Below are 101,490 nucleotides of genomic sequence, written 5' to 3' on the forward strand. Positions count from 1 at the left end.
AATTTATGTTAATGCTTCAATAAGTCATCAATTTTTTTCCTTTTGCAATTAAGATTAGTTTTCTTGTATAAAATTCGTTTGCTTTTCATTTCAACGGAGAAATCTTGCATTTTCTGAAAACGGGAGCACCAATTGACTGATATGTTATTTTTGTTCTAAAATAGTACGTCTTGATTAAACCTATACCACACTAACCGGAATACCCTAAGCAATTCCCATATGAATCGAATATTTTTACTATTGATAATTTTCCATCTCTACTTACTTTGTCGCTTTACGCGATTTTTAGTTGATTTTGTCTATTGTCAGCGCGGCGTTTGCGTAAAGTGAAATCAATAGTTTTATTGTTTTATTTAAGTAGCTGCTGCTGTAGCTGGATATAGGACAACGTATCTAACCAGAATAACAAAACGTTTCAACACGAGAAGTATACATACCGGAACAAAATATTTATTGAATAAATATATATTGAAATATATAACAAAGTCGGTGTGAATAAAAAGTAAATAGAAAATATGAACAAGGAAGAAGAATATACATCGGAAAGCGAAAACGACGAAGATTATTGCATTGACGGTGAAAATGTTGACTCGGGAAGCGACGATGATAGCATCAATAATGACGCTGATTCCGAAAACTACGATTCTGACGATAAACCTTCCAAATCCACCAAGAATCAGAAAAAACATATTTCCTCTAATGTCTATGAATCTGAAAGTTCCATACCTCGCAAAACAAGACAAGCAGACAGGAACAAAAATGATCGCATAAATATGGAAAAAGACGAGCTGGAGTCAGATGAGGAAACAGATAAATCGCGTTCCAATGCGCTCTGGGCCGACTTTTTAAGCGACGTTGGGACAGAGAAACAAATTCAACATAAGACGAAATCTGTGGAGACACCAGTAGAACCCACAGACGACACCAAGATTGCTTCAAAGAAACTTACCCCAGCAATTATCCCTCGAGAAGACACTTCTAAATGTTTAAATACGATTTTCGATGTAGAAAAAAGTAAGGACTCCACCAATGCAAAGGAAAACCAACAGCAACCTGTAGCCACCAGTTCGAAATGCTTCTCTCGTGTATCCAAAAGACCGCAAATTGGAAGTGGAGTTGGCTCTTTTCTAAATCAACTGGGGAAAAAAAAGAAATTGTCTGTGCTGGAAAAGTCGCAAATGGATTGGAAAACTTTTAAAACAGACGAAGGTATTAATGAGCAGCTGAGCACTCACAATAAAGGCAAGGATGGGTACGTACCTATGTTCCTTAAATTTCACCATTTCATTAATGTTGTTTTATCTTTCAGTTATTTAGAACGGCAGGACTTTTTACAGAGAACCGATTTGCGACAATTTGAAATTGAGAAAAACTTACGTCAAACGCGCCGGCAAAACTAAGTCCTGTCTCGGCTATACTCATTCCCTTTTATGGAATTTTCAAATAAAAATCCATATACCGATTACATTCTAAATTTAAGTGAAATAATATTCAATCCAAATAGAACGTTTTGAGATACATATATTATTTAAGTCTACGTAAACTACTTTGAATTTTGCAAGCACGGTAGCCACATCGAAAAATCAGAATTCGCCAACAAAATTTAAAAACATCGCCTACTTTATTAAGAAATCCGAAAAATTATTAATGGTTCATAAATTTATATATTTCTCTAACTAACACTGCCTGTTTTTCCCATTAGATCTGCATCTGGTCTCACAAATCTTTTAGTTAGTTACACTTAAGTCTAGTAGAACCAAAGTAGTAGACCTATGGTAAAAATATCGACAATTTCAATAAAATAAAAAAAAATTTAGGCGAAAAATCGCCAAGTGTTGCAACCGTGATTGTAATGTATAATTTAGTTATTTTGATTGAACAAAAAATCCGAGAAATACTACTAACTGAATGGCCTTTTTCTTAGCCTAGAATCAAAAAGAGTTATCCTTTCTTCTTCTCTCGCATCTCTGAAATTGATAAGATCTAGCATCTAAGCATATTTGCATTTGTAAATAATGTACATATGTACACACATGCATAAAGCTGAAATTAGATTATTTATAAGTTACAGACATCAAAAGGGTTCATAGTATGAACTTCATACATTTGTAATTCCTTGGTTCCAGTTGGTTATCAAGAGGTAAAACTTCCATAAAACGAAGCAATATTTCCAGATTTTCAGACCAAGTAGACCCCGTGTGCTGTTGAAGAAGGAATGACACTAAAAAATACCACGCAGCAAATGCAGTGCCGACCAAAATAACTCAAACGTAACCGAAACCGATCCCAATCGTCGACTCTGCGTTATACTCGTATGCACATATTGCTGTAACACCAGTCTCTGGTCGTTACGTTAAGCAGCGCCAAAAAGCAAGCCCAACGATCAGTTTGTTTCAGTTAACCCGCCGAGAAACTTCGTAAAGGCAAGAGCTCAAGCTCCGAAGAAAAGTGAAAAGTCTTGTGGTTTTCGTTTCGTTTTTGTTTGACAAAAGTGTCAATTGGCCAATAAGTTCAATTGGTTAGCGACGACGCGTCGGTAGCCGAAGTCATACTTACTACCCCAAAAGGGGCAACTGTTTATTGTGGCTCCTCGCCGTTGCTCTTCTGTCCCCTTTTGGTGGCTGGCAACCACGACTTCGAAAATCGACGTGGGGAATATGTTTCATTTGTATTATCACTGTATCAAAATCGAATATTAAATAATACGTCGGCATTGGTGAAAGTGTGTTAATAGCTTTGCATATGCGTTAAGAGTGCCGCGGACAAAGCTATCCCAGTTACAAAAAAAAAAGCCCGTGCCTCGGCCGGAGACAAAACTCATCTCGAATCCAAGTTGATGCATATGCATGGAAGGTTAAAAGTGCAGCACAAATAAACAGAATTGAACATGCGACTGTGCAAAATCAATCTCAAGCAATTTGAATAACTCGCCCAACCAAAGCGAATCCAAGTGCTCCGATTCACAAAGCTAAGACCTCGTCGTTGCATTAGGTATGAGCATACCAATTTGGTAATGGTACTGCAACAGTAAGTTAAGATACAAGTACATACAAATATCAAAAACTTTTTGCCAATTTTTTGCTGAAACAAACGAGTTTTCTGTACAAGTATATACCCGAAATATCCCCCAATCCAATTATGAAAAACAACTTAAATACATGCATATGTAGATACACATATATGTACATAGATACACGCATGTTGAAATGTCTTCGACTGGAAATTCTTGTGGGTCACTCAGGGCTCAACGCTTGTGAAACAAACGCAAACTTAATTGGAGTTCAGCAAGATGAACAAGTTGTGAGAATAACTGATAACCAGTTCGGTTGGATTTTAATATTTTGCCCACTATGTTGCAACCATACGCTTTACTAGGAAACCAACTCTTCGCATGAAGTTTCGTAAATCTTATAGAGTGTATGTTTTGTTAAAAAAGTGAGGATATATCAAAGAGACTGAGACAATGTCTTTTTGCCGTAACGCAAGGTCAAACAGAAAACAAAAAAAAATTCAACAAAATTACTGAAATCTTAATGTTTAAAGGAGGCAAAACAGAAGACTCAAGAGACGAACATGTTTCGCTCATCATTTCGTAAAATGTGGAGCGGTGTAGACTCGACTAAAAAATTAAATAAATTACATAATGTAATTAAAAATCTGTACCTATATACACACATACGTACATATGTATAAACTCGTATGTATAACTTTTCATGTGCTCTATAGTTGGAATGTTTTTATTTGTGTGTTTATTAATGTTAAACGTTTTCTTAAATCTGGTCAAGGCTGCTCAGAGTCGTTGGGAATTATTTGGTTTTTATTGCCGGAGTTGTCATTTGCTGTGTGTCATCCCAAAGTTATTGGTTAAGTGATAGCTTTTGTAAAATAACATCAAATGTCCCAGACAAGCGAATCAAATAAACAAAATTGCGAGAAATTTCGAGAAACCCATGTTGTTATTAAATGGTTAAGCTCTATGATCCCAAATTGTTTTGGCAATGGCCTCAGAAGTTTTTAGACTCAGTGACTCGATGCAAATCATCCAAATTGATTTTTCAGTTTTTGTAAGTCTATCAAATTAATCATTATTTTGCTGCGTATATAAAAGTGACAGTTGTATTAGCTAATTGTGCAAAGTCGTTGAGCTACTCTAAAAAATCTCCACTCTGCGGTATGATTGTCTAATTTTTGGCAGAAGCACTTAAGCAATTCGCTTTCCGGCGTCGGCCTGACACATGCCAGCACAACAAAGCAGCCTCAAAAGCATAAGAAACTGCGTTCCATACGACATTTGGCAAAGCTGTAAGGCAAAGGTGTAAGGCCATGCATAGGGTAATTGGCATAAAACAGGCACATAGCTTAACGAAATATTTAGTGTAGCAACGCCAAAATTTTTTTTCGTCTTAACGGATTTGTCTTTTGGCTATGATGTAAAACCGTGGTAACCAAACAATGGCCCTTAGAGGAGAGGAGAGCATCGCCATAGTAAATGAAAACAACTGTTCCAACAACATTGGCCATAAATAACGGTCACACCAAACTCCTAGGTAAATATTGTTTTCTTTCTTTCAAGTTGCGAATGCTGGAAGCCAAGAGACTCTGAGTGCCCTCAGTACGTTTTTGAGGCTTGCTGGGCTGACTTTCACTGAACTGAACTCCTTCATTCTGCGCTGGGCTACTTTCTGGATTGGATCATGGTATTTGGCGAAGCAGTGTATAGTGTAAACACCTTTAAAAATAGTTTGCAGGTGGAGATTTTTATATCTATCTGAGAAGCTCTTGCCACATTCTTTTCGGCCAATTTGGCGAAGTTGTTAAAAAAGAGCTTTGATTGTACCACATATGGCGTATGGCGTATGGGGTATGGTGACTGGTGCGCCCGTTTACTGTAGCTAAATGAGGCGTGCCACGTCTACATGTGTGTATGCGTCGTCGTTGTGTTGTCGTCGATGGCGGTTTTTCTGAGCGCCGCCTGAAACGCCTGAAACGCCTGCACTTTCGTTTTCTTTGAGCGCATTCAACCTGATATTGCACTGACTGAATGATAATGACGAAACACGTAATAATGATCTTGCCACCAGTTGCCAGCCCAGCCTACAGCCGACAGCCGACAGCTGCAACTGGTTGGCTTTGCAGTGAAACACAGCGCGAGTACTTATCGTCGTGTTCAAAAGCCAGAGCGCGCATGCACTTAAGTAGCAGTGCTCCTCCTGGACTCCACTCTTTAAAAATAAATAAAGCTTTGAAAAATACCGTTGGAATGCAATCGGCTTCTATAAGTTCGGTACAGAGGCTAACTTGACTCCGATATGCAAATACTTGTACTACCCACAGCAGAAAGTGAAAGCCTCATACCATTTAATTAATTATGATTTTTTTTATTGATTTAACCTACAATTGCATACGTAGTAAGTACTATACTTGTACATATGTACATACATATGTGAGCACCGACTGACGCCTCGTCTGATACCGTAACCAATTAAAGCAAAACTCAAAACGCTTTTATCCCTTTTGTTTTCGTTACGCATTCTGCGTCTGCTAAACGATTTTGGGTTTTTCGGCTCTCATGTGCATACGCATAAAAGAGATAACCGTGCTTTTGTTACGACATCGATTTGATGACACGCACGTACTATGTACATATGTATATGTATCCACTTTGCCCGAACCACTTGTACACTTGGCCAACTGCACTATCGCGATTTCTGGCCACAAATGCGAACCATGCGATTGAACGTGTCGCGCATAAACTGCGGATCGTAAATCTCATCGGGCGGTTACACTCCGCAACAAAACTGTTTTTCAACGTACCTACATACATATGTACGTACATATGTATATTATGTATATGTATTATGTATGATTGACTTATATTTGATATAGGTTCCATCAAAAAAATGTAGTGTGAGAAATATTTCATTTATACCAGTTACCTAAAAGGTATATAGGGGTGCAGGGGTAGATTTTTGTGTTAGTGGATGTGTGTAGCGCCCAGAAAAAAGCGTTTCCGACCCCCTTGATCAGCATTAAAAGACGAGTCGATAAGCGCCTAGATCTCAGGAACTATTAGCGCTAGAGTAACCAAATTTTGTATCCAGAGTCCTGTGATATGACTGAACGACTGAATAAAGTCTTAATATATTGCCGCCCCCAAAAAGGAAGAAAATCCGTGACATCCATGATTTTGAACACACAAACAAAATTACAAACGCAGAATGCACCCTCTCGTGGAGGTGATTCTTACTGACTTAGTATCGGATATATGTATGTATGTGAAGACTCGCGGCCGTAGCTGCGACTCACAACGTTCACGCTCTTTTTTGTTTTAAAAAAGCCCAACTAAACTTTTACATTCATATTCATGGGCTTCCACACATCTTTTGTATTTATTAGCAATAACTATTTGACACCAATTATACAGAAAACAGGAAGAATTGTCACAAATATGGAAACAAAAATGTTGACTTCAATATTAACTATACAATTTTCATTTGTCTTTAATCTTTATAGTGTTTTTAAATATATGTACATACGTATATACTTATAGAAATATTTATATAAAACGACTAGAGACGTCTATGTCTTTACATTGGCTACAATAGATTTGATGAAACATTGATATCCTTATATTTTAGAGAGAATCCCACATAAACGATTTTATTCTCGAGTATCGTATTCTCTAGTATTGTGCCGCTAATCGTAAGTCAGATGAACTTTGGGTATTTCATAATAAGACTTTAGTTCTTTTGCTGAAATATTCGTAATATTGCGAATGACTTGGTATTATTGATTTATCCGCTTGGTGTAATAGAATACAGATCCCGCTAAAAAAGCCAATGTGAGGCATTTAATTTTGCAACTTGCTCAACAAGAGCAAAAAATTAATTGCACGGCAGAAACATTTTTGCACTACATATGTACATATGTACATATGTATGTAGTTTCTAACACTTTTGGCAGGCCCGTCCTGCCTTGAGCTCAATGTTTACATTACTTGCAAAGTTTACCATTCATTTTCAATTCGTTTACATTACATACAAAATAAAACGAAGTGTAAAATTAAGTTTTAAGTTGATGTTAAAGCATTCGGAGAGTACAAGGTTGATATGGGACCTAAAGATCCAGAGCACATCTTTTGTCACGCCCTGTTCCACCCCCGTAAATTGAGAGAAACTCGATGTGATAATATTTAACTTGACAATGTCTTGACACATTTACATATAAAGATTTTATAAATCGTCGCGATCGAAAAATTATTCCAGTAGCATAAAAAGTTGTAATTTATGCAATGGGCCTTTTGAAATCATGAAAATGAAATCTCTGAGCTGTGCTGAAATGGTATTTGCGCGATGGACTACGTCACATGTTTTACCTTGAATTTTAAAATCTACTTCCTCTTATTTAATTCAAAAGATATAGAGAGGATGGTTGCTATGCATATATGTAAGTTTGCTTTTTATACCCAGTATTGTTTTCGAGAATATATATGAACGCCCAGAAGCATCGTTCTGTCCGCAATATGTACTAATCTATATGAATGCTTAGACATTTTACCTATTTGTATTATTAAACTAAAAATTATTAAATATAAAAATAATTAAATAATTGCGTATGCGCATATTTACCGCATAACCTCAAATCAATTAGTAGCGCAACTCAATTTAATAATCGAATGAAAGAATTTTTTTGTTGTGTCATCGATAAAAATAATATAGTAATAATAATAAAAAAAAAACCAAGCACTATAATGCATGTTTGTATAAAAATGTAATAAATGTTAATAAGTATTAGACTTAAGCAAATAAGCATCATAAATACGTAGCCGTAACTTTTTCATTCACCAATAATCACATTCACCTTTTTGACTTGAATTTTAGAATAATTTTTCTGGCTGGTTTTAGATGGTCCCACCGTAATCTCCCACATCTCTCTTTATCTCTCTCTTTCTGCACACCAACGAAGTAGCATGGGTTAATAATGATCTGATCGTTGTCTATAATTCTGCGTTTTTGGGTTTCTTCTATGATCAAAATTGTGTATTCCACATATTTCCACCCTTTCATAGGAACTTACAGTGTAATAAGTAGAAGCTCCTAGATCTTAAATTCTCCCGGAACTAGGCGGTATATCGTGTTGACTATTGATGCTGATCGGATACGTTACCTCCTGTCCGTTACATACATAACACGAACTTAATATACCCATATTCTTTTTCAGTACAGGGCAAAAAAAAACATGATAATGAAAACAAAATACATAAATCAGCCTAAAACGAGGGGGAACGTTGTGAGTTGCTGCGGACACCGCAACTCTACAGTTATACCCGATACTAAGTCAGTATGGATCTCCTCCGGCAGACGCCGCTAATATTAAACGACACGACAAAGAATGCGTGCGAGAGAGACAGAAAATCAGTATGAGCGTGACGTCGGGCGCTGCGTAGCCACTGCAAATTGATTTGTTCCTTTTGGCTACAAAAATTATCTGATCTGATCCAAATTCAGCAACCGGATAGATATAGTCATTCTCTATGATTCTGCGTTTTTAGTTTTCTCGAATCTGCAATATTGTGGATGCAAAAGATTTTCGTTCTTTGTGGGGGCGGATGGGGGTGGGGCGAAATTCTGAGATATACGTTTTATAGTGACATCTTAAAGGAGTGTGTGTACCAAATTTGGTTACTCTAGCCTTAATAGTCTCTGAGATTTGTGGTTGCCTCAGATTTTCGTCCTTTGCGGTGGCGGAAGGGGGTGTGGGGAAATTTTGACACAAAACGGTCAAGGTCCGATATCACAGAAGAGTGGATACCAAATTTGGTTGCTCTAGCTCTTATAGGTTCTGAGATCCTTGAACTCATATTTTGCAATTGGCAAAACCGACCATGAAACCTGTGTGTTAGAGTGAGACAGAGCGAGAAAGAGTGAAATTGTTTTCGTGATTCTGGCTGTAATAATTATACGATCGGGTTCAGATTTTGCACTCTAGAAGATATAGGCATCTTCTACGATTCTGCGTTTTTAGTTTTCTCGTATCGTCGAAATTGTGGATGCCACAGATTTTCGCCTTTTGTGGGGGCGGAAGTGGGCGGGGCAAAGTTTTGAAATATTTTTGGAGCAGTGACATATCACAGAAGTCTGGATCCAAAACATCGTTACTCTAGCTCTTATAGTCTTTGAGCATTAGGCGCTGAAGGGGACGGACAGACGGACAGACGGACGGACGGACAGACAGACATGGCTCAATCGACTCGGCTATTGATGCTGATCAAGAATATATATACTTTATGGGGTCGGAAACGATTCCTTGTGGACGTTACACACATACACTTTTACCACAAATCTAATATACCCCAATACTCATTTTGAGTATCGGGTATAAAAATAAAAACCCCATTACTTATCATATAACTTCTATAGGACATATCGCAGTAAAAACAAGTTTTGAGAAACTTTCGTGAATATTTTTTTTTGTTTGGTTTTTGAAGATACACGAAAAGCAAGCAAACTGAAGAAATGACTATTAAATACAGATATTCAAAAATACAGATGTGTCTAAATATGCTATGTTCGAGGGAACTGAAAGCTCTGGCTCTGGTTCTGATGTTTGGAATTAAAGGAGTATGGCGATTTTCAACGCTTTTGAAAAATTAGGTATTTTGTGTCATTCCTTATGTCCCTTTTTCCAAAGTCGAAAGTTGAAACCAATTATGTATACTAATACGCGTGAATGGTTGGTACTCGTACATTGGCTATATGTGTACGTATGCAAAGGGTATTCGATTTAGACCAGTCTCTCTTTAAGTCGAACCGAAGTCTGCCCTGTGTCTCCAGTTAAGTGGAATTCCAGTTTATTGCCCGTTGACTTTTTGCTGACACTGTGCGTAAGCTCATTAGTTAAAAAATTCCTTTTAGCAGTGAGAATACAACAATTATATGTACATTATAACATTTTCGGCCGTGTACTAAACGCTCGATTAAGTAACTTAAACATCACGCGCATGAGGCTGCCTCGTATCAAATCTATAAAATCTGGGAGCGTGCGTGGTTGCGTACCAAATACTAATCTGAAGTCGCGGCATACGGTTTAGAAGCTCTACGAGGATATAAGTGTGCAAAGCTGACCATATTTTTTGTGTCCCTTGCAGCAACATGCATCGAACTGTCGGCTTGTTGTTGATCCTATGTACCTGCGGCGCACTGGCGGCGGACATTCTAATGGCTACGCAAGGTAAGAGTTTCAAATCAACAAACGGCGTATTTATACATATGTACCTTTAAGATCATTTCAAAAATGCTTAGACCATTTTGTATTTATATTTATATTTTGTCTTCTTAACAGGTAGACTAATTTTAAGATTGTCGACGCATTAATTGATGAAAATTATTACAGGTGGAACCAAATCACATAAGATACCGTTTTGGGAGCTGGCCAAGGGATTAATAGCCAGGTGCGTATTCTTATTAGATTTCACACTCGCCACAATGCCAACGGTGCAAAAAGCGTATTTATTTCAGAGCAAAAAGTGCCAATTAATAGAATATTACATAAAACTAAGCTTCCAGTTATGTTAACCTTGTACCTCTAAGTTACATCAATCAATGAAAAACTAAAATTAATCAATATTGGTTCTGAAAGGGAAAAACTTTGACAGGGCGACCGAATATTTGTATTGTATTATTCCCCTCTTGTTTGAGTGTTTATTTCGAACGGATATTATTTATTAGGATGAGTCGTGGCACTGAATTCAAAGTAGAAAATTCGCATCAGTAAATACAAGTAAATGTTGTCAGGGCCTACAGAACGAGGACCCGCAGTGAATTATTTTGAATCACCGAGCTTCAAAAATTGTTTGTCGCTGGCTGTCTCACGAAATTTAATTTCATAACGCACAGAAACAACACATACGTTTATACAGCTTAAACAGATTTAGTCAAAATTAGAAAAATATTAGTATACAATATTAGAAATAAAAACAAATTTTGTTTCTAAACATAGTATAAATAATCTTTTAATTTTATGTTTCCTATGAACTGGAAGGGTATATAAACTTTCTACTGACGATTTCATTTGTTGATTGATCTGTTGTCATTTTCAGTGGTTTAGTATTTCGGAAAAACAAAAGTAAATCTAAAGTCATTTATTCATCTGTACTTGCACGTTCGTCTAATATACAACCTTTCTCGATTCCAGAGGACATAATATTACCTTCCTAAATGGGTTCCCAGCAGATTTTCATATCGAAGGCCTACAGGAGGTGACACCAGCTGGCCTGGTTGAATACATTCAGAACTATACGAATTGGGATCTTTTGGGTTCACGAATGGCTGGAGAAATGCCTATAAAGCCGTGGGATGGTCTTCGATATGCTTTTGAGGTAAGCAGATTGTGAATTGTATACTCGTGCAAAGATATTTTTTGTCAGGTTGTACAACTCACAGAAGGCAGCATCATATTCCTTATACCAATAATCTCTGTGTTTTAAAGTAATCTGGGTAAAAACCTAAACAGTCCTTCCTATTTGCTAAACATGCTCGGATCGTCCAAGATTAACAACACCAGACTTATTCGTGATACAAAATTTTATGTTTCATGCTGCACAAAAAAAGTACGGTATTTTACTGATTCTTGTGATACTTTTCTTAGTTAATCGAAGCTTCACATGGACGTAATTTTTATACCCGATACTCAAAATGAGTATTGGGGTATATTAGATTTGTGGTGAAAATGGATGTGTGTCCAGAAGGAAACGTTTCCGACCCCATAAAGTATATACATATATTCTTGATCAGCATCAATAGCCGAGCCGATTGAGCCCTGTCTGTCTGTCCGTCCCTATCAGCGCCTAGTGCTCAAAGACGATATCTGTGATATGTCACTGTTACAATTATATTTCAAAACTTTGCCCCGCCCCTTCCGCTCCCACAAGAAGCGAAAATCTGTGGCATCCACAATTTTAAAGATATCTGAATCTGAATCAGATCCTATAATTATTATAGCCAGAACCAAAAAAACAATTTCATTCTTTCTCGCTCTGTCCCTCTCTAACACCCAGGTTTCATGGTCGGTTTTGCCAATTGCAAAATGTGAGTTCAACGATCTCAGAGACTATAAAAGCTTGAGCAACCAAATTTGGTACCCACACTCCTGTGATATCGGACCCTGACCGTTTTATGTCAACATTTCGCCACACCCCCTTCCGCCCCCGCAAATGACGAAAATCTGGGGTATCCACAAATCTCAGAGACTATTAAGGCTAGATTAACCAAACTTAGTATCCACACTCCTCCTCGCCCCATCCCCTTCCGCCCCCACAAAGGACGAAAATCTGTAGCATCCACAATATTGAAGATAAGAAAAAACGCACAATCATAGAGAATGACCATATCTATCCTGTTGCTGAACAAAAGGAACAAATCTATTTGCAGTGGCTACGCAGTGCCCGATGTCACACTCAGACTGATTTTCTGTCTCTCTCGCACGCCCTCTTTGTCGTGTCTTTTAATATTAGCGGCGTCTGCCGGAAGAGAGCCGTACTGACTTAGTATCGGGTATAACTGTAGAGTTGCGGTGTCCGCAGCAACTCACAACGTTCCCCCTCGTTTTTGTAATCATTTATCTGGAAGCAAGTTATTCTGCTAAACGTACCCTTTGGGGTACTGCTTTTTTCTTCTATTTATCTGATCGCAACTATTTCTGAAATATATCTGGGTAGATAGATAGATGTACCCTTCCCAAAATGGGGGAAAATAGTGCTTTGCTTTTTGCAAATTTTCACACAAATATGCACACCAATTGTGTTCATGCTGTCTGTATTAACTATTCGAAAGTTATAATTAATTAATCAAAAACGGTTTTACATACATAACAAATTCGTATAGTCTCTAAGGTCTATGTCATGTGACTAGCGCATTAAACATAAGTGTAAACTTGTAGCGCTAGGATAAAGTATGCAAATAAATAAATATAATGATGTTATGCCGCTTAAGAATAAATACTCATACACTCACGTGCACATACATATGTACTCCGTCTATCTTGTACTCTATGAGTAACTTTCATCCATTTGACATGAATTTGATAAAATATTATCATCAGTAGAGCAGATTAAATTTATATTCAAACTTCTGTCGACAGTCGTGTGATGCTATGCTTGGTGATGCGGAAACCAAAGATTTGGCGAACCGTAGCTTTGATCTAGCCATATTGGACGGAGCTTTTCCAGAGTGTGTGCTGGGACTGGTACATCAATACAAAATTCCATTCATGTATATAAATACTGTAGGCTTCTACACAGGAAGTCTCTCAGTAGCGGGGAACCCCATTAGCTATGCCATAACTCCAAACTTTTACTCGCGCTTCACTGACAACATGAGTCTCTACGAGCGGGCAATTAACACGGGAATGCAAATCGGACAAAACCTAATGCACATGGTGAGTAAAGTCTTTGCACGGCTCTACAGTGTCTCTGTATTCTCAAATTTTTGTACAGTATGTTATGCGCAAAACGCATCTTGTCCTGCGTCAACATTTGGGCTCCCAAATACCACATCCCTACGAGATGTCACGCAATGTAAGCTTTATTCTGCAAAACGGCCATGCAGTGGTGTCATATCCCAGAGCTCTCAATCCTAATGTAGCAGAGGTTGCTTGCATACATTGTAAGCCCGCTCGAAAGCTTCCCAAGGATTTGCAGGACTTCATTGGGGCTTCCGGAGCCTCTGGCTTCATTTACGTGTCGATGGGGTCTTCGGTAAAAGCTGCCAATATGCCAGAGTCGTTACGTCGTATGCTAGTCAAGACTTTTGCCCGCCTCCCCTATCATGTACTATGGAAGTACGAAGGAAGCTCCGCTGACATGCAGGACCTGACGTCAAATGTGAAACTATCACGATGGTTGCCGCAGCAGGATATTCTGGGCCATAAAAAGCTGCGAGCCTTTGTCACTCATGGGGGCTTATTGAGCATGTTTGAAACAGTCTATCATGGAGTGCCCGTGGTAACCATGCCTGTTTTTTGCGATCATGATGTAAACTCCGCTAAGGCTGAGGCCGATGGCTACGCCATTAAGTTAGACCTGGAGACACTATCGACGAATCAGCTCTACAAGGCCATTATGAAAGTGATACACGATTCCCGATATAGGAGCGCTGCCAGATATCGTCAGAACCTCTTGCTTGATCAGCGCTCGACAGCCCTTGAGACTGCCATATACTGGACGGAGTACGTGCTCCGCCACAAGGGCGCCTATCATCTTCAAGCTCCAGCACGCAATATGCAGTGAGTTAATACACATACATATGTATGTCTCTCCCACCTCTATCCAAAATATTAAACCTCTCCATTACTTTCCTCAGCTGGTCTCAATACTATCTACTAGATGTTCTTCTTGTTTATCTTCTTTCCTTGTACGGTCTCTTCTTGTTAATCAAGCGACTCGACTTTCGCTCGGAGAAGCTGCGCAGCCTACACGTACCTTCGACTGCCGCGCCTACAGCCGGCAAAACAAAGTCGAAGAAGCTGTAACTGGATCCCACCCTTAGATAACTGATTAGGCCGTATATCAGTTTAAAATTTAAGCTTAAGTGGGTTTTGTTGTGATGTGCGTCCAAAAAGGCTCAAACTTGAAAAATTGTAGCTTTCTTTTCCTTATATTGACGGGAGAAATTACCTTGTAAATATTTACTTTATTCATAATGACCGAAAATGACTTTTCCAATAGCCTAGAATAAAATTTGATCATGGAACATTGAAACCAAAGTCTACAAAACAAAATGTCGAGAAAAGTTAAATCGAAATAAAGCTTAAATCATAAGTGTTTAATTTTAAAACATCTTATTTCAGTAATTTTTCTGGTCGTTTAAGGCCATTCAGTCGATCACATATGCTATTACAAGTATAGGGTAGAGCAATATGCAACGCCATGCCAAAGGCGGCTACGACAATTTGGGGCCATCGGAAGAATTTGTTGAACTTGAAGGGGCGGAGAACAGGCACTATAGTATTTAATTGATAATATTAATAACTGGTGACACTAAGAGATATGGTTTTTGGTAGTAATTTTACTACTATCCATTTAACCTGATACTATGTACCAGCTGACATCTGTTTGGTTTCTCAGAAAGTGACCGGCGGTACTTCCTAGAGAAACACTTGAAATTTCACCCACCGTGCGCAGCAGTGAAATCTTGTAATTTTTTCTCAGCACAAGGCCCCTTTTTTAGCTTTTTCAGATTTGGAGTCCCTCTTGGAGTGTCCGACAGATACCCAAAACTACCGTGTCCTTATCCGCGCAGCTGCCATCGATGCCACGAAAGAAAGCTGAACATTTCAATGCCACTTACTTTAAGTTTATGTTCGAAGGAATGGAGAAGAGTGGCAGCGAAGGCCTCGACGATCTCTTGATGGAACGCAAAAATGATTTCCTTGCTGATGTTGACTACGTTTGCATATCGGACAACTTCTGGTTGGGAAAGAAACGTCCGTGCCTCACCTATGGTCTCCGGGGCTTCGCTTATTTCCAGTTGGAGATAGAGTGTTCCACCAAGGATCTGCATAGTGGAGTTTTCGGTGGAACCGTTCATGAAGCAATGCCAGTTCTTTGCTACCTGCTCAGCGTACTCTTCGACAAGGACACCAATATACTGATTCCAGGAGTGGATCGTGACGTGAGTGGTCATATTAGACAACAAGCGACTAGTTATTAAAGTCCTCAATACCACACCCAACATCGACTTTGAAGTGGCCGAGTATAAGTAAGTTCATCTAATCTGCACATCTACATAGTTAATCTCTGTAATCGGTGTAATCTCCTGCAGGAAAGACGTTGGTGTCGAGCAGCTGCCGCATAACGGCGACAAATTGAGACTACTTCAGGCCAGATGGCTGTTTCCCAGTTTGTCCATTCATGGAATCAAAGGTGCTTTTTATGAGCCGGGCGCAAAGACTGTTATATTCAAGAAGGTCATTGGCAAGTTCTCCATTTGTTTAGTACCCGACCAAGACCCAAAGCACATTGGGAGTGCGTTGTAAAGTACATCAATGATAAATGGGTGGAGCGTGGCTCACCCAACAAAATAAAGGTATGTTTCCCAAACATTGATGCAGGCTAACCAGCTTTTGATCTTACGCATGTAGGTCTGAAGATCCCAACCACACTACGAGGCTGCGAAGCGTGCTATCAAGCATGTGTTCAATGTGGAACCTGACATGACTCGCGAAGGCGGCTCCATTCCTGTCACCCTCACATTGCAGGAAGTGACTGGAAAAAATGTCATCCTGGTGCCTGTGGGTGCTTGCGATGATGGTGCTCATTCTCAAAATGAAAAGATCGACATTTACAACTACATTGAAGGGGTATGTTTCCAATTGACGAATAGTGATTAAAACCTTTTCATTTACCAGGCCAAACTACTCGGCGCCTATCTGCACGAGGTGGGAAAGTTGTATGATGATCTACGAATATACATACTCATATAAGTGTTATCTTTATGAATTTACATTCCCTTTGTAGTTAGATATTAAATCATATCGTACATATGCACATACATACATACGCACTGGGATAAGCAAAAACATCCGTTATCTCCTTTAAAAAAAGGTTAATTACGTTCCTATTAGTACAAAAATAATAAAAATAGTAAAAATGATACAAAAATAAGAAAAGATTAATTTACTAGCGGTTCTACTGTACCCTTCGAATCAACTATTCATATGCAGGGAACATCTCATGAGCAGCATGTAAAAACCAACTGTGAACTGTTCTACGATGAATGAATTTCCTCATAGCCTTCAATGGATTTTCTATTAGAAATAGTAGGAATAGAAGCCGGCAGAACGTAAAACTAAACGCGCAAAGAATCAGACCCCGATCTATAATTATAATGTAATTAGACTCAAAAATGACGACAAGCATTCAAAAACAAATCTTTAGCGCTGGACCGTCATCCTTATTTGATGTACGTTTGATGTACACGTGAAATGTAGTCTTTTTTACGAAGGATGGCGGTCCAGGGTTAAATTCATTGAAGAATCAGAAACGGTTATGCATTTTTATACCCGATACATAAAAATAGTATAGGGGTATATTAGATTTGTGGTAGTACAATGTGTATATAGAGTCGCGGCCAAAAATAAAATAGCAGCGACTCTCAAGGTTCCTCCTTGTTTAAACGTTGTAAACTACATAAGCATTTAAAAACTATTGTGCGACCCATAAATGAAGCTATAAAATAGCCTTTGAAGTTTGTGCAAGTTTCGAAGATATTAAAAATTAAGTTATAACCACTAAGGAAGGTAAGAAACTTCGGCGCACCATAATTTGTATAACTATAGAGTTATTAAACGTGTTGTTAATCCAAATAATCTTAAAAATTGGCTGTTGGGATAAAAGATTAACAACAATGAAAAGATACATACTTTCTAGTTATTGCGATTCGGCCATAAAATTTGAAAATTGATGATATGAAATGGTGAAATATTAAATTAAAAAAAAAATGGCACAATATCTATAATTTTCATGAGGCTTGGCCAGCAGTTATAGTTGAATATTCAAAAAAAGAATACCTATAAAATCCTTTTTATTTTAAATAACAATGCTTAAACCAACCTCTAACAATGTTTTTAGACTAAAATTTGTATGTCCATACATAGTTCGTAGAATGGCCGAACTTTATATCGAACTTTGTAAACCAAAAAAGCTATAAACAATTAGTCTGATATCCTATGCTATTCATTGAAAAATTTGCGATTCAGAAAAACGCATATCACAAGAACATACATAATAATCTGCCTTATGAGACCTTAGGAGCTGGAGAAACCCCATCAATTTGAGAATAATAAATTGACTGTTGAATACGAGTATTCATATGTTTATTAAGTTTGAGTTTGGCATTATATCATTTCATATGATCAATGAGCCACATAAATATGTACTTAAACGTTATTCATTGGCTTTCACGCTGCTTAAAATTAAGTTTCGAGAATATGTAATTTGTATGGACAAAAATATGGACGTATTTTTTACAACATTTTATCGCATAATATTATTTAAAGATTCGGTTGACTATAACATGTACTATATGTACACATGTAGTAAGTACATATGTATGTATGTATAAATGAATAAGGTTAATATAGTCAATCAGTCAGTCAAATCAGAAGATCATTGAATAATTCCTGAAACGCTCGCTCTCGCGAGCCCGCACCCTCTAGTCAAGTTCATCTTCCTTATAAAGCGTTTGCATTTCCCTCTCTCGAATTAGAGATCCAGCCTCACGCATGTCCTCGATCTCGACCTCTTTTAATGATGTCTGACTGGTGGCTTCTCGGATGAGCAAGACCGGATGGTGATCCTCAGATGAATGATCGGTCGTACGCGGCACTTGTAATACTGTACGCGAACCCATCGATGCTGAAGTGCTGAAAGGATAATTTTGGTAATTACATGCCCGAAATCGATTGGAAGAAATGCTATGCTTACTTGAGGGAGTAGGTCGAACGATAAAGCGGCGGAGGAGTGTTCATTTCCAATGTAGCATAAGCTGCTGCTGCTGCTGCTGCCGCTGTCGGTTGGGCACTGGGATGATAGATGAAGGCGTACTCGTTTAGTGATGTTAGATACGAAGGCGGCGGCTGCCGATGCTGGAATTCTGGGTACAAATAGCTGCCGGGAAGAAGGCGGTTGTTGCAGTGTGGACTGTTGCAGTTGCGACAGGTTTCCATTCGTCGAAAGCAGGGACAGTCATCGACATCATCGGGGAGACTCAGACGCCAAATGGCGCCCGATATCACCAACAGCGAGACCCCAATGCCAATCATCAAGAGAGCCGCACTTAGATACTGTGTCGAATGCTCTATCAGGCCCGTGCTCCCAAGCACTATGCCGCCAAGTGTGCATGCCACGCCACCAAGTGCAAATATTCCTATTACGAAAGGCAGCGAAGGACGTGCGAACCACTTTCGAAAATTATAGGTCACAGCCAGATTGCCCGAGGATTCAGCTGCACTACACATATTGATGTTTGTACTGAACAAGTTGTTGCTGGCTTCCACGGTGCTACCGGCCAGCGGTACAGCCACTTCAAACAGACTTCTGCAAAGAACGAGGACACACATTAGTTTTTTTTCAAGGAGTTGGGAATCTACCTGATGCATCCTAAATTTATCCAATCTAACTAGCCCTTGGCAGGTAGGTAGCTGCCGGTCCCACTCACATTACCTTTTCTATGTATGGATCTATGTTTGTGTCTTTCACTTGTAACCTCGATTGCTATTGATAGTTTTTGAAACTCTACTCGCACAAAAAAAAGTTATGGGCAAGAGGAATACATTGTCAAATCTGGCACGTTGCACCTGTCTTCTGTCTGTTCCAAAACCATCTCCAACGATCCCTTATGTCTGCGTTTATTTTAAAACTAGCATCGAGTGCACCATTTGGTGTTTTTTTATTTGTCGAAGAGGGTTTTTTAAGAAGGGTTGCATTTAAAAGTAGTCTTTAGATTTTACATATAAAATTGCATTAAATTAAATGATGCAATCATTATGATTATGATTTCTCTATTTGTTGAATTTCGCTGGTACTCTTATAAACTTCATACAAGTCCCACTTCAATTCAAAAAACTATTTAAAGCGAGGGAGAACGTTGTGAGTCGAGGCCGTTGATCGGAACTCAGTCGTATATACATACATATTATTTATGTAAAAATATACAGTAAATATACCGATCTGATTCGGCAATCTGCTAGATGTGGTCATTTCCGATTATTCTGCGTTTTTGGTTTTGAGGATTGTGGATGCCACAGATTTTGGTCTTTTGTGAGGGCGTAAGGGGGTGTTCCATTTTGAAACAAACTTGATTCAGTGTGATATCGAAGGAGTCTGGATACAAAATGTGGTTGGTATAGCTTTTATAGTCTCTGAGAACTAGGCGTCAAACAAGACGGACGGACGGACGGACGGACAGACAGATATGGCTATTGACTCGGCTATTGAAGCTGATCAAAAATATATATAATACCACTAATATACCATTATACCTTTCGAGTAATGATTCCACGCTGTTATTCTCCACTTTTTGATCTCATTTCGACAACACTTAAAAAATTTAATGAGATTAGACTCCCACGGACGTATGCTTTGCCTAATATTGTATATACATATACACAAATATGTACATGTACACACAGGGAGGTATATGAAAAAGCGATCCCGTTCTTCTATTTTATTTTCTTTTATTTTATTCTTTTACACAAAAACTATTGAAATAGGGAATAATAATAATAATAATAATTGGGCATATTGTTTGCAGCTTAACTGAAGCCAACAACTCTAGAATTCAAGATTCCTAAAAGAATATGGAAGTGTAGATGCAGGGCTTTTAAAAATATTTATTTATTGAGTAGCCTTTAAATACTCACGAGACGAATCCTTAATAGCCGAGTAAGAAAAAGATAACTAGCCCTATGACTCTTTCATTAGACATTCTAATCTACCCTAATTATTGGCATTGGCTAAAGGAATTTGTATTTTCTTAATCGTTTGTTGTTAATGAAAGCAAGCTTCATTTAAGCGCAGCTAATACCGCAGTAGATTTATTAGGAGTTTTAATCTCATTCGCCGATGGCTAAAAAGCTGATACAACTGCGCACGTGTTGGGCTACCAAAGGAAATTGTCGGAGCTTTGAATGAAAGAATATAGTCAAGGCTTTATCAGAGTAATGAAGTCGACATACACACATGCATATACATACATATGAACATTTTAGGTTTACTCCTCTCCTTCACATTATAACCAGATGGTTATATTGTCCAGTGTTGACCGACACAACCACAAATGTGAAACTCGAACTGACTATTGATGAGCTTCCGTCCCTCGCTTTTGGAGGTATCAAATAACAACCACAAGAATGCCATAATGGTAAATATTGGAACTGCATTAAAAGGAACCGGTTAAATGTATTCCAGTTAAACAAAATCAAGGAGCGGGGGAGAGATCAGATGTTTGACAGCAAGTTGAAAGAAAAAGAATTGGTCGAAGTCGTAACTTAGATACGCACAGAATAAAGATTCGAATCAACATTTTGTTAAACCTTTGTGCACGGTTGGTAGAAAGAAATTCTTTAATTCATTGTGACAATTTTTCGGACGATTTTTTTTAGCTTTATGTAGTGAAATATGTGTATAAACGGAAATTCAATGTCCTCTATACATATAAATTAATTTGAATATTAGAAACAAAGTTTTTCTCTCAAACTAGTTTTTGGACTCTTCCAGTATTCATTCGTGCATCAATATGAAGGGTATATTTGAATATTCAACCAGATTGCTTTAAAAATTAGACCATTAGATACACATAGTCGTATGGACATAGTTGAATAAAAAGTCAAGAATATATATTAAATGTATCTTATAGCATCGGATTTGGTTCGGCTTTGGAAAGACATATTCTGCAGCATTGTCATTTAAAAGATATTAAGTCAGTTTTCCGTCTGGTTGCGTTACCTTTGCGGGTGATGCAGATGATGATGCTGATGTAGATGTCCGAGTGACACGTTGCCCATTCCCGGGCGCTGCTGACAGTATTGATGAAACTCTAAATAGTTGACCGCGTTGGATCCTGTCCCTTGCACCGCTGCGTTCGCTGGGACACCACTGTTTCTATGGGGACGGTCCAGAAAAATCGCTGTGTATTGTGGAGGATATCCTTCTGCCACAGACGTCACTGTGGGCGTGGGAGACCCAAGTGCATTGGTAGAGCACTTCGTCTTGGCTTGGGCCTTGTCAGCCTTCCGCCGCATTCGCTTGCCTTGCCTAGATTCTGAGTCGGACCGCGAACAGTCTAGAGCAAGGGTTTGAGCTGCTGGAACGCACAGCGAAGTTGGGATCTGCAACTCACTGTAGGAGCTGGACTCTAGTATGTTGCTCTCTGAAGTGGTGCGATTCAATATGAATTGTTCAAATTCAGACTCTTCCTCGCGTTCTCCTTGCTGAATTTCCAGGAGCGATGCATGTTCCTCTGACAATTCGTTCTCGTTTATGGTTGGACTTGCGCTGCTAAGTGCGCTGGAGCTCGACATAACACAGGGACTTCGATGGTTGTAGATACTATTGCTGCTCTGACTGTAACTAATTACTATTTCCGGTACAACAAAGTGTGACTGATTTCCCAGGAACTGGACCTTTGCATGGGAGTGCTCACAACTCATGGAGCCCAGCATTGTGCCGTTTTCGAAAACTACTGTAGTTGGAGGCGTAGATGTCGATGCCATCACACAAATAGAAGAATTGTCGAAACAGACAGGTATCACTTAAAAATCACAATCACTTGCTAAGCCTTTCGCTTTCTTTCACTATGGTCCCTAAAATCCAAACTCTGAACCAACTCCGAAATACAGACCAGCTCATTCAGATAACACACACCACACCATTCACTATTGATACCCCGATTCGCTACACGGGCATATTGTATTACTTCATATTATTCACCACCGAAAAGCCAGTTATTTCGAAACTATGGCCGATCACGATCACGAGCGCCAGAACCGTATTTTGTATTTGAACCTTTCGGGCCCACGTACCGCCAAAAATTGATTTGTATTTTGTATTGATGCCTGTTGTGAGTCTACGGCTTCTCTTACTTCTGGTTTTTCAACTTTTCCTGCTTGCCGACGCCGACGCTGCACAGTGGGTGAAACGGCTAATCTAGCGTATACAAAATAACATCTTCGAAAGTAAAAAAGATATCGCCTTCCTGTTTTTACATATGTGTATTATGAATCATAGAATATTATTATACACAATTTTTTTTAAATTATTTTAAATTTTTCATTTTTATTTAATAATAATAAAACAAATATACACATCTGATTATTGGTAAAAACTAGTAAAGAAAAAATATAAAATATTATTCGGAATGATATTCTGGTTGGATCCATATCCTAAGACACACTTAAAATTTCTGAATTCTGGAAAAAGTGACCGTTTTAAGGAAGATTACCAATTGATACAAGTTTTAGACTAGACACGTCTAGATATTTGGCCGTTTCACCCACTGTGCGCTGACTTCAATGGCGTCGGTATTGTGCTTCAAATTTCGAACAACCACCACCATCACTACCAACATCGGCTTCTGCGCTGGTGACTTGAAATGGATAATATGATGCTTCTCACTGCAGCTGTAAGAGTATACACAGATACACCCTCATACTCACCCTCGCTAATGTCCCCAGAGAAGAAAGATGAGCCTGCTCGCTCTTTCTCTCTCCCTCGCTCTCTCTCTCTCACTAGCCATTGCTCTCAGAATGGCTTCCGGCGCGGATTTGGTGGTGCAGATGTAAGTGTCTTAAAAGTAGCATTAAAATAGATATGTCTGCGTAGTAGTGCGCAGAAAATAAAGCCAACGAAACAAATGTTTGGTTAAAACAAAATCATGCGTTTTTATCATTTCTCTGCCACTTTTTCCTTTGCTAAATCAGGTAATTTGTATCGAGAGAAAATTGCAAGCAATATTTGTCAATGTGCTACTTGAAGTCCAATCTAACATCCCTGTCCTGCTGATAACTAAAGTGAGGGCACCAGCAACCCCGAAGGCTTTTAAGAACAATTTAGTACCATTGCAGAGGCGAACCCGATTTTCGCAAGATGTTTGCGACCCACATAAAAGGATCTCTGACAACAAAAAACATACGAGGTCACGTAGACCAGTCATTAAGAAAGTGGAGCTTGTGATAAGGCTGTGCCAGACAGCTAGACAAACTTCCAGCTTTTATTAAATCTTTTCCTATCGAAATCCGTACAGTATACAAAGATTCACCTTTGAGCCGGAAATCAATACTGGTGATTATTCTTACTTTATCTCGACAGGAAATTAAAATAGTAATAACTAGATTTCAAAAGCTGATCTCATTATACAGAGCATTAGCTTTTCAAATTCAAAAATATGTATGAATCACTAAGAATACGAATACATTAAGAAATGTTGGCTGTTTTTAGCGATGAATTAAATCTGATCACACTTCATGTTCATGTACATTGTATGTACATGTATATATTTACATACATACATATGTACAGGTTTTGTTAAATTTTGTTTTTTATCATCCGAAACCACTTTCCACTTTTACTTTTTTGCACTTGGTACTCAGTCAGTGAGCTTATGATTCATGTAACTTATACCATATATTTTAGTACCGCTGTTCGCGAAAGTGATTTTTTGGTTAATGCAGGGAGGGGGATCTCTCGGCGTTCTGATAATGTTCATTCTAGCACTTCGTTTAGCTCGTATCTTCAAAATTGTGGATGCCACAGATTTTCGTCGTTTGTGGGGGCGGAAGGGGTCGTCGCGAAATCTTGAAATACGTCTTTAACAGTTTAATATCACACAAGTCTGGATGCAGAATTTGATTACTGTAGCTCTTATAGTCACTGACATCTAAGCGCCCATCAAGACAGACTGACGCACAAACAGATTTACCTTTACAAAGCTAAATATATGTATATCGGCCCGGCTATTGATGCTAACACATCCATGACAAAACTAATATATCCCTAAACTCTTCGAGTACCTGGTATAAATAGGTATTTACTATCAATTGCAGAGTGGGAGTGAGCATTATAATATTTTTATAATCGAAGAAGGACCTAACACAAGCAATAGAAGTTCCTGAATATGGTTTGCTTTGCCTTTAAAATCTTACAAGTATATTTCCATGACTTTAGCCCAGCGTAAATGAATCAAATCGATTTTTCATTATCTTTTTACTCGCCAATGTTTCTTTTTCTCTTTTTAAGCAGTTATATGGACTTCCATTTGACAAAGGACTGTATATATGTAAATCTTTGAATAAAGTTATGAGTTGGTAGAGTAGATCTGCTTAATCTGTCAGAAAGAACGCCCATTCTTTTGTTTTTCGAAAATTGGACCGCCAACCGTTCTGTATCGGTGTTCTGGTAAAAGTATCAGAGCTTCCGCACAAAGGATCTCTTGACATATCTATAGCCCTAACAAGAGCTAGAGCTGTACGAGTGTGTATGTACATATGTATGTATAAAAGATAATTTTATGAACAGGCAAATGGGTGAAATGTTCCAGCCGATGCACAAAAGACCACAGATCGCTTCAGTGCCAGTCTTAGAGATCCCAAAATGGGAAAGATAAAAGCCGATTTACGAAAAAGAAACATCTGCTTCAAACCATTCTAAAAATTCTTTCCCAAAATTCAGGCGGCAGTGCAGCGGACAAACGACGCGACGCATAGAGGCGGTAAATGAATGAGGATGACGAGACGAACAGTACATAAACGAAACAATAGGTAGAAGCGAACAAATGTGTGCCACAAAATGAAGCACATAGGAATTGTATACGCCTGATTTAGCAGCCAGGCTGCTAGGCCTTTACATAGGAAGCAAAATGATGCTGTCAGGCAGCGGATTGAACCGAGCTCATGCCGCTTTCTGCGTGTGTGGTGGGATCAAATTGTGTCTGGGTCTTTGAATCCTTGAGACACGGATCCTGGATTGTTTTGGTAACATTTGGTGTTGTGGATATTTGTGCGTATGTACTGCGAAGCATAGTATAGAAAAGGCAAACGAGTTTCCGATTCTGATGACGATCGTTTAGCGGTTCAGTCGAAGCTTTGGCGTATAGACAATAGAGACAATAAAATCGTTAGATCGCTTTATTCAGAAATGTCTTGTCGACTGACAGGTTGTTCGGTAATACTGTGAAAATATTATAACATAGAGATTTCCCATGAAGCTGTAATTTTTCCCTACTACTGATTATAGCGTACTGAAGGAACAAACCTAGTCTATCTGTGTAATTTGCCCGTCAGGCCGACCAACTGTTTCCTCAGTTTTTTTTAGCGTATGCCTTTTTATACCCGATACTCAAAATGAGTATTGTTATACCCGATACTCGAAATGAGTATTGTGGTATATTAGATTTGTGGTGGATGTGTGTAACGTCCAGAAGGAATCGTTTCCGACCCCATAAAGTATATATATTCTTGATCAGCATCAATAGCCGAGTCGATTGAGCCATGTCTGTCTGTCCGTCTGTCCGTCCGTCCGTCTGTCCGTCCCCTCCAGCGCCTAATGCTCAAAGACTATAAGAGCTAGAGCAACGATGTTTTGGATCCAGACTTCTGTGATATGTCACTGCTACAAAAATATTTCAAAACTTCGCCCCGCCCCCTTCCGCCCCCACAAAGGACGAAAATCTGTGGCATCTACTTTTTTAAAGATACGAGAAAACTAAAAACGCAGAATCGTAGAGAATGACCATATCTTTTAGACTGCGGAATCTCAATTGGATCGTATTATTATTATAGCCACCATCAAGAAAACAATTTCATTTTTTCTCGCCCTGTCTCTCTCTAACACACACGTAGGATAGGCGGCTTTGCTTAGAGTAAAACATTAGCGCCTAGATCTCAGAGACTATTAAAGCTAGAGCAACCAAATTTGGTATCCACACTCCTAATATATCGGACCGAGACGAGTTTGTTTCAAAATTTCGCCACACCCCCTTCCGCCCCCGCAAAGGATGCAAATCTGGGGATATTCACAAATCTCAGAGACTATTAAAGCTAGAGTAACCAAATTTGGTATCCGCACTCCTGTTAGATCTCACTATAAAACGTATATCTCAAAATTTCGCCCCACCCCCTTCCGCCCACACAAAGGACGAAAATCTGTTGCATCCACAATATTGCAGATTTGAGAAAACTAAAAACGCAGAATCATAGATACCGACCATATCTATCAGATTGCTGAATCTGAAACAAATCAATTTGCTGTGGCTACGCAGCGCGTGACGTCACGCTCAGACTGATTTTCTGTCTCTCTCGCACGTACTCTTTGTCGTGTCGTTTAATATTAGCGGCGTCTGCCGGAGGAGAGCCATACTGACTTAGTATCGGGTATAACTGTAGAGTTGCGGTGTCCGCAGCAACTCACAACGTTCCCCCTCGTTTTTAATATTTCCCTTATGAAGTGGATTATCAATCAGACTGACGGCAGCCTAATTGATTTTTTCTACAGAAAGGAAGTACAAGGAAGACTTTTTTGCATATGGATATGGAATTTTCATTTTTTCCTTATTTCCTTTCATAAAAGTGATATGGATTTCGGATGTGCCTAGTTTTTTAGGATTATTTACATAAGAATGCATATGTGTGTGTACATAAGGCTATTCTAAACCATTAATAAGCAGGAAACTGCTAATGATTGCCTTCCAAAGTGAAATCCGAAACCTCAAGTCATGCCATGAGAAGGCGTTTCGCAGGATGTGTGTCCTGCCGGTCGGCGCGGAGTGTTAGGATCTGTGGAATTCTGTGGTACGACAGATGTTAAAAGTGTCCAGAGTATAAGAAAGAGAGAAGATCAATTGGCTGCCACTCTATTGCTCATCTTGGTCGACAGCTGAAAAATGACGCCTGTAATTAATCAGGCACAAACAGTATATATACGGTTATTTACATTAGTATAGTTAGTATATTAAAAAACAACAAACGTTGTGGACCTTGAATGTATCCTGTCCACTGGCAATCCCCTGGACCTGGACGTGTGTAACACGTGTGGCAACAACGCCAGCAGGAGGAAAAGAAAACCATTCGAAAAATTTTTAGTCGCAGCTCACGTGCCGCGACACTATACTACCCGGTACTCAGTTTCTATATATTTACATACATATGTACATAGCTCCAGTCTGGAGAACAGACAGATAGGATACATATATCGACTATAGCTGCTGATCTAGAATAATCGGAATCAATACTTTCTGGCTTTTACATACATCACATTTACACTCTTTGAGTACCTTGGTACACAAACGAAAACAGACACACAAACACATACGAATCTAAGCTGCATCTTTGAAATATTGTGTTACAGCTTAGAGAATAATACGCAGAGAAATGTTAAAATATTCTTATCACAAAAACAGAATCTATAGCTGGTACCAAGAAAGAGCAATCTGCAAACTAAACATAACGAGGGGGAACGTTGTGAGTTGCTGCGGACACCGCAACTCTACAGTTATACCCGATACTAAGTCAGTATGGCTCTCCTCCGGCAGACGCCGCTAATATTAAACGACACGACAAAGAGTGCGTGCGAGAGAGACAGAAAATCAGTCTGAGCGGGACGTCGGGCGCTGCGTAGCCACTGCAAATTGATTTGTTCCTTTTGGCTATAAAAATGATCTGATCTGATCCAGATTCAGCAATCTAATAGATATGGTCATTATCTATGATTCTGCGTTTTTAGTTTTCTCAAATCTGCAATATTGTGGATGCAACAGATTTTCGTCCTTTGTGTGGGCGGAAGGGGGTGGGGCGAAATTTTGAGATATACGTTTTATAGTGAGATCTAACAGGAGTGCGGATACCAAATTTGGTTACTCTAGCTTTAATAGTCTCTGAGATTTATGAATATCCCCAGATCTGCATCCTTTGCGGGGGCGGAAGGGGGTGTGGCGAAATTTTGAAACAAACTCGTCTCGGTCCGATATATTAGGAGTGTGGATACCAAATTTGGTTGCTCTAGCTTTTATAGTCTCTGAGATCTAGGCGCTAATGTTTTACTCTAAGCAAAGCCGCCTATGCTACGTGTGTGTTAGAGAGAGACAGGGCGAGAAAAAATGAAATTGTTTTCTTGATGCTGGCTATAATAATAATACGATCCAATTCAGATTCCGCAGTCTAAAAGATATCGTCATTCTCTACGATTCTGCGTTTTTGGTTTTCTTGTATCATTAAAACTGTGGATGCCACAGATTTTCGCCCTTTGTGGGGGCGGAAGTGGGCGGGGCAAAGTTTTGATATATTTTTGTAGCAGTGACATATCACAGAAGTCTGGATCCAAAACATCGTTGCTCTAGCTCTTATAGTCTTTGAGCACTAGGCGCTGAAGGGGACGGACAGACGGACGGACGGACAGACGGACAGACGGACAGACAGACATGGCTCAATCGACTCGGCTATTGGTGCTGATCAAGAATATATATACTTTATGGGGTCGGAAACGATTCCTTCTGGACGTTACACACATACACTTTTACCACAAATCTAATATACCCCAATACTCATTTTGAGTATCGGGTATAAAAATGGCAGCCGATCCGGCTAAATTCAAATCTGAGAGAACAATACTGCTCGTGTTTTGAGAGCAACTTGAAAATGACTGTCCCAAAACCACGTGGCTTCAATGGTTGTCTGAAACCCGTTGAAAATACTTTGATGATCCTTATGAATCTATTTTAGCTAGGACAGTCAGAGATAAACAATTGACAATCACGTTTTCTTTCTTTTCCGACCATCGATTTGGAGATTGCAAGCTAGCTTGGGGCACTTAAAGTTGACTAGTTTGGCAGTAGCGTTGTTGGTGATGACAGTTAATATTTTAGCAAGTGTTATGTATTGGCAATGAAAATCCACCCCCGTACTTTCATCCCCACAATTTAGAGCCAAGTCTTCCTTTCCAATCCTTATTGACATTGTCTACGCAATCAAATGTCAACCCTTGAAAGTAAGAGAATATCGACTTTACTTACTTTACTTACTAAACGAAACCCAATTTAATTTGACCAAACAAAGCGGCAAATAAATTGTCATTATTTGGGAGATGTGCCCACCGTTCTGGAAATGATTATGATTGCATGGCCATTGAGATGTTCTCGACTGTTTTATATGTATATGGTAATGCTCCCAAACATTTGATAAAATGTTTATTCTATACCAAATTGTATATCTACAGATTAAAATTGAATTATTTAATAAGGCCAATAAGCTGATAAACAACTAAATAAACATTAAACAATGATCTACTTACTAAAACTACTATACCGTTCGGAATGAATCAGAGACATAACACTCCCGGCGATTCAACGAGTTTACGATTAAAAAATATGCGTACGTTTTGTATTCGGAACCCGAAAGAATGGCCAAATTCAAATCTGTTTTTGTGGGGGATATCGCCAGATCTAACAAATGTTTCATCAAAGTTAATGAATTCCTGAGTGGATGAGAAGTAGGAGATTGAGCGAGAGTAGTTGTACGGAGAGATGGAGTCATTGAAGATGCATTTTAGACTACGTGGGAAGGCAGATCAGATCGATAAATATGTTATAGAGGAATGAGGGAGAAAATGCCTCCATCACGCTGCTGTTTATCTACTGAACTCTACATTTGTCACGTCTTCCATCACAACAGGGTGCAGACTTAGTTTTCCACCCTGTTTTGAGATAAGTCTCCATACAGACTGTTGGGTTGTTTTGTGATTAATACGTACCGATGCAAGTGCACTTTTTTACACAGGATTTTGGCTTTTTCATTATAGATAATTACACAGAAGGTAGATAATATCCCTTTCTTTCAGTCAGAATATTATTCTTAATATAGTACATATACACAAGAATATATATGTTTATATATAGAGACTTGAGCAGGCTGTGAAAAATCGTACGTCTCGATTTTGGGTTGAATTCAAATCCTTCATATTAGAAATAAATTGGTTGATGAAAAAATCAATTTGGGGTGAATCTGGCTAGTCACGTAATATATTCTCGGATGAGTCGTTTCGTTGTATAATGATATGAGGATGCAATCTATAAATAAAACTGAATTGCTTTTAATAGTTGAGGGTATTGTCAATGCAAAAAAAGCATAAAAGATTATTCTTACTGACTGTGACGTTACTGAAAGAGAACTCATCTTTCAGGACGATACTGCAATTCTGCTGAAATTTTTGCCTATTATTATTATTATTAGTATTATTTTTAATAATCTTATTATTAGTTTACAGGAAACAAATAAACTTATTGGAAACAAATTTTTTTTATTTGTTTTAAGCAGTTTTTTACTTAAAATTAATTTTTTCTTCAGTTTGTTTACAATCACCGAAAAAGCATAACAGACGTGTTGTTTTAATAATAATTCGTTTCCCAGTATATGTATGCCTTAGTATAGTCTTTTATTGTAGTCGGGGCATGCCTTTCCCACCTGAGAAAAGAGACAAGAAGAAAAGTGTAGTGATATTTGGACGGTAATATCAAAGACTATACAATACTACAATACAATATACAATATTATATAGTCTTTGGTAATATGCAATGACTCACCATCAAGTGGCCCATGCGAGTATGCAAGGAAAAATTTGATGTACCAAACGGAAGGGACAACGGTATATCGTTTCTAGTGTTTCTCGACGATTAGCTCAAGATTAGCTAAAAATGCTGACGGTCAAAATTTCTGGTCCTCATGGAGCAAGCTTAGACGCTAGCGAGAGAGTAGGCTAGCCCGAGAGCGTTACAGCAGCTCGGGGCTGCTGCTAAGCCGAGTACGAAAGATTGACACAGGCAATATAAAGAGACGAAAGAATTCCGTTGCATACACATATGCGGTAACAAAAAAATGATATTTACAGTAGAGACCGGTTATAACGACACTCAAGGGACCGACGATTTTACGTCGTTATACCCGGAAGACGCTCTAACCGAAAGGAGACAAACAAATTTTGTTTTTTTTTCTTTATTTTATGGTTGCCATGTTCGTAATAGGTTTTTAAATAGAACAAATTAATTTTGTAATCAAAAAAAAAAAACCATGTAACAAATTTAATTCAATAACACGTTTTTTTCATAGAAACTCGTATACATATACATAATTCATAATATGAAAAAATGAATTTCTATGTGTGGGTTATCTTTTTATTCTTATTTTAAATAATCATTATTTTTTTTAAATTTTTTATTGTTTAGCAGTTGTTTTTGGCATATAAAAACAATCGCGCACAGCATTATTTAAACTTGATATGCTGTGCGTTAAGCTCTCGTCATTAAAATTTGAATGGAATCTATTCAAAATTTCTGCTGCCTTAAATCGCCAAATCATTGTCAATAAGAACATATTCATCCAGTTCTTTATTTGAAATCGGTGCCGATAATTGATAAATACATACATTTCTAACTGTGTCGCTTAATGCTTAATTTTTTTGGCATTATTTCGCTGTATTTTTCTTCGGCACGTCGCAATAGCCGGTTGAATTGTGAAAAATATTGTCGGCAAATGCGGAGACGTACTAAGCGAAGGCCCTTTCATATAAGTTTGTATGGGGACCAACCAAGTCATCGAATTTTCGTCGCAATGACCTACGGACGGACGCTATAAGCAGAGTCGTTATAAGCGGACTCTACTAAATTTTGGACAATAATTTACAATATTTAAGTTGCTTGACCCGACAGCTCGAAACAAAACAAAAACGCAGAATCGTAGAGAATAGCTACATACATATATCATCAACATGTATCATTATTTTTTGATTATGGAGGAGTCTCACTTCCCCCAAAATTGGCAGAGATGATCAACACAGCTTATGAAAGGCGCTGGTGAACCGACCGGAAAAAGTACGCGATGTTCATATTAGCTGAAGCAGCTCCAGAATGTTGGCCCGAAAATTGGCCCTGGATAGTATACCACCTTTACCACACCTACACACCACGTGCCTTATTTTCCTAATCAAAATTGTATTCAATATAGGTTCAAAAAACTTTTGGCCAGCTAACCTCAGTTTTTTTTCATACATACAGTTTCATACATGTCAGTTTTTGTCGAGTGACAAACCGATAATTTACTTGTGGCGGCGAGCTTTTGTCAGTTATCGATTCGATAATTGACATTTGTCAATTTCATTAATCTATTAAATTTCATTTTCAACGTTATATAGAAATCCAATAAATGCAAATATTTAAAATACGCTAATCAAGTAGAAAATTGATTCATAAATTGGATAAAATGATGTGTCCACGGCTGAGATATCTGTCTAGCTAGTAATACTCGACGGAATATCAAAAACGAAGAATATGTAAAATATAACTTGAATTAATCAGTATATTTAAGGTGTATTTACGATTTTTTAAATGAGACCGTACATTTTGGTATATTTCTGAGGGTCGGACTGTATATTTTAACGATAAATCCGCGGTCACACTAATGAGCGTTGACAATACCACTAACCATACAGTTGTATGGTTTAGTGACAATACAAACGAGGGGGAACGTTGTAAGTTGCTGCGGCGACCGCAACTCTACATTTATACCCGATACTCAGTCAGTATGGCGTGTCGTCGGGCGCTGCGAAGCCACTGTAAATTGATGTGTTCCTTTTGGCTATAAAAATTATCCTATCTGATTCAGATTCGGCAATATGGTAGATATGGTCATTATCTATGATTGTGCGTTTATAGTTTACTCGTATCTTAAATAGTGTGGATGGCACAGATTTGGGGCGAAATTTGTAATAACACTTGTAACAGTGAGATCTAAAAGGAGTATGGATAAAAAAATTGCTTGCTCTAGCTCTAATAGTCTGCGATTTGTGGATTCGCGAGCTGAAAGGGGTGGGGCGAAATTTTGAAATACTCTTGTGCAGGTTCGATATCACAGGAGTTTGGATATAAAGATATAATCATTTTTTTCGGTTCTGCGTTTTTGGCTAACTCGTATCCTTCAAATTGCCACAGATTTTCGCAATTTGTGGGGGCGGAAGTTGGCGGGGCAAAGTTTCGTAGTACCATACGAACCAGATCGTATAATTATTATAGCCAGAATCAAGAAAACAATTTCATTCTTTCTCGCTCTGTCTCTCTCTCTAACACACAGGTTTCATGGTCGGTTTTGCCAATTGCAAAATATGAGTTCAAGGATCTCAGAGACTATAAAAGCTTGAGCAACCAAATTTGGTATCCACACTCCTGTGATATCGGACCTTGATCGTTTTATGTCAAAATTTCGCCACACCTCCTTCCGCCCCCGCAAAGGACGAAAATCTGAGGCATCCACAAATCTCAGAGACTATTAAGGCTAGAGTAACCAAATTTGGTTGCGGAATCTAGATCAGATCGGATAATTTGTATAGCCAAAAGCAACAAATCAGTTTGCAGTGGCTACGCAGCGCCGACGTCACGCTCAGACTGATATTCTGTCTCTCTCGCACGCACTCTTTGTCGTGTCGTTTAATATTAGCGGCGTCTGCCGGAGGAGAGCTATACTGACTAAGTATCCGGTATAAATGTAGAGTTGCGGTCTCCGCAGCAACTCACAACGTTCCCCCTCGTTGTATAGTGCTAGACTGGTTTTGTAGTCTGCCCGTGAGTATCCTTATTAGCTCTTGAAGAGCGTCCTACAAGTCCTACGAAGGATATCTAGTTGTTTAGACCACCAGGGGTTTCTTTTTCCCCTTGGTCTGTTAGAAGGGCATGCTGCCTTGAAGGCTGTATGGGACGCCTCCGTGAACCTGTTCACAAGACGGTTTAGGTCGTCTTTCGTGTTCGGCATTTAGTGGCGTTCGGAGGGAGTGGTTTCTCCAGAGTTGTGCTATATTTTTCCCAGTTGACTTTTCTGGGGTTGATATAGTCGGTGGGTTTAGGGATCTCGAGGGATAATATCGTCTCGATGTACCTGTGGTTCGAGAAGGAATGGTCTTCTAGGACTTTCCAACTCTTGATTGTGTCTATCAGTTTCTTTGACACTAGCGTGAGGTCAATAACCTCCTGCCTATTTTTAATTATAAACTTGGGCTCGTTGCCCCGATTGCAAATCAATAAATTTGAGTCCAGGATGAAGCTGAAAAGTGACTCACCCCTTACATTCGTGTCCGTGCTCCCCCATTGGCTGTGGTGGGCGTTGGTATCGCAACCTATTAGTAGGACTTTGTCCGCACTTATGCTGTCGCTAGCCATTTTGCGAACAAGGTCGTTGGGATGATCATCTTCCTCGTGGGCCATATAGGACGTCACCAGCCTGAGATGAGTCCCGTTTATCTCTAGGCTTGCCGCCGTGTTACGCCATCGCTATTGTGGAGCAGAAAGATATTTAAGAGATATTTCTTGCAAGTTTGCAGGTACTCGTTTTACCTTCATTTTGGGATCTTGTATGCCATAGTCCCTAATCCACCGACCTTGTTTCTTACCATCCAAGGCCCCAGGATCAGGACTACGTCGTATGAGGGCCGCCGATGCTGCTTTACAGTGGTGGAGATTGATTTGAAGTATCCTTAGGACCATCTTCAAGGTTCTCCACCACTGTAATATCTGCGTCCGAGTCGTCTCAGACCCTCTCGGCACATTGCTTAAAAATCGAGCAACAGCTCCGTCTCCGAAGAGAAGCCTTCTTGGTCTGGCTCCAGCTCGTCGTCAGGCGCTTCGATCTCCGCAGCGACGTCCTGCACTGTTTAGCTCGCCTTTTTTTTTCTATCGTGGACGTTGACATGCAATGACTAAATCTTTCAAGAGGCGATGCAATTACTGCGCCGTCAAGTGGCCCGTGTGACACCAGCAGAAGGCTGTTACGCGAGCATGCAGGAAAGATAGCTGTTAGACTAATATTCGAGAAAGATTAGCACGAAAGTTTCTAAGAGAGCTAGACATGCATTCAAAATAAACATAAAAACGAGGGGGAACGCTGTGAGTTGCTGCGGACACCGCAACTCTACATTTACGCTGGCTGTTACGCGAGCATGCAGGAAAGATAGCTGTTAGACTAATATTCGAGAAAGATTAGCACGAAAGTTTCTAAGAGAGCTAGACATGCATTCAAATAAACATAAAACGAGGGGGAACGGTGTGAGTTGCTGCGGACACCGCAACTCTACATTTATACCCGATACTTAGTCAGTGGCGGGTGGGGCGAAATTCTGATATATACGTTTTATAGTGAGATCTAACAGAAGTGCGGATACCAAATTTGGTTACTCTAGCCAAATAGTCTCTGAGATTTGTGGGTGCCCCAGATTTTCGTCCTTTACGGGGGCGGAGGGGGGTGTGGTGAAATTGTTACACAAAACGGTCAAGGTCCAATTTCACAGGAGTGTGGATACCAAATTTGGTTGCTCTGGCTCTTATAGGTTCTGTAATCCTTGAACTCATATTTTGCAATTGGCAAAACCGAGCGAGACAAAGCGAGAAAGAATGAAATTGTTTTATTGATTCTGGCTATGATAATTATACGATCTGGTTCACATTGGACATCTGGACATCCTCTACGATTCTGCGTTTTCAGTTTTTTTTGTATCTTTGAATTTGTGGATGCCACAGATTTTTGGCGGGCGGAAGTGGGCGGGGCGAAGTTTTGAAATATTTTTGTAGCAGTGACATATAACAGAAATCTGGATCCAAAACATCGTTGCTCTAGCTCTTATAGTCTTTGAGCACTAGGCGCTGAAAGGGACGGACAGACGGACGGACGGACGGACAGACGGACAGACGGACGGACAGACAGACAGGGCTCAATCGACTCGGCTATTGATGCTGATCAAGAATATATATACTTTATGGAGTCGGAAACGATTCCTTCTGGACGTTACACACATCCACTTTTACCACAAATCTAATATACCCCAATACTCATTTTGAGTATCGGGTATAATAAAAATACCACTACACTTACTAATTACTAGAAAGGTGTGTAAGGACTATGATATTTTAGAGGGAATTATAATCCGAGCATAAGACCCTAAACGGTTCATGCAAGGAATAATTCGATCTACAAAGTGGAAGGAAAAACGGTATAAAATTTCTAGTAGGTCTAATAGGAATCGTGAAGTTTATGCGGCTCAACTGATCAGGGCTGTCTTTGTCACCTCTGATCAAGTTGTGCATAAAAATCACACCAAGCATTTTTCTACGGTTAACCAAGGATCTGCTGCCTCTATCGGGGCCAGCGACTCTTTGTTGAGGACGAGCACTGGCTGGTTAGTCGGCCCTTGTGTCGTCTCAACCTTGGCTACCTTCCAATCCGAGGTCGGTAGGCCTAGGTTGCACATCTGGAGGATGCGCTGTGGCTCTTTGAAGCCGTCTCCTGCGAGCGCTGCCTCTTAGCTTGCGGAGCCACCTTTTTCTGTTCTAAGGTGAACTCCGGGAGCATAGTCGAAGCCCATTCCACCTTCTTCAGCCAGTCGGCTGATGGGCTGGCTTCGCTTCTGGCGAGTTGCCGACGGAGTATGTTCCCTGAACTCCTTTTTTCGGCATAGGTGTAGCGTTTGGCTTGAGCGCTTGTCGACGGCAAGTCATCCCCCTCTGCTACACCAGAAGGTCGGGCAGCCGCAGTATTGGGTATACAAATAAATGAATAAATATATTCCTTTATCAACACCAGTTTTGTGTTCTGTGGGGCTTAAAGCATCTAACGAATCTTACCACCAATCTACTTTGAGGATTTGAAAGATTCTGTAAGCCCTCCCATCGGCATTGAGCATATTAAACTGCACCACCCTGCTCACAAAAAGTATGGTTTTTACTCGCGCTCACTCTTCCTTATCCAGTGGAAAAACAAACCCTAAAACATTGCTAGCTGGCCTGCTCTTTCTTTTTATACCCGATACTCAAAATGAGTATAGGGGTATATTAGATTTGTGGTGGAAATGGATGTGTGTAACGTCCAGAGGGAATCGTTTCCGACCCCATAAAGTATATGTATTCTTGATCAGCATCAATAGCCGAGTCGATTGAGCAATTTCGGACTGTCCATCCGTCCGTATTAGCGCCTAGTGCTTAAAGACTATGAGAGCTAGAGCAGCGACATTTCATATCCGGACTTTTGTGATATGTCACTGTTGCAAGTATATTTTAAAACATTGCCCCGCCCACTTCCGCCCCCACCAAAGGTGAAAATCTGTGGCATCAACAATTTCGAAGATATAAGAAAGTCAAAAACGCAGAATCTGAATTGGATCGTATCATTATTACAGCCAGAATCAAGAAAACAATTTCATTTTTTCTCGCCCTGTCTCTCTCTAACACAGACGCATCATAGCCGGCTTTGCTTAGCGCAAAACATTAGCGCCTAGATCTCAGAGACTATAAAAGCTAGAGCAACCATCCACACTCCTGTGATATCGGACCTTGACGAGTATGTTTCAAAAATTTGCCACACCCCCTTCCGCCCCCGCAAAGGACGAAAATCTGGGGCATCCACAAATCTCAAAAACTATTCGAACTGACTGTAGAGCTCTCACTGTTACAAAACTATTTGTAATTTTTCACTGCAGAACTCACTTCCTTTTGCTCACTGTAGAGAGCTCACTGCTACAAGTGTATTTCAAAATTTTGACCGTCCCGAAATCGGACCTCTCCGCGTTAACCAACTAATAAATCTGTCCTTTCTGAGAACAGCGATACCAAAACACATAGAGAGAGCGTGCGGCATTCATCGGATCCGATAATTCCAGCGTTTACGTACTATTACCGAAAACTAAAATATATATTGTATAGGTTACACCAATCATAACATTATACTTATACAGACTGAGTATCATTTTATCTTAACGTAGTGTTGTTGTGCTGGCTTGGAAGCTTTAGGGAATTTTTAAAGGGTACATCAAGAGGCAGCTAAAAGGCATAGCCGTCAGCACCCGAAGCTGGTACGCACCAAGGCGAATATCAACAGCTGTTAGCTTGGCTGCAGTTGTGGAGAAACATCAATTAACATTTAAACACTGAGGTCAAATCGTGCGCTACAACAGCCATTCCCGTTGGCGGCGTCAGCGCCGGCGGCCCATTACAATAGGCAAAGCAAGTGCTCCATTGCGGCAGATGAAGCCGAAATTATCATTATTCTCGTGTCATGCGATGTGGGGACTGTGTTTGCTTCCTGCTTCTTTGCATAGACAGACCCTCAGACTCAGACGAGCATGAGTTTCAGCCAGTTAATAAATTTTGCTAAGATCTCGTTCTTCACGCAATCGGAAGTATGAACTATGTATGTACAGCTATAGAAATATGAGTAGTATACATACAATATATCAGACAAGGGAGAAACTATTTTTGGCATGCTCAATTGCTCTAGAAGCAGTTGAGCGTCTTCAACGTTGTTATTACCAATTCCAAAGTGAATATGTAAGCATATAAATTACCAAACCTGATTTTTGACCAGGTTTTTTTACCTTTGACTAATTTGCCGTTGGCGTAGTAGCCATAAATAAACCATCTGGAAGTGGTTCAGATTTTCTAATTAATTTTCGGCAGGTCACAAGCTCTGGATTTGAATGAATATAAAATATATCCAATGGCATGTTCCAGTATCCATGTACACTGTTTCGTAAGCTCTATCATCAAATTTTTGGATGCCTTTAATGGGGGCGGTAGGGGGCGTGACAAATTCGGAAGAGATCCCAGGAGCGTGAAAAAAATTGTTTGCCCTAGCTCAAAGAAGACGGAAGGACGGACAGACTGATATCGACCTACTGATGCTGATCAAGAATATATGTACATACATACATATATACGCTATGCGACATATGTATATACTGAAAAGCGTCCTTCTGGGTGTTACACATTGTGTATAATTTTATTCCTAACACATACAAATTTATAATTGGATATGACCTGTAGCCTTCGCGGCTTCCAAGACAAATGCTTAACTAACTCAGAGTTCAAGCTCAGCGAAAAGTCAGGAGCTTGCAGGTGGACTACGATAAATTAAAAAGAGATAATTCTTTTGATATTTGATACTGATTTTAAAGAAAAATTAATTAACTACCATTCATTTTTCATTCATTCATGCATATGTATTTGTAGACTCGAGTGACTCAACGCTGCCACTAAATAGTATAAATTGATTATTAACAACCTTAGCAGTTGGGATTGCGATTTTAATATGATTTAATAAATGCTTCATAACGCCGCAGAAGTTGAGTAATGGTACGTGCCGCAAATGTCCTTGCCATTTGATGCTGAAGTTTAGTGAGCCGAAACCAAAACCTCTGTGAATATACTGTACATACAAATATAATGCAAACTTGGTTGCGATGGTAGGGAGCGAGTTTGAACTACACGACTTACGAAATAGTTCGCATAATTAACAACTGATAGCTCCAATATAGAAAGGAAAACGATATCAGAACCGAAATATTGGACAAACAAGTGCAGGGCAGTGCATACACAGCGGCTGAAACTGAGTTGAAGGTCAGCCTCGCCCCTTCCCCAGCATTCCACTCCACTACAACTGCAACAAGAGTTGGAGCAGGAACGGTCGTGGTAGCTGGAGGCACATTTTACTTCTTCATTATGTTCGAAACAATAAAATTTAATTGAACGTTAAATTTTAAATGTAGCACGAGTGGTATGCCACTATAAAGGAGCAAATTAACTCATTGTATTGTTGCAAAAACCTATGCAAATGGGGCGCAAGGTACCGAGCAAATTAAAATGGCAGGAGATTTATGAGATTATAATAAGATATAAAAGAGAGGCATGTAGTAAAAGTGTCGAATGACACTAAATTAAATGCTCGTTAATATGTGTGGGCGAATTTTATTTACTTTCGACATCACTCGGATAATGGGAAACCTATACATCTTGGAAAACAACGAAAATATCCGTAACGATTTGAGTCCGTCCAAAAATAAAAGTTGTCTTTTTTAACTATCTATGCTACTAATGAATATTTTACATTGCATCACTGTCTTCTCGTGTTTTCCAATCTGTTACAAACGGCCTTCAAGGATAGTACGAGTAAAATATAATTTATGGCCAACGGATCACAGCTGATCTTTCCCTCAAATGCTGTCTGCACTCAGAAATCATCTTTACAATATGTGGCTTCACCTCTCAACTGTCTACTGACAGTTAACATGGATTAATGATCTTTTATTCAAACAGAGAATTTTTTATTATTATTTTTATTTTGAAATTTTTTTGTGTTCACATAGTCCGTTACATTTCTGCTGTGATACCCCTGTGACAACCATCAAAGGCTGATGAAATGAATGAGTATGTACGGGTTATTACCAAGTGCATCGGATCCAATGAAGTACAATACAGTCTCAACATAACACAATCTTAGAACTGATGCCTTCAATCAACCACTTTAGTTTTTTTTTTACTTTTGTGTAGGTTTTCCATATTTTTATGTAGTGATTCAGAGCTTCTTTCCATTGTTCCAAGTCAAAAGTTTTGCGGTTGATTTGATTAAGCAATCATGAAATAAGGCCAATGCTGGAAGCTTAAAGTTTTCGGGACCGTCACAGTCATGGGATATTTACACTTAGGCGAAACGAACGCGCTACTATCTAGCAACAAGTTCTAGAATAAAGCTGTAGATCCAGCGACAGAAACAAAGGCAGAAGCAGCAACAAGTTACAGCCGAATATGTTCGCTGGTAAAACCCCGAAATTCACATCCGTCTACGAAAAGTCGTCGTCGCCAGACCGGGATTCATCATCTACGAGTATTAGTTTGCAATATGAATTGGCTGCATTTACGAGTATACTCGTAGCTGCCGGAACTTAATTACGCTGACTAATAGTCGTTTCACTCGATGTTTTTTCTAATCAATGCCAGGTGTGCCTAATGTAGAGCATCATTTTACTGCGATAGCGCCAATCAAGCCGATAGCACAGCCTCAAAGTCTGTAATGATAATTTAATTGTGTGCTGTCTGCTATCTGAACGTCGCCGTACGGGTCAGCCACTGACCATTTGCCATTAAGCATCTGCAATTGCTAAAGCGTATAGGCAAAGAATTTCATCTGAGCTGCCCGAAGCTGCTGATGCTCAACAGAAAGTGACGCGTTGACGTGCAACTATCCGACCTGTCGACCTGTCGCCCTGTCGGTGCTGTCGGTGCTGTCAGTCGCTATCACATTGTACCTAGACGGGTTGGACCAGTCTCTTCCCACCTTTCAATTTCTGAGGCTCGTAGCTGCTGTTGTTTGGGTTTTGTTCTACGAACTCTTTCATAATGCTCCATTAAATTTTATGCTTTCATAGATCAAGATGAACAAATAAATTAGAGTTTGTGTGACGAGCATACCAGCCCGCACAGTGTTGTTGTTGTTGTTTATTTCTACATTTTCAACAGTATTAATTTTTTCTCTTTTTCGAGAAGGTTTCACAGCGATTGCTGCCCAACCAGCCGTTGAAATGAACTTGAAGCAAGCACATCACATCACTATCATCAAAACCAGCAGCAGCAGCAACGCGAATTCAGTTTCGGCTGTTGGTCCATGGTTTATATGTTGCCCCAGTTCCATTGTAGATGCCCCAGCCTGGCCCAGCTAAGGTTTTAGTCATTCTGAACGGAAGCGCTTTGTTTAACGCGATGAGACTTGGCAAATTTTTCCGTGTCTGTTTGTCTGTTTTTGAGTCTTCAGCTAGGTTCATTCGCCTGGTTTATGAAAGATACTTGTCGGTTGGGCAACTGTTACAAAATAACTGAATAAATCGGCCTTATGGTAGAACGGCGTTCAAGCTGACAGTGGGACGACAAATGTATAAAAATAAGCGCCAAGCGCCTTGCTAATTGATTCAGATGACGGCTGAAGGACGGCTGAGATATTACCAAAATTAGCTTTGGTTGTTTCAATTAGCTCATCAGCTCGGTCAAAGCCCCATAACTACTTAAAATCATTAAAATTTCATTTGCTATGATTATTTCACAAAAATCAATCCGAAACATTTTACTGAAGCGTCATACTACATATTAATATATTATATTACATTATTAAATCGTTAATCCTTTGAATATTGTACCTATTCTCCATGTGGTGCCAATGGGCACTTGAGAATTTTCGGAAGGAATATAAGAGCTTACTGACAGACCCAACCATTAGTATTAGTAAATGAAATATTATACTTACTAGCTAAACACACGTACTTACATATATTTTGAATCTCCAAAAACACGCTAATAAGTTATAGCGGCTATATCAGTTATAAACGGTTTTGGCAATTCTCGAAGCTTTGGTTTACCAGATATATACAAATAAATATGTTATTCAATGTAAAATATAAATACGAAACCCAGAATATGCAGAAAAGCTGGAAAGCCCGAACGTCCGTTTTCAGATAACATCCAATCCAGTATATGTATACATAGCTTCATTGTCCTATATTTACATCCAGGAAAAAAAAGTTATTTTAACTCCATAGAAGAAGCATCGCTCCATCGAGATGCGAGGTCCGCAGCTTTGGTATCGGAGGAATACTTTCAATCAGAAAAGTAAGTAATGTAAATGTAATGTACATTACGTACACGGCTTTGCTCGTGTCACTTGATTTCCACTGCGATTATCTGAGTGCTACGCTTCATTCATTTACTTGAGTTAACCGGCATTAACCCAAAGGAGGCTTCAAGGTCAAGCGTGACATGACTTCAGCTCCAACTACGCTTCCACTCACCCTGAGCATCTACAGGCACAGACACAGACACAGACCACCTTTAACGTCAAACACAGATACGCTGCTTGACCAGCGAGCGACAATTGAGTTTTGATGGTGTGGACCGTGCACCAGTGTCGTCCCGCCTACGTTCATGCTGTGGTTATCACTAGCAAGAGATTGACACACACCAAAACCAAAGAGTCTCTCCATCGGCATGTCGCATTTGAAATCCAGGTTTCAGTAACTGACCACAAGATAATTGAAAGAATTGTACTAGCGATGATACCGGTATAGCTATGTTGACATATTTTTAGTATACTAGTAGAATTGTATCTTCCATGCATTTATGTACGTGAAAACGTGGAAAACCTCCTAATAGACAAATGGATAACTGGGCGAATTCGCTTATTTGTGCATTTTCAAGCTACTCTAATTACCAAGTTTTCAATAGGTGCAGTTCTGAATCCCACTGAATGTGAATGCTAATGTGAATGATAAAAATGTATTAATACACGCAATTGAACTGGTTTTTAACAACACCCCGGCAAACCAAATTCGGTATTCCCCTGTTAACCAAACAAGTTGGTTTTAAAGAGTCTTATTAGCATAGTCCGTCCCGCGGCACCATTTTTTGCATTAATAGGCAATTCAATTACGCAAAGTTCAGAGGTTGAGACAGTGCCATGTATTGTACAAACTTAATTATAGACACATATACATACACACACACATTGGTGTGTAGGTTTACATACGATATTTCGAAGATGGCTGGGACACTGTTGAAAAGTTCTTCAGTAACTCTAGTTAACGCGGCAAAAATATATTTATGTCTTTTGAATGTGGCCAACTGTAGTACGTAGTGGACATTTCGGGGTTGACCTGGCGCCAAATGAATTTCTCAAAAATGTTTATTGGACATTAGATTTTTATGTCTACGAACAAGCGCCTGCGTGCATAAAACAAGTTGTGCTCGCCAAAGTCTTGTCTTCGTGGCTGAGGTTTTCGGTGTGCGTGCTCAAACCAGTCCAACTATCATAAAGTGTGATTGATATGAAACTGATCTATTAGTTTTCAAGTCGCATCTATGCGAATTAGTCGAGACACGACAAAACCTTCCACGAAACTTCTGACGCCGATCCGCGCCAGGTCGCTTAGCGGAGCGTCGCGGTGTCAAAAATATTTTCAAGTCGTCTCTCCTTGACGATACTCAATTAATTAGTGGTTTCTTTTTGTCTCAACATTCTTGCGGATGACGACGTATTATTTTCTCATCTAGTAAAATGAGCATTTTTATAATGTGGCCACCATATCCAAGTAATGGGGCGTATGAGTAATGCTCAGGCATTTTATCATGATTCTATCGGTGATTCCAATGGCGACTGGTGGTAGGTGCCGCTCTTAATTCCACTCATTATTTACGCACAATAAACCACAGGTTGATGGCTTGGATGTTCACATTGGTGTCTATTCTGAGTCGTAGGTGAAGCCACACACTTTGACTCAGCGGGAAGCATTTTTGCATTTTCAGCATCTCACGCCCTCTTCTTGTAAATAATATTGGCTGTGACCTGGCAGCTGTGACTTATCTGATAAATTCCAAATTCCAGTTCCGTTTTCTAAACGAATTTCTTTGAGCAGAACCAGTAAAAGGTAAAAGAATCTTACATGGAAACTTCAAGCAGCCGTCAATTCCACATGAATTGCGCCCATTGATGTTTCGCCGTCATTATTGATTTCAGGTCTTTCATAATCATATGCTAATAAATGCTCCGTAAAAACTGAGCGCGAAAGAATAAAGTCAAAAAATGCCTAATGAAGTTAAAAGCGTTTTGTGTCACTGTGGGGCATCAGCTAAATATAAGTTATGTCTAATAATATGCAAGGAACATACTCAGATTGCTTTCAATATTAAGAAAACTTAACTGTCGCAACGGTTTTATTTTGAGGACTGGTAAGTCTCTCTATCATATGCTAACAATAATAAATTTCAATATCGAATGTCAACCTTACTGGCCTCCTTGGCATCTGTCCAACTTGAAGCCGATCTTCCACCCACATGTAAGTGCTGGCGATCGACGTGATGTCATAATCCATTGTTTCATTTTTAATGCTCTTTAATTCACTTTCCGTTTTATACTTTCTGTTCCTCAGATTTGTTTCCAATTGCTTGTGTATTCAACGTTCGTTTCCATCAATCAAAGCCCCTGCCACTGCCACTGCCACTGCCATGGTGACTGCGATTGCAATTTATTGGAGGCTGATAAGTGCTGGAATAATGCTACTTAAAGTTTTTTGAAATATACTCTCAAGCGAGGTTCCGGGCATTCTCATATATTTTTTGGTGTCTCCAAATACATCATACATAACAATTAGTCAAATCGCCTTTCAACGCTAAAAAGAAACAAAGACACGTCGAGACCATTTCCATTTGTGATACAGCTATGAATTTAAATTAATTGTTTTGTCAATTCAAAGTTAAGCTTGTTCTCGCACCATGAAATTGTCTTCCAATGCAAACTTTCAGTTTCTTTGAAGTTCCCCAACTCTGAAATCAATTTGCCTTTTGCTTGGGTGCCACGCCGAAGCCCGCATATTTGCATAGAAATCTCTCACACGGTACGATATACTATGTACTTTTGTATACATAAATGTATATATATTTTTATATTTATAATTAATAAACTTTTAGGACTCGCTTGTGTATATACACGTAATCAAGCTGGGTAACTTTTTTAAATTTATGCAAATTCCATTCATTTCGATCCGATGCTGAAATTTGTCGATTCTAGTTCTAAAGCTAAGATACTCATACAAACGAATGACACCATTATAACAGCACATCGGGTTGAGGAAGACGTACATATATCGATCAACACGGACCATCGCTTCAGACCATCTCCAGCAGGCACTGGAGCTCACAGTGAACGGTCCATACTAATTTGGATAGCATAGTGCATGCCGACACGGTTAATTTATGCTGAGACTAGCTGAGCAGATATTAATATTAATTAATTACAAATTAATTTCATCTCTTTTGATCAACAAAGCATACCAGCAGCCCATCTATAAAATTCATATTCAGCTGAAAACAATTACCAAATTGATGCCGAGCTCTTGATACTCTTTCAGATGGATCGATTCCATAGCAGCTTCCCCTCACTACAGTTTCTGTTTCGATCGTTCCAATGGCCGCTGATATTAAGATACGGTTTCGAGGGTTAAGAATTTTACTGCGCACATAAAACATAAACAGGTGGCGGCTGTTAGATAAAGAATAATCATAATACTTTACTTTATATATTATGCAGATGGAACCTTCTCAGCGTACCAAATAGTTTGTAAAAATGAATATACCCTCTTCGGTGGTATGAACATAAACAGACAAAATATATTGACAAGACTTTTACTTTTCTGCTTAGAATGCGGGCTACATACACTGATTTTCTATTGTCTTCTCAGTGGATTCAAGCTGGTAATATCTTTATTATAGACGTCTTTGAAACCTGATTAATTTGTGTTTTTTTTTTTTACCAAATTCCTTAAACTATTGTGCTGCAAAAAATACTTGGAAAGTTCCGATTGATGAGTTCGCATTAATAGCAACGTTTTGTTTTAAATAAAAATCTTGAAATCTTTTAATAAAATCTTTTGTTTCAATTAATAACGCTTTAGTTGAATAAGAAACAATGTGACATCGTAGTAAACAAAAAAAAAGTTAAGAACCTACACATCCTCCGGTGTACAGGTCGGGAATATTAAGTACTAGTAATTTTCTACAACTTTCATTACATCTTACATACCCAATGGGGGGCTTGGCCCTCGGTTCTTGCATTTATTTCAGTATTTTTCTGTTTTCTGATCAGTACCAAATGTAGAACCTGCACACAGGCTCCAACTAGAGGTCGAAGATTATTCATGATTCTGCTGTTAAGAAATGTCGATTTAAAGTTTATGAATCAGCCGTAAATTATAAAATTTGAAAATATCCCTTTGCATGGTCGAACGGTATGCTACAGCCCTCTCAGTGAGTTTAAATCAGGGCCACTAATGTTTTTCTGGGGTCTCCAAATTGATAAATATTTCCCTGTAGGAATATCAATTTCCAATCAATGCTCACGTGTGTTAAATGAGGTTAAGTCTTTAATTATGTCCTGACTAAACATACATACGAATTAATCAGACGAAGCTTACTCATAAGTATATACATATATTACAAAATATGTACGAGTATGTAAAAACTTATACTTATGTACCTTAAGCATCGAAATGATTATAGTAACACTGCTGCGTGGGAGATGGCCACAGAATACAGATGGAAAACTACAATATAAAATTAATTTAGACTGGTAATGCTGCTATATTGCTGCGGATTTCACTGCAATGGAATTTTTTGTTTGTTTTTGAGTTTGATATTAAATGACTCATTTAGTTAAATAATTCTAATAGTTTTCATTGAAATGTTAATCCAAAGCCATGGCACAGAATTTATGCAAAGTGCTGTGAGGAAACTGTGCAAATGTAGTGCTAAAAACATCGTAAAATATACAAGTTGTAAATGGATTTTCAAAACATGCTAAACGCCCCACCAATACAAAGACGTCGATGATATGATTGTACCCCGGGCCCACTTGGCCGGATCAAGTTTAGCTCCGCTTCATTAATCAGAGTGCTGACAAATGTCTCTAAGCTACTTCACTTAAGAATCTTGGCACCGCCGTATACTCGTATGCTTGGCTGCAGTCTGTATCTGCTCTGCTCCCTATTTCCGCTACGGAAATACATATGATTAGATATGGTAGCCACAAGTTGCGCTCCGCTTTTGTCGGCCAGTAAACTCTCGCAGCTTATGAGAGACGTGCTGCTGAGCTGACATAATGGGCAACTCTTATTCTGAAATTAGCATAATTCCGGCATTTTCAAACAAACTCATCTAAAATTTGAAATAGAATACTGTGGAAGAACTATAATCTGCCCCGATACCCATTGAAATGATTGCAAGTCCGCAGCTGCCCTCATCGAAAATAATGAACCGGAACCGGTTTCACCGCGTCCACTTGTATCCATATACGTATGTATGTATATGTAGATATGTATGTACCTATTACCTCTTGGCATCTCCCAGATTTGTATGCTTGGCTTTGAAGTAAGGCGATGGCAGCATAAACATAAACATATAAACTATTAATGCCGTAGCGATAAAAGTACCAACAAAAATAAAGAAGAGCGTACTTTGTCGAACCTTAAATTATAACTTAAAACTAAAATTACAAAATATTTACAATGTATCGAATCAGATATTTTATTTAAAGTTACAAGTAAATTGAAAACCCATTTTAAATATTTGGTAGCATTTTTCCCTTAAGTAATTATTTCTATTTCAGATCTGCTTTTGATTGATATTAAATTAAAAACTCAGAGGCTGGTTTGCAAAGAAACATACGGATATACAATCCAATTGGCTGGATACTAATGCTAATGTACATATGTATGTCTGGTATATCCTATTTATAGGTTATAGGAGATCTTCTTTCTGTACGTTACAATCATATGAACAGAAATGGTATCCTGTGAGAGGATAAAAAACGGGGACAGAAATAGAATAAAGTCAAAAAATACTAGGTCGATCCTGGAACAAAACTTTTAACATGGGTATAGTGGAATCTGGACAGAAGAAGAATGTTCCACTGTATAATAAAATGCCTAAGCCTAGAAAAACTTGCCTCACAGGTTAAAGCAACAAAACAGCGGAGCAACCATTCCTTCTATTTTGCTTTGCAGCAGTTTCACTCAACCAGTAAGGTCGGTCAACAGACGACCTTGAGACCCAGAGCCAAGACACTGGGCTGGCAGTCTAGTCACGTCACAAATAATCATACTTGGAGCTTGACCACAAAACCACGTAACTGCAGGTTTGCCATAAGACGATGGGGATCCGCCTTTTAAATTGGTTAAAGGAGCAGAAGTTTTTTATCATCTGCTGGAATGTAGACTGGCAGGGTCGATTCTTTTTGCGGACTCTTTTCTTAGAACCAAGTATCCAGCTACGTCTGAGTTTGTAGCTGGAATTGTATTTTTCGTAAAACTGGAATTAATTAAAATCTAATTTTAACTACTGCAATTAACATCGTATTCGATATCCCGTTGAGCTGTATGCGACGGTAGGCTCCCTGATTGTCTTCAGATAATGAAGCTAAGAGCTCGGGCGATGTTGGCAGGCGTGGACTAGAGTTGAACGCTTAATAGTCACGTAGGCCTTCCCCTAAGCGACAAAGATAAGATTAAAAAATTTAAAAGCTGGGTGAGACATTGACCTTAAAGAAAAAATAATGATACTGTGTGCAGGACACAATATTAAACTATGTACCCGAGATCTAAATTCTGTCTAGACAATTAAGACGATGGGTAGTTTTAACATATGTAGACAGTTGTGTATGCTGAACATTTTGCGAACTCACACAAAGAGCTCTTTGATATGCAAAATCCTAATAATCAATAAAACCGTATAGCAACAGCGAATAAGCGCAGTAGCTTGTGAGTTTTTATCTCATATGAAAATCGCACAAGCCCTCTGTTTTCCTTTTGATACTTTAAGCAGATTATTCCGATACAAAACCAGAGGATGCAACGACTCGATAGATATTGCCCCAAATATCCGTATGAATAATTATAAAAGCATGATAAAATACCATTACAAAATATGGATGCCCGAAGAGCACGAAGAGCAAATAAACAGCACTTACAAGGCTGCAAAGAACATCTTGGCGGCTTGTAAAAATGCCCAAGAAATATTTGATGAACACAACAAAAAATGTTAGCTGCTAAAAAATGGACAGCTGTGCATGCGTCAAAGGTGGCCACACCGACTTTGCGAGGCGTTTGCTGTCATTTGCTGCATTAACAAATAACCGTAAATGTTCGCATTGCCATAGGTCAGCATGGACTCAAAGCTCCGCCTTGGCGCTGCGGGGTCGGCTTGAATGAATAGCATTCATTTTTCAATGTGCCAATGCAAAGCTTGCATGAAAATGCCATTAGAATGGGAATGAACCTTCTAATTATGTGGCTGCCCTCTGGCCCAGTCACAGTCCATCCGAGAGATGATAGATGCGCGAGATTTCGTTGAAGCAAGCACCAACATGGTAAGTCCCGATGGACGCCTAGTTCTCAGAGACTATCGGAGCGAGAGCAGACTAATTTTTATGTCCTGACTCCTGGGATATAACTGCAGACAGTTGTCAGGATCTAAAAACGAGTATTTCGAAATATATTTACTAATGGAGAGTAGCTTGAGAGACACTTGTGTGTCGAATTGTGAAATTTTTCAAATTAAAATCACATTTGAATCGCTCTTGACTTAAATCTCAGGCAGCCAAAAGCAATAATTGTAACGGGCATTTGATTTCCGAGGCAAGCTCGTATTCACCTGGCATAATTACACAAGATGATGGCTTTCATCATAGCTCCAATGATCCGAAGCGAACAGTTGTGGTCCAATTGTAGTATCAATGGACTCCAGACTGACCTGATGAAAAACCACAAGCATACAATAAGCCAGTGTATTTGGCAAATATGATTTTTAATGCAATCTCATCGGGGCATGTCACCACCATGATCAACTATGACTTGTTCAATTAGAAGCACACTTCCCGCATACGCAAGCAAGAGCTAACTTTTGGGTTGCTTTCGATCACGATCGCTAAGGGTGATCTAACGCCCTTACACCCTACATATGTATGTACCTACTTATATATGTATATGTATGTACGAATACTTTATGATTACGAGTATATCAAACAACTGAATTATAAGAGATGTCATCGGTGTGTGCCTGCGAGGAGATGATTTGCAAAAGAAGAGGACTTGGGGGCGTCACTGCTGGCAGCAGATCAACAGTGACAGTGACCTTAACCGGCTTTCCAATTTACAAGCATCGCCCGAAATCCAAAATCTGGCTGGTAAATGCCCATTAATTGTACTAACTTTTGATAAGCATAACAAATACATGTACGAACCGGGGGCATGCGAAATAATGATGAAACTTATGACAGATTGGTGGCTTGGCAGTGGCCTAGGCTCCACCAATGCAAAAATAGTATCTATCGGATGTATCTCGCTACTTGCATATTCGTATATGAACATGTTGAGCAAACTGAAAAATAGTAATTAGCGTGCCCCTAAACTATTATCTAATATATTAAATACATATAAAAATACACCTAAAACAAATCAGAGTACAACATAGACCACACGTTTGAGTTGTCGCTGATGCTTTGATTTAATTTGTTTTGGCAAATTGCAACATTGTTTTAGTGGAACGGATTCGGATTTCTTAGCGCTCTGATTCGGATCCAATTTCTCCACACTAAGGTATTATTGATAACGTCCAAGACTTTTCAGCCCAGCCCAAGCCGGACAAATAGATACATATATAATTATGTGTATTGTGTTCGGGAGTAATTTCGTATGAGCGTTTACCCTTGACAGATGTCGCATTTTTAGTATATGATTCATCAGCATCCCAGCAAGGCAATTTGTTGACGATTGCTAGTGCCTAGAACTACCCGGATTTGTTTTTCCGCCATTTCATTATAGTGCCTTTAATTTACTACGAGACTCATAATATAATAATACTTTAATGCCACAAAAAGTGTTCTGCGGACACCACAAATCGAAAAGTACAATACATATTTAGGCTCCACACACAGCAAACTAAATATTATTTGGACAAGGCTCAAAGAACGAAATCCATTAGTAGGAACCAGAGAGCCAAAAATACTACTAATAAAAATGTAAAGCCCACTGAAATGGCAAAGCCAAAAGCAGGCGAAAACAAATTAAGTCCCTGGCCAAGCGGAAAGCTGCTGGGAATGCGCATAGTGACATACAGTAAGCAAAGAGATGCCAACTCTCAACACGCAGCTGCGACTTCCAGGGGCAAAGCAAGAGCACGAGATCCAACTTTTGGAGCTTACTCTCAGAGACAACAAAACGAAAGTGAGCATGAGAGTTAGCTTCGCTGTTGGCGTTGGCGTCAGCTTCAGCGTTGGCGTTGGCGTTGACTCATCTGCTGGCTGAGCTGCAAGCGTATCGTTTACTCGTACCTCTTCTGCGCGGCTTGAGGCTGCTGCGGACGGCTGAGTCTGCGGCCGCGCAGCGGAGCGGCGGCAACGCAAGCAGCGCCTGCTTGGTACATATAAAACAGACGATCTTGGTAAAATATTCACAATCATTTTCAAGCTGTTCGTACGCGCGCTCGAGTCGAGAGGTGTCTGGATTTTTTCAGTGTAAGCGACGGCGTCAATAGATTTAGTAAAGTTATCGGTGTGCCATATGCAAAAAGTGCTCAGACCCAAGTTCAATGAAAGCTGCTCAGCCACAGCCGCAGACTCTTAACGAACGGAAAAAGTGACTGGCCAATTGGTGGTGAAGTGAAAATCCAAAGGACGTCCGAGAATAGCGAATCCCTAGTGTGCCCTGACCTCGATATAGGATCAGCCACAGATGCTGCAATTTATACCGCTACTCTAAGTACGAGTATAAATTGTGCTGCAGCAGCCTTTTGTGGCTAGAAATTAAATTCATCTGCAGTTGATTGATTGATGGATAGTTTCATTGATTCAGTTGCAGTTGTCGCTTCTCTGCGGATGCCTAGTCCCGTCCCTGCCTCTGCCTGTCTGCATGTCCACCCATGTCTGTCCCCCTCTACCCCGCTACCCTCTCACCATTCCGCAGTTTCTTGTCTGTCTCATGCAACCATTTCGACCGTTGCTTGGAGTGCTGGAAATTTATTTGTTGGAGATGCGATCTGAACTTTGCAGTTGATTGTTTTGTGTTTTGTTGCACTGTTGCAAAATACAGCAGCGCAAAAATCTGCAGTTTTAAATTATGTGAAAAGCGGCCACAGAACAGCGGCAGTAGACACCACAGATGCTGCAACTTATACACAGCAATGGCATGGGCATTAAATTACTAATCGTACCAGCACAAAACAAAAGACAATGTATGTACATATGTATATGCATATATGTACATATGTATACTACCTATAACACCTACATGCGTCGTACGAGTTCTTGAAGGAGGAAGAAGAGTTTTACGAATATGGGATTGGAAGGTCTAAGCTATTTGCCAATGGCGATTTGAGATTCAATTAGTTAACAGGCCCCGATTGGAGCCTCAAGAAAGTTTGTCGCTTTTTCGAGTCTTTTGTTTTTCCCCTCGGTCTGGACGTCCATCAATTCCCGCTGAAAGTGTGTCAATGAATCGTTTGTGGTAGCCGCGGGTAGATTTTTGACTGCGCATATGTATGTACATATATGTATGTATTATTATATGTATATGAGGAAAAAATATTATACGCAACTCAATAAATTCTAAGCTCATGAAATAGAAAGTAGAAATTCGCAGAATTTCTAAATCCAAGGCAAAAGTTAATAGTCTGGTCAATCAAATGACTCAAAGAAACTCTGAAAATATTTTATGCAAATTTTGTTTGGTAAAAACCAGCAATTTAATTTGTTCATAGTCAACTATTTTTAGGTTTGACTCACGCCGAACGCATCCCGCAATTTGGCTCAGAGATCGATTTAGCGATTGGGCACGAGCTCGGCTTAGTTCTTGTTGAGATTTTGTTTATGGTCACATGCAAATTTCACCAGCTCTTGCTGGCTAAAACAATCAGGCTGACGATTTATGAGCCAAGATACCTGAGACACTGATTTAACTCGGCCTGACTGAGAATAGATTTTGGCAAATCATGCTTATCCGGATCTGATTGTGGGAAAACACCAGCAAAGCTCCTCGGCTAACCAACTCAAATTCAGTCATCACAACTCTGCCAGTACTGCCAGTCTTTCCGTATGGGAGGGGGCTCATGCTATACATATAATAAAATATCGTCAATTATGAAATTGACGCTCTAAACACCAAACGACTGCCGCCCCTTTGCGTAACGCACGCTTCTTCAGATCTTCAGAGCAGACAGCAGTAGCGGGGCCACCAGAGAAGTCGTTTATCCGACTAAGAAGCTCTGACAAATTGCACACGTACTCGTGTCTACACACTACTACTGCATACATTTTGCAAAAGTGTTTAGATGTCTGAGAACCGGTGGGGAGCGGGTAGCGGATAGCTGGGACGAGGGAGGAGGGACCGGTAATCTCACACCCAACCGCGCCAGTACGAGTTGTCTTGAGTTAACTTAAGCTCCTCCTTTGGACAAGCTACTTCGTCTTCAGTGTTGGCGGAGCAGCAAGTGCCATTTGCCATCGATATCGCGATCTCGGGCCTGACTGTCTGCCCCATCATCTATGGAATATCCTCCATAATATCATCCATCTCCATAGCTGACAAATACTCGGGTGGCTTCGCATATCCAGCTTTTCGACTTTTATGGGTCTTTCACGATCCCGTCGCGAAATGTTGTCATGACGCTGTTTGCATCTTGACGATGACGAAACACTGCTCAATCGATTACGCGAGTCACTCTGTATATTCTTGATTGTCACTGGCACCTTCTTGTTCGACTCTTAGCCTTTATACTTAGGTACATACAAATGCAGCTTATTGGCCGCTGTTAATCGAAATATTGTCTTCTCCGCAGGTTTTTCGTAGCAACACAGAGCAAAGTGAAAGCAAAAGCCATGTTCCGATTTCGAGAACAGTTCGCAGTCGTCCTTTCCATGGCGATGCTGGCGCTGGCTCTGGCTCTGGCCAGTGCCGACTACCAGGGCAACATGTTTCTCAACGGGCAGTACAAGAACGGCGCTAAGGAGCACCAGGAGACCCACTTCTCCGTGAACGCCGCATCGAACGTCTTCCTGAATCACGCTATCATCAGCCGCCAAGCCTCGCCCTTCCAGGGCCCCACATACCTGCCGCCAAAGGAGTTCCTGAAGTGCGCCTCAGGCCAGCAATGTGTGCGTCAGGGTCAATGTCAAAACGGATACTACACACAGCAACTGCCCAAGATCCAGGTAAGCCCCAATCCCACCCTAGGAACGGTCGTGCGCTGGACCACTCTCTAACCCGGGGAACCCATTCATTCGCTTTCAATTTATCCAGTTGTCTATTGCATAATGGACATTGATTTGGGTTTTGCCAGCCACGCAAAAACAACAATAAATTTAGTTTGAGCTTGCGCTTGACAAGCTGCCCCAGCTCCCCGACATCCGACCCTATCGGATCCAGCGTGCTCGACCGATCCGCAGCAGCCCTACAATCAAAAAATTAAAATCCCGTCCTCAGCGATAACGCGTAAAATATTGCAGTCGTAGTTGTTGCTTGATTAGCCAGCCTGATCTGCGGATGATCGGTGGGGCCTATACGAACTGGGTTGTTTGGCACAGTTACCGTTATTTTCCGGTTTTTCATTACCGAAATCCGAATCACATACTCGTATACGCGCATTTGTACGCGCTGCTCTGTGCTCCGCTGCCCAGTCCGGGATGGGAATGTCGTAATCCCAGAAAGTAAAAAGCGAAGTTCATGTTTAATTGCCCCTCGCCAAGTTGGCTTCGCTTCCACATAAACGTATGTAAAAAAGCTGCCGCTGCTTTGCATATTTTTCAGTGGCGTCGTAGCCCTTCGCGCTCGTAAATAACACAAACAAGACATTCGCAGGGCAATGCTTCTCCATTGATGCTCGGTTGTCTCGACCACCTGTGCCCGTGTGCCCGTGTGCCCGTGTGCAATTGAGCTGCGGATTTCTCTTTTCTTGTGGGCTTCCTCCCCACTGCTGTTTGGAGGTGCATATGAAGCTGATGACGCCCATGATGCACAGTAGGGGAAGGACGTGAAAAGGGTGCTCGAGTGCTCGTACCACGATGTGAAATTGTGCAAGTCATTTTGGGCATACTGACATTCTTGGGGACGCAATAGGCAACTCTTATGATTATGGGAGACGAGATCCAAGGTGAAGACTCCGACAACAAGCTAGCCGACGCCGACGCCGACGCTGACGCCGACGGACACCTAATGAAGTATCTCGTGGCAGTTGGATATAAAATATGCATTTTATTTCTCACATACACCGCATACTGCACATTGCAAAACTTCTGAATTATGTTTTTTAATTAAAAATTATTGAAGCTAAGGAGCTGCGACGGCGACTCTTGCGGCACTGAGTGCTCATTTGACCCAATGACCGACCTGCACAGCGGAGCGCAGTGCAGCGACAAGTTTGGCAAGTCGAATCTAGACAAGAAATGCGTTTTTATTGGCGACCATCTCAGCTGCACAGAACGTTGCATAGATGCATGCTCTGTTAGGTCTCTGAAGTGGATTGCACCATCGCCATACACTCCCGACCGAATTGAATGGCAATTGGCGTTATTTACTCCTACTACAATCGCCTAATATCCACTCACGCCATCAAACTTTGCAACAGTTTGCTCACACAAATTGTGGACAAAACAGCAGGCGAAAAGACTTTGAGCCAACAATTGTCACCCCGACCCGTGGGCGTCTCTCGCTTAGTTCCACCGAGCAAGACAAGATCAAGCACAGCACAGACCAGATCAGACCAGCTGGCAGGAGACCGATCAGCCAGTGTCTAGCCAAACTAGGTAACTTGTTTGAACAATCCCAAGCCGTGTGTGATCTTGACATTGACTCACTGCTGATGCAGCAGTGCAGCAGAAAGAATTGGGGGAAGGGGAGCGAGAAAATCGCGGGAAATTCGCTGGTTTTTCGCACACCTCATCCGTGTTGATGTGAAATGATGGGAAAAATGGCTCATTTTATAGGGAGCTGGAGCTATGCGCAATGCTTAGCATGCAAAGTTATTTTGTCAATAGCCAGGAATGTGAACAAATATTTGAACTCGAGTGAGCAGATGGGAATAATTATCGAAACGATTGCAAGTTACGACCACAGCACACCCAAGCAATTAAGGAACACAAATAGAAATGAAATCTCGCAGATTTCTCAGACGATGATGTCAAAAAGTTCGCTTTTTGTGTGGGGATCTTTTCCAGTTGTTCCGTCTGTTGATGGGTTTATCAACCTGTGCGTCACATACATAATGAACAATCTATAGTATAGATAAATGTCAGATACGTCTCCAGCTCCAGATCCAGCTACAGCTCCGGTCCCGTAAAACGGAAAAGCGAAGCCGCCTCATGTAAAACCTCATCCGCTTTTTTACCATAAGCGATCGATTCGAAGACTTGCGGTAAATGTCTCTAATGATGCCCCCCCCCCCCTGGTCTCAGCATTAACATCAATCCCATGCCCAATTCATCCACTAACCAGATCCAGGCACTTTCAAAAACCCGAGCTTAAACTTAAGTTATTGCTTTATACCCATTTATTACCCATTTAGCATGCTTAGCTCGAATATAACCTCATGCTGAATCTCTTCATTACTCAAGGTCATTCTTCAGAACTACGCACGGCTTTTTTAAATGGGTTTCCGATTATAGATTTTCTTGTTTTTGGGGCTATAAAGGCAGGAATAAATTAGACGTGGACAGTTTAATTTGTAACATACTCGTACAGGGGCTGATTGATATATTGAGTGGCAGCTTCTGCGCCACTGTGAACGGGTTTTTCGGACTGTTCTCTTTTATATTCGGCTCACTGGGGACATCTGGGGAAATATACTACTCGTATTTCTAAGAGCGGACGTACACTCGGGCTGCCGTTGGCCGTACACGGACAAATAAGAGCGAGCATGTGTGGCTATTGAGCTTTGGCCGCATCCAACAAAGTTATTAATTTGAAATTGTCCAGTTGCTAAATGCCAGTTGACAAAGAGCGAAGGCAGCGCAAGCAAAAAATTAGCAAGACATCTGCGAAGGTTTGGTAGAACGTCTCCAAGCACGCGGCGGCAAAGTTCAATGCAAATGCAACTGCAGAGCGTCAGCGCCAGCCCCAGCCCCAGCCACAGCCCCAGGCACCTGGCTGAACACTTCTTAGCACATCATTAATGCAATTGGCTGCACTTTGGTGACCTTTTGACAAAGACGACAGCAGTCGCAGTCTCTCAATTAATGCTGCAGGGGGCAAGCGATTCATGGCTGCTGCACTGGTCAAGTACGCCCCAAGTGGCTCAATCGCATTGCCTGCTGATTGATTGTGGGTGTCTTATCTTTAAGTCAATCTGCGAGTGTCTTTACTGCTTGCGCTTTGGCACATTATTCATCGCAGTCACTCTTTGTCTTACAGAACTGCGAGCCGGACTCGAACGTTTGCTGCACCTACCGCGCACCACCCACCACCACCACCACCACCACCACAACGACTACCACACCTCTGCCGTTCGCGACCTGTCCACGCGACTCGGATTGTGTAGCACCAGAGGACTGCCGCAACGGGGAGATCAGCTCCATCAACTATGTGAAGAAGCAAGGGGTAAGTTTTGGCTGACACTTACAAATCTGGGCAACCCAGATGGAGGATCACAAGAAACACGATACTTAGTATGCAGAGTTTCCCCATGCAATCGGTTTGAGAAGTATAACAAACGACCAGCTGAGTAAAACCGCTTTGATGTATGAAACAAAGCGATCTGAGCAGATGCACCTCGTTTTGGAGGAATCAGAGTCGACCACACCGATCCGATCCGATCCCATCGCGTTACACAAGCCCAGCGGTACAGCAAGCACATGGGGAAGCCCCAAAGACCCAACAACCAAACAATCAAACAATCTCACAAAGCTCCGACAGCTTATTAGCACACAATTAGTTGTAATCGCCAGAGCTCTGATTTTCGTCTTGAGATTCTCCCAAACCCCACGCGCCGAGTGGGTGGTTATTCTCTTGGCAATCTTAGACGGGTGACGTGATGCTGTCGTTACGATAAGTTACGATATTACCTAAATCGTTCTCATAACGGTTGTATATGCACATACATATGTGCGTGTGGTATACTCAATGTGGATGTACGTAGTACATATGTACATACATAAGTACTCGTACATAGCACTGTCATTGCCACAGGGGGAAATGTTAATGCGCAGCACTCAGGCAACGAACTTGACGCCATCGGGTGCAATCAAATTGGAATGCGGTTGAACCTTACCTTCCAGTAACGCAATATACATACATTCAAGCCAAAAAAGTGTTAAATTACAGCCTACCAGAGCGCCAGATACAAGTGCGTATGGCAGCCAAAGGGAGGCTCTGGGAGGCCGAAACAAAGAGAGGCAAAGGGAAGTCTCGATATATTCAACTGGCTATTGCAATTGCATAATTTGTTTACATGCAATGGCCAACAAAACGGGTCGGCTGCGTACGTTGTTGTTGCATGCAACGCCTGAAAAAATCAACGCGGCAAGTGAAATATGTTGCAGCCCAGACGGACATCCCTGCAGCTGCAGGTCGCACTTAAAGCAAAATCGTTTTAGTTTTTTTGCTCGGTATTCAGGCACTGTACGGGTATACTATGCTTTCACTGAGTGTGACACTGAAGGATTTATCTCAATGGATACGGCTAAAGTATTGCCCACACTTTTTTGTCAGGGCTTCTAGCTTCAATTTTTGAGAGTTGTCAGAAAAAGTCCGTTTGATACCCAATCAAGTTATCTTTACTAAGAGAGGGCCAGCGAACATGGATTTTATGTAAGAGTACAGATTAAACATACTACATACATAGGCTGAACTGAAACGGTCGACGAGATTTAAAGCATAGGGTAAATTAGTGTCGACAACCTCCGACCAAAATGCCTTTCTTGTTGGCCCTCGTTCAGGTGCTCTTGCCTCGAACTCGTTAAGTTATGCAGGCATTGACGCCAATTGCTTGGCATACTACAAAATGCACACTGGTGCAGTGTCATCAGTCTCCAACTGACCAACATCAACAGCTGTATTAGCAACCAGTTGCTCAAAGTCGTATTCCCGACCTACAAGAGGCAAGGAGGAGAAATGGCCTGAGTAGTTTAGCAGTTGAAAATGCGAGGAATGCACGCAAGGTCGTTTTGGGCTGGGATCTGAGGCCAAGACTGGGACGATACTGACAGGAATTGAGACTTCCAAATAAGGCAGTACATTAAGCTTGATTCTTAAATCGGCATGGCATGGCACCGGTCCGGCACACTAGGTGGACTTGGACATTGTGGGCCAACTCAGTCTCAACTTCCACATTTGCCAGATTATGCTCTTATCTGATCAATTAATGTTTACATGCTACTGAAATAGCAATCATATGTACATACATACGTATATACGCATGTATTATGTATGTATGTAGTATGCAGAGCGACCTTATACCAAGCGTTTGTCAGACGCGATAACATACCCAAGCCAGCATGAACATCGTTTTAATGGAAGAGGATTTGGAGTTGAGTCGAGTCGAGTCGATTCGATCGATGAACGGGGAAGCACGCAAGCCTTCACTGGCTCACCAAATCACTGATAATTATGAATATTATAGGGCATACTTACACTCCGGCCATTTATCATTTCGGCCTGGCTGATCTGGCCGACAGATCTGGCTGGCCGTGTGTGGCTTCGATTGCATGTTTTACATTTTGTGAAATCCACCATTAAAGTTACCATTTAGGGTATCGTTTCCTACGCGCAAATGCGTGTACAACGCTGCTTTTTGAGAAAGCCGGTTTAAGGCTGTCTAGCTGGACAAATTTTAAGCTCTGATAAGCCTGATATATTCATTCTGGCAATCAGGTGAGCGTCTTCAAGCCTCTTCTGTGGTACCGTGGATGCAATGCATTATGATCACCCCATAACTACATAACAAATTGTAGTTGTGACCTCAGGTTTGGGGTAGTTTGGGTAATTTAGTCGGTTGATGCACCACTTGAAAACTGTAGCAGTCGGAAGAAGGGGCACACATACCAAGGCTCACACAAATTAACAGAGCAGGTCGTGATTGTCGGAGCGTCAGCATTAAGTAGACGCAGAGCAAGAACAGAGGGTGACGTAGAGCGGGAAACGAAGCGAGCGCCAACCCAAGGTCTAGGTCGAACTCGAGTTCAGCCCCCATCGCGATGGGGACAAACCAAAGACAGAAAGTCGTTGTCAGCGCTTTTATGTTGTCACTGGTGCAGATCTGCCTTGTTGGTAACGTAACCCTTCGTGGCGCTTCGCTTGGTTGTTATTTTATTGTTATTTAATTTTACTATAATAACAATTAACAAAATTTTTAGTCCTATTATGATTTTATTGGTCTGCGTCTCCGGGCTTCAGATCAATACAATGTCAATGTCGCTTTTGATATACTACAACTTCATGAATGGTTTTAACGACACATTTTTGAATTATACTCAAATTTTAATATATACTGTTATGTCTTCAGAGACTATTCATTAGTATTATTGGTAAGGCTACGCCCATTTCTGAATTATATGTCATTCAGTTTGGTCGTAAATTATTGACTTACACCCGATCCCCTGGTCTATGACTCCTATGCATAAATTGCAGTGCAGGCGCATAAACAAAAGACTTAAGCGGCAAACTTGTGTTCCAACCGACTGCTGACTTGCATGCACTCAGGGCCGAGACGACAGCGATGTCGACGCGCAGAAGCTTCTTCACCAGAGATCGAAAATTGCCTAATTTTATAGGCGCATAAATTGCGGGCAGAAAAAGCGAAGAACCAGGCTCTAGGAATTTATTGATGTGTTAGTGGCACATTAATGCGGTCGTAAAAATAATTTCGTCTTTGCTGTGAAACATTTTCGCCATAAATTTCGAAGCTTCAGATAGGCTTGGAGCTTGGCCTGTCCTTCAAGCAGCGACTGCCAAGGGGTACAGTCGCAAGAATTGACTCAGATCATCCAACTGGATGATGGCCCAAAGCCCATAACCCATAGCCCATCGCCCAAAGCCCAAAGCCCATATTATTTTCCTCAGATATGAACTTGGTAAAGCCATAAACAAAAATGTTCAAAGATTCGTGTATCCACGGGCATTCTGGTATATCATATGCTTATAGTAATTGCAACATTATTTTAAAATTGCGCCAGACAATCTATGAGACATAAGCACATAAAACCAAAAATACAACGACAATGTCAACAATGGACAAGTTGTCTTGTATGACCACCAGCAACATTTATTAAAAGCATTTCTGAGTTGCTGTTGGTGGTTTCTGGCGATTACATATTTTAGCTGTCGCTGGTACACAAGTAGCTTGTGGTTTTCGTTGTCGATGTTGTTATCTCGGCGCGAAATGATTGATCATAAGCAATGCAGAGACCAGCGGCAAGCAAGTCCAAGTAATCGGAGATCAGGTGGAGCTCGACAGCGGGGCAGAGTAAATCTGGAGGCGAGCATAGGGCCTCCCACTTCCCCTCACTGGTATTGTCATTGGTCATTATTTCGATTTCTGGCTGAGGTATGGCATCCTTTGGGACAATGTGTATTTCGTGTGTTATATAAAGTTTAAGGCGTATGGTCCTCTTCGCTGCGATGAGTGATGTCTACATTAAGATAACATTTGATTAACTCTTAATTAATGAAAATTACGCAGAGGGTCGCCAGTTGCGCCTAATGACAATGTTAAGAAATTAAGCGGGTCAGCCGGAGCAGAAGGACAGCGTCTGATAATGGTGGTTTCCATTAATGATCGGAAATTGGGCCAAGCTCAGCCGGTCCGGACGGGACAGATCAGACTTGCTCAAGACTTGCCAAACGGAAGCGCATATACTTTAATAATTAGTATTATTAATTTGCCTTTCAGGCAATCAGCAGTCAGCAATGAGCACGCGGCTGCTGCCTTTATCAGCTACCCACGGATCACTTTTTGTTTAATTTCAACAAATGAGCACATTACTCCTACATTACGGCCGACGGCGGATGCTGCTCTCTGACTTACGAGCTACAAATTGCGCGAAACAATAAGCCCAAGGTCGTGTCCCGTTGACATCTCGACTGGGGGCCGAGACCGGCGCTCAAGCTGCGTGAGAAAATCCGCCTGGAGCGAGGAAAGAGAGGGAGCACTTGAGGTGCCGTTTAATTCCACTCTTTTGTGGTGGGCGCTGGTGGTGCTACTGGTCTGGTGCTGGTTCTGGTGCTGATGATTATCGCGATGATTGCGTAAGCAGGCAGCAACTCGAACCGGCCAACAGAGTTTGTAAATTTTTCGACTGCTAAAAAATATGCAAATGATCTCGCATTTGTATTGTAATTTCTAATGGTTCCGCAACTTGATACATTCTCAAAGCACACATACTATAAGTGTGTATGAATGTATGGACGAAATATAACCGTATTCTGAATTCTGTCAGCTGACTAATTGCCTATTTATACATCATTTAACCAGTTAACGTTAACAGGTCGATGAATATGAACATACAGTAGATCTCTATTAATCAGAATCAGAATCAAATTTTAACAGTTATTTGGTCATCAGCTCCTTCCACAATGATTAGCTATGGGAGAACACCTTCAAGTATGCTAGTAGCGAAGAAGGCCCCACCTACACCCCCCAAAAAAATTTGACAACTTCAGCGAACAATAGACTCGGCCGACAAACTTGAATCAGCATCCACTCGCGTCAGCCACTGCAACCGCATCTGCGTCGCGTCGCGTCAAAGTCATTTCAAAGTCCCCGCCCTCGACGTGTCGTATTGCATTGCACCATGAAACCGCACAGCCATAGACAACTCACAGCCAGACGGCATGGCCGCTTTAATGACCAGGTAGCAGTCCGTTGCCAGTCAACCAGTGAGCAGAACTTCTGCTGCTGTAATTTAATGCGCTGGTTCACGGACTCCGCAGCGCGACAACAACCATGCACGTAGCTGGATGTGCTGAGGCTCCAACTGGTAGTTTATGTGACATGGCGTGCGTTGTCACCTATCCCCCATACCATCGATACCCTCGAGCCTACTCTAACCTTTTTGTTTCACAAATTTTTCTTGCAGCCCAACCGTTGCTACGCTCCCGAGGTGTGCTGCCGGATGCCCTCTACAACGCTAACCGAAGACGGATACATATTTAACCTGCCTGACAAGACGTTCCCGCTGCCCACCAATCCCACGGTGCCCGCCGTCCGCACAACGCAGCCTGCCCTACGTCCACTGCCCACCACTCGTCCCACTAACGAGTACCTGCCACCACAGACGACTCGTCGGCCGGTGTACCAACAACCCCCCCAGACAACACAACGTCCCGTCTATCAGCCGCCACCCACTACCATCCGCCCGCAAACCCAGCCCACGCAGCCCGCTTACCGACCACAGCCGACACAGCCGCAATCGACCCGTCGTCCCACCAACGAGTATTTGCCTCCCGTATCAGTGAATGAGATTCCTCACCGCGAGATTCCACGTTACGAGCCGGACCGTGTTCCGGAACCATCTAATGAGAAGCCTGTGTACCGCGGCGAGGATCAGCTGTCGCCGCAGATCTTCCCAACGCCACAGACCGTAAATGTACCAAAATACTTTGCAAAGTGCGCCTCTGCCTTGGTCTGTACGGACGAAAACTACTGCAATGCCATCGGTGTGCTCTCCGAAACGCCCGTCGAGCTATCTCCCATGGAAGCGGCCTTCCGAGTGCCCCTCACCGACTGCTTGCAGGCCGAGAGTGGAGCAGCTGGAAAATGTTGCCGCGATCCGAACTACGTAGACCCGTGGCCAGTCAACTTGGCCGGCGTGTGCGCCACCAGAAATAAGCGGTAAGCAAAACAAATTGATTAATCTCAAAAACAGCAATATACAATAGTCGTATTGTTTTATATTTTGAAGCACTAAGCCCACTGGCATTAAGGACCTGGATGCTAACTTTGCCGAGATCCCATGGCAGGCAATGATTCTGCGGGAGTCTAGCAAAACGCTGCTTTGTGGCGGTGCCATCATTGGGGACGAGTTCGTCCTGACCACCGCCAGCTGCGTCAACGGGTAAGAACAAGAATTTTACATGCAATATTTCTTCAATATCAATGAGAATCGAATCACGTTTAGGCTGCCAGTTAACGACATCCGCATCAAGGCCGGAGAATGGGAGCTGGGAAGCACAAACGAGCCACTGCCCTTCCAGCTGACCGGGGCCAAGTCGATTGACGTCCATCCCTCATATGCCTCCTCAAGCACTGCTAACGACCTGGCCATTATTCGGCTGGATAAACGCCTGGAGTTCGCCACCCATATCCAGCCAATCTGCATCAGCGACGCGGATCCCCAGGCCTCGGAACAGTGCGTGACCTCCGGCTGGGGCAAGCAGGCATTGTCAAGTAAGTTTGGACATGCGTCCACACATACATATGTATCCACTCACTCACCAAACCCTTAGTTCACGAGGAAGGCGCAATCATGCACGTTACTGACACATCGTCGCAGGGACGCAGTGAGTGCGCAGCGGACGCCACCAGCGTATGCAGCGCCACGAAGTTTGATGCATGCCAATTCGATCTGGGGAGCGCGCTCGCCTGCGGCAGCGGGTCGAGTATCCGCCTCAAGGGCATTTTCAGCGCCGAGAACTCCTGCGGGGACGGACAGACAGTGCGCTTTGCCAAGCCCGATATCAAGTGGATTAACACGGCGTTTGCCGACAGGAACAAGCCGCTGCTCCTGAAACGTTTCTAATCCGCGAAAAGACGCATAGATAACCGTTCTCCGAAGTGGAGTACAGTGAAGCAGTGAGCAAAGAGGAGAATTGAATACCTACAATAGAACAGCTCCGACGGTTAATAGTCTTTTGATTTTAGTTGAACTATCTCAAATTTAGCCTACATTGCACTACTGTTGTTCTAAGTCGCAACCTGCCACGCCCACATTATAGATATTTATTCAAGACCATAAAATAACCCGAGTAGGACACCACAGTTCACATTTGTTGCAATCACAACTATCCGACCATGTAGTTTCAATTCAGTTCAGCAGTAGAAAAACTATTGACGAGTTGTAAAATAATTAATTGTAAGCGATAGGTTGTTCACATGAATTTTTGAATGGCCAAACTAATTACTACCAGCTCAGCAAACCACGACGACCCACAAAGATTTTGATTTGAAACTTGAGATTATAAAATATACTTTCTTCAATCCATATATGTACTATGTATTGTAAGTCGTGCCCAGTGCACTCTTTCTAGACATAAGCAAAACGGCACTCCTGTACACCACTCCACCACATCTCAGCTGCAGCATCTACACATATTTTTACTATTATTTAAAGCTTTTCCTATATCGTGTATCGTAAATCGTGTAGGTATATGTTAATATGTTTAAAATGTTGTATAAAGTGTCTATTCATCTAAATTTAGTTTCTAATTTAAATTTTAAATAAAGAAAAATTATTTAGATATATCAAAGAATTTATTATTAATGCTCAACATCCTGTCGACACAGGCGAAAATCATGGATTTCGATTACAAGCGAACTTGAAACTAAGTTGAAGTTTATTTGCATTACACATTGTATCGTACACAACTATCAGCCACCGGTGTCTCACTAGTTATCATTCTCACCTCGCTGGTTCCAAATCGATTGCGATAATGTATTTCAGCGGAAAATACAAGGCACACTGGGCCGATATTCTGGCATTCAAAAATATCATGGAAACAAATTTTTAATGATACGATATCAAAATACCCTGGCTAGGAAAACTGGACTTATATATTTGATTTTAATGCAGAGCTGAAAGGTTTGCAGCCCTTCAAAGTCAGATGTTCGATCTGCTACGAGTTTGATTGTATATTTGACAGTTTGTTTTGTGTGTCTTGTGGGCTTTGTTTGTCTATTGTGCTGCACAACATTGAATCCTGCAAAAATTCTGTAGAAATATAAAAATTTAAACAGATGAAGCAGATACCGCATTACTCAACAAAAACAGCAAGTAAAAACTGCACATTATATGGGCGGTAGGGGTGAGCGTGGCCGGATTTCTCTCAGCTCTAATATATACACTCAACTGTATCTAGTTTCAAGTCTCTAACCTAATTTTTCAAACTTATGCGAAATTGTTCTGACAATGATTGACCGTTTTTCCCGCTGGCCGGAGGCAGTGCCGTTGAAGGATATGACTGCATATGTGAAGCAATATGGTCGCGCTGGATATCGCGTTTCGGGTGCCCATTGACTATTACAACTCATCAAGGAACTCAATTCGAGTCTGCACTCTTTAAGTCTCTAGCGAATATGCTGGGAAGCGAGCACATTCACACGACGCCGTACCACCCCCAGTCAAATGGCATGATCGAGCGTTGGCACAGATCCATGAAAGACTCCTTGATGTGCCATGGATCAAGCTACTTCCAACCATCATGCTGGACCTCCGCACGTGCTTCAAGTAGGACATTAAGGCATCAGCAGCAGAGATGCTATATGGGTGTACGTTACGTCTTCCCAACGAATACTTTTCCGAATTGGATGTGCCGTCGGAACTGCTCGACTTTGCCAGCCAGTTCAGGAGAAGAATGCTGGTGGTATCATCATCAAGCCCAAACTCTTCCTGCTTAAGGATATTCCCAATTGTTCTCATGTTTTTATTCGGGCTGATGCTATAAAAAAACCCTTGGAGCCGCCGTCCACAGGACCATACCCGATTGCATCCAAGTCATCAGGGTCTTCACCATCCGCATTAATGGAAAAGAGACGGCTATTTTGAGTCGACAGGCTTCTTCTTCTTCTGACGATCAGCTATCAAGTGTCCCATTACGGACATATGAGAAGAAAAGACAAAACTAAAGATTTGTAACTTTTGTAGGGGGTGTACTGTGGCAGCCCGGATCGCAGCCCCTCAACAACACTAATCTTATAGTCGTTCGCTGGTGTGGCAGCACCAGCGACTATTATTATCGGTCTGGCATCTTGATCTCTATGCAAAACAAAGCTTATGTTAGTTACAGTAGCGGACAGTAATATGTGGACACTCATGTTATCTAACTTTAAACCGATGTCGCGTATTCAAATACTCAGAAGTCAGTCGGGAAACATTTGTATTGTGTAGATACATTTCTTAGCTGTTAATTAAAGTCTCTTTTTCATAAAAAAAGTTAAAACAAAAAAGAAATAATGTGTAAAACATTATTTTTAGGTCTATTATCCCCAAACTCAACGAAACTTTGACTGTTAATGATTGGAGAAATATAATGTTATTATTTGATCTAAAATAAACGCAAATATAAGTCGGAGAACGCCATAAAAGTTAATGCCTGAAACGAACGGTTACGCAAGGAGGCAGCAGGAGTTTCTGGGGATTTTTTTCGTTTTTTATACCCGATACTCAAAATGAGTATTGGGGTATATTAGATTTGTGGTAAAAGTGGATGTGTGTAACGTCCAGAAGGAATCGTTTCCGACCCTATAAAGTATATATATTCTTGATCAGCATCAATAGCCGAGTCGATTGAGCCCTGTCTGTCTGTCCATCTGTCCGTCCGTCCGTCCGTCCCCTTCAGCGCCTAGTGCTCAAAGACTATAAGAGCTAGAGCAACGATGTTTTGGATCCAGACTTCTGTGATATGTCACTGCTACAAAAATATTTCAAAACTTCGCCCCGCCCAATTCCGCCCGCCGAAAATCTGTGGCATCCACAAATTCAAAGATACAAAAAAACTGAAAACGCAGAATCGTAGAGGATGTCCAGATGTCCAATGTGAACCAGATCGTATAATTATCATAGCCAGAATCAATAAAACAATTTCATTCTTTCTCGCTCTGTCTCTCTCTAACACATAGGTTTCATGGTCGGTTTTGCCAATTGCAAAATATGAGTTCAAGGATCTCAGAACCTGTAAGAGCCAGGGCAACCAAATTTGGTATCCACACTCCTGTTATATCGGACCTTGACCGTTTTGTGTCACAATTTCGCAACACCCCCCTCCGCCCACGCAAAGGACGAAAATCTGGGGCATCCACAAATCTCAGAGACTATTAAGGCTAGAGTAACCAAATTCGGTATCCGCACTCCTGTTAGATCTCACTATAAAGCGTATATCTCAAAATTTCGCCCCACCCCCTTCCGCCCACACAAAGGACGAAAATCTGTTGCATCCACAATATTGCAGATTCGAGAAAACGAAAAACTCAGAATCATAGATAACGACCATATCTATTAGATTGGTGAATCTGGATCAGATCAGATCATTTTTATAGCCAAAGGAACAAATCAATTTTCAGTGGCTACGCAGCGCCCGACGTCACGCTCAGACTGATTTTCTGTCTCTCTCGCACGCACTCTTTGTCGTTTCGTTTAATAATAGCGGCGTCTGCCGGAGGAGAGCCATACTGACTTAGTATCGGGTATAAATGTAGAGTTGCGGTGTCCGCAACAACTCACAACGTTCCCCCTCGTTCATTTTAGAGTTTATCTGGCACAAATTGACGGATATGTGAAGGCGGTCCCGTGCAAAAAAATTTCAACGGAAAACTTTCCGCTTGCTGACGCCCTCATCTTCTAGGACGATTCTGCTACTTACCACAGTGCAAGATTGGTCAGGCATACTTTTTCAAACTTTTGTATTATATTGTGTAATGATATATTCAAAAAGTTTGATTTTTCCAATGATAGGTTCTCTTAACTAAAATAATATTTATCAATAGTGGGAATGAGGACAATGGACTGGCCGGGAAATGCTCCTGGTTTCAATCCGATCGAGAATCTTTAGACCATTGAAATGAGCATTTAGTAATGAAAACAGAGACCCAAAACTTATCAGAATTGAAAGAAATATTTGAAAAAGTGTTGAATAACCATAGAAACATCGAATTAATCTGCTAATTAAGAGGTACCAAGCTTTCGCGTAGAAAACTGGTTCTTGAACTGCAAGGAGGTACAAAAAAATATTTACAAACTCTTCAATATTCATAGAATACAACGCAATAACAGAACAATTTTATTTCCGGACTAAAAACCAAGAATGAATTTTTCCGTACAATTATAAAAGTTAATACCAAAGTGTATACTTTTTGATTTTGTAACGAACCTAAAAGGGTTCGATACAATCCATCCCCCAACGTGTGATAAACATAAACCTGCTAATAAGTTACAACACCCCGCATATATATTATTTACCAACACCACCACCTGCGATAGGCCAAACCCGACGTTTTCCTTAAAGTTCCATCTACTTCTACAAATTTTTTGTGGATTGACCCCTGGACGTGACTGAGCTTACCTTAACCTGAAATAGGTCCATAATAATTTAAGGATTCTTTTGAAAACAACGACTTTAGATTCAAACTTTTAATGCGTTTCGTTTGCCATTTATATATGTAGTTTGGGTTAGGTTATGTTAGCCCGGACGGCCCTCAGCGGGGCCACGCATAGGCCAATCTGGCCCTTAGTTATCCGGATAGGGCGGTGTATGAACCGTCGCGGGAGTGTTTATGTGGTTTTAAAGTCCCCGAGAATCGAGATGTTTTTAGCATAGGCCAGCAGTTCCTGTGGCGTCCTTTTGGAGGCATCTTCCAGTGATGCCAGCACTGGGGTGCCCAGGTATCTCCTCCTTGCCCTTGAGAGAGCCGGACAGTTGCAGATGAGATGTTCCAGGGTTTCGATAGCCCCAGGTTCATCACATTTCCTACAACTGCCTCTGTTGATGATGCCTAGCTTTGCTGCATGTGCAGCAGCCAGACAGTGACCTGTAAGTATTCCCACTAGCAATCTACAGTCCTTTCTCGTTGCGTTCCTTGCTCATTAAATTCGAGGTTCTGCAGGTGGTGGTACTTCTCCACCTGCTATCAGTCTGTGTTCTAGCCTGCTTCTCTAGATCGCCTTGCAGCGTTCTAAGGGAGACAGGCACGTTCTAGGTTCTCCTATTCCAGCCCGACGCCTTCCTTAGCTAGTACGTCCGCCGCTTCGTTTCCTTCGATGCCCTGGTGGCTGGGAACCCAATAGATCCGCACTGTCTTTGTCGTGCTTAGGATGCCTAGTGCCTCCCTGCTCGCCAAGACATTTCTGGAACTGACCGCGGACGACTGCATGGACTTATCGCCGCTTGGCTATCGACGAATAGGTTGACCGCATCGTGTGCTCGTTCTGTGAGTAGAGCGACCTCCGCTGCTTTCCCGATGGATTTCCCGATCCCAAAAACTTCTGCCTGAAATATGCAGCATTGGTCCGGTAGCTTATACGACAGCCTTATCTCAGGGTCTGTACAGTATAGGCCCGCTCCTACTCCTCCGTCCATCTTGGAGCCGTCTGTTTGCACAGTTTGGTCCCTTCCAATTTTCCAGTCTTCAGGTCCTAAAGATGTGGTTGTTTTGACGTCAAGGCAAGTTTGGGGGTCATGTAATCAGTTGATCTGGTCATTTCCCTGCCGATTGAACTATGTCGGGGAGGTCCATATCGGTACCTTGTACCTCTTGGTAAAGAGGATGAGGTCCGTCTTGTCCGCGTTGATACTGAGTCCTACCTCTTCCGCCCACTCACGTATCTTCCTGAGTGTACGTTCCATTAAGGAGCTGAGGGTCGATGGACATACACCCGTAATATGTATGCTTATGTCGTCTGCATAAGCTGTTATCTTTGGGGCCTTCCTTTCAAATCTCTTAATGAGGTCGTCGACCACCAAATTCCACAGTAGTGGCGACAGGACTCCACCCTGAGGTGTGCCTCTGTGTGCCCCCTTTACCATGGAAGCAGTGCCCCACTCCGATTGCACCCGTCTACAACTTAGGAGGTTTTTGATCCAGACGTTGATTGCAGGGTGTATGTTATTCGCTTATAGGCGACTTGTTATTGCGGTTGTGGCCACGTTGTTGAATGCTCCTAAGATGTCCACAAATGCTCCCAACGCAAACTTTTTGTTGTGAAGGGCGCTCTCGATGTTGGCTACTAGCGAGTGTAGTGCCGTCTCCACTGATTTCCCTTTGGTGTAGGCGTGTTGGTTTGTTGACATCAGTCCCCCTACCTTATTCCTGATGTGCAAATCCAAGAGCTTTTCTAGTGTTTTTAGTATAAAGGAGGTAAGGCTTATCGGTCTGTAATCCTTGGGACTCACGTGGCTGCAATTTCCTGCCTTAGGGAGGAAGACAACTCTCGAGGTTCTCCATTGGATGGGGATATAGCCTGTACTTAGGCATGCTGAGTATATTGCGAAGATCCATGGGGTAATAACCTCTTTGGTCAACTGCATCATGGCTGGGAATATCCGGTCCAATCCTGGTACTTTTATGCCCGCGAAGGAGTCTATGGCTCAGTGGATTCTCTTATTGGTTAACAGACCTATTGGGGAGTGCTGTTCCTCGGTTGATAGGTCCTGATGCTCCTTGGCGTCCAGTGCTCCAGTGACCTCGGTGCATCCAGGAAAGTGCGCCTCCATTAGTGCTGTTAGGGCTTCTTTACTGCCCTCTGTTCACTGTCCGTTGTCTAGTTTTAGTTGGCTCTGTACTGTGGGCTGCTTTGAAAGCAGCTTCCGGAGCCTAGCGGTTTCGGGCACTTTCTCGATGCTGGAGCAGAAGTTTCTCCACGAGTTCCTTTGTGCCTTACGTATTTCCTTCTTGTAGCTCCTAAGTAGGATTTTATATTCCTCATTAACAATCTCTTCGTTCGCTTGTTTGGCGATCTTGAAGAATTCCTTGAGGTTGTTCCTTTGGAGAGGGAGAGATCTCGGTTCCACCAGATTGGCTTGGACCTCCTCTTCGTTCTCGAGGGTTTGCACGATGCATGGTAGGCGTTCAGTAACTCGTTGGATAGGGTCTTTCGGGACTTCTCTATATCTATATCGCGAGCTTCGAAGTAACTGTCTTTTTAAACTTTGCCCAGTTTGTGTTCCGGGGGTTTCTATAGACTGTTATCTTCGAAGAGTGTTTGAATTCGCACTTGAACTGAATGTACTTATGGACTGAGAAGGATGGTCTTTCGAGGACTCTCCAGTCAGATACCAAAGTACTCTTTCCCGTGACAAGAGTTAGGTCTAGCACGTTTGACGAGGTGGGACCCACGAAGGTGTGTTCCTCCCCCACGTTTGCTACGTCTAAGTTAGTGGATAAGATAAAGTCTAGGAGTGACTCGCCTCTATCGTTGAGGTCGGGGCTTCGCCACACATTGTGATGGGCGTTAGCGTCTGCGCCGATGAGGAGTTGGAGATTTTTGGAGCCGGCTTCTGTCACCAGACTCCGAAGTTCTTCCGGAGGGGCGGGCCTGTCGTGTGCCATGTAGCAGGAAGCTGCCATTAGTCGCTTTTCCTCGCTCTCCAGCATCACCACCGTCAGGTCATCCGTGCTGTAATGAGACATAAGATGAGCATGGATTCCCTTCCGTACGAGTACGGCGGTTCTGTTCCTGCTTACCGATGTTGAGTAGAGAAGGTTGTAATTTGAGGACTTTAGTCCGGCCACAGAGTTGCCTGACGCAATCCACGGCTCCTGGACTAAAGTTTGCACGGGCCCTTGTCCCTATGTCGGCGGACCCTCTCTCCATGGCAATGAGGAGCTCCGCCGACGCTACCTTGCTTTTATTAAGATTGAGTTGCAGCACCCTTAGTGTCATGGGTGGCTAACTCAACCTCGCACGACGGGTTGACTATGATTGTCAGGTCACCGTCCTCCTCCTCCTCCGAGTCGTCCAGCGCCATACCCTGGGCGGCCTCCACTCCTCCACTCCACTCCACTCCTCGGGGACGCTTTTTCAGCCGTAGGTCTACGCCCCACGCCATCTTCCCCAACTTGGGATACAAGATGTCCTCCGCCTCCTTGCTGAGCTGGAGGATCACGTGCTGGCCCCCCTCGCTGGGTAGTGGGCTACCGGCGTGCAGAAACTTCCAGTCAGCCGTTGGCACGTCCGTTGCCTCTGCAGCAGCTTCAGTGCTCGCTCCCCCTGGACAGCAATGGGGAAGAGCATCTTCGCCTTTGGTATGGACGGGATCAGCTCCCTGTCTACCACCTCCAGCTTGGCCCCCTCCCACAGAGCTTCCAGTAGGGGCACCTTCTGCACCAGCCACTGCCGCGTTGGGTCGTCATTACATTTGAGGATTTTGACCCCGTTCAGCCATCCCGCTCCATCGAACGTGGGCATGGGAGCGCTGGGGTCCTCCTCCATTCGCGAGAATAGTGCATCGACGAGCTGCGCGTGGACTAACTTCCACTGCGCCGCCGTCATCTTCCCGTTCTCGTCGCTGCGGTCGATCAAGGCCACAATGAGATGTCTCTTGGACACCTCGCTCATGGCCTTCTGACTTCTGACTTCTCGTCTTCGGCTAGGGGGTGGCCACCTTGGGCCCGCGTTGCCGCTTGCTCGACGGAGTGTCTTTGGCAGCACTCTCGATCGAGCGTTTCCTCTTGGTGGCCAACATCTCCTTCACCTTGTTGGCGAATCCACCGTTTGTTGCCTTCATCCTGTACCCGTTGCTCAGCCCAGGCTAGCTTGGACTTCTCCTCTTGGGAGATATCCGCCTTGCCCTGGAGCCGGCTCAGTAACTTGAGGGCCGCCTTATACTGAGCTTTTGCCTTCATCCCCTTTCCTCTTTCCCTTTCCTCTTCGGTCTTGCTAATGGATAGCACGCTCTCCGGGTCCGAGTCTGCGTCGACAACGGCACCTGCGCGGCTCACCCTGCAACGCGTCGTTTTTGTGGCAGTAGTATTACAACTGACATGGCCTGCTCCCGCCATGCCCGAGGTGTGACCGCTGGCGACACGCAGAGAGGATTGCTCCTCCCCGTGCCCGCCGGTGGTAGCAGTCACGCTTTGGCCTCCTCACTCTATCGAAAAATCTGTGATTCCAGGAGACCAGGATCAGGGAAACACCAGAACCTTTAGAGCTGACCAGCGGGACGGAAAAAAATACCCAATAAACGTAAAAGTGAGTCCGCTCCAAAGGGGGAGAAATAAAAACCCCAAATTTATTATTTTTGCGAAATCCAGTTCCGCCACCCTGGTTTGCTTTTTTTTTTGGTCTCGCGGAACTATCCTGGCCACATAGTGCGGGTCCCTCATCCTGCTAGGGACCAAGAGAATATAATCAATTAACTTTTTTACTCCAATTAACACTTTTTGTTAGACGTCTCCATTTATATATAATCTCTAATAATCTAAATAATATCTAATTATACATATACTCTTCCTTATATGTAATTTATTTATATTTATTATATTAATTATTCCTATTTATTTATTTATCTAACCGCCCGTAATGATACGATGAGGGGGGTATGAATAGGCAGGCATAGATTAGTAATGATACCATGTAAAAGTATGAAGTTAACGTGAAAATTATAAGCAAAACAATGAGTTGCTAATTGTTTCGAATGGGGGGAAGCGGAGCCACAACAACGAGAGGATAAGAAGACTGCCGCTCATGGCAGGAAGATCCAGAGCGTTATGATTCGGATCTCAGGTAAGTCAGAGGTAAAGACATCGACACCTCGACCTGGGGAAGTTCCTGTGATATTGTTTGTCGAGTAGAGTCCGTTTGCAGTTTTTTTTTCGGTTACTTTTGTTATTTGAATTTGTCCGAGATGTCCAATTCGTTGGTATATTGTGCGACCTGAGGGCTTGGCAAGTACCCAGCCCTGGGATGAAAAAAAAGGTTCGTAACACATAATTCATTATATTTCCTTTTCTATGGCGTTGCAAAGCTTGCTATAGTTAGTTACAACTTATAGAGTTGGAGTACAGACCTTTTTGTCCCCAATCTTTGACTCGCTTAACAATTACCCACAATACAAATTATAACGTATTTTAAAATCATTAATTTGTGAAAATATTTAACAGTTAGTGAGCGAAAAGACGTGTCTTAACAGTATATTTCGAATATGTAAGGGTATATTTTTGAAAGTCAGATGGTATATTTGGGTGGTAGGTTCACGGTCACACTGCACAGCTGTTGTTCGAAAAACTATTTAAACGCAACGCGAACGGCGAAGTTAAAAATTAAAATATTAGAAAAATGTCAGAGCTTCCCAGTGAACTTCAGCAATTCTTCGCGTAAGTAAAAACAAAATTGATTGTGTGGGTGGCAGGGATAACTTGAAATCCTGTTGCCAGCCGCTTTTGACGTCAGACACGCTGTGCCGCAAAAATAAGAGAACGCCTGATAAGGGACGACAGGAAAAAGATGGCTAAATGCTTGTTTTTCCATTTCATTGGCACGAACATAAAGATATTCGTGCATATATGCTTCACGCTATCTTTATATGTACGAGTACATTAATGGGTGGGGGTGATTTGCATTTTATCTCGGACGACCGCTGGCTGGAATACGTTGCAAAAATTTATTCTCTTTATCGCTTTCTTTGTTAGATGTGTGATGGGCGAGGGGTGAATAGAAAAGAGAAAAAAGAAACCGCAAGCACGATTATCCATATTTTTCTAGTTCATAGAACATGTGGTTTCCTATTATTAATTTCACACGCCCATATCTGTTGGTCATAAAATGATTACATTTTTTCTAGCTTCGTTGATGGCAAGAAAGGCGATTACATAGGCGCTCTAAAAACCGCTGTGGGGATTCAGTCCGTTTCGGCTTGGCCTGATAAGCGCGGCGAAATCGATCGCATGGTTGACTGGACCGCTGACAAGCTAAAGGCATTGGGCACAGAAATCGAGCTTGCAGATGTGGGTAAGCAGACCCTGCCGAGCGGCCAGATAATTCCGTTGCCAAAGGTGCTGCTGGGGACTCTGGGCAAGGACCCCACTAAGAAGACTGTCTTGGTCTATGGCCACCTTGATGTGCAGCCTGCCTTGAAGGAGGACGGCTGGGACACCGAGCCTTTTGTGCTCACTGAGGTCGATGGAAAGCTGTTTGGCCGCGGGGCATCCGATGACAAGGGACCTGTCCTGTGCTGGATTCATGCGATCGAGGCATACCAGAAGCTGAACATTCCACTGCCACTTAACGTTAAGTTTGTGTTCGAGGGAATGGAGGAGAGTGGCAGCGAAGGCCTCGATGATCTCTTGATGGAACGCAAAAATGATTTCCTTGCTGATGTTGACTACGTTTGCATTTCGGACAACTACTGGTTGGGAAAGAAACGTCCGTGCCTCACCTATGGTCTCCGTGGCTTGGCATATTTCCAGTTGGAGGTAGAGTGTGCCACCAAGGATCTGCATAGTGGAGTTTTCGGTGGAACCGTTCATGAAGCAATGCCAGATCTTTGCTACCTGCTCAGCTTACTCGTCGACAAGGACACCAATATACTGATTCCAGGAGTGGATCGTGACGTGAGTGGTCATATTAGACAACAAGCGACTAGTTATTAAATTCCTCAATACCACACCTAATAGGTGGCACCGCAGCTAAAAAACGAGAAAGAAATCTACGAGAACATCGACTTTGAAGTGGCCGAGTATAAGTAATTTAATGTAATCTCCACATCTACATCGTAAATCTCTGTAATCGGTGTAATCTCCTGCAGGAAAGACGTTGGTGTCGAGCAGCTGCCGCATAACGGCGACAAAACGAGACTACTTCAGGCCAGATGGCGGTTTCCCAGTTTGTCCATTCATGGAATCGAAGGTGCTTTTTATGAGCCGGGCGCAAAGACTGTTATACCCAAGAAGGTCATTGGCAAGTTCTCCATTCGTTTAGTACCCGACCAAGACCCAAAGCACATTGAGGAGTGCGTTGTAAACTACATCAATGATAAATGGGTGGAGCGTGGCTCACCCAACAAAATGAAGGTATGTTTATTACATGTCCCCAAACATTGATACAGGCTAACCAGCTTTTGATCTTACGCATGTAGGTCGTCATGCTGTCAGCTGGCAAGCCCTGGACTGAGGATCCCAACCACCCACACTACGAGGCTGCGAAGCGTGCTATCAAGCATGTGTTCAATGTGGAACCTGACATGACTCGCGAAGGCGGCTCCATTCCTGTCACCCTCACATTGCAGGAAGCGACTGGAAAAAATGTCATCCTGGTCCCTGTGGGTGCTTGCGATGATGGTGCTCATTCTCAAAATGAAAAGATCGATATTTACAACTACATTGAAGGGGTAGGTTTCCAATTAACGAATAGTTTTCGTTGTGATTAAAGCCTTTTCATTTACCAGACCAAACTTCTCGGCGCCTATCTGCACGAGGTGGGAAAGTTGTAGGAAAGTTGTATGATGACCTACGAGATTCGACTACAACAGCGATATAACATCACAATTGTGCACTTACAATATACATATTCATATACGTATTATCTTTATGAATTTATATTATTTTTTGTATTTAGATATTAAATCATATCGTACATACATACATACGCACCGGAATAAGCAAAAACTTCAGTTTTCCGCTTTTTGAATTGCCTTTACCCCCGATATTTTTTAAAAACCCGAGATTTTTATTGCTGAATTAGGATTATGATTTTGATCAGGAATTTCATGCTTATCACGATATGGTTATACGATATATGCTTATATTCGATATGGCCTAGGACGTGGCTTTAAATGACATTTACTGGATTTTTACTTTATTGGATTAGCACAACGAGGTGATTCAATAATAAATACTAGAAAATACTACAAAATTCTCAAAAATATTACAAAAGGTATTAGAAAAAGTGGTAGAAATGGGGTCTAAACTGGCAAGCAATGACTTGTTATGTTCGGAACTTCCTAGGGTTCTGTCCTGCTAGGGTACGATTCTGTTTGACTGATATAGTACTCGGTCTGTCTCGAATGCTTGGATACGACATCGGAAACGACCCGACCACCGAATCTGGACCGCTTTCACTCATCTGAAATGTGTGAGATGTGTGACATCGCACATCTTCGAATATGGAAGTAGAAAAGAAGAGAATGGCGTTGATGTCGGTCCACTGCTGGAAGATCTGCAGCAGAACAGATATCGCCAGACGCTTCCTTACGACGGGACGTCGTAGAGCAGCCAGATTATTTATCTTGGGCTGATTAGCGGTGATTACCGACAATCAATCAGAAATAAAAATAAAATACTTCAAAAATTAGAGGAGATGTACTTACAAAATTTAATTTTTTGTAATTTGCCGGATTCCTTGTCGCAGCAACTGCATTTATCCATTTCGGCATCACAGAATTGAGAAAGCCGGATAGGCGTCAAGCCAACAAACTATTGTAAGGGAAACAGTGACATTTTTTACTTTTTCTAACAAACCAATACACCTTCACCTCCTTTGGAGACAACCAACAGCCATTGTTCTGCAGAATCAAGAGTAATGACGAAGTAATGCAGAATCTGGACCAACGTTTCTATTATAGGGCTGGAAGAAAAAATCCTACAATTAATCAAATTAATCAATCGGCCCAACCATTTTAGAGATTTTTATATGTATTTTAGAATAATATACAAGAAATGTATATAGCTTATTTAAAATTATTTTCCCGTTAGAAAACGACACCTCGCAATTGTATGTCGTTTCCAAGCTTGTGTAACTGTGTGCGCGACGCGGCATATCGTAACGGGGGTGGACAATAGATTAGGTCGTGCCGACCCTATTCTGTGGATATCATTCGCATGCTAATCATTTTTCCTTTCTCTATTTCGCTACAGCTTCAACAGGAACAGGCCAAAATGGTCTTTCACGATGCTCCGCTGAACTTTGAGAACTTTCTAGATCTGGATAACATGTGTGTGTTTGGGTGCCAATAAATGCCATTGACTTTGAAGTCAATATGGTCATGCATGGGGAAACCACAGACAAACCAAACAGAATACCGTTGGTGATGATGTGGACACGGAGTTACACGGAGGACATGCTAGAGGGCATACGGAACATTGTTAACAAGGTGTCCATCGAAAACACTTGCGATGGGCTGGTGAAATTGGATACAAGCTAACCACAGGCAAAAAGATGTAGACTTTGGAGATTCTGACAATGAGAACCAGCCCGATGCTTACCAAGCTCGCCTAAATGCCGAGTCCAAAGAAAAGGAGGAGGAAGATAATGACGGCGATGATTCCGAAGAAAGACGTGGCCGAGGAGTATGACAGCAAGGTGGAGGCTGATTCGGACGACGGCATTGACGCTAGTGGCGGCGGAGGAAAGGGTGGCACTGATGGTTCGCCCAAAAAAAAGCACAAGGAAAAGAATAGTAAACTTTATTAAATATTTGTCTATCCCGAAGAAAAAAAAAACAAGAAGAAGGATACCAGGGACTCTCGCCTTCATGTTGGGGTTTAAGGATACCCGTTAAAGCATTAAGCGCGAAAATCCGGCCATCAGAGCCGAAAAACCAAAAAAGGGCGTTGAAATGCGGAAGGAGCTCGAGGACAAGTCAAAACGGGAAGAGGACGCTAACAAGAATAAGCTTCGCTATCAGGAAGATATGCGCAACTACAAGTGCGGAGCGGGCGGTGGCAGTGATGACGACAAAGGAGGCTCCAGCAAGGCAACCAAGAAACGCAAATCTGACCCACCGCCATCGAAGAAAGCAAATACCTCTGGCAGTGGCTTCAAGAGCAAGGAACTCATCTCCGATGATGAATCCAGCACCGACGATCAAAAAAAGGACAAGGAAATCCCGAAGACTCCACCGCTGATGATAAGGATAAGAACTAAAAGAAAAGCGAAAGCGAAAGGGATGATAGCGATGACGCAAACAATGCCAGCGAAAACGACGATGAGGAGGAAGATTGGCTGATGGGAAGTGATTGGGCTCCCAGTCATTGAACGCTATTCCATAATTAAGTCACACATATAGTTTTTAAGTTCTCCCTAAGAGCAAAACAAAACTTTTTATGGTATTAATAATTTCCCATAATTTTTTATTTTTATCATGAATTGGTTTTTGTAGGCACTTTCGTTTTGATGACCTATTGGGGTTTAGTCAGTCGTTTTTCTCTGTCTTCGGTTAGAGTTTGGGTTTTGGCACATTATCCCGGGAGCCCAATGATGACGGTTGCTCTTGTTCCAGAGGCCAAAGCACCACCAGAGTTATCATAGCCATGTTAAGAACACCAGGACATCCGAGGAATTGCTGAGGCTTGCGCATTGAGTTCTCCACGGGCATCACTACACCAATTCCCTACATTGCGAAGATGACCGTCGCAAAGAAGAGGGGAATGTGCGCGGCCGGGGCGATCAGCGGCTTATCAGAGTAGACTAGTGGTTCGTCAAACATGTAGTACAGGACAATCACGAAGGTAATCACAATGAACACATTGGCCATCAGCGAAAACGGAACCAGCCACTTGAGATTCCGGATCTGTCCGATTAACAGACACGGAATAACCGTTAGGGCAATATAGATTCGTACATCCCAGTTTAGGTTGCAGTCGAAGTTAATGACGTCGTGGAAGGAGGTGGCAATGAATACGATGTACAATGTAAAAATTTTTTTCCCACTTAATACCAACTGTTCGGGCCAGCCGCCAAATAATAACCGTAGCTTTAAGAATTATTATTGTATGAGCAGAGAGAGCCGCTTATGTTGTAAAACGTTGACTTTCTGCAGAGCTGCTGCGCTCCCGCTAAAGGGGCTCTCTGCCGCCGCCACTTCGGCAATTACCTTGATCTGCCGCCGCCACTTCGGCAATAACTTTGATCTGACGCCGTCGTCTATTTTAGTTCTATGCTAACCCCTCTGCTCATTGGTTACATATCGATCTCGCATAAATTTTATCTGGCCATAGCAAACAATCGGTTTCCGCTAAGCCACCAAAATTAAATACGAATTATAAAGATTAAACCAAATTCTATTTTCATTTTTGAAACACATACATACATAGGTGCCAAAAAAGCTTGGCATCTCAAACACCAACATTAAAAGCAAACCCAAATAGGTGCTATGCACCTTAACGTATTTCTTAAATATGAAAACTGCAAACGATACGTAACAATAACTGACTTAAAACTATGTCGTACACTTTCGTTTTTCTTGCAAAAGCCTTGTGTTCATAATTCTTTTCCATCTTGATAATTTAGCAATAAATTCTCTAAGCATTTCATGATGTAATTGAATTTTAACCAAATTCTGGGGCACTCGATCGAATAAAGATTAATACCGGCTTTGTTGCGAAAAACAAGAGCATAACTTCGGTTTATACACTGTAATTCATATTCTTTAAAAAAGGATCGTCGTGTTTGCCGACTATTTCCGATTTAAAAATGTATCCCTCTCACCAACAACATCAAATTAAATCTCCCCAGGAAGAAAATTGGTAGCTACATTTTCGTTGTATGGTTTATTGAAATCGTTTCAGAGTTTTACATATAACTCTTCACATTTCTGTAATCTTCAATAGCCTCAAGCTCAAAACGTACGTGCCGATATACAGTGGGATATTCCGCCATTTCAGCTTGAAAAATTAATAACTTCTGAACGAATAGAGATATTTTCATGACATAAACATAATTTGAACGGGAAATCTTTAAAATCTTTATTTTTTCGAGTACACGGTGCTAGGATATCTAGAAGATCTGATCGATTTGGGGCTGTATACACTTTTAATAATAATATTTTTTTTCTGTTTCCTTTTTTCAGCTTTTGAGGTTCTATCAGAGGCTGTGTTATTTTTATCACATAATTTAAGTATCTTTCGCCTGGTATTAAACTTTGCAATTCTGAAACCCTGATAAATGTAGCTATAAATCGGACCCAAACACTTTATAGATTAAGCTTACCGTATACCTGAGGCTACAACGCTCTTAAATTATTCTGACTGCTGCAATTGAAATGCTTACTGGTTCTGAATCGGCCCAGCGGTCTCGCAAGCCCGTGTTCATGGCTGATGCCGCCTATGCCATTCTGTCGACACAGCCCAAGCAATTTACTGGTCAATTCATTGTCGATGATGAAGTGCTTGGAGCAGCTTGGATCAAAGATCTCATTAGCGGCGCTGAGCAGGGAACCTGGTACTTGGACTTGAGGAATGGAACAGAGTTCTGCGACTATTATATTATTATATACATTATATACATTATTATATTATATATATTATATAATTGTATTATATTTCGTAGAGAAAACAAACGAAATGACAAGATAAATAGTTTAAAACACATTTTGATTGTATTGTGCAAAAGTAAAAAGTACTTAAAAATACATTCCTAGGATTGTACTAGGCTCACCTGTTTTTTATGTGTACAGCCATACCTCTGGCGGGTACGCTGCCGTTCGTAAATTGTGGGGAGGCGACAGATACTACCTCGAGAATGTCGGGATGGTAGCAAAACACTAGCAATTAGGGTCCATTGCATTGACAAGTTCACCAATGTCCGTGTTCGCAAAGAACAAAATCGTCGTCCGAAACTATATTTTAATTATTCCAGTTAAACAAGTGACTGGCCGGGCGCAGGCCTATTTGTGTCGCCACCAACGGCCAGTCGACACTCCTGCCCGGCTAATACCTTTCTTAAAAATGCTCCTTGATGTAGGAGAATGGTTCCTACGGAGAGAAAAATTAAAAACAATTGCCTGAAAAAGTAAAAAAAAACATAAATTTTCTGTATTCGCATACAAGAGATTCGTAATAATACTTACAAGTCAATTACAACTTTAATAGAATACCATAAAGTTTATTATTGTTATTGGAGGGGTTTCGGGAAAGCAAACAATTGGGTGACGTTAGTATCGTATAAATATTAATGTCAATATTTTTCAATATTTATTAGTATTTATAATGTATTTATACGACGGTACATTACTCAAAAACAAATTGTCTTTGGTAAAATGTAAATTTTCTGTGTTAAAATGTCACTTAAAATCTTTAAATGTAAACGTTTCTTTGCCCTGCATCCAAATTTAGAAATCTAAAAGCCACAAAATTCTATAAAATTAAAAAACTGTAAATATGTAACCATATGTAAATTAATTAAATTTCAAGATTCCAGATGACATTCCTGGCGAAATGAGGGCATATTAATCAGTTGATACGACAACTAATGAAGAGGATGTCGTGAACTATCCACCGGAATTTTTCAACTCACTTGATTTTCCAGGATTGCCGCCTCACAATCTTAAACTTGCCAACTTTATTTTGATATTAAAGGTTCAAATTTCCGTGTAAAATTTGGCTCACACGTTTCCTGGGGATTTTTAATCCGAGTTCTGCCTTGATTTTGTTACAGCTCAACATACAACAGGCAACATTCTGCATCCCATACCCTATTGAAAAGGATATTATAGAATTGCGGAAATATTTGTCATCTAGGCTCACATGAATGCAGAAACTAGTTAGGTTCATCTCATTTTGAAGACCAAGAACGAGTATCGGGATCAGGATATGTACATAGGAAACTAATCAAAATTCATGAATAGGGTCTAAGACATATCAATTTGAGAACATTTTATTAATTAATTACGGTTTAATTGGAAAACAGCATCTTTATGGCCACACTCCGCTGAAAAGCAACAGTCTTCAAATACCAGCAACATTGATGGACAACAATGCGACTGTTTTTTTGTTGAGCTTTTTAACCTTGTTTTAGTCAAAATACAATAAATGGGAGTACTTAAAAGTAGTTAATTTTGTAGAAAATGTATTCATCAATGCGATATAACAATGTGGGCAGGGCCGAGGGTTTTAGTTAGCCGCATTATTCAACGGAATATCAAAATTTAGCAACAGGAACGATCTCTCTTAGGTTTTTTTTTGTTTGACCATTTTCGCTAAAACCTCTTTTTACGCAAAATGCAATAAAAGCAAGTGTTTAAAATAAACCAGTCAATTTAAAAATAGATTCAATAATCGGATAAAATTATGTGGGCATGGCTAAATGTTCTATATAGCTAGTAATATTCCAAGGAATACAAAAAACGAGGAATATGTAAAATAGAACTTGAAGTCGTCAGTATATTTACGGTACATTTTTAAAATGAGGCGGTATATTTTGGTATATGAAAAGATGAGAAGGTATATTTGACCAATACGTCCGCGGTCACACTGACGCCAACGTCGCGCCGTGAGGTTGTTTTTTTACGTTTTAGTTTTAAGTTTAGCGCGTTTTTACCCGATGCCGGTGTCGCCCAAATAATGCTAGACACAGCATAAAGCAACGGTGAGAGTGGCACTTTTGCCGATTACCATACTCTGGGCTGTCAGTTATTCGTGTGACTTCTATTTAGGCATAACTTTAAACGTTTAAGAACCCGCAAACACACGCAGAAGAAAGTGTGGAAAAATGGGTCGAAGTCGCAGTCCCGCCTCTCCAGCCCACAGAAGACGTGAGAAAGAGCGCACAGAGAGAAAAAAGAGACGCGAACGCCGATCCAGAGAAAGAGAGGCGCAGAAAGAGAGCAGCAGCAGCGGTCGTCGTGACCGCGATCGTGAACGCGAGAGGAGTCGCAGCCGTGACAGAGATCGTGCGCGCGGAGGAGGACGGCGTTCTAGGTGAATAACAAAGTGTAGTGTACCAAAAACCAAGCCAAACGATAAGTATAAAAAGTAATATCCCCAATATTATTTATCCATACACATTATGTATTGGTAATGGGGGTGGTGGGGCATAAACACGGAAAAGTTACAAAATATCGATAGGGATTCAATAGTTTTTCCACAAGAGCGCTATCGAGCAGGTCATCGGTTCTTTTGCAGCTCTGTCGGCGCCCTAAAAAATTACCACGTGAAGTGAAATTTATCCGAATTTCATCACAACGTCGAACAAAATCACTGAAAATAGTATAAAGCATATCTAGAAACTAGGTAGATTCGGGCTCAGTCAAGCCGAATACACACCACTCCACTCAACAAACACAGAAGAAGAACCGACTTTAAAAGACACAGAAAAAATGGCGCTTCGCGTGCAATTCGAGAACAACGATGACATCGGCGTCTTCACCAAACTCACAAATACATATTGTCTAGTCGCCATTGGCGGCTCCGAGACCTTCTACAGTGCTTTCGAGGCCGAATTGGCCGAGACCATTCCGGTGGTGCATGCAAATGTGGGAGGCTGCCGCATCATCGGACGCCTCACTGTCGGCAACCGCAACGGGCTGCTGGTGCCCAACTCGACCACAGACGAAGAGCTGCAGCATCTGCGCAATAGTCTGCCAGACGCCGTAAAGATCCAGCGGGTGGAGGAGCGTCTCTCAGCCCTGGGCAACGTGGTGGCCTGCAACGATTATGTGGCCCTTGTTCATCCTGATTTGGACAAGGAGACAGAGGAGATTATTGGGGACGTCCTCAATGTGGAGGTCTTTCGCCAGACCATTGCCGACAACACCTTGGTCGGCTCCTACACTGTACTGAGCAACCAGGGAGGCATGGTGCATCCCAAGACGAGCATACAGGACCAGGACGAGCTGTCTTCTCTGCTGCAGGTTCCCCTCGTAGCTGGAACGGTGAACCGTGGTAGCGAGGTCCTCGCGGCCGGCATGGTGGTCAACGATTGGCTCTCCTTTGTGGGCATGAACACAACAGCCACAGAGATATCGGTGATTGAGAGCGTCTTTAAGCTGAATCAGGCACAGCCGGCTGCGGTGACAACCAAATTACGCGCGGCCCTGATTGAGGACATGTCCTAGGCGGACATTCCGTTTTAATCAAACCCTTATATATGTACTTGATCTAAGCGATATCTTTGTTATCTTCTATACAATGTCATTTAAGAGCGCAATGCGAAATACAAAAAAGCAACACGAAACACATTAGATCCGTTTAGTCAATATGTTGTTTATGCCCTAGCTATGATAGACATACGATTCCATACGACCCTTTAATGAAGTGCCCGGACTGGTTCTCGTTCTTCTGGGTATCATATTTCCTTTCCGTAATTAAATAACAAATTCCAATTGCACAGCCCGATGCAATGCGATTCCAGGCTGCCCCAATTAATTGTCAAGCTTTTCTCGACCCAAGTGTAATCATCTTTCACTGCAGAACGAAACTGTCACTCACCAAAGCTGAAATTCCCAATTTGCAGATCACGTTCGAGAGGCGGCGGCGGCGGTGCTGCTGGCGGCGGAAATAGCAGCAGCAACAACAGCAGCTCCGGACCATCAACGTCCAGGCGAACCACACGAAACAAAGCAGCGGCCGCTGCAGCAGCTGCTGATCGTCCCCAGATTAATGATGCCGATCTGGAGGGTAAATCGCCGGAAGAGGTTGAGATGCTCAAGACTATGGGTTTCTGCACGTTCGACACCACTAAGAACAAGAAGGTCGAGGGCAATGATGTCGGTGAAGTGCACGTAATCCTCAAGCGCAAGTATCGCCAGTATATGAACCGCAAGGGTGGCTTCAACAGGCCGCTCGATTTCGTGGCCTAGCTGTCGGAGGAGTCCTTTTTCGCTCCTTCGCTGCCCTGGCGGCCACTACCAACCAAACTAGTTTGCTACGATTTTTTACTTGTCCTCGTTGCACGCCTGCCTTCGTTGCACGCACGGGGCCGAGCGACGACGGACAAAAACCTGCAATTTTATGCAATAGACCGGTTTACAAAATTCTCCAATTTTTATCCCAACAAAAATTTCCACTCAATCAACCAAACCTCCCAGCAACAGCACTACACACACTCATACCTCAGTTAGTTATTTAGTAGTAGTATATTTAGCCAGAAGTGCGCCTTTGTTATAAAGTTACCACGTTAATTTTACAACAAATATCTGAAGCTGAAAGCAAAGCCCCACAAAAGCCCTATCCTATAACATAATGCAAAATGTTCGAGATTTGGGGAGTCTGCTTTCAGTTGCATTTGAGGCGCACGACGACGATTGATTTTTAAATATTTCAAAGTAATTAACAATTGTTCTTGTTGACATCACATCATTTTGAACGGAATACGAATTAACTGAAGGCCAGCCTGCGCCTAAAATTCACAACAGCAAAATTTCCAAACCACACACAGACAATTACTTAAAGTATTTGAAAACACACACCCGAAACAAACCAATCCCTATTTCTCCTGATCCTGATCCCAAAACTATCCCACAAAAAACTCCTCCATACGCTGCAATAGTACAACTTTTACAACCAAACAAATATATATCAAATATATATTTAATATATATGAAATTAATTATATACACACACACCACAAGTACCTTATCCTGATGATCCCCCAGATAAACCGAACAATAGCCATAGCAATTTGTTGAAAGAAACGTTATTTGTTAACAATCAAAATGTTGTAATTAAACCAGTTAATTCCGATTTAAATCACAAGTGCCAACGCAGATCAGGCAGATCAACGCTTAAGATGATTCACCTTTTATATAAACATATTTGTATGATCATTTTGTACTCTTTTATAGGACTATTAAATCTACACATATGTATTTGTATGACAACAAACAAACTATTATAAGCAATAGTGACAGTTTTTTTCTACTTTTGGCAAATACTATTTATTGGAAATTGAAAAACCTTTGGCCCACACACTCACTTATTTCTCCATTATCTGTAGCCCTTAACTATATCGAAATTGCAGGGATTATTTCTTATTTTATATTCTCCTACTATAAACTGAACGAAAATGTAAGAAAATAAAATCGAAACATTTATATCATTCAATATTTTTGTATTTATTTTTAAAGGAACAAATTACAAATAAATAAATTTACTTTAGTGGAAACTTTCTTGGATGAAAAATCTTAAAAAAGAAAAATGGATTTAAAAAAAAAGTCAATGGTTAAAAGGTAATTTCGATTATTGATCCTGACAAAATGGCTAGAACGTGTCTATACATATGTACATAAGTACATAGTATCCCAGCTTCGATATTAAGACCTATATTACCGGGATTGGCCATATGCACCTTTGGTTGAATGAGACATTCAGTTATGATGTTCACAAAAAATGAACTAAAAGTTACATTCGGTCATTACGGTTTGTGTTTAAATTTATTTTTTAATACATTTTAATACATCCTTTTTGAAATTTGATTTAAATTCAAATACATAATGAAATGCTTAGAGAATTTATTATTACATTATCGAGAAGGAAAACAATTATGAACACAAGGCTTTTGCAACAAAAATGAAAGTGTACGACTAAGGTTTAAGTTAGTTATTGTTAAGTTTCGTTTACAGTTTCCATATTTAAGAAATACATGTTAAGGTGCCATAGCACGTGGAAACTGGCTTTGCTTTTAATGCTGGTATTAAGTGTGGAAAATCTTTTTTTTTGTGCGCAGAGCAGAGGACCTGACATGCTGAAAGTATATGTGAAAACGATTTGCTTTGAAAAATGCGATTTTTTCTCGATTCTATTTCAGTTCGTTAGTCTTTTGCTGCTGGTCCAATTACTGAGACCGACTGGATCTAATCCGCCTTACGAGGTTTGCGCTTGCGCACTTGGTCTGTCTTTTCGAGTTTTTCTGGAACGGCATCGCCACCCTGCTGCGCTACTTCTTTGTCGGTCTTCTCCGGCTCACCATCATCATCGGCTTCATCGTCCTCCTTCTCGTCTTCCGGCTCTTCTTCGTCGACGCTGTCACGCTGCTGCTCCTCATCATCATCGTCGTCAGCCTCGCCATCATCTTCGATTTCCTCGGTGGCCAGATCTTCAACGCCCTCAGCTAGATTATCCTGAGACTCGGAGAAGCTCTGTCGCTGCGATTTCTTGGGTGGATACACAAAGTCCACAAGGCACACTAGCAGCAGTCCCAATGCAGCTCCAACGAAGATGGTGGCGATTGCAAACAGAGCATAGGAGCCCCATGTGGGCAGTCCATATTCCTCTTGAAGGCGTCCGTTGAAGTCCTTAAAGAGTTTTTGCGTGTGCTATTAGTATATGAACAACAAACACGAAGCAATGCAGAGAGCAAAGACCGGAATTATGAGTCAATTAGCAAATGGGAATGGAACGTAATCAGCTCTCAACACCAAGGGTCAGTTGGCGGTGATAAGCTTCCGCATCCCGCATGCAATGAACTGATGTGTGAGAAGTAGACATAAACACAGTGGATTGCTCATCGCAATTCACTTAAGCAGGTGAACGTACCTTCAGGGTGTGCGACAGTTTGAAGAAATAGGAAAGCACGGACATGTGTATGGTATCAGGCTTCTTCCAGGCGGATAGCGGCTCAATTTTCTGCCACTGCTGCTTCTTCACAAAGTACAGCAGAGCGTCCCCGTCGCGGGCTCCACGATACGGACGGAATTCGCCATCTTTGACGCTACAAAGGATCACATTATATGATACTGTTTTTTTGGTCAGTTATACGGTTAGATTAATGGCTCACTGATAGATGGTGGGCAAGGCTGTGACAAAGAAACGTCCGCTGAGGGATGGTGATGTGGTCACATCGATTTTGGCCACCTCCACTTTGACATCTTTCGCAACGCGTGCAAACCGCTCCCAAGTGGGTCCCAAGTTCTTGCAGGCCGGGCACCAAGGGGCAAAGCTGAAAATACATATTAAAACAGTTGCCTTGGAGAAGTGCGGGAGTGTGGGAGGGGTTGGTGGGAGGAACGGGCTCTGGAATGGGACTGCGTCACCAGCATGAGTCTGCACTGCGTACAGAAAGAAACAAAGAACGGTATGCAACATTCCACAAAACCAGCTTGCCCGGCGTGGTTGTTGTTGCAAGCTTGTTGCCGCATTTACACGCCGCATGAGGCCCACCACACACCGGACTGCGACTGCGTTACGTCAGGCGGGGAGCGAGGTGAGGATGGATGGAGAGCAGGGAGTCTCATTTTCTAACTCACAATTCAATCATCCATTCTCCCTTGAGCATCAAGTGCCAATTATCCTCGTCCAGTTCGATTATCTTGCCACCTGGCTGCAGTCCTGCCTGCGCCGTCGACATCAATACCGCTATGACACATGACGCGGCCACAAGCTGTGAATTACACTGCATTTGTTTATTTTCTTTTGCGGGCTATGTTATGCGTGGGACGTATTAGTCACACAATATGTAACACTTGACGCAACGAATTTAAATGGCTATTTTATTTGCTAAATTTTTATTCAATTTAAAATTCAAACAAAAGTAAAAAACTGCGACGCCGACCAGCAGTATGACCGCGGGTTTATCGTTAAAATATACCGTCCGACCCTCAGAAATATACCAAAATATACCGTCTCATTTAAAAAATATACCGTAAATATTCTGCCGAGTCCAAGTCCTATTTTACATATTCCTCGTTTTTGATATTTCGTGGTATATTACTATTAGCCCTGCCCACCTAATTTTATCCGGTTTTACTTGCTTTTATTTTATTTCTATATACCGTTGAAAATAAAATTTAATAGATTGATGAAATTTACAAAATTTTCCATTATATACCGATATACCGTAAGTATACCGTCGGTTCAATTTTGACCTCAATACCGAAAAATATTAAAAATACCGTAAGCGGTCACCCTGCCGACCAGTGCGACTGCGGACTTATTGATAAAATATACAGTTTGACCATATGAATTATACCGAAAATACGTCACAAATTTCGAAATATACTGACGAATTATTTGTATTTAAGTTCCATCATGTTGCTCGTACATTCTTTATCTGCTCCAGCTCCAGAATAATATCACGTCGATTTGGGAAATGCATCCATGTACAGTATATAAACCTAGCATGATTCGATAGTAGTTCAATTCATAATCGCCGCCCACCAGAACGAAATAAACCAGCAACTATCGATATACTTAAATTGCGACATTGCTAGACAGATAAAAATAAAAACAAAGAAAAACTACATCAAAACATTGAAAAACTAAATTTGCCTCTCGCTCGATTTGCTCGCGTAGTCTGCCAACAACATGGCTAATAATTATCTGCAGCCAGTGCACAATTACTTTGATGACGTGGACCGATTCGAGGATGTCGATGATGATTTGTTTCTGAAGAACAAGCGAACAAGTGCTAGCAGCCACAAACCACAGCAGCGCAGCACCAACCCGTTCGAAAACGATGATGACGAGGACTCTACAACCTCTTCAATCTCAGCTCAGAGGCAGGCGTACGCAGAGAAGAGACGAGCAATAGAGCAACGTACTCTAGACTCGACGGAAAAAAGCTTGGGTAATAATTTCAGAAAAGGCTCGCCAATTAAGAGGCGTTGTTAATTGATCACACACACGAAAACTCTAACAGGTCTGCTCTACGAAACCGAGGAGGTTGGAAAGGCCACGGCCATAGAGCTGGCCAAGCAACGGGAGCAGTTGGAAAAGACCTCACATCAATTGGATGAAATCAACTCGACCTTACGCTTTAGCCAGCGTCATCTGAATGGTCTAAAGAGTGTATTCGGTGGACTGAAGAACTATTTGTCAGGCAATCGAGATCAGCCAACCTCGGCCACGGCCTCGCCCACGGCCAGTCAATCCTCGCAGGAAGCCAACAGTAATGTTAACGCTGGAGTCTTCGGGGGATCATCCGCTCCCATGTCACCCTCTGAGCCCTACGATAACCATCCAGTAAGTCGGATCCGCGGAGAATCCAGCAGTAAATATCAGCCGACGACTCAGGCTGGCAACCCTTTTCAAGCTCAGTTGGACTCAAATCTTGAAGATATGTGTGACAATTTGTCGCGCTTGAAGTTTTTGGCAACTGATTTGGGCACTGAGATTGAATCGCAAAATGAGCTACTGGACAACATGAACTATAAAATCGAGGATGTCGACCTGAAGATGACCAGGCAAAACAAGGATATGAATAAATTGCTAAAAAAATAGTTTTAATCATCTTTATTGAATTCTTTATTATATTTATAACATAGTCATAACATATCTCTCGCATAATGAATGACCAGGCCATTGCAAATGCATTCCTCATTTTAGTTTTCAGCTTCACTTATTGAATAAAAAGTTCATATAAACGAAAAAAACAAACCTTTTTCTAAAAAATTGGTTGCCCAATGGAAAATATTCTCATTTCCGCACTGCACAAAAGGTAGAATTGTTTTTTTTCGAACTAGGTCTCGAACGGTCTGCATCACTGCAGCTGATCCGAGGGAGGGAGTCCGAGTCCGAGGGACTGGCGCTCCAGAAATCCAGGCAAAGAGAAGAATAAATCCGTTGATTCCACGTAGATTGCTTGCAGGGGTACATAGAACACTTGGCCGGAACCAGCACTCCCCACATAAATATCACTTCTATCCGTCGCCTGCGACTAGAAACGGTAAAAGATTTTCTAATTATACTAGACTACAAAATTAAATTTTTTAATTACTTTTCAAATACACAGATACATTTGGGCCGTTAGAAATGTTTAATGAATCATTGGTTTTTCTTGGTGTGGTTTTATCTATTCGTTCTATGAACTGGGACATCTGCATATGTACTCAGGAGTACTTAAAAGTAGCTAATCGTGTAGAAAAAAAAACTTTGTGGGCAGTTCGACCTTTTTTACATTACATTTTTTTGTTTATATAAAAAGTTCAGTAAAAGGGAGTGGCTAAAATTAGCATATCTTGAATAAAAATCGAGAAATACGGTTTCCCATCCTTGTCGGAACGATTAACCCATTGTCGCCCAAGGCGGTTTCTTAATATTCCACCAAAAATAAAGAAAATTGAATCATATTGGCGCTGTTCCAGCTAAAGATATCGTGTGTGTTTTTTTTTTTGTAATTTCAGAGAAAAGATTTATTTTCCGCGGTTTAGCTCAATTTGTTATCCTGTTTAAATAAAGAGGTCATAAGTGGGCTAAGGTCGTTTTTTTATCGGTATATACTTGGTATAGTTCTGAGGGTGTCACTGTCTAGCGCGCATTTTTTTAATTATACCAAACAAGTTAAAGTTGGGAAAAAGTGTGGAAAAAATGGAAGATAATTTTTCATATTGCACTCAAATGCTCAAGGAACCACTGCAACTTGGGTAAGCATCGAAATTTGACACATTTGCACAATCATGTGCTCACTAGACGCTGCCTCTTACTCTTCTAGAAAACTCGTTGGCTCTGGCTCACAATTTGAGGTAGAACAGTCGCCATTTGGGGCTGGCGATGATGATTTTAATGTCGACGAAATGGAAGATAGTGATAACGCTCCAGATGTTGATGAAGAAGAGCTCGCTTCTCCATGGACCCAATCGTTCGAGGAACTCAAAAAATTGATGGAGCCGATCAATGAGAACATTTTTAAGCGCATCACACGTGAGGGGCACCAGGGCCGAGGTCTGGTGCCAGACAAGGCACGTGTCGCTGTGCGCTATAGTGGTTATTGGGAAGGCGAGAGTTCTCCTTTTGATTCTTCATTGATGCGCCGCAATAAATTCTATTTTGAGACCGGTGCAGGTTGCGATGTGCTAGAAGGCCTCCAGGCTGCTGTACTTACCATGCGCCCATATGAAAAAGCCGAATTTATTATATCCTATAAGTTGCTATTTCACGAGATGGGCTGCCCGCCGCGCATTAAACCACGTTCAGATGGACTTTTCAAAATCGAAGTTCTTCACTTTACATTGATCGGGGACTCAGATGCCTTCGCGTCAATGGCCGCTGTGGATCAGGACAAGTTTGCAATAGTTTACCCCAAGGCATTAGACATGCACATGCATGGCAAGGACTGTGTGAAGCGCTTTCGCTACCGCAACGCCATCACTGCCTTCGAGCGGGCCGTAAGCTCTCTAAACTATTGCCGCCTAGCCAATGATGAGGATGAGTGCAAGCAAATCGCTCTGTTGATCACCCTCAATGTAACTATGCAACTTGTAGCGTCGTGGCTCATCCCCACTTATGTGTTTTTTCTTTTTTAAACTTTTCCAGCAAAACTTGATGATCTGCTACAATAAATTGCATAATCCCAAACGCGTGTGCATTACGATGAAAGCCTTGCGGCGTCTCACTGAAAATAAGCCTTCCTGTAAGGCCCTCTACCAGGAAGGTTGCGCCCTGTCCGCCTTAGGCGAATATGAGGATGCTCGGTGTATTTTTATGCAGGCTCAAGCCAAACAGCCCGATAACAATGAGATCAGTGCTAAGATTACTGACCTGGACAAGAAAATCAAAAAATACAAAGAGGCATCTCAGGACATTTGGACTCGTGCGTTGTCAGGCCAGAAGTTTAAAGAAGTAAAGGATGAAACCAAATGTAATCCCAGTCTTGAAGAACTTGTGAAGGTGCTTGAGACTTCCGAAAAATCGTCGGTGGAATTTTTGCGGGGTGCCTATATAAACTCGGACATTGTAATGTTATCCAAAATGGCCAAGGAGCACAAAATGAAACTAACGGTGTCTGCTATTGACGAGAATGAGTTGACGTTGTCCAAGCTAAATCTGCACTGATGTGTTTCCCATTGAAGGATTAATCCATATAAATAAAAGACATACAACCAAATTCAATATTTTACATTAGTTCTAGAAGAACTTAACGTTTATGTTGTACATACTGAAGAGTATGAAAATGAAATGTTTTATAAATACGAGTACAAGAATATATTTACTTTCTGTTGGTCAGAAAATGTCATCTGTTTTTGGAATATATTTTGTTTTTAAGCTGAAGCTCTGAGGACTATTTATTACTTATTTGATTGAATTTATATTCAGGTAGTCACATAAATGAACAGTTTGTTGTGTTTGGGCTGTGTACAAAGTGAGAAGAATGATTTACGTGTAGGAAGGTGGATGACTAACAACGTAGATATATGTAGGAGTAACTATTTAAAAATTGGAGGAATGACGATTTAGATCCTCAACCTTAAGATGTGTATCCTTTGGATTTTGCACTACCAAAACGGTTATCTTGCCATCAGGTGTTAGCAGGACCTCGTGGAATCTGGTACGGACTCGCAACATGGTCAGGAGCTGTGGTGGCTCCATTTTTGATAGAAATGCCTGACACTTTTCACGCAAATTCTCATAGAGACAGGCATGTTGAAGTGCGTCTTGGCGTTCCATTGACGTTTTGATCGGCACACCGGAACGATTCATGATTAGTATTTCTTCAACCCCTGGCTTTTCCTCTAAAAGTCGGTATACCTCATCAATATAACTCTTGGTACGCTTGGGCTGTGGAATTGGCGATTCGTTAGTTGAATTATAATACTTTGAGGTCTACATTTGATAGATAGGTATGTGCAAACCTCAGTTTCGGCTGCCTGCATTGTGTGTATTATATCTCAGAGCTCTACGCTTTGAGATCAGCTGGTAGCTCAAAAATAATGAATTTACTTGTTTAAATCAACTATCGCTAAGCTTGCTACATCATCTTTATTGGTATAATTTAACACTATAAAAAGTGCTTAGGCATACACTCCATCTACTCCATCAGCCCATCGTTTGGCACTGACTTTCGTCATAAATAAAACCATTGCTAGATTAATCAACAACAGAATAAATAACAATTTAAGTCTCATCTTAGCTGCTATCTTTAGTTACAAATATTTTCGTACGAAGTCGTAAACAGTTTTTGTATTATCAACAATTAGCACACACATTTTAAACCATGAAAATGGAATTATGACTGGATTGAATGGAGTGAAAACTCAAATTTTATTTAAAATTTAAACAAATTTTGGCGGCTAGTTTCAAATTGACCAAAATTTGTTAATGCAAGCAGTTTATTTAAGTGTGAACTGCTTGCTCAACAAAATTCACAATTTTCCGATTTCTGTGGAGTGACCTGTTTGGTGCTGCGCGTTGAGTCTCGCAGACTCTTTTGATGACATAGGTTCGAGACCGCCCGGAGACAAAGACTCAAATATTTCATTGCGTTTTTGAAATGAATCGCTGAGAGCGGTGCCCCTCTCTTTGGCCGGGTTAATTTTACAATAATTAATGCCGTAAATGCAAGAGGAGGTAGATTGATTGAACAGGTGGGAATTCGCCTTCGGTGCCCGTAACGGTTGTCAAATCCGTGGGAAAACTATCATCCTTGTTTCCCTCCACAATATTTTGAACATTTATTTACGAAACTCAAAGAGTATAGGCGTATAAGGGCAAGGGTGGGCTGGCATTTATATTTCTGACCCGATATCTGTTCTTGACGCCTAGTTCTCAGAGGCAGAGAAACCAAATTTTGTGTGTAATGGGTCGCGGTTTTCTAGTGTGATGGTTGCTGTGACGCGATTTACAAACTAGTAAACTTTTCTAGAGATCATGGCTAGCTATGGGGGATCTTTCGCCCAGGGCTATTTGCATGGGCTGGATCTTTTAGTTGTTCTAGTTAAACACATAAAAAAGATTTTATTTGCCAACCTGGCGTTACGGGTTACAGAAATCCAGTCGATTGTTTCATATGTATAGCCGCGCGGATTCAGGTGTTGTTATTTCGAGTTTACCCACCCAACCATGTAAACACTGCTCTTTTATTCCGTGTTAGTCCTTAAGCCTTAATATATTCTCCTCCCAGTACCCCATTGTAATTACTTTACTCCAATTAAATATCGACTAATCTTCATTGTATTTTCATTATAATAATCATACATTACAGCCTGTCAGCTTCTGGCGTTTTGTGAGGATATGCGCCATCGAAGTTACTGAGCCATAACTTGGGAAGTGTGCCGTCTCAATGATTGTACATTATTCAAAAATTCCGAACTTCTCATAAAACGATTTAACACGATAATAGCTTGATTCTAGGGGTTTGATCAACTATATGTATAGGAATAAGAATTTATGTACATACATATATGCATGGGTTTTTTCTTAATATATGTATGACGATGAGAAAATTTAAATGCAAAACTAAAATATTATTATTATCAGCAATCAGTCTTGTTGGTGGCTTATAATTGGTTCTCTATCGCTGCAACGAACCTGCATGCAAGTGGGGGTTATTTAACTGTAACTGTATGGAACAGTAATTAAATGTTGGGTCTTAAAACAGGGCTTAATTCTGGAGAGCACTTATAAAATTTCGGCACGCGAATTGATATATTGAGGCGGCCTTGGCATGTGCACCATGCCCCCTTAACAGAATTAACTGATATTAGCCGCATGTGCGAAAATTCATTGGTAGAGTTTGGTTACCTGATGGAAGGGGCTATGTAACTTGCTTTTATTTTTTTGTTCTTGCTTCGGTTCCCTCTATTAATATTATTCTTAGGGAACGCTCTAAAGCACAAGGGCTGGATAATACAACCGAGATAACCTAAAAAACATATCTACATATGTACATATATTCCATAGAAGATGAGACGGACACCACATTTTGGTTCCCATGATGTCACTGTCCTGTATATGAGCAATTGATCGATGAGCATCACCAAGTGATGGTCTACTCACAGATTCGCTTGGGCTTTCGTACTGTCTTCTGGTACGACGTTGTTGAAGGCTCCCTCGCTGGTACGACGTTGTTGAAGCTCCCTCGCTGTCGAGAAATAGAGATTACTTCATGGAGTGCCGTTTCCGTGGATGTTGTAGCCATGTAAGTATTTATAGGTGTTGTCAGTTTTAGCCTAGTTTTTTCCATGTTACACCAATTCTTTTGAGGTACCCCACCAAAGAGTTGCTTTTGAGAGGATCTTTTGTAGCCTAGCAAGTTCTAAAGTAGTTGTAGACTAGCTTTGTAGTCTGACCAGTGTTACTCTTAGTTATCACTTTTAACTCTGTTGAAAAAGAGTTCGGCATCTTCTGAGTAGGCCATCTACTTGTTTTGACCACCAGACTACCCTAGGTTTTGTTTCATACCTAGCGTTGTTTCATGCTTCCGTGAACCTGTTGTGTGTCTGGATATATTGGTGATTTAGAGGGGAGTAACTCCGCCAAGGTTGTGCTATATATTTTGATAAATATAGTCAACAGTTTGTGGCTCTCGAGGGATGGTATCGCCTCGACATACCTGTGTTCTGAGAAGGAGTGGTCCTCTAGGACTTTCCAGCTCTTGAAAGCTCGCCGCCGTGTTGTTGCCGGATTTTGCACTTATTTTGAGCTGATTGTAGCTTGTAAGTTGTAACTTGTAGCACAGGCCTTCTCTCCTACATTCTCAGGCTTCTGGATTAGTACTACTTCGCTTTTAACAGAGTTAAGAGGGTCCTTCCGGAATTTTCCCTACTCTGCTGGGAACTCCAGCGCTCATGCCAACTTGTCATAACAAATTACAGACAAAACAAGGTTGTAGACCCGATCTAGTAGATCTCCTGCCGATAATTCGAATTTGCAAAATCTTTAATCGGCAATGTCCTTCACCGGTACTTGTGACTCGCAGCGTCCCAACAGGTTGAGTTGGGAAGCATTCAAGCAACAGAAAAAAAAACTTTTACCAGCGAGGCTCGAGTTGCGTGTATTTATACCCGATACTCAAAATGAGTATTGGGGTATATTAGATTTGTGGTAAAAGTGGATGTGTGTAACGTCCAGAAGGAATCGTTTCCGACCCTATAAAGTATATATATTCTTGATCAGCATCAATAGCCGAGTCGATTGAGCCCTGTCTGTCTGTCCGTCTGTCCGTCCCCTTCAGCGCCTAATGCTCAAAGACTATAAGAGCTAGAGCAACGATGTTTTGGATCCAGACTTCTGTGATATGTCACTGCTCCAAAAATATTTCAAAACTTTGCCCCGCCCACTTCCGCCCCCACAAAGGGCGAAAATCTGTGGCATCCACAATTTCGACGATACGAGAAAACTAAAAACGCAGAATCGTAGAAGATGACTATATCTTCTAGAGTGCAAAATCTGAACCAGATCGTATAATTATTACAGCCAGAATCACGAAAACAATTTCACTCTTTCTCGCTCTGTCTCACTCTAACACACAGGTTTCATGGTCGGTTTTGCCAATTGCAAAATATGAGTTCAAGGATCTCAGAACCTATAAAAGCCAGAGCAACCAAATTTGGTATCCACACTCCTGTGATATCGGACCTTGACCGTTTCCTGTCCAAATTTCGCCACACCCCCTTCCGCCCCCGCAAAGGACGAAAATCTGAGGCAACCACAAATCTCAGAGACTATTAAGGCTAGAGTAACCAAATTTGGTGCACACACTCCTTTAAGATGTCACTATAAAACGTATATCTCAGAATTTCGCCCCACCCCCATCCGCCCCCACAAAGGACGAAAATCTGTTGCATCCACAATATTGCAGATTTGAGAAAACTAAAAACGCAGAATCATAGATAATGACCATATCTATTAGATTGCTGAATCTGGATCAGATCAGACCATTTTTTTTAGCCAAAAGGAACAAATCAATTTGCAGTGGCTACGCAGCGCCCGACGTCACGCTCAGACTGATTTTCTGTCTCTCTCGCACGCACTCTTTGTCGTGTCGTTAAATATTAGCGGCGTCTGCCGGAGGAGAGCCATACTGACTTAGTATCGGGTATAACCGTAGAGTTGCGGTGTCCGCAGCAACTCACAACGTTCCCCCTCGTTTGTTTTTGCATTCTTTGCCCCGAGGCTTTGCGAGGCTCGAGTTGCGTGTATTTTGTTTTTGCATTCTTTGCCCCGTGCCTCAAGGACACTGCTTGTACATATTTTGTTTTTACAGCCTTCTGCTTGTGCGCCTTGACCCATTAACAGTTTTTCTTTTTGTTAAAACCCATTAATTTTTATTAATTTTCATTATAAATTATATTTTTCGTTTTGGTTTGGCATTATTGGAGTATATGTATTTTTGCTTACACTTTAATCTTCGTATAACATATATAATATATATTTAATTACCGAAACAGCAAAATATAGGATACATATGTGTATATTAGTTTTAACGATGCACATTTTCAAGACCCTTTCAAGATATTGTACATTGAGCGGGTGGGATGTTACAAATGTTACACGTTTTTCTGTGGGTACGTCGATATCGATATGAATATTTCGAATTTACTTGTATTCGGAACGCCATCAAGTTACATGCATTTCAATATCTATTCTATTCAATATCTATTCTCTTGATAGTCAAAAAAATTGGTATAAATATGAATATACTCTGTTTTGGGAAGTAGCACATTTTTTTTCTTACATCACCACATTTTCTACTCATAATGAAAAATAATGTACAAACAATGTATCTGAATTGACAGGAATTTGGTTTTTCTTTCTTCTTTTTAAGATTCCAGCAAATTGCTTTTGATTTTCGATATTATCATTTTAATTATGTAATGTATTATTTACAATATACATAATTGCCTTTTCATATTTTTTGACAGCCATTATGCATTTCAGTATATGTATACTCGTATGTATATTATTGTTAATAATTCTACTCTAATTTTAATCTTGGGCTTTGTCACAGGTACACATCCATGTCAATTAACAAACATGCAACATCAATGTATTATTCATCTGTAAACACTTATAAATATAGACATATATTCTCTTTATGTTATGTGTCTGATAAAAATACGTTCTAGGTACATATGTATGTAGGCTTGGGTCACAGCTACTGCGCTAACAAAACAACAACAACAACAACAAAGGATCCAAGTAACAAAAATGTTTACTTTAATATTCCTGTTTCCATGACTTACGACTAAAATGTGTTGACATAGTAAAATCGAAAACTATGTTGAGCTTGTTCAAATTATTTATCACACATTTTTTTGGGATTTTTCGGGTAGGGGTATTTTAATCAGTAAAATTATACATTGATAGGCACACTTAAATAAATTGCTGACTTTTAAATGATATATGTATTATTAATACAAAAAGATGTCTGTCACAATTATATAATGGATAACACGAAGATTTCAATAATATCAGTACATATATAAAACAAATGTAGCGTAACGTAAAATTTTTTCCATAAATAGCTGCAGAGGCAGATATAAACACATGCAAATGTTTATATAATATTCAT

The 101,490-nt window shown here is 41.2% G+C and overlaps 10 protein-coding genes and 1 pseudogene across 12 annotated transcripts; 9 read left to right on the forward strand and 2 right to left on the reverse strand.

Annotated features, from left to right (window-relative positions):
- The first annotated feature begins 350 nt into the window (after positions 1 to 350).
- On the forward strand, positions 351 to 1,860 carry LOC6590767 (craniofacial development protein 1). The gene is made up of 2 exons (XM_002015363.2): positions 351 to 1,252; positions 1,310 to 1,860. The coding sequence occupies exons 1-2, from the start codon at positions 516 to 518 to the stop codon at positions 1,398 to 1,400; spliced, it is 828 nt and encodes a 275-aa protein (XP_002015399.1). The 5' UTR covers positions 351 to 515; the 3' UTR covers positions 1,401 to 1,860.
- Positions 1,861 to 2,109: 249 nt separating this feature from the next.
- On the forward strand, positions 2,110 to 14,775 carry LOC6590768 (2-hydroxyacylsphingosine 1-beta-galactosyltransferase). 2 transcript variants are annotated; one of them, XM_002015364.2, is made up of 7 exons: positions 2,110 to 2,991; positions 10,148 to 10,230; positions 10,393 to 10,450; positions 11,194 to 11,377; positions 13,138 to 13,434; positions 13,493 to 14,280; positions 14,358 to 14,775. In XM_002015364.2, exons 2-7 carry the CDS (start codon positions 10,152 to 10,154, stop codon positions 14,524 to 14,526), a joined length of 1,575 nt encoding a protein of 524 aa, XP_002015400.1. In that variant the 5' UTR covers positions 2,110 to 2,991; positions 10,148 to 10,151; the 3' UTR covers positions 14,527 to 14,775. The 2 variants fall into 2 exon arrangements, with proteins under 2 accessions (XP_002015400.1, XP_026841539.1); XM_026985738.1 differs by lacking the exon at positions 2,110 to 2,991 and adding an exon at positions 4,477 to 4,547.
- Positions 14,776 to 15,305: 530 nt separating this feature from the next.
- LOC6590769 lies at positions 15,306 to 16,479 on the forward strand (annotated as a pseudogene).
- Positions 16,480 to 52,392: 35,913 nt separating this feature from the next.
- On the forward strand, positions 52,393 to 66,336 carry LOC6590912 (inactive serine protease scarface). Of its 2 annotated transcripts, none has more exons than XM_002015367.2 (7): positions 52,393 to 52,440; positions 54,759 to 55,131; positions 58,325 to 58,510; positions 63,985 to 64,739; positions 64,810 to 64,962; positions 65,026 to 65,294; positions 65,354 to 66,336. In XM_002015367.2, the coding sequence occupies exons 2-7, from the start codon at positions 54,799 to 54,801 to the stop codon at positions 65,644 to 65,646; spliced, it is 1,989 nt and encodes a 662-aa protein (XP_002015403.1). In that variant the 5' UTR covers positions 52,393 to 52,440; positions 54,759 to 54,798; the 3' UTR covers positions 65,647 to 66,336. The 2 variants fall into 2 exon arrangements, with proteins under 2 accessions (XP_002015403.1, XP_026842126.1); XM_026986325.1 differs by lacking the exon at positions 52,393 to 52,440 and adding an exon at positions 54,639 to 54,701.
- A 9,513-nt stretch (positions 66,337 to 75,849) lies between these two features.
- LOC6590913 (cytosolic non-specific dipeptidase) lies at positions 75,850 to 78,135 on the forward strand. The gene is made up of 6 exons (XM_002015368.2): positions 75,850 to 75,929; positions 76,397 to 77,165; positions 77,229 to 77,296; positions 77,360 to 77,624; positions 77,690 to 77,941; positions 77,999 to 78,135. Exons 1-6 carry the CDS (start codon positions 75,892 to 75,894, stop codon positions 78,041 to 78,043), a joined length of 1,437 nt encoding a protein of 478 aa, XP_002015404.1. The 5' UTR covers positions 75,850 to 75,891; the 3' UTR covers positions 78,044 to 78,135.
- A 6,699-nt stretch (positions 78,136 to 84,834) lies between these two features.
- LOC6590915 (U4/U6.U5 small nuclear ribonucleoprotein 27 kDa protein) lies at positions 84,835 to 88,370 on the forward strand. Its single transcript, XM_002015370.2, has 3 exons — positions 84,835 to 84,915; positions 84,983 to 85,247; positions 86,782 to 88,370. The coding sequence occupies exons 2-3, from the start codon at positions 85,039 to 85,041 to the stop codon at positions 87,125 to 87,127; spliced, it is 555 nt and encodes a 184-aa protein (XP_002015406.1). The 5' UTR covers positions 84,835 to 84,915; positions 84,983 to 85,038; the 3' UTR covers positions 87,128 to 88,370.
- LOC113565095 (eukaryotic translation initiation factor 6) lies at positions 85,465 to 86,509 on the forward strand. Its single transcript, XM_026985659.1, has one exon. It carries the CDS (start codon positions 85,646 to 85,648, stop codon positions 86,381 to 86,383), a length of 738 nt encoding a protein of 245 aa, XP_026841460.1. The 5' UTR covers positions 85,465 to 85,645; the 3' UTR covers positions 86,384 to 86,509.
- Positions 88,371 to 88,776: 406 nt separating the features above from the next.
- LOC6590916 (thioredoxin-related transmembrane protein 1) lies at positions 88,777 to 90,725 on the reverse strand. The gene is made up of 4 exons (XM_026985234.1): positions 90,512 to 90,725; positions 90,043 to 90,204; positions 89,802 to 89,976; positions 88,777 to 89,560 (listed from the first exon to the last, which is right to left on the reverse strand). The coding sequence occupies exons 1-4, from the start codon at positions 90,661 to 90,663 to the stop codon at positions 89,120 to 89,122; spliced, it is 930 nt and encodes a 309-aa protein (XP_026841035.1). The 5' UTR covers positions 90,664 to 90,725; the 3' UTR covers positions 88,777 to 89,119.
- A 793-nt stretch (positions 90,726 to 91,518) lies between these two features.
- LOC6590917 (synaptosomal-associated protein 29) lies at positions 91,519 to 92,489 on the forward strand. The gene is made up of 2 exons (XM_002015372.2): positions 91,519 to 91,830; positions 91,903 to 92,489. The coding sequence occupies exons 1-2, from the start codon at positions 91,569 to 91,571 to the stop codon at positions 92,481 to 92,483; spliced, it is 843 nt and encodes a 280-aa protein (XP_002015408.1). The 5' UTR covers positions 91,519 to 91,568; the 3' UTR covers positions 92,484 to 92,489.
- Positions 92,490 to 93,545: 1,056 nt separating this feature from the next.
- Positions 93,546 to 95,196, forward strand: LOC6590918 (inactive peptidyl-prolyl cis-trans isomerase shutdown). The gene is made up of 3 exons (XM_002015373.2): positions 93,546 to 93,625; positions 93,694 to 94,444; positions 94,515 to 95,196. The coding sequence occupies exons 1-3, from the start codon at positions 93,570 to 93,572 to the stop codon at positions 95,031 to 95,033; spliced, it is 1,326 nt and encodes a 441-aa protein (XP_002015409.1). The 5' UTR covers positions 93,546 to 93,569; the 3' UTR covers positions 95,034 to 95,196.
- A 60-nt stretch (positions 95,197 to 95,256) lies between these two features.
- On the reverse strand, positions 95,257 to 95,900 carry LOC6590668 (dynein light chain roadblock-type 1). The gene is made up of 2 exons (XM_002015374.2): positions 95,831 to 95,900; positions 95,257 to 95,756 (listed from the first exon to the last, which is right to left on the reverse strand). The coding sequence occupies exons 1-2, from the start codon at positions 95,849 to 95,851 to the stop codon at positions 95,409 to 95,411; spliced, it is 369 nt and encodes a 122-aa protein (XP_002015410.2). The 5' UTR covers positions 95,852 to 95,900; the 3' UTR covers positions 95,257 to 95,408.
- Between the last annotated feature and the right edge of the window lie 5,590 nt (positions 95,901 to 101,490).

Source organism: Drosophila persimilis, unplaced genomic scaffold (assembly GCF_003286085.1).
Source record: "Drosophila persimilis strain 14011-0111.01,24,50 unplaced genomic scaffold, DperRS2 tig00000002-arrow-pilon, whole genome shotgun sequence".
Lineage (NCBI taxonomy): Eukaryota > Metazoa > Arthropoda > Insecta > Diptera > Drosophilidae > Drosophila > Drosophila persimilis.

Coding starts and splice junctions, on each gene's coding strand:
- LOC6590767 (XM_002015363.2), top strand. CDS start 516: ATGAACAAGGAAGAAGAATATACATCGGAAAGCGAAAACGACGAAGAT. Junction 1,253..1,309: donor CACAATAAAGGCAAGGATGG/GTACGTACCTAT, acceptor TTTATCTTTCAG/TTATTTAGAACGGCAGGACT.
- LOC6590768 (XM_002015364.2), top strand. CDS start 10,152: ATGCATCGAACTGTCGGCTTGTTGTTGATCCTATGTACCTGCGGCGCA. Junction 11,378..13,137: donor GTCTTCGATATGCTTTTGAG/GTAAGCAGATTG, acceptor TTCTGTCGACAG/TCGTGTGATGCTATGCTTGG. Junction 14,281..14,357: donor GCTCCAGCACGCAATATGCA/GTGAGTTAATAC, acceptor TACTTTCCTCAG/CTGGTCTCAATACTATCTAC.
- LOC6590912 (XM_002015367.2), top strand. CDS start 54,799: ATGTTCCGATTTCGAGAACAGTTCGCAGTCGTCCTTTCCATGGCGATG. Junction 64,740..64,809: donor TGCGCCACCAGAAATAAGCG/GTAAGCAAAACA, acceptor TATATTTTGAAG/CACTAAGCCCACTGGCATTA. Junction 64,963..65,025: donor ACCGCCAGCTGCGTCAACGG/GTAAGAACAAGA, acceptor AATCACGTTTAG/GCTGCCAGTTAACGACATCC.
- LOC6590913 (XM_002015368.2), top strand. CDS start 75,892: ATGTCAGAGCTTCCCAGTGAACTTCAGCAATTCTTCGC. Junction 77,297..77,359: donor TTTGAAGTGGCCGAGTATAA/GTAATTTAATGT, acceptor AATCTCCTGCAG/GAAAGACGTTGGTGTCGAGC. Junction 77,942..77,998: donor TTTACAACTACATTGAAGGG/GTAGGTTTCCAA, acceptor TTCATTTACCAG/ACCAAACTTCTCGGCGCCTA.
- LOC6590915 (XM_002015370.2), top strand. CDS start 85,039: ATGGGTCGAAGTCGCAGTCCCGCCTCTCCAGCCCACAGAAGACGTGAG. Junction 85,248..86,781: donor GGAGGAGGACGGCGTTCTAG/GTGAATAACAAA, acceptor CCCAATTTGCAG/ATCACGTTCGAGAGGCGGCG.
- LOC113565095 (XM_026985659.1), top strand. CDS start 85,646: ATGGCGCTTCGCGTGCAATTCGAGAACAACGATGACATCGGCGTCTTC.
- LOC6590916 (XM_026985234.1), bottom strand. CDS start 90,663: ATGCAGTGTAATTCACAGCTTGTGGCCGCGTCATGTGTCATAGCGGTA. Junction 90,205..90,511: donor GGAGAATGGATGATTGAATT/GTGAGTTAGAAA, acceptor ATGTATTTTCAG/CTTTGCCCCTTGGTGCCCGG. Junction 89,977..90,042: donor GCCTTGCCCACCATCTATCA/GTGAGCCATTAA, acceptor GATCCTTTGTAG/CGTCAAAGATGGCGAATTCC.
- LOC6590917 (XM_002015372.2), top strand. CDS start 91,569: ATGGCTAATAATTATCTGCAGCCAGTGCACAATTACTTTGATGACGTG. Junction 91,831..91,902: donor CTCGACGGAAAAAAGCTTGG/GTAATAATTTCA, acceptor AAACTCTAACAG/GTCTGCTCTACGAAACCGAG.
- LOC6590918 (XM_002015373.2), top strand. CDS start 93,570: ATGGAAGATAATTTTTCATATTGCACTCAAATGCTCAAGGAACCACTG. Junction 93,626..93,693: donor AAGGAACCACTGCAACTTGG/GTAAGCATCGAA, acceptor TTACTCTTCTAG/AAAACTCGTTGGCTCTGGCT. Junction 94,445..94,514: donor CTCTGTTGATCACCCTCAAT/GTAACTATGCAA, acceptor AAACTTTTCCAG/CAAAACTTGATGATCTGCTA.
- LOC6590668 (XM_002015374.2), bottom strand. CDS start 95,851: ATGCAGGCAGCCGAAACTGAG. Junction 95,757..95,830: donor TGCAGGCAGCCGAAACTGAG/GTTTGCACATAC, acceptor CCAATTCCACAG/CCCAAGCGTACCAAGAGTTA.